Genomic DNA, 122,559 nt, shown 5'->3' with positions numbered 1-122,559 from the left:
CTACATACTTTTTTAGCCTGCTTTCACCCTGTTCTTCAATGGTCAGGACCACTACAAAGTAGGTATTATTTGGGTGGTGGGTCATTCTCAGCACTGCAGTGACACTGACATGGTGGTGGTGTGTTAGTGTGTGTTGTGCTGGTATGAGTGGATCAGACACAGCAGCACTGATGGAGTTTTTAAACACCTCACTGTCCCTGCTGGACTGAGAATACTTCACCAACCAAAAATATCCAGCCAACAGCACCCCGTGGGCAGCGTCCTGTGACCACTGATGAAGGTCTAGAAGATGACTAACTCAAACAGCAGCAATATTTACATTTTCAGCATTTAGCAGACGCTTTTATCCAAAGCGACTTACACAATGAGCTGAACACGATGAGCAATTGAGGGTTAAGGGCCTTGCTCAGGGAGCCAACAGTGGCAACTTGGTGGTGGCTGGGCTTGAACTGGCAACCTTTTGTTTACTAGTCCAGTACCTTAACCACTGAGCTATCACTGCCCTACAATAGATGTCCTGCAATAGATGAGCGATCGTCTCTTAAATCTACAAGGTGGACCAACTAGGTAGGAGTGTCTTATAGTGGACAGTGAGTGGACACGGTATTTAAAAACTCCAGCAGCCCTGCTGTGTCTTATCCACTCATACCAGCACAACACACACTAAAACACCACCACCATGTCAGTGTCACTGCAGTGCTGAGAATGATCCACCGCCTAAATAATACCTGCTCTGTAGTGGTCCTGACCATTGAAGAACAAGGTGTAGAGAAATAAATGGACTACAGTCAGTAATTGTAGAACTACAAAGTGCTTCTAAATGGGTGGTAGAGCTGATAAAATGGACAGTGTGTAGAAACAAGGAGGTGGTCATAATGTTATGCCTCATCAGTGTAAAGTGTCACCACTTATCATTGAACATATTTCACATCACTAATTTGAAGCACAATCATCTTAGTGTTGAATAATTTAGTCATGCAGCCTAGTCATTCTGAGATGTCCTTTCTGTGCGCTCTCAGTGCTGGTCTTAAGCCCAGATAAAATAAGGAGGGTTGTGTCAGGAAGAACATCCTCCTAATGGCTAGGCTGTTTGGCCAGATTTCCCCCCCAAAAAAGGCATGGCCAGTCATGTCCGTGTAATCGCCCAAATGATCCGGTAGCAGAGCAGATTTAAACTTCGGATCTCGTTGGTAAAAGGCTAGCATATTTCTTTACTGTGCCACCTAAGCACCTAACAGAAAATATATACTGACACAAACAACAAATGTGGCACTTGGGTGGCACAGCAGTTTAACACACTAGCCTACCAGTGCTGATGTCGAGTTTGAATCTCAGCTCTGCTATTGGCCGGGCAGGTGGCTACACGCAGACCAGATTAGCTAATGTTTGCCGGGTGGGAGTACAGAAAGGTCGATAGGATCCGCACAGAGACGGAGATGAGCTGTGAGTCTGCAAGTAAAAAGAAGCAGTTGGCACTACAAAAGGGTCAGAGGGGGCGTTAGCAAGATATAGCCCTTCTCAGCCAGGGTAGCAGTCTGCAGAAGTGGAGAAAGCTATTGGATATGACTAGGTTGGGAGAAAAAGGGAAAAAGTGCAGAAAAAGTTAAATTTTTACAGTCCTTAGAATGAACTCTTAATCTAAGTAACAAAAGTGACAGAAAAAACTTCTAAGAACTTTATTGCATTTCATTAACAAATGAGATGTGACAAACATTTGGATGTAACAAAACGTTGAGATTCTTGTCATCAGCATTAACAAAAATAATTTTAGTATCTGATTTAAACAAAAACAACATTTATACAAGCAGTGCAGGGAGGGTTGAGAAATGGCTCAGGCAGCGGGAGCAGCAGCAGGGCAGGAGTGTGGCGAGACACCAGCGCGGGTGAAGGCTGAGCTGAACTCTAACACGTCTGTGATATGTCCTTTAACCAGGCGCAGATTTTTCATGCAGCCACTGAACGATGTCCTGGAGCTCAAACAGCTCTGCTTCACATCAGCTGTACATTCATGAGACAGAAAAACAATCGACACATCAGTGTAATTCATGTGGTTGGACCCATTTAGTAAAGACTAACATCACTGTGCTTATTAAAACATCAGATAAATTCAAATAGGAGCAGCTGTAATGAGATGCTGTAAATAGAAAGCTGGAGTAAGTCATGGCTACCTGGATATCCTCCTACATAGATCGGGTTCTTGGTCTCGGCTGAAGTGGAGGAAGAGTGCGGGTTCTCTGTGCTCACCGTCAACCCATCGACGCTCAGACTCAGACTGTGCTTTAGCTTCTTAGCCACTAAGGTGTGCCAGCGGCCGTCACACAGTGGCGCCCGGTTTCTGGACACGGCTGAAAAGCGTCCGGCGCCGTTATTTACATTGAACACCACCTGGAAACAGAACAGTCAGGGAAACATTCACGAGTTAGTCAAAACAAAGTTCACTTCACCAAAAGTACATAGACTCCCTTTCAGACACATCTATCGCAAACGGGTGTATAAAGTTATCTATCTAAACTGAATTCAACTTCATGCAACTTACAGCTGTATGAAGACAGTTTGGGGAAGGCCCTTTCTGTTTTTTTCCTGACCATGCTCCTGTGCACAAAGGATCAAGATATGTGGAGAGTGGAGAAACTCCAGTGTCCTGCACAGGGCCCTGACCTCAACACCATTAAGCATCTTTCAGGAGAGCCAGACCTTCTTGTTGAACATCAGTGCCTAGCCTCACAAAATTTCTCTTCAATAAAGTGACACAAATTCTTACAGATACACTTCAAAGTTTTGTGAAAAGCCTTCCAATAGAGCAAATTCACAACAAAGGGGAGCCAACAACTTCATATCAATGCTTACATACTTGGAATGGGTTTTGTAGTCTTTATACTTTTCATTTCATAACAGCCCAGCCTTTTGTCAGTAGTCTAGTCACAGCTGCATTGCAGTATTTTATTTCTTTTACGAATTGATTCAGTCTCATTCTCTCAATGCCAGCCTGCTTATAATAAGAACAGGTCTGGCAGTAGAAATAAAACTTCAAAGAGCCTAACAATAAATCCAAGGATCTGTGATTTGTTTATTTTGTTGAACCTTTATAGTACAAAGGAAGATTTCCAATGATTTCACTGACCAGCTAAACTGTATTTTGTAAATGGAGACAAATTTTGAATTTGATACCTGCAACACACTCGAAAAATGTTGGGATAGGGGCATTTGATACTTTACAACAGTAAAAGTTTATAGAATATTCAAGTTACACCTTTTTGAAACATTCCAATAAGCAGCTGAACTGAAGGATCATAACTGAGTCTTTGGTAAATCCTTCTCTCTGGTGAACCCAGTCAGACAATTTTCTCAGTGGTGAGCCATGACCCATCTTTGCTGACAATCACACGTCTCAACACAAGATGACAAATAATTATAAATTTTCACCATCAACTGTACATAACATTCTGAAAAGATTTAGGGTATTTGTAGAAATCTCAGTCTGTGTATGACAAGTCCGGAAATCACTGCTGAATGTTGTGTGACCTATAAGCCCTGAAACTGCATTGCAAGAGAAAGCATCATACTATGGGAATCAATATAACCACATGGTCTCGGAAGTGCTTCAGAAAACTGGCGTCAACGGCATGGCTTTTACAGACACAGAGTGCATGTTTTTGACTGGCCTGCCTGCAGTCCAGATCTATCTTCTATTGAAAATGTATGGCATGTCATGTAGAGGAGAATCAGACAAACAACAAACTGTTGAGCAGCTGAAGTCTTATATCATGCAGGAATAAGCAAACAGCAACAATTTGTTTCCTCAGTTTTCAAATGATAAAAAGTGTCATTTACACAATATATTTTTAGGCATCAAATTCTAACTGTGTTTATAATTACAAAATACAATAGAGTTAATCAGTGAAAATATTGGAAATATTTTATTCTTTTGTCAGTTAAATATAAAAGTTCAAGAGAATTAAATGCAAAATGTTTCAGGTTGGTTTAATGGAGATTAAAGATAGATGCCTGGGTGGTTTTGGAATATTCCTCACCTGGCCATTGATAAGCTCCAATCCAATGGCGTCTACTCGGGCACTGCTCACTCCCAGCAAAACTCCATCCATCGCTGTGGAGCGGAACTCCAAGCTGACCGTTACATCTGAGCCCACGTAATAACCCTCTTTCACTAAAAGAGAGGAAATTATAATTAGAGACTGTCGATGAAAGCCTTGCTGTTCTTACTTGACAAAAAGAAAGAAATGCCAGGTTGCTAAAATGTGACAAGAACTGTATAAAATACAAAATCTAAAATGACTTATGAACACAGTTTTAGCTGGGAAATAAGCTGTATGTGATACTGACTGAAAGCAGCGTATCCTGAGCCATTGAAGAAGGTGCCGTCTTGGATGGACCTGAAGCAGGAGCCGATGTCATGTGAAGTAACTGCATCCTTTAGATTTAGCTCAGCACTGTTTAGCTTTACCTTCTGCATGCATCCAGCCACACTGTAAGTCATCTGCAATGCACACAGGCCAAATAAAACCAGGTTTGAGGAACAATGTGGCTCACTGAGATCATATAATTTAAATTCTAAGCACTGGATATTTTGGAATACGGTTATCCATGAAATGTCACACAGATGATTCATGTTGTTTTATAAGCTTCAGTTTAGAAAAATGACCAAAACTAACATTTCCAATCTTTTTGGCAGTGTATCCTGCAGGCAGTCCTCCAAGATACAGCTTCCCTTCCACATCCAGGGTGTGGCCTTTAATTGAAGTGCGCTCAGAGTCCTTCCCATCAATGCTGATGACTATGCCCTTCTTACTTAACTCAGTTTTTACCTGTAAAAATATAGAACACACACACAAATACACAGTAAGAACTGAGAACACAGAGTACACAATTTAGTCCCTGCCAAGTTCCATCTAGTAAGTGTTTCCGCCATCACATGATAGCAGCCAGTCATGAAGGGTGGGATATAAAATTTCCTTAATGGAAATTACATATTTCTATTTCTTCTTGAAAAGTGTTAATTGTAGACATCACAGAATCCACCACTGATATCTTACTTCAACATCTTGAAATATTTTCACCAGGAATTCAAGTGGTGCAGCTCAACAGCACCACAATCCCAGCGGTGCTATCAATCTGGCCGAATGTCTAACAGGCACATTTGGCCGTTCCTGAGAGAGAAAAGGCTTTTTCTTGTTATTGCAGCAAAGCAACCTCTGCTTTCTAGTCGAGGCACCCGTATTAGTGGTGGATGTTTTACAGCGGCTATAGCGTGTTCTCTCTGTATGCAATTAGGATCTCTGTGAGAATCCACCACTGGCAGGTGAAAAGAAGCAGCCTGTGATTAAATGCGTCTTCAAGGGAGTGCATGCTAATCTGCCGCTTTTATCAGCCAGCGTGGACTAAATCAGGGGAAAAGGGGAAAACTGCTAAAAATGTATTAATGCAAAAAGCAGGACCAATCATGCTCTCTCACACCAAGGCATCATCAAGCTGTTTTAGTCACTTATTTTACTTGCATGCAGGGGTAAATTACACTAGCCTGCTACGCTACTGATGGGATGAAGGGTTTGAATCCCAAACAGTGTTATCGGCTAGTCGGGTGCCTTCATACAAACATGATTGGCTATGTCTGGGGAAAGAGTGTGTGTGTGAACCAGACCTAGTACAACCCTGACCAGGATAAAGCAGTAGTAGAACATGAAAATAAAAATGGTTTTCACTGCAGGAAATGAACCGGAAAGAGAAGATGAGGAAACAGCCTCGACACGATAACTGAGACAGATAAAAGATGAACTCACAGTGTGCCACTGTCCATCGCTGATGTGTGTCTGTGATGTGCTGATAGCAGGGCCTTTGCCCAGGTCACATGAGAAGACCAGTCGGCCCCCCTGCAGCTGCAGTGCTGCATAGTCCATTTGATTGGCATTAGCCATATAGTACAGGATCCCGCTTTGAGCCAGCGTACGGATTGAGAGCTCAATCGTAAAACTGCAGAGAGAGGTCATTGATTATTGTGAGCACATAAAATAGCAATATTCAATCAATATTCAGAAAAAGGACTGTAATAACTAATTAAGCATATTATTCCTGATGATGTATTGCTGTGGGTGTGTCTTGGCATGGCTAACAACAGGACAGAATGCGAAAGTTTGTGAACAGACTCTGTAAGCAGGTTCAGGTTCAGGCTTCTTAAATAATGCACATGTAAACAGAGTGAGAATATGAGGTTGTGTTCTCCCACTGCACCCCTGACCTGCTGCACTTCTAATGCTAATAAATAAATAAGCAGCTTGTGGCACCTCGAGTAAATTACAGTAATTATAACAGATTATGGTTTAACAAATTAAAAGCAAACAACAATAAAATGGATTAAAAAAAACACTAATTATCCATAAATAATGAATGGATATAATTGCCTTTTCCCCTATCAATCTACACTTAATTACCCATAACGACTAAGTGCAAACTAATCAAAAATCTATTTAAACCCTCATATTTAATAGTTTTTAGAAATGCCTAAACTTAATAATTAGGTGTGGCATCCAAATGGGACCATATTTGACAGAACAGTTCTCTGAATTGCTTACCTTGACCTGACTGTCTTATTCTTGAAGCTGATAATCACATGACTGTTTTTGGAAAGTCCAAGCTGATGAGCATCTGCAATGTTTTCTATACCATCCACGGCAGCACACTAGAAAAGTATAATGACCATATTAGTGCATATTAAGATACACATGACTCACACACTAATGAATTAGTATTGCTTTAATTGCTTTGACTTAGAACTTTGGTATGTACAGCATGCTAGTGTGAGTACACACCTTAGTTGTGGTAGTTTACTGTAAATTACACCGCTGTCTGATAAAGTTTGCTGTAGTCATGTGATACCTCCTTTTACAAGGTCAACAACCAAAATTATCAACGTCAGTATAGCAATTAGTCTGACTAAGTATAGCTAGAGCTGGGGTGGCCAACCTTAGTCTCAAAAGTTGGAAGTGACTCTTTCGCCAATGCAAGTGTGGCTCCTTAGTTTTTAACATAATATGTATGGCTTTTTAAATTATTTCTGTTGTTAAAGATTTTGTTTTTGGATGACAAGTATATTATGTGCTTAAATACGTGTCCTTCTATGAAAGTAAAATCATTAATGAATGAAACCAAAATGTTCGGTTGTCCTAATCTCTCAAGATTCACTCCTCTTTCTAGAATGGGCCCCACGTTTAGATCCACACTGAGCAGACTGAGCCACAGGGTGGGGAGGGGTGCTCGTTCATTGCAGTTTTCTTTCTTTCATCTTTTTCCAAGTATTTGGTTGTTGCAGGTGCTCCGAGCAGCCTGACATTGTGAAAAACCTGTTTTTGCCACCTCTGTTTCTCATTACACTTTTATATTGTGGCATTTTAGCTACAGTATTGTTGCATATTTTGTGATGACGTGTAACTCGCCCCATTACAAAGAAGGACCTGAGAGTAAGGGTGAGAGTGCTTTAGTAAGTTTCAACCTTTTATAGAAAATAAAAGTTTCAAAACAAATATTATGGAAACAAACCTGAAATATGACTAAATATATGTACTTTGTTTTTAGTAGAATATAGGCAATTAATATAGGTTTTATAATATATTAACAACATGAAGAACTATATTTCCATATTAAATTATGTGTGCGTGTGTGTGATTGTGTGCAGAAAAGTGTAATGTACACTCACAGTGGTAGCTCCTGGTGTAATAGCACTGATCTCACTGGGGGGTGACAAGGGCCCCAGCCTTGGGACAGCAGTGGTCTCTGGCTCTACATCTCCCTCGTCTGGTAAAAGGGGACGTTTGGGACGCTCCTCCAGCAGGCAGCTGTCCATATCTACTCCCTTGTACCTTACTGCACTGGACAGGTCCAACAACCTGCCACACACAATGACACTTCTATACACATTGACACTATACAGTACACATTACAAGGATTTTACTTAATTACTCTCTCCAGGTGTTGATTTAGCATTCTTGCTTTCAAGGAAGGAATATCTAAAGAATAAAAGTTTTAATATCCTAGTGCAGTAGGACAAAGTTCATATGTAATACTGTATTGAGTAACAGCTACTGTGTAACTACACTCGTTGTTGTCACTCAAGTTTTTTGGACTGTTTACCTCTGTGTTGAATTATTTTAATAGATTTTTCTTATATGATTAATTTAACATGCTTTATTTACATAAATGCATTTAATTTATATTTATTTAAATGCTGGTAAAATATATTTGATTTTTATAACCTACATGTTGTCAATGGCCACGTTCCTGATGCAGCCGTAAAATGAAGTGACAGAGGAAAGAACTGCATTGGCCTCTTCTGGAGGGACGCCTCCAATGTAGAAGTTGTTTAGAGTGATAACCTTTTCAGCAGCTGAGCCCAGTCTTACAGTTTCCTGCTGTTCCTCATCCACATACACTGTCATTGTCCTGTATCAAATAGCATAAACAAATCATGTTTTAAAATAACTGAAAGCTAATATCCAGTACTGGATGTGAAAGGCATAGTTGATGGTGAGAAGAACCAGACCTTTTATTTCTCTGAAGGATGAGGGAGTGCTCTTCTCCATCGCTAAATGTGCCGTTTCGAGATTTGACAACAGCTTTGTGCACACCTCCTCCCTCTGCTATGCTCACATGGACTTCTACTCTGCCTGACACAAGCATCACAGCCAGAAAAGACTAGAAAATGCAACATTAAGAGAAGGAGAGAGGAAGAGAAACAGAGAGTGCTTTTAAATTTGATTTTCTTAACCCGCTTTCACACTGCATCCCCACCAATATGAGACTACTGGAAGTAGTTAGATACTGAGCAGCTACAGAAGATAAACTTGAAAAGCTGCAGTAATTATTACAGGCTTTTACGAGAGAACTTCAATGCTAGCTTGTAATTATACCTGCTGTGTTTGTCGGCGCGTGCGACCTGTGGCGGAGTTGAATCCTGCCAGGATTAGGCCGCTGCCATTTCTGGTGGAAAAGCTGCTAATGAGCTCACTCTGAGGACCCACTGTGACTGCAGGCATCTGTACATATCCTTCACCCAGCACAGAAATGCTGCGGATAGCCTGCAACACACACACACACAAGTTGATTAGATTAGATTGAGGAGTCTGACTGCATCAGTTTCCCACCAGTTAGTAATCAAATGGCTTCATTCCCAGTCATTCTCAATATGCCACTATTACTGCACATGTTCTGTTTGGGTCCCTGACACCCCATAGGCTCTTTAACAGCTCGCAAAATACCTCTAGCCTTTTTCAATCAGTGTGATACCATGACTTATCCTAATTCTATAAAAACTGCAAATAAACTATATTTTGAACTGACATTGTGTTCCACCCTAACACCTCCCTAATTTGTACATTTCTGTTTGGGGTCTCAGAGACTCCAGCTTGATTAAACATGATTAAAGGCAATCAATTTTCATGTTTTTTTTATTTTCTGTCTGGTGTTGATGGTACAGCTGACTCTCTCTCTCTCTCTCTCTCTCACCTCTGTCTCTCACTCTCTCACACACACACACACACACACACACACACACACACACACACACACACACTCACACTCCGGTCAATTTGTTTAATTAACTTGGTTAATTTTGAACTCAATGTAATTTACCCACACAACACTAGGCCTCTGGGACCCCAAAGAACAAGGCAGTAAAGTCAATGTCAACAGAACACCAAGGTTAAACTTACACAGCATTTTGTGCCACATTTTACCAATTTATAATGCTGTGTAATGTGCAACGTTTCAGGATTGCAATAAAAAGTCACTGACTGCCCCCCGGTGGTGAAAAGGTGTACTGTGGATTAACACCAACTACAACACAGGATTTAAATCTTACTCATGTCATGTAATACAGACTACGGCCCAGCAATATTTTGTTTTATTAATTCAAGTTACAATACATTATGCAACATTTATCACGTATTGTCTGTCAGTACTTATGTACTCTATTTTTAGTTATACTGGATGGCAATACAACTTTTTTGTGATACTGTTTTGCTGGTTTAGTACAGTATTTTAATGTGATATTGTACCATATAATACCTTTGCACAGAAGTCTATTACACTAGCGCACCACCTTTGAGATCTAGTTCAAATCTCAGTGGTGCTATCAGCTGGCTGGGCATCTACACAGACATGACTGGCTATGTCTGAGGGAGGGGGAAAAGTAGCTAAAGCCCTGAAATGAATTGACACTTAGTCCAAGGTATTCCTGCCTTGCATCCAGTGTTTTCTGGAGAGCAGTTTATAAAAATGAAATAAAGAAACGTTAACTACATTGTCTTATACCACAGAGTTTTAGATTTTGTATGAGATTGTCTGAAAATACATTTATTTTATTATTTATGACCTTGTTTATTATATCCATATTATTTTTTAACAAAAAATAAACAAAAACCTGATTGATGGATGTTTATCATTTAATGTGGCCCAATCATAAACAGCTGGTCAGCCACCAGTGCTATACAGACATGATTGGCCAAGGCCCTGCGATGGACTGGCCCCCAGTCCACAATGTGTTACCATACTGTGCCTAGTAATTCTGAGAAAACCAGACCCACAGTGACCCTGACCAGGATAAAATGGTGGTAAAACATGAAAATGATATGAGAAAAAAATGTAAAAAACAAAAAGCTGTTCCTTATTTTCCAGGTTTTGTAAAAACTATTCACATAAATGAGATGTTCTTTAACAAGGAGCTGCAGTTGTGTGAGGTAAAGTTTTTGATCCATTTTTTTTTTATTTTGCTTCTCACCTTTAAGATACAGCCTTTCTTCACACCATAAGCCTCTATCAGTAGATCAAAGTTTGTGCGTGCAATTTCAACATTCTTAATGCAGCCCACGTAAGAGCGTGCAACAACCTGCCTCCTGAAAGAATAATGAGTGATTAGTGGTCTCGTCTTTTACAATATTAAAAATCATAGACTTCTCAAAGCATTGTTTCGTGTGCCAAAAGGGCTAAATTGATAAACGTTACCTAATCGGCCTGGATGCAGGCAGCCCTCCAATGTAGATGGGATCCAGGTCTGAGCGGTTCAGATCAGATGCAGTTCCGGGAGACTCTGCCTCCATGACTTCTCTCTCTGATGGGTTGTCAGCAGTCATTATGGATAAATAGCCTGCAGACCAAATAGATTAAGCTTTGTTATGAAGTGAACAAGAAAATTCTCTAGACAATGTGGAATATTGGGACACAAGACACCAGCATCCTACTAAACACAAAACATGTAATGAGCTATTTTTTATTTGGCATGTTAAAAACATGTTTTTATTTTTTGAAACATAGTGCATTAAAGTGTAGCTTGCATTATTTATACCTTTGCGTTTGTTGCGTTGCAGGGCAATCTTATACCAGACTCCAGTATTGTAAGCTTTTGTTGAGGTCAGCATTAGAGGTCCAGAACCCAGTTCAAAAGTCATGTGCACTTTACCTTCCACCAACTCAATAGACAAGAAGTCTCTCTTCAAAAAATATAAGATATAAATATATTACAAAACTAACAAAACAAAATGTTGACAAATGTAAATGGCATGGTTTTAAAATGACCAGGAACATACAGTGCCATTAGAGGCCAGATAGAGCAGCAAGCCGTTTGGTGAAAGAGTTTTAAAGAACATGACAATGCCGGTGGAAGTAGAGCGCAGAGACTTTTCCACCACAGAATATCCACTACCATCAAAGTAGAAGGATGTGTCCTCTGCCTGTGGCCTACAATCACAAAACAGACCCAGAACATAGCACACGCAATTAATTTAGATTCTGCATAACAAACTGACATAAAACGCTAGGTTTTTAGATTTATGTAACTGATGTGATATCTCTACTATGTTGATTAAACATTATACATATTTCTAATACACTGATCGTATTGGACCAAAATTGGACAAAAATTGTCAATTTTAATTTCAGTTCGTTCAGACTGCAGTACAGTCAAATAATTAAACTACATGGAGGGGCATTACCTCATGAAGCAACCCCGACAGTTTCCTTCCCTTTCAGCATAGTTCCATAGTCCAATGTTCTTCTCATTCAGAGATGCTTCACCCATACATCCTTTAAAGTGAGTTATCGTCACTGCTGGGGATTTCTGGAAAGACATTATCATGTAATTGGAATGTAATTAAAATGAATACACAACGCAGATGTGCTGTTCTGAGAAAAGGGCACTCAGCCTACCTTAACCTGACCACTAAGACCTCCCACAAACACCCACGTAGACTTGCCGACATCCATGACCGTGGACGACCCTGGTGCTGTGGCCTTTACTGGAGGCATTGGCTCTGAGTCCAACTGCTGTACGGTAAGGGTGCCGTGTCTGCCAAATCTGTACAGTGGCAATACAATATGCAAATAAAACAGTTTTATAATAATATAAAATCCAGTCCTACTGACCATTTCAACATCAAAGATCACATACTGATGAAATTATAATCACATACATTTAAACTCGTATTTACATGTGTCTCTGGTTAAACAGCTTTATAGCAAATTGCTGCTTTGTGCATAATATTTATATAGCATAACTTGCATTATTAATGTAAGATTAATAACACAGCAATTTAGGACACATACCGAGTGGCATTGATTCTGTGCCATTTGTTGTTGTTTATTTGGACACTAGGATATTCCAGTTTAGCATGTCCAGAGCCTGAATCCCACAAGAAGGCCACTTTTCCATGCCTCATCTCAAGGGCCATGAAATCCACCTGTTAATGAAACCAGAGCCCAATTAGCAAAGCAAACTTAGAGGACATATTTACAAGATACAATGCTCACAGTAATATAATGTCTTACACTCAAGCTACTGCCCATATAAAAGAGCAGATTGTCTGGTTCAGATGTTTTCACAGTCAGGGTAAGGGTGTTGAAATTGCTAGAGGTAATCTCTGGCTTGTATGCCCGCACACAATTGCGGTCTGCTGATACTGCAACTTTAATCTGTGGTAAAGAAAAATTTAATGTAAGAGGAACAGTTATGCAAATTGTTTAAAAGATGTTGCCACCTTCAAATACTACAAAAATTACACCAAAATAACATTATTACATTCAAACATTTCCTTCAAAACTAATTTGAGGAAAATGTTTTTTCTTGTGAAACACAATGCCATGACATAAATGTTATGATGTGGGAGGAAGGACCCAAGGATGCGGAGGTTTTAACTTAAAAGGGTTTTATTTACAAAATCATAAACGTAATATACAATAAAATAAAGGAATAACAGTAACAAAAAACACTTCGGGGAATCCCGAAGGCAGCCGGTGACGCCAGACTGAAAGAAACAAGGGAAAAAACATAAAAGGGAAAAAGGGAAAGCGCGAGGCGCGAACCCTGGTCGCTCACCTCTAGGCTGGGAGCTTAAGCACGCTGCCACAGCAACGCTGAAAGCAAAACCGCTCCCAGCACTAAAGAGGCGAAGCGACCGGGTTCGCGAGGTGGGAAACCTCGCGCTGTTGGCCGAAGAAGGGGGGATGACACCGCCGGTAGATAAATGGCACGGCGCTCACCAGCAGTTAATGCTGGTCAGCGCCATGCCATCCACCGGGTGCGATTTACTTGCGGATTTATAAAGTTAAAAGCAAAGGCGCTGTCACCAGCCAGGGTGGCTGGGAAGTGGCCGTTTGCTCCTGCGCTCCAGAGGGCGGAACGTGACGCTGTCACCAGCGGTAGCTGGGAGGGGGTCACGTTCCTCTGGGCGCAGTCATGGGGTCTCTAGGTGGCGGCGGCACGGCGGCTCGACGGCTCGGCGGCAGCGGCCCGACAGCGACCTGAGAGCAACCACCAGGCGGCGGCGGCGGCACGACAGCTGCGGCACTCTGGCGGCAGCTTGGCGGCGGCGGCGGCGTGGTGGCGCCCACTAGCGGTGGCCCGGCGGCAGCGGCACGGCGGCGGCGGCACAGTGCGGCGGCACAACCTAAAGATAATAAAAAAAACAATAAACATAAAAGGACACCGCAGTGTCAAACAAACTCAAAGAAAGAAAAAAGAATCAGCCAATATGAGCAGAAGGTGCGACGGCTACAGCTCTGCACCTATCCCTTAAATAAGGGAAGGCACAGGTGTAGCCACTTCGCCCTAACGAGCTGGCCAGGTATTTAAAGGCACAGCTCGTTTCTGCTCTGTAAGGCCTGTGGCATCAGGGAGAGATGGTACATTCCCCTGATGCCACAGAGCCTAACAGTACCCCCTTCTTAAGGAGACCTCTCCTGAGGTCTCCAGCCGGCGGTCCCGTCCCCACCAGTGGCTAAAAGCCACTGGGGGAGTGCCCCCCCAAAAAAATCTTTGGGAGAGGACGGGGTCCTCCGCTGGGTCCAGTAATGGTCGCACCTTACTGTTATGATGTGGGAGGAAGGACCCAAGGATGCGGAGGTTTTAACTTAAAAGGGTTTTATTTACAAAATCATAAACGTAATATACAATAAAATAAAGGAATAACAGTAACAAAAAACACTTCGGGGAATCCCGAAGGCAGCCGGTGACGCCAGACTGAAAGAAACAAGGGAAAAAACATAAAAGGGAAAAAGGGAAAGCGCGAGGCGCGAACCCTGGTCGCTCACCTCTAGGCTGGGAGCTTAAGCACGCTGCCACAGCAACGCTGAAAGCAAAACCGCTCCCAGCACTAAAGAGGCGAAGCGACCGGGTTCGCGAGGTGGGAAACCTCGCGCTGTTGGCCGAAGAAGGGGGGATGACACCGCCGGTAGATAAATGGCACGGCGCTCACCAGCAGTTAATGCTGGTCAGCGCCATGCCATCCACCGGGTGCGATTTACTTGCGGATTTATAAAGTTAAAAGCAAAGGCGCTGTCACCAGCCAGGGTGGCTGGGAAGTGGCCGTTTGCTCCTGCGCTCCAGAGGGCGGAACGTGACGCTGTCACCAGCGGTAGCTGGGAGGGGGTCACGTTCCTCTGGGCGCAGTCATGGGGTCTCTAGGTGGCGGCGGCACGGCGGCTCGACGGCTCGGCGGCAGCGGCCCGACAGCGACCTGAGAGCAACCACCAGGCGGCGGCGGCGGCACGACAGCTGCGGCACTCTGGCGGCAGCTTGGCGGCGGCGGCGGCGTGGTGGCGCCCACTAGCGGTGGCCCGGCGGCAGCGGCACGGCGGCGGCGGCACAGTGCGGCGGCACAACCTAAAGATAATAAAAAAAACAATAAACATAAAAGGACACCGCAGTGTCAAACAAACTCAAAGAAAGAAAAAAGAATCAGCCAATATGAGCAGAAGGTGCGACGGCTACAGCTCTGCACCTATCCCTTAAATAAGGGAAGGCACAGGTGTAGCCACTTCGCCCTAACGAGCTGGCCAGGTATTTAAAGGCACAGCTCGTTTCTGCTCTGTAAGGCCTGTGGCATCAGGGAGAGATGGTACATTCCCCTGATGCCACAGAGCCTAACAATAAAAGCAGTAGCATAACATGAAAGCAATGTTTTATATTAGCATGAAAATGGCAGCTAAAATACACAAAGCTGTCACTAATAGTAAAACCACAAACAACTATTAATATTTAAAATAAAAACTGAAGTACAAAAACTTAAATAAAAAGAATAATAAAAGTGGTTTTGAGTACAAGCTAGCTGATACAACAGTAACATAGAAATATATTTAGATGCATATCACACTGACCGAGGCTGCTTGCATTCGGGCTTGGTTGATCATCTCCCTTATCTCTGACAGATTCTTGCTCAGGTTTTCACCCAGTAACTGTAGAGGTTTCAGTCTGTCATAAAGGCGGTCTGTCTCCAGCTGAGCCTCCTTTAGCTTAGATTCAGCTGCACTGGCTTAACAGACGAGAAAATAATAATCAGTATATGTTCTTTCTACTGGCTTCATATAATGTATCCTCTGAAATCACTCGATCATGTTTTTACAGTGTGTATTTGAATCTGTATACTTTTACATGGATTGATGAGTAAATTAAAATGGGGCTAAACTTTGATCATATCATTTAGATGAGTATCTCAAATGCCAAATATAAAAATAATTACCACTAAGTGTAAACACTTAATTAAGCTATGATTATGCCACTGTGGCTAATTGTTATTATTTATTTTTCTTCATTTAGTTTTATGTTTCTTTAAAGTGTAAATCTATTTGGCCAACAGAGGCTAAAAATCTGTAGAAAAAATGCAATGATTGGTCAGACAGTTTAAAAGCACTGTACAAAAGGACAGCAGTTATTAAGATCTGTCAATAAAAAACTCTAGCATTAACTAAGTATCTAAATTTAGCTAGGCTCACTAATATCATAAGAACATAAGGAGTGAACTATGAAAATTCTTGAGTAAATGATTCAGAAACCCACCAGTTCGTTCAGAGTCTTCAACCATGGCATTGACAAAGTTGGCGCTGCTGTTGGCTAAGCTAATAGCTGAAGAAGACTTCTCTAGCTTCATCTGGTAGTCTTCTAATTCTTCAACGGCTTTCTGTAATGAAGCCTCGGCTTTGACTACCTGCTGCTTCACCTCAAGAACCTGAGATCTGCTTCCTGTGGAAACACAAAGAACAGTGACTCAGAAACAGTTCTTTGACATAGGGCAGTCAGCAACAAACATAATATATCTAAAACAGCATCCATAATATAGATTAGAATAACGCACAACAAAGGGCTCATTCCCTAAACCTGATCATACTATAATACTAAAGAACAGTAATCATCAGACTTATGTCAAAAAATAAGCATAGATGTACTAAACTGCGCACCAAAACTGATCAGACAGCAACTAGCGGAAGCATGTAATGTATGTATGTTTAGAATACTGATTAAGACTCACCATTTCCCAGCTTCCCCAAATTGCTCAGAGCCTCAGGAAGCAACTGGGAGAAGTTGTGTACACCTGCTTTGACTCGACTGATTCTGCTATATACATCACTGATATTAAGTGCAAGTCCTGGGAAATAAATACATGAGAAAATAAGGACAGCAAAAACAATGTTTGTACTTGTTTTCACATCAAATTTAGCCTATCCACACACTTTAACACTATTAGGAAACATAAAACCCAAAGCGAACAAATATTTAAAACTGCTGCCTATGTGCAACATCACAGAGCAGCTGAATGCACTCAGAATAGAAATGAACTCCTCTGTGCTGTTTACATGAGTGTACAAATACCAGGGATTGCCTAATGTTGCTCAGATTTAAGTGAAGGCCGGAATAACATACTTCTCAACCAGATAGCAGGGCCAATTATGCTCTCTGACTCAAAGTGATGTGGAAAGCACTGTAATGCCAATCAAAAGAGATTGACCACTTACCTTCAGTCATATTTTTCAATACTGCACTATTATCCAGAATCTTCAAGCTTTTCTGAACTGCCTGTTTGCTCATTTCAGTTAATGATTGATTGCTGTGTAGAGTCTTTAAAAAACGTTGTAAAAGAATAAAGTAAGTGACATGTATTTGTATATAGTATAAAAAGATAGCTATGTACAATATATGGCCGCACGTATGTGGACACGTAACCATGAGCTGGTTGGATATTTTATTTTAGAACCATATGCATTCATATGAAGTCCCTCTGCCTTGCGACCAGAGGAGCCTCTATTCTTGTTTTGTCTGTGAGAATTTGCACCTACTTAGTTAAAAGAGCATTTGTGAGGTCAGACACTGATGCTGGACAAAAAGGCCGGGCTCTCAATCAATGTTCTCTCTTCAGTGGAGGCCACTGAATCCAGGCCAAACCCATCAAGTGGCCTTACTTTAAACCACCTGAGACCGATGATTAGGAGGGTGTCCACATAGTTTTTGGCCATATAGTGTCAATAAAACTTTTAGAATAAGAATGTTTTAGAATCAGCAATACCACAATTTAAAATAAAAACTATATTTTTTAAAAAGTTTGATGTATTGATGAACTGACCAGGTTGAGGGCAGAGCTAGCATCTTGATCGCTTGAAATAGCCAGAGCTTCAGCCTGTTGGATGGTAGCACTGATGTCCAAGCCGCTCCTAAAGACACTGGTGGCATTTACAGATGCTTCTCTTACTCCAGACAGAGTACTGAAACACAGCAAAGTCATATTCAAACCACCACTTAATGTAATTCCTATCACACCAGCATATAATAGCATAGAAAGTAATGTAGTTTATGAAGGAACACCACATGAGGAACTTGTCTAAAAACTGCAATTTTGATAAACAATGACATCATACTAATTTTACATGGTAAAAATCTCTGGTAAAAAAGTCTGATACACACAAACCTGTTCATTGCTTGGGCCTCTCTGAAAAGTGCTTGGGCATGGTCCTCTGCATTGTACACCAGCTCCAGGGTATCTCTTTTGGTCAGCTCCATAACTAATTTGTCTACATGTTTTCTCAAATTAGGGCTCCATTGAAGCAGCTCCTCTTTAGATTCCTCCACCCCCTAATCAGTCAGGAACAGATGCCAACAGAGAAAAGATAACTGTTGTATCAACAATCTTAATAAGGACTAAGCAGTTTTACTAAGGCCAAGGTGGCCTATTGAGGTTTCTGTTAAGGCTGAGTAATGTGTCAGTAATATTCTAATAAATAAGGTAAAACATAAGAAGTATTATGGGCATTGTTGGTAATTTTATAATAGTGATTGTATTTTATTATAGACACAAGTAGCTTTTTGACGATAAAATGGAATTTTAATCCAAATGCTGTATGTGCCCAGTTAATATAGATGCATACATTTAGTCTGTCTTAATAACTGGCATTAATAACAAAATATCGGGCCGTACCATTGTCAGATTTTGAAGATCTCCAGCAATGCTGAGTGCATCACTCAACACATCCTGGGCCTCCTCCAGATGTGTCTCCACTACTTGATTCAGACTGCTCACGTTCTGCCTCAGTAACTATAATAAGATTTGGGCACAATACAATTAATAAAATAAAAATGTATAATGTTTCAGAAAATCTTATCTTAATAAAACAAATTTGAATATGAAAAAGTATGAGAAAATGTTTTCACCTGGAAATTCTCCTGATTAGTCTGAATATTCATCAATAGCTGTTCTGTGTGGTTATTGTGGCTCATGGCTGTGTTTAGCACCTCCTGAACCTCCTTAAGATGCTTGTTATGTCTGGCTAGTGCTGTGGAGATGTTGTGTCTCAGGTTCTCTATATGATCCAAAGGCTTCGCCATCTTCTTTTGGATGCTGTCAAGCAGGGCTACTGCAGCACTGATAAAAATATGATATAAACTCTTATTACATACCATCTTTTAAGATTTACATAATTAGAGCCTTCTGCTTTTATAGAATGCCTGAAAAAATTTGTTAAACACAGTACTTTAAAAGAACATTAATAAGGAAATGACAAACTCATGCTGACTTGGTGAATAATATGAAGGATCTACCTGATTTCCTCCACAGCAGCGATGTTACTGTTGGCTAGGTCAATGGCTCTAATCTTCTCCAGCATGGATTCCGTCTGCTCCTGCAGAATTACACTGTTTTCTTCTTCAAACACTTCTTTTTTTGTGTCGTCGAGATTCTCAGCTTCCTTCTCCAAGACTAGACCAAACAGTACCAGGCGAAATGAGGACAAATCCATATTTACACAACATATGTACAAAAGAATTCAAGAATAACAGTAAATCGTTTATAAGAAAATCAACGTTTTTTTTAAAAATAAATTGCCCATACAGTTGTGCAGTTACATTGTACAGGTTACATTAATCACACAGAAGAAAAACATAAAATTCTTATCAAAAAGATTTGTTACCCCATGTTCTATGTGTTAGATGTGTTCTATAACAAGTCATGCATATACCTTTGATGACATTGTGAATGTCAGAAATCAAGTCCAGAAGACCTTTTCCTTGATGAAGACTCTTTTCTGAAGCCTGATCAATGTTCTCACCAAGAGCAGATACATTTGCAATCTGGTAATTAAAATTAAAAAAAAGTTTAAAAGCAGCCAAATACATTTTAGACGTGTTTGTTAGTTTGATAATAAGATAAAGTAAATTAAAAACCATTGTTTGAAGTTCGTCCACTTGTTGAGTGAGGTCTGTTACATCTTCATCTGCCCTTGCTAGATGATAGCTTGAGTTCTTTTCTGACAACATGGACTATAAGAACAGTAAAAATGTTCATACACTCGAATAGTTCTTCGTATATACCATGTATGTTTAAAAACACAAAGTATTAACATATAATTAAATACATATAACATGAGGCAAAAATTCGATATTGTCCTATAATTATCATCCCTGCCCCATCCCTCCCTTTTTTTCTTTCAGCGGCACCCATATTAGGGATCGCAACAACAAATCATTTTGGTTCGCAAATCTGATCTAGCATCCTTATTTTTATCTGAGCTTGGGACCACCACCGAGTTCTCATTTAGTTTTTGGGTGTTATTTCACAGTGTGAATAGAATATTAGGAAATATAAATTAAAGAGGATGATAACTAAAAAGTAGGTAAGAAGTGTTGTGTTTCTTCCAATTTTTGTTGTTTTGGAATCAAACAGAGCATTAGTCAACAATTACACACTATTATTAACCAGCTAAGTAATGATGATCAAGCACCCACCAAGCACTCTTGTGTCTGGTTCTCCAGGCTAATCAGCAGGCTGTATGGAGCCAGAATGACACCACTCAGGTTTAGAGACTGCATCAAGACCACATTAGCATCTAAATCATCCAGCAGCACTCCAGTGCATCCGTCATCGCATGCTGAAACAAACATTCGTGAGCTACTATTACCACATTGTTTGCCATGACAAACAATTAAACGATAATATAAATTTATAATAAATTACTCATCAGCATTTTTAAAGAACAGAAAATACTGTTAGCACACTTTTATAACAGTTGAAAATTAATCTAATTAAGTGCATTAAAAGTGAGTGAGTATGTGCGGTTATGTAACTTAAGATACTCACAAACACACTGGTCAACATTCAGGACGTGTCTGTCTTCGCACTGGTCACACAGGTGACCTCTGAACCCTGGTGTGCACTCACACTTCCCTGTTTGGACATCACACATGTTGTTGAGCGAGCCACTCTTACTGCACTCACATACTTCACACCTCCCACCGGGCTTTGAAGGATTACCATAGTAACCCAGTGAGCACTTTTCACAGTAGCGTCCCGCGTAGCCTGTTTCACAGGCATTACAGCGGAAATCACCAGCCCCATCAAGAATACACGTGGGACTGAAACTGCACAGAAAAATCACCAATATTGTTATTTATTCAGACAATCTGCAAATAGGCTGTTTACACAAAACCTACAAGGTGCTGTTAGGCTGTTTCACACTTTTTCAGTGTAAAAAAGATCCGAGATCTTTGATGTATGTTTACACATATGTATTTCAAAAATTTTATTTTCTTTACTGCATTGAAAAACTCAAGTCAGATTATGTAGTAGCTCAGATCTTTAAAGCATTGCAAACACGAACTGGTTCTTAAAAGGTTACAATTGAGTAAGCACTAGAATTGACATATCCAGGGCTAGGTTACAGTTACAGTGGTCAGTTCTTGTTTTAGTAACCAGAGTTGGGTAGGTAGAAGGTGTTACCTGTTGCTTTGCAGTGGACATGCACAAAGTGAGCAGTCACTGATCGATCCCTGCACCTGACCATAATGTCCTGAAGCACACACGTTGCAGTGCTTTCCCGCTGTGTTGTGCTGACAGCCCTGTTTGTTTATACGATACACACATAATTAAAAAGACATTAAAAGAGCAACCACTAAAAAGCATTTTTAAAATTCTGTAATTCTGTTAAGGGCTGCATAATACAAATATTTTCCAACTGAATAAGTGGAATCTTACCAGGCACTCGCCCGTGTCCAGGTCACATGCCGCACTGTGATTATTGCACTGGCAGGGCACACAAGGCTGAATCAGAGGCCTATTATTGCCCTTCATATTGAGCTCAGATATGTGCTGCCTGTAGTAACCTGGAGCACACTCCTACAACACACAAACACATGAAAAATGACACATACAGCTTTAATTTCCCCTTACTAATTAAGCTTACTGCTTACTGCTCAGGTTTTATCTGTTTTTATCTAGTTCAAATAATTGAATCTAGCAGCAGTGTTGAGGTTACCTGGCAAGACAGGCCTGCGTAACCTAAAGGGCATTCACATGTCTCCACCAGCCTGGCCACTAGAATGCTGTCAGGAACCTCATCCATCTCCACTGCTGTCTCCATTGAGATATTTGAAATCCTAGATAAAGACAGAGAGACTCTGTTAGATATACAAGTACACACAAGAAGTACTGTTTTTATTATTTTCATTGTCATACACACGTTGTCTCAAAAGTAAGAAAACACCCATATAACAATGGTTTGGCAGTAGGGCTGGGTATCGCCACTAATTTCCTGGATCGATTCGATTCCGATTCACAAGGTCCCGATTCGATCTTCAATCTTCGATTTTCGATTCAATTTCGATTCAACACATTTAGGCATATTTGAGTTACATTAACAGGTTTTGTTTAAATATGTACAGATGTTCAGAGAACGAATGTGATAATTGTACAAAGAACACTCATTATTAAAAATATTTGTGTATTTTGTTTACATAAATAATTAATCCAAAACAGAAAACAGTAACATTCATTTTTTATTATTATTTTATATGTCTGACACGCTACAACATTGTAAATGTAATGTAAACATACACCTGGCTGTTGAACAGCTTATGCCAAGTTTACACTACACGACACTCTGATTAACACCTGGTCGCTGTAATGTTCACACTACACGACTGATCGGCGATGGAGGGTTTTACACTACACCATCTATCACCAGGGGGAATCACAGGCGAGCTTCTCTGGTCTCCAAAACTACGTTTTGTCACGAAAACACATGTGAGAAGTGATGAAAGGTTTAATGATACCATATATATATACAGTGTATCACAAAAGTGAGTACACCCCTCACATTTCTGCAAATATTTTATTATATCTTTTCATGGGACAACACTATAGAAATAAAACTTGGATATAACTTAGAGTAGTCAGTGTACAACTTGTATAGCAGTGTAGATTTACTGTCTTCTGAAAATAACTCAACACACAGCCATTAATGTCTAAATAGCTGGCAACATAAGTGAGTACACCCCACAGTGAACATGTCCAAATTGTGCCCAAAGTGTCAATATTTTGTGTGACCACCATTATTATCCAGCACTGCCTTAACCCTCCTGGCCATGGAATTCACCAGAGCTGCACAGGTTGCTACTGGAATCCTCTTCCACTCCTCCATGATGACATCACGGAGCTGGTAGATGTTAGACACTTTGAACTCCTCCACCTTCCACTTGAGGATGCGCCACAGGTGCTCAATTGGGTTTAGTCCATCACCTTTACCTTCAGCTTCCTCAGCAAGGCAGTTGTCATCTTGGAGGTTGTGTTTGGGGTCGTTATCCTGTTGGAAAACTGCCATGAGGCCCAGTTTTCGAAGGGAGGGGATCATGCTCTGTTTCAGAATGTCACAGTACATGTTGGAATTCATGTTTCCCTCAATGAACTGCAGCTCCCCAGTGCCTGCAGCACTCATGCAGCCCAAGACCATGATGCTACCACCACCATGCTTGACTGTAGGCAAGATACAGTTGTCTTGGTACTTCTCACCAGGGCGCCGCCACACATGCTGGACACCATCTGAGCCAAACAAGTTTATCTTGGTCTCGTCAGACCACAGGGCATTCCAGTAATCCATGTTCTTGGACTGCTTGTCTTCAGCAAACTGTTTGCTGGCTTTCTTGTGCGTCAGCTTCCTTCTGGGATGACGACCATGCAGACCGAGTTGATGCAGTGTGCGGCGTATGGTCTGAGCACTGACAGGCTGACCTCCCACGTCTTCAACCTCTGCAGCAATGCTGGCAGCACTCATGTGTCTATTTTTTAAAGCCAACCTCTGGATATGACGCCGAACACGTGGACTCAACTTCTTTGGTCGACCCTGGCGAAGCCTGTTCCGAGTGGAACCTGTCCTGGAAAACCACTGTATGACCTTGGCCACCATGCTGTAGCTCAGTTTTAGGGTGTTAGCAATCTTCTTATAGCCCAGGCCATCTTTGTGGAGAGCAACAATTCTATTTCTCACATCCTCAGAGAGTTCTTTGCCATGAGGTGCCATGTTGAATATCCAGTGGCCAGTATGAGAGAATTGTACCCAAAACACCAAATTTAACAGCCCTGCTCCCCATTTACACCTGGGACCTTGACACATGACACCAGGGAGGGACAACGACACATTTGGGCACAATTTGGACATGTTCACTGTGGGGTGTACTCACTTATGTTGCCAGCTATTTAGACATTAATGGCTGTGTGTTGAGTTATTTTCAGAAGACAGTAAATCTACACTGCTATACAAGCTGTACACTGACTACTCTAAGTTATATCCAAGTTTCATGTCTATAGTGTTGTCCCATGAAAAGATATAACGAAATATTTGCAGAAATGTGAGGGGTGTACTCACTTTTGTGATACACAGTGTATCACAAAAGTGAGTACACCCCTCACATTTCTGCAAATATTTCATTATATCTTTTCATGGGACAACACTATAGACATGAAACTTGGATATAACTTAGAGTAGTCAGTGTACAACTTGTATAGCAGTGTAGATTTACTGTCTTCTGAAAATAACTCAACACACAGCCATTAATGTCTAAATAGCTGGCAACATAAGTGAGTACACCCCACAGTGAACATGTCCAAATTGTGCCCAAATGTGTCGTTGTACCCTCCCTGGTGTCATGTGTCAAGGTCCCAGGTGTAAATGGGGAGCAGGGCTGTTAAATTTGGTGTTTTGGGTACAATTCTCTCATACTGGCCACTGGATATTCAACATGGCACCTCATGGCAAAGAACTCTCTGAGGATGTGAGAAATAGAATTGTTGCTCTCCACAAAGATGGCCTGGGCTTTAAGAAGATTGCTAACACCCTGAAACTGAGCTACAGCATGGCGGCCAAGGTCATACAGCGGTTTTCCAGGACAGGTTCCACTCGGAACAGGCTTCGCCAGGGTCGACCAAAGAAGTTGAGTCCACGTGTTCGGCGTCATATCCAGAGGTTGGCTTTGAAAAATAGACACATGAGTGCTGCCAGCATTGCTGCAGAGGTTGAAGACGTGGGAGGTCAGCCTGTCAGTGCTCAGACCATACGCCGCACACTGCATCAACTCGGTCTGCATGGTCGTCATTCCAGAAGGAAGCTGACGCACAAGAAAGCCCGCAAACAGTTTGCTGAAGACAAGCAGTCCAAGAACATGGATTACTGGAATGCCCTGTGGTCTGACGAGACCAAGATAAACTTGTTTGGCTCAGATGGTGTCCAGCATGTGTGGCGGCGCCCTGGTGAGAAGTACCAAGACAACTGTATCTTGCCTACAGTCAAGCATGGTGGTGGTAGCATCATGGTCTTGGGCTGCATGAGTGTTGCTGGCACTGGGGAGCTGCAGTTCATTGAGGGAAACATGAATTCCAACATGTACTGTGACATTCTGAAACAGAGCATGATCCCCTCCCTTCGAAAACTGGGCCTCATGGCAGTTTTCCAACAGGATAACGACCCCAAACACAACCTCCAAGATGACAACTGCCTTGCTGAGGAAGCTGAAGGTAAAGGTGATGGACTGAACCCAATTGAGCACCTGTGGCGCATCCTCAAGTGGAAGGTGGAGGAGTTCAAGGTGTCTAACATCCACCAGCTCCGTGATGTCATCATGGAGGAGTGGAAGAGGATTCCAGTAGCAACCTGTGCAGCTCTGGTGAATTCCATGCCCAGGAGGGTTAAGGCAGTGCTGGATAATAATGGTGGTCACTCAAAATATTGACACTTTGGGCACAATTTGGACATGTTCACTGTGGGGTGTACTCACTTATGTTGCCAGCCATTTAGACATTAATGGCTGTGTGTTGAGTTATTTTCAGAAGACAGTAAATCTACACTGCTATACAAGCTGTACACTGACTACTCTAACTTATATCCAAGTTTCATGTCTATAGTGTTGTCCCATGAAAAGATATAATAAAATATTTGCAGAAATGTGAGGGGTGTACTCACTTTTGTGATACACTGTATATATATAATATATATATCTATGTGTCAGAGTATTCTAAGGGCAATTTGTAGCAGTAGCAGGAAGATTCTAGCAACGACAAAAACAATTAAATCTATTAAACAATTCTGATCTGAGTCTACTGACCTGCTCTGCTGAAGACCTGTTCCATATGAGGCTTTGATAATGATATACTCCACGTTGCTTAGAACAGACATGAAGTCTGCATGGCTCACAGCTTTCTCAGACACAGCGTTAAAGTACTTCCACTTGTGCTGTTAAGTTGAAAAAAAATATTTACTTCAATTAATCATTAGTAATACAGTTCTAACTTTAATTTAAGCTCCTTGTTTAGTTTTGTGATATTATGCAAGCTATGGAGTGTTTGGGTAGACTTTACCTCAGTGAGAGGGACACGGTGTATAGTTTGAATGCCAATCTCTGGAGCAGGCATGTCTATGTAGATTACCAGCTTCTTCAAATGACCTCCTCTAATCAGCACCTGAGGCTCATAATTGGACAGACCAGACCCGGCCAAAGCAGCAAATGTTACACTGTACAAGAGTTCACCTCCGTAAGACAGCAGCTGTAGAAACATACAAGATTTTAGTTCATCTGGGGTGCATGTATCTGAGTTAATTTACTGTTTTTCATTTAATCAGCTGCTTGTTACTGACAGTGAAACTATTAATGTCATTAACATCATGATTATGTAGTAGGAGTAAGAGATCTTGTAGCCCATGGGTCTGTGTTATTTGGTGTGCAGTGCTGTACCTTGCTGCCTTGAAAGCGTTGTGGCAATTTCCAGTAATATGGCTCAGTAAGTATGGATCCACTTTGTAGCTGAGCAACATCCAGCAGTATTTCTCCCCCAGCATTATAAACGCCCTCTAGTGTGCCCTGCTGATCCCTGTGGCTCACTACATGTAAACGCTCAACCTCAGGACTCACAGTGATCTAACAGAGAAACAATATGTGTTTATCAGTCAAATTAATTAATAAGGTGAAAAATAACACGTGCTACATTGATATTACTTTGATAAGGGCTTACTACAAATACAATTTTAAATATGAACAAGAGATGTGCCTTTCCTGAAGAAAAAATGTGTGTGATTACAGCTTAGCAGTGATAGAGTAGTGTGAGTGTGTAAATGTATGTGTGCAAGAAGGGGCTCAGGGTGTGAATAGTTTAGCTTAAATATGTGATTATGTGTATGCTAACATGTATCCGGTGTAGTTGTAAATACTTTTGCTCAAACATGTGATTGTGTGTATGCAAACAAATATTTGGGGGGGGGGTGTAAATACTTTTGCTCATATATGTGATTGTGTTTGCACAAATATGTATTTGGTGGAGCTGTGAATACTTTTGCTCAGAAATGTGATTGTGTATGCACAAGTATGCATTCGTGGGGTGTGAATTCTTTTGATCAGATATGTGATTGTGTGTGTCCGAGTATGTATTTGGAATACTTCTGGTGACACATAATGAAATCAGCTATGCAGTTTTATATGTTGCCTATTAGCAATCTCATTGTGGTAAAAACAGAAACAGAAACAGAAAAGGAATGTTTACTCACTGGAACTCTGACCATCCCACCAAGCTCCTCACAGTCGGACGAAAATCCGAAACAAAAGCAGGGGCTGCAGCCAGCTGGATTTTGCCCTGACAGACCAAATGTCCCAGTCTTACACTCATCACAACCACCACCACCTACATTCTCCTACAGTAGAAACAAAACAGAAGAGAGAATATGTAGCCAATTGAATGCATGATTTTCCTATAAGCAATTTAAGACCAATAAAACTAATCTACTGTACCTTGCATGAACATTGTCCATGGTCCTCACAGCCACACACTCCCAGTTCCACATCACAGAATTCCTCACGTGTACCATTAACATCGCAATTGCATGCAGTGCATTCTGGAAAATTCTTGAAGCCTAAAGTGCAGCGATCACATTTCTGAGAGGTGAAGTGCGGTCTGCACACACACTGACCACTAAGCAGGTCACACTGAGAAGTGTTGGAGCCGGCCTCATTGCATTCACAAGGCTGAGAAGACATAAAGGCAGAAGCTTGTTATTATTGGTGTATTTGTTGGTGTGTGAGTGTGTGTGTGTGTGTGTAAGTGTATAAGCAATATTAGTGTGTTACCTTGCATCCAGCCACTCCATCATGACCCCAGTGATCTTCCTCACACAGCTCACATTTTTCTCCTTTGGTGTTTGGTGGGCAGATACACTCACCCGTCTCAGCATTGCAGTTACCGTGTGTGTGAGCACAGTCACATGCTGCATAGAAAATAAATATTACTCAGGTTACTGGGAATTGTTCATATTTAATAAGCTGTTATGTTTTTTAATAAATTGTTGACACAAATTTTCAGAGGCTTATTAAACACAGTCAACCTGTCACTACTGTAATAAAAGAATGCTTACGGGTGCAGCCGCCGTCTTTAAAGTTGTAGAAGCCATGCAGGCACCGGTCACACTTATCTCCTGATACCCCAACAATACACTGGCACTGTCCACTTTCATTACATGCTTCTGATACTGATCCGGATTGGTTGCACTTGCATTCTCTGCAGCCATCTCCACTGGTAATGCCATAAAAACCAACCTAATAAAAAATAATAGCAATGTATTATAATCAAACTATAAAGTAAGCAAGTGCAGTGACACTTCTATCAAAAGCGACTTGCTACTGTGACTAAATACAACTAAAAAAAGTTGAAGGTAATGGGCCTTCCTCATACTGCAATCTGTGCCCCCTGCTGCTCCATATGGCAGACGGGCTGTTACCCATATAAACTAATCATATAATATATTATGAAATAACTACGAAATTGTAAAAAAACAATGAAACTTTAGACTATATCAATATCAACCAATCAATAGTCCCTAAAAATGTTAAACATACCTTGCAGCTGTCACACTTTTCCCCCTCCACGTTGGCCTTACACTCACAATGCCCAGTTATAATGTCACACACAGTGGAGAGTGAGCTATTAGGGTGGCAGCCACAGGCTAAACACAAAGAAATAAAAACCAACACACAATCACAAACCCTGTATTATACAATTATGGCAACACATGCAATACAATGTACTCGATAGCCATAAATATGTATTGTCCAAAGCTATTCCCAAGTAGTTATTTTTGATATTTGATGTTACTTTTAGGAAAATCATACTTTTAGGAATGATAAAAATTCCTACCTTGGCAGTTCTTAGCAATGACGGCATCACCGTAGTAGCCTTCCTCACAGAGCTCACAGCGTCGTCCTGTTGTGTGTCTAATACACTTCAAACACTCGCCAGTAACAGAGTCACAGTGGTCTGGCTCAGACGGGTTCACATTCCCATTACACTCGCATGCTTTGCACTTCTCACCTGGTATGGTGGGGTTGCCATAATACCCATTAGCGCACCTAAAAGGAAACAGGAAGAACATGGCAGCAGTGTTATGTCTAATACTCTGAATAAGGAAAAGACCAGAGGCGTCCATGCATGTCTAAAAAGACACTATTGTATTTATTTGATGTCTTGTGTAAGAATATTAATAGTTGTCCTTTCTACCTGAAAATAAAGTATTGAAACAATGCTGTGGACAAACTTTTAATGGCTGATAAATTTTTGACATTTCACTGGGATTGCAATGAACAACACTTTCACTGATTTTTATTTTATGACCCAAAATGTGGATAAATCATGTGTATCATGTAGGTATACCTCTCACACTTGGATCCTGTATATCCCTGTTCACACTGGTCACATGTGACTTCTCCAGGACCTTGCAAAGAACAGGTAGGACTAAAGCTGGAGACAAAAGTGCAAAGAGCAAGAAATTAAATGGAGTTATAAAATAAGTTAGGGAGAAAAAGACACAGTTGAAACTCTTTCAGACTAACAAAGAGCAAGCCACCCTGAACTCCAGCCCAACGTTTTCAGTTCTTCTTCCTTTCCTTACAGTCTCAAAAACACTCTTCATTCACTACAGTTGAAGGTGTGGCCTGCACTCGTAAACTTACCTACATATATAGCTGTCACAATTATGAAATTTTAACTGACAATAAATTGTCATCCACCTAATTAACAATTCACTTGTTTCTTTCTTTAAAATATTTATATTATCAGCTCTACATTTGATTGCTTTGAGATAAGGTGGACTGTAAAAAGCACTACACAAAAAATCTGTGCACCCACCTCAGATAATCTGTAACCACTAAAATAATCAGCAAAAATTAAAACAAGACTTCAAAAGTTCAGAAAACGAGAAGTTATATGCAGCAAATGCGGAAAGAGAAACTGAATTTTTAGGGACTTTTATTAATGTGACATTATAAACAGAACCCCAGCTCATTATGGAGGTCAGTCTGCAGTAATAAGCTTATTAGGCTTTTTAACATTCAGTAAAATTTTAAACCTGCTCACAGTAATAAATTACAAAAATTACATCCTATAAATTACAGAAATTCCAAAATATAAAAAGCTACAGGGAGGACAGACTTCCGCAGACATCATTTGTGTTATTAATTGGTATGGGCCAGCAGCAATTGCCTATGCCTTGCTTTGTAAAAGATAGGAAACGGTTAATGTATTATGTATGTATTATGCAATTAGCTACTAATTAGCTAAGAAGTTAATAAAACATTAGCATTTACTAATGTTAAGTGCTTTACTCTACAGCTGGATCAATGAGTCTTTTATTCTCTAATTGTTTATTAAATAATCCCTAACTGCTGTGTGTTGCAAAGCAGAGAAACTTTAATGCTCCATGTTAGGCTGTTCATGTTGGAAATCTCCAGTACCCAAGCCATTAAAGAAGGAGTTAGCATATGGGCTAGGGGTGAGCTAATAGGCTGTTGATGCTGTTTATATGTTAAGTGAGGCTGAAGTAGCCTTTTAACAGATGTTAATGTGAATGAATGTAATAATGTGCATACACCGTTTTTAAATATTACTGAATGTCATTTGGCTCAATTCCCAAAAAAAGCTTAACAGAACAATTATTTCTCAAATATTATGTTATTTTTTGTTGTATCAATTTAAATAAGAAACTAATTAAAGTTTTTTTTTGTCCTTCTATCTCTTTGACAGTCATGACTCCATGCCTACAGTGGCAGCTAAGGGCCAAGTGCCAGACTAGCACGGACAAACACTAACTCACTTGTTGGACGCCAGTGTCAGTGGACAGGCACATCGTTGGCAGTCTTCCAGCATGCCCTCCGTGGGATCGCCATAGTAACCTGGCATGCACTGGTCACAGTGAGGTCCTGTAGTATTGTGAGAGCAGTCCTGGAGAAAAATCAGGGGTTTAGCATTTTACATATGCACACGCACACTCTTTGCCACAATGGCATAAACAGCCCGGTGACGCATTACCATTTGTCTTTAAATAGTATAATCATTTAATGCAGTACATACACCCATTTACTGTATTTTTTGCAGCTCATCAGTGGCATTTTTGCTGTTTCTGTTAAAAAAACCTACATGTTATCTTTATATATGCAGCCTAAAAGTATGTTTGCCACTTTTGCTTATTATACAGACATGATATCCTCATGGTAGTTTAAATTTTTTAAATCCCTATATCATTATTTAATTCCATTATATCTACAGAATGTGCTGGATATGCATACCAGACCATTCTTGGTTAAGCACTAGCTCACTGTTGCTGAGATCCGATTAAATCCTGAGTTGTATATTAACCTTAGTCTGATACATAATAAATAGTTTTTATTGTTTAATAGTAGAATAGTTTTACACATAATCCACATAACATAATGCAAAGAAAACTCACCAGACATACACCATTGATGTCACACTCAGAAGCATGATCGTTACACTCGCACTGCAAACAGTTTCCTCCAAACAGGATTCCTCCAACTCGATAAAACCCAGATATACAGGTCTAAAGAGAGAGGCAGAGAGAGTAAAAAGAGAGAAGGTGAAACAAAAAGACAGCAGGTTTTGTGTCAGTTTACCAGAACTAAGACAGTAAAACGTCATGCTTTGTTAATGTGCACGTACCTCACACGATGTCCCAGAGTAACCCCATGGGCATTCACACTGCTCAACATCAGGAGCCAGAACAGAGCTTGTGGAGGTAGGATCAGCAACGGCCATGTGCACACTGCTCAGTCTATATGCACAAAACATAATTTGTTATGTGGAAATGATCAAGAATGTGTATAATAAATATTTGACCTCAGATTGTCACATGTGAGAGATGTAAACACACTAAATACAGCAGGTATTTACATATCTTACCTAAGCACTCCCTCTACACTGGTGTTTAGGTGAGCTCTGATCCTTAGAGTGGCTACATCAGCCAGTACATTCATCAGCTCGTCCTTCTGCACTTTACGCTCTGTGTGTACATCCACAAAAATGTGCGGCAAAATTTCTAGTGCCACCTGCTGTTCTCTATGAGGACTCAGGAACACATGCCTGGGCATGAACTGGCGCAGTCTCTTTCCGTTCCCCTAGTAATTCCAGACAAAAGAAGATTAAAAAATAGTGCAAATTAAGGTAGTGTCTAGTGGTAGATAAGTTTAGGTTCTAAACTTAAGAACCCCATTTTTGATTTGCATTATTTTTTGTTATAGGTTACTTCTGTATATTAAATATAGGCAACAAATGACTTTTTATATGTATTAAAGAACAGCCTTATGATAACCCCATTTCCAAAGTGGAAGAGTTTGTAAAATGCAATTAAAACAAGAATCTATGATCAGTAAAGTTGGTCAAATCCCAAGGTTTCCAGACATAGTTTTGTGGTGTGTTGCAAAAAAATATAACAATACTAAATTTTATATATTGTTACCTATTAGCATACCTATCTAGTAATAATCAACAATATTAACTTTTAATGAGTAATATAATGCACTACATTAGTAGGTTGCAAAAAGTATAAACCTTTATTATGTAGTCAAATCGCTATGCTATGTTAATAGATAAGATTAAATAGGTCAAAGCACACAAGGACATACTCATTATTTAGGCTACTCTTCAGGTTCTGGCTTTAACAAAGACAAAATAATCTGCATTATCTGCTTCAGTATCAGCTAGCTAGTTAATTGTAAGGTCACCAAGTTTTTATGTCAGAAAATACAACATAAAAAGTTTATACTGTATAAATAACCAATAACAGAAGAAAAGCATATTTTAAAAATCGGAAACTTGAACTCAGTTGAAACTTTATTCTAAAAAAATTATAATTTAATTCTAATTTATTTCATACAGATAACTTGTAGTCCAGCACAACACATTCAACTTACCTCAATAATCACATCAAAATGTGATGCAAGACTTTTGTCCACTTTATTGTCCACTGATACATCATACACCACACTGAAGTTTAGAAAGCTTCCATATGCTTTCAGCTGCAAAAGAAACACCCAGAGATTAGTTTCTACTTTGTTTAACACATTTATTAGCTAAAAAAACAAATAGTGGTTCTAATGCATGCTGAGAACTGGCTATTGTGCGTCTCAGCAAATCAGAGACACATGACTTCACAGTGTGCTGCACATCTGCTGGGTCTTTTATGTACACTATATACCAATATGGGAGCACGACCCTTTGATAAAAAGCAGGTCTAACTAGAACATTCATAGCCTTTTTCTTTACTACTTTTATACACAACTGGATTTAATGAGAAGCAAAATGACTTGTTAATTGTGATTAATCACCCAAGAAACCATCAGACTACAAATTTAAATATAATGTGTTAGATAACTATTACCACATATGATAATGACTGTCATTGTGATGACTGGGTGTAATTAGAGGGCAAGAAAGATAATAGAAAGGAAAAGAGAACAATGGAGAAGTAGGGATTGAGAGAAACATACTGACCTGGTTGCCAAGGAAGTGTTCTGGAGCAGACCAGGAGGCTACAGAGTGGTGGCCTCTGGGGGCAGTAGCATTGTCAGCAATGATGAGGTTGTCTTCACTAACAGGCGCTGTGTAGATTGAGGAGCTGTGAATGGAGGGGCGCAGCCAACCGTCTCTGTGTACAATCTGTATAATAGCAGCAAAGAGGAATGAAATTGTATTGATCTGCATCACACTTACAGATTAAGACTGTTTCACTGAACTGTGAATAGCTTTAGATAAAGCAGTAAAGATTTTAAAATAATATCATTGGAATTATTAGAATTTTATTACAATATTTGGCTTCCTTAATCAAACTTATACCATGGTTCCGATTCTGTTCAAAAGTGTTTATTTTCTTTGACGGTGTTAACTGCAGGGTAAATCACAGGTACATTAATATTGTATTTGTTATACTGCATTTTTTTTTCCTTCTATTTATTCATGCATTTTCTCCCATTTTCTCCCAATTTTACATAGTCAATTTGTCTTCCACTGCTGGGGGATCCCTGATTGCATTCAAGGGGGGTATGTTGCTGCTCACCCCTTATTTTTGCCCATGCAGTGTTTGAAGACCCCACCCACACATAGTCCGGTTACCCCGCTAGCAGAAACAGTAGCCAATTAGAGTCTGCTGCAGGCACTGCCAATTATGCCCGCTAGATGGCGCCCAGCCGACCGGTGGCAATGCCGAGTTTCGAACCAAGGACTTCAGAATCTCGGTGCTGGTGTGCTAGCGGAATATCCTGCTGCGCCACCTGGGCACGATAACTGCATTATTGATAATGATATGTGTTTACTGACTTTAGGACATTTAATCACAAGGTCTCTATTTTTTTTTACGTTTTAACAAATTTGTTACGGCTAGGGCAGTTGTAGCCTAGCAGTTAAGGTACTGGACTAGTAATCAAAAGGTTGCTGGTTCATGCCCCACCACTGCCGGGTTGCCACTGTTGGGCCCTTGAGCAAGGCCCTTAACCCTAGACATTATACTGTCACAGTACTGTAAGTCGCTTTGGATAAAAGTGCCTGCTAAATGCCAAAAATGTAAATGTTACATGCTAATTGTGCCAAGATAACACATGTCAAGATAACACATAACTACTTTAAGTTATTACCAAAGGTGTAAATACACTTTTATTCATATTATTATTCACATCCATTTATTTGCATTTAAAGTATTTCTAAATTTAAATATAGTATATTTATGTACAGTGTAAAAAACATCTGTCCTTTGTTTATTAAATAACAATTAATTTGCTCTGCAGTTGGTTGAATAATAATTATTTTTAATACAGACCAAAGTATTTGCAATTCAATTAATTACACATAAATGTATGGTGTGAGTGTGTGTTTATGTAACCATACCAAAGAGGTAGACCAGGTTGAGCTCTCACACACGTCAGACACACCAAAGCAAAAGCATTCAGTGCAGCCCTCTGGGTTACTGGCCTGCAAGTTATAGAAGCCCTGCTTGCACAAGTCACAGTTTGCCCCCATCACATTGGCCTGAAGAAGTCCAGACACAACACAGTAAGTTGAAGCAGCTTCATCCAGTAGGTACAGGATAAACAATGTACATTTATTTATCAAAACCGATTTTAGATTTTCTCAGTAGGTGTATCTTTCCTACCTTGCAAATACACTCGCGGCAAGGGTCAATGTTATGGCTGCCTTCCAAACTGCACTCACAGCGGGTGCACAGGGGGAAGTCCCTGTATCCGAACGCACAGCGATCACACTTTTCACCTGTAAAGCCCTCTTTACACATACACTGACCGGGATAAACACCTGCAGCAACAAAGTATACACAAAGAACATACACATGCCAGTTAGCATTAGTAATTTGCATTAAATTATATGGTGACTAAAAGTATTAATGTAGCTCTTAAATTTGATTGGTTTGTATTTTATTTTAGTTTTGCACTGGATTTATAAGGCTAATGCTGCTAACAGTCATGGTAAGGGAATGGCTGGCAAAGTACTTGGCAGAACAATCATCACCAGTACCAAAAACTCTGCAGTGGGTTTGAGATGAGAAAGTGGTCCAGAAGTTAATTTATCCATTATAAATTATTATGAGCAGAAATACAAACTTTATTTACAATAATTATGTATAAACGTTTGTGACTGCATGTATATGTGTGTATTGGGTCATAAGTATGCACCTATTATCGGGTTACCTTTAGCAGGATTAGCACTGTTATCGTCTCTGACACAGATATGGCTGACTGAGCCTCTCATATCACAGTTACACTCTGCACAGGGCTCATTCTCATATGGAGACACCTGAAACAAACAACATGCATAAACAAACAGTCAATTTTACTTGTGGACAAAATGAAACAGGATTAATGGTTAGTGGCCATGTTGCAAATGATTTACTAATAAGAGCTGCACTAATGCTAACAAAAACAGGACAAAAAATGGACAGAAAATTATAGCAAGTGCAGAAAGCAGGTAGTCACACAGCCAATGCAGTGTAATCCCTGTACATTTCACAATGTGCTCTCAGACTAATGATAAGAAAGCAAAACTAGAGGCCCAAAGTTACATTAACTGAAAACAAAGAGTTGAAGGATGACCTGACAACAGTAATACAGTGGGTGTTTAAAATTTGCACACAAACATTTATACATTGCAGAAGAACAGTGGCATAAAACAAAGCTTCTTGACAATAATTCAGCTTGTCATGTTTGGAGAAGGAAGCAAATGCAGGATGGAGGCTTCCAAAAGCTGGCAAAAGGCCTTCCAAAAGTGACTTGCATACTAGGGTTCCCTATCTGACACCAGGTAACCTGGAATGCCATGCAGTCTGACAACATGTTTCAGTAATAGCGTTAAACTCTATTTGGTCAAGGTGACCTATTTGCTTTAGGATGGTAGTGAACTGTTCCAAAAAGGCACACAGTGCTGACAGGTTTTTCCTGAGTTCATGTGATAGCTCTTCCTGTTAGTAAGGAGACCACATGGGCCACTTTTAAAGGCTCAGTTGGGAAATGTGAGAGCTGTAGCCCAAACGCCAAGAAACACTGTAATAAAAAACCCTGGCAACGCCCTGCCCCTCCATCGTTCCATTCATGGGCTGGGTAAATGGGGTTCAATACAGGGGGCTGGGAGTTTGGCTCTACCATAAAAGCTACCATTGGTTGGCCATGTCCTGAAGCAGTTGTATTTGTGCCAGTTTCCACTCCAGAACCTGCTCATGTCAGCCAATTACAGACCCCTTGGTACAACAGAGCAGTATATGAATTAAATCGAAACAAAACAGAGCTAAACACCAACCACAAAATCAATCAGTGACTGCAAAATGAGAAAATAGAAACAAAACAGACCTAAAAACCAACCACAAGATCAACCAGTGGCTGACTAGGGGGCAAAATGTCAAACCAGTGGGATCAAACCAGCGCTGTAAAGCAACAGAGCCTAAAATGCTCTACAGCTTGAGCTTACCAGCTTTTTCAGAGTTCTTCTCCTGAATATTCATTTTATGTTTTATTTTATAACTCTGACAAACGAATCTAGCCAAACCGAATACCTTCCCTGCTTTGTTATGCAACATGCACCATCCTAGTTCTCAGAAAGCTACACTGATGACGACCCACGGCTACTGGCTGATGGAGGCATTGCAGGCCAGGATGTTACATGTAGCACAAACAATCCTGGCTTCCACAAGTCAATAACCACTGCTATTAATACTAACATAAATGTTTCATGGTACAGCATAACAGTGCTAACACTCACACAATACCTGGTTTTCACGGTGGCTATAAGTCACAATAACAGTCCTATTTAAACTGTAGCTGTCCTTGTTAAACCAGCATTCTGACCACACACAAATTGGTACTGGTTAACACAATGGAAGCAGACAACACAATGCAACACAATAAAAAGGCAATACATGGAAGGCAAGACTTTTTGGGCCACACACACAGACATAGATAAAGGGGAAACTCCCTACCTTATGTGGTCTGTAGTAGCCATCAACACAGGTCTCGCAGTTAACACCTGCAGTGTTCTGTGTGCAGTTTATGCACACTCCACCTCCCACAAACTGACCGTGTGTGTTCATGCTCATCTGTAGATCGGCCACGGTCTGGTTGTAGTAACAGTCTTCAGCTTTGCTGTGGCAGTTACATTCTGGAAGGTCAAAGAGAAAAGTTAGAATCTGTTGTACCTGCCAGTGCTATCAAAATTCTTAGTTCTTAATTGTTTAAGTCTACAAACTTTTTAAAGCTTTGGTTAGCTTTGTATACAATATGTTTAAAAGTGACCAAAACAGATTAAGTTAGAAAGCCATCTATCATAAAAATAACCTGACACAATTACAATTATGTAGGAAAAAGAGGCATATGATGAATGTGTGAAATCATTGTTAGATTGTTACGGTATTCACATGATTTCTTTTGTTTGCTTTGGAATAACACAACAAAGGAAAACATCTTTTTCTGCACAAATCTCTTCAATGAACAAAACTGGCACCTTTTAGCACATCTTTTAAAAGCAATACCATTAATTAGATTCACTGCTGTTCTCTCAGATTTAAAGGGTGCCTTCTCTTAATCACTGCTTTGAGATCTCTCCATGGGTATTTGATGGAATTGAGATTGCTGGCCACTTCCAGTTCCCTCGTCCTAATCCATTTCCGCATGCTTTGTGAAGTATGCCTTAGGTCATTATCCTGCTGGAAGACCCATGACCTCTGATAGAGACTCAGCTTTCTGACACAGCCCTACATTGTGCTCTAATTTTCATCAAGCCATGCACACAGTCAAGGCATCCCGTGCCAGAAGCAGTAAAGCAACTCCAAAACATCTGTGAACGTTTGACAGTGTTGACTGTGTTCTTTTCTTTGAAGGCCTTGTTTAGTTTTTTTTCAAAACGGACAATGATGTGCTTTACCATAAAGCTCTTTTTTGGTCTTATCTGTCTAAAGGACATTCTCGCAGAAGGATTATGGCTGGCTTCTATAAGTGAGGCCAAACTCCAGTTCGGCTTTTTTATGTCTCTGAGTAAGCAGTTGGGTTCTCCTGAGTTTCCTGGCATAGCATCTAATTTCGTTTAGATGGCAGATAATGTAAGCTGACTGTTATACCCTGTGTCTACAGGTTTTTCCACAATTCGAATAATCCTACGTGACAATCTTCCCATTAATTCTTTTTCTTTAATTCACACCTAGGGAGGTCAACTACATTGCCATGGGCTTTAAAATTCTTAATGATTTTGCGCACAGTGGACACAGGGACATTAAGTTCTCTGGAGATGGACTTGCAGCCTTGAGATTGCCAATTTCTCTCTTTCAACAGCTTTTGTTCTCAAATGCTCAAACAATTCTTAGCGTTCTTTTGTCTGTGATTAGTGTGGTACATATAGACTAAGATTTCAGTCACGTGATTAAAATCCAAATATTCCTTAAAGTTTTTAAAAGGTGCCAAAACTTTTGCCCAGTCTGTTGTGTTTTTTCTAATCTTTTTTGTGCTAGCAAAATGTGAATGTAAGCATGTTTGTAATTGCAACAGTTTTCTAAAAGAAAAATAGCATTTTCTAAAGTGAAGTGCAGGGGTGCCAATATTTTTTGGCCATAACTGAAAATGCCATTGATACTTATTCTTCAAAATAATGACTTTTATAGGTTGTAACAAGAATCATGCTAAATTACCAATACAACATTTTAACAACATATCCTAGAAATATATATAAATATATGCTATAATATTGGCCCATGTGTTTTCATGCACATACTAAAAGTTAATAATTTTGTCTTACTCTCGCATGTGTTGCCTTCAGAGAGGGTACCAGGTTGCCAGAGTTCCTGATGGTAGCCTGGACAACATTCATTACAACTCTCCCCACATGTATTGTGCTCACATACACACTGCAATTTCTAGAAGAGAATAAGTGAAAGGCAGTTACACACACTGGACACACAAAGACAACTTAATAACACAAGAGAGAGGATAGAGAACCCAGGAGCTGAAAGAAAATACTCTCTATTTGCACTGACTGTCAATCAATTCCACACACAAGACACATTCCCAGACTGAAATTCAACCAACACTCACTCAACACTGTGTGTTTATATGAGTAAGATGGCAGAAAGATTTGCTTTAGATAATTTATTTTCCCAAAAAGTAATGGAGATGCTGAAAATGCTTAAAAACCTTACTTGTATGTGTAGGGTCTTATTAACTCTGACATAAAATTTTTAACTGGATTAAAACAAATAAAATATAAAATTTAATAAATTAAATATAAAATACAAGTATAAAATAACTGCATACACTTATTCAGCATTATTACTGAGTTGTTACTTTTGTCGATAAGATATAAAATGTATTTTAATTTCCAACAGCAAAACTATTTTGACATCATTATGTAACATCTCAAATAACATGACTTGTTCCGGACTTTTACATACTAGAAAGTTTAATATTTATATTGACCCATTAAAAAACTATTACTGACAATAGTGTTTTCCTTTTTTTTAACTAGCAACCAGTCGCCAATCATAGCTAGTCTTTAAAAATGTTTTTTTTAAAGTAAGACAAAAATCTAATTTAAATAAATTAAAATAATAAATAAACTAAATTAAATAAATGGCACCAATCTGAACTTGCACAGTTTACTGAACCCCGGCTGCTATTTAAACAGCTCTTTGCAAACATATTCTTAAACTTTATTACGTCAATTAATACACAAGCAAAATGTTCATAGTGCTAACAATAACTAAGAGAGGCACTGGTAGAATTTCACACTGGCAAAGTAATTTAATTTGATGGATACATAGAATTCAGATATCAGGCCTGAGAACCAATAAAGCTTTTGGTTACCTTGGTAACAGGGTCCCAGGGGCAACTCTGGGCATGGCCATAACAGATGCACATTCCACCCACCGAGATGTCTTTGATTGAGTAATAATACTGTAAACAAAAAGAGCATAAAAGAGAAAACACATTAGAGAACTCTGAATTTGGCATTGTTTTGTTAGACAACTAAGAAACTACAATATACAGACAAAAGTACTGGGACACCTTCTATTTTTTTGAATTCATGTGTTTCAGCCACAACAAATGCTAAAAAGTGTAATAAATCAGAATTATAAAACAAAGTTATATGCCTCTAACTTTGCAGGAACAGTTTAGGGAAAGCCCTTTCCTGTTCCAGCATAAAGCAAGGTCTATGAAGTTATGAAGAAAAGCTTGGTTTAAGGAAACTCCAGTGACCTGCTCAGAGACTTGACCTCAGCCCCACTGAAAAGCTTTGGAAGGAATTGGAACATCAATTGAGGCTTTCTTGACCAACATCAGTGCCCGGCCATACAAATGCTCTAAAGAGCGGCTGTTGATATAGCTGAAAAGGTCACATAAAGGTCACTCTAAGTTAATACCATTTGTTATTGAAATGGGATCATGGTCAGGTGTTCAAATACCTTTGTAGTGTATGGTGTATAATGTATAAGGAATGCTAGTATCAAATAATAAAAGGCACTCTATTTCATATACATTACAAATTACACACATTTCAAGTAAATTCAGTATTGGTTCTGTTTTTTAATCCTCACTGAAAACAAAAGGTGGAACCTACCCGACGGGTGACTATGGGGTCCACATCCTTAGGGTCGCGGTAGCTGAGGGTCATAAGGTCAGCGTTGAGTGTACGAATACGTTGTAGGCGCAGACGGATAAAGCGGGCAGAGGTGAATTCCAGCAGCTCAGAAGTCAAGTCGTCAGCACCTGGACGGCCATTTATTAAAGAAGTGTGGATCTGGGAGGATAGAGGACAAAAGCTGTAATAAACCAACACCTTGCTACCAATCACATGCTTATAATAAACTAAAGATTTAAAACCTAGACACACATCAGTCAGAAAATAGACCAACTGGGATATTTACTGGAATGTTTAGCTGTATTGTAAGATGTGGGCTCTTTACTGAGTGTGGTCTGTATTAGTCATCAGAAATCCTTGCCGAGAGGTAAGAAGAATTATTCTAGCTTTTGACCTAATGGTGTTGCTTGTCATAGGTCCACATTCTTAACTTCAGGGTGGCACGGTGGCTAAGTGGGTAGCACTGTCGCCTCACAGCAAGAAGGTCCTGGGTTCGATTCCCAGGTGGGGCGGTCCGGGTCCTTTCTGTGTGGAGTTTGCATGTTCTCCCCGTGTCCGCGTGGGTTTCCTCTGGGTACTTCGGTTTCCTCCCACAGTCCAAAGACATGCAAGTGAGGTGAATTGGAGATACTAAATTGTCCACGACTGTGTTTGATATAACCTTGAGAACTGATGAATCTTGTGTAATGAGTAACTACTGTTTCCTGTCATGAATGTAACCAAAGTGTAAAACATGACGTTAAAATCCTAATAAAAACTAAAAAAATCTTAAATTCAACACTAATTCACATTCAAGTAAGCAACATTGCAGATTTACATCCTATCACAGAAATATGCAGCATACAGGCAGAATGTCTGGATTAAAAAATACTGTTTATTGTTTCACTGCCCTGCTGGGTCCTCTAGATTGGACTACAGCCAGATTAGCTCTTACTGTGTGGGACCACTAACCTTCTCCAGCATTGTCTCTTTAGAAAATCACATTCCAGGCATTTAGATTGGTATAAAAAAAGTTCTTAATGTTAAGAATTCAAGTCTTGACATACTAAAGCCAGTTATGTAGTCATGGATTTAAGTCTGACTTTATGTAGCTGGAATGTACTGTATTTTGCTTAACAATGACTTAGACTTGGACTATTAAGATTAGAATTTTGGCTAAATGTATGTTCTCATTTCTTATGTCCGCTTTCTTTACCTTTTCCCCCAAGAAACTCAGCCAGTGGTGCAGCATTCTTTGGCTCTGAATTTTGCGAACCCCCTATTTCTGGACCCCAAAAGAGAATCCATGTGTTCCAGCATTTAAAAATGCTGAAAATGCAACACATAATTGTCTTGTTTTTCATGCGTCCCTTTTACTTTTCTCTGGGTTCTTCGGTTTCCCTCTATCTTGCCAAAACATACAGATAGGAGCCAATCCAAATTGCCCCCTGGCTATAAGTGAATGAGTAAATGGGTATCACATGTGTTGACTTGCTATAGACTGTCTTGTAACCAGTTTTTCCTGAGCAGGTTCCAGACCTACCTATGACTCTGAACATCATTCTAAACTTACGAATTTGTCTGTGTCTGGAACAAGCAGAATGAACAGTTTTTTTGCATAGTGGGGTAATTTTAATAATTATTTAGTTATCTAAATTTCCCCCCATTGCCACTCCCTGCACACACACACACACCCTGTTCCTCTACCAGCTATATAAGAGACCTGTGGGAGCACTGCTAAAGGAAGTATTGGTTGGTTGACTAACCTCTCCATGTTCCAGAGGGACCAGTCGGGAGTAGTAAGAAGTACAGATGACCTCATCATCTCTCTTGTAGGTGGGGGGTCCAAGGCGGGGAGTGACGTTGTAGCGGGTCAGGCACTCTGTGTCACTAATGGCATAGTACTGCCAGGGTTGGTAAATAATGCCATCCAAAGAACGTTCCAGAATCCAGTTACCAGGACGAGGAGAGTTTGCTGCCTTAATAATCACATAAGCCACCTGAAAGATCTGTTGAATGAGGAGAAAAAGTACATTAATACTGGTCTTAGGACTTCACTGCAACTTTTATTTAGTTCAGTGTTTGTTCTTTTTCTTTATGTCTGTTAAGATAGGTGTATGTTATACCACAGTGAGCTGCTACTTTAAAACTGTCAGTCTTTTTGTCTCCCATTTTTATTTCTTTGGGAAAGTGTAGAATTTAAATTCTATAGTTCATTTCTTATTGTCTTATTGTTTACCATGAGATATCCAAGTGTCATATTTGGTAACATTTGTTAATTCTCTAGGCTTGTATTTGTCCTTCTCATTTTTACGTAATTTCTTCAAAGCAAACAAAGCAGACAAAGACCAAAAGGGCAACATTAAATGAAAACCTTTTTACTGTGATCCCCCTTTATTTAAATCCAGGCAGGAAATCCTACCAGTGCAGAGTTTTTTTTTTAACCCATGCATCTGATTCCAGTTTCTCCTTGGTTATCCCACACTGGCTTCCTTAGAAAGCCACAACATACAGAAAAAACATCAGTTAGGGCAGCATTTAACTGAGCCACTGTTTGGGATTTATCAGGTTAATATAGGGTCATGAATTGCAGCAAACTGGGAAAAGAAAAACTATTTAGTTAATTGTTCCTCCTCCCCAAAAATGAAGAATTTAAGCCCTATGCTGACTAAAGGAATGCTCTAAAGGAAAATGGTGGCTTGAACTTTGCATAAATGAGAAATGAGTTCTCACTTCAAAACCCTGCCTGCATCCTCACTCACGTTTCATCCTTCTTTCATTTGCCTTTTGCTTTGACTTCCTGGTGGTCTTAGAGTCCTAGATTTGCTAGCTTGGCAATATCAAGGTGTTGAGACAACAAACAAGATGACGCTTTTGCAAATTTTATATTGACTTGAGAATGAAATAACCCATGGGGCAAATGCTGTTCATTTTTACATCTGACTGTACAAAGTTTCCACATTTCCAAGTCTCTCATTTGTAGGAACTAAATAAGAGGGTAGAGTTTTATTACAGGTTAATGTTTTAAGCAAGTTCCCCACCCAACAGTCTGACATTTTTAACATCTTTGATAAGCGTGTGGTGAATTACAGGTCTATCTGAATGTGGTTCTGATTAAAACCTACATGCCCTGCTGTAGACTATTAAGATTGGAATCCGTCCACATTAAATATACTTAGTGCTGTAGACACATCCTGCTGTCTGTAAGCAAGAGTAAAACTCCTTGCAAACCGTTTATCAGTAAAATATTTAACAAATGATTTAACTTATCTACTGACGCTTTCCATAAAATCAATCGACCATGAAGCCAAAGTCTTGATTCAATTAACAGCACCAGTCTAAACAAACAGGAGACAAATCCATTTGGAGGTCTTTTATCTTGTGAGGCCCCCCAGGTAGCCCATATGTGACAGTGGTCGCCTTCTAGCACATATCCTTCGCTGTATAAACACCTCCAGAGACACTGGGCCAGCTGTGTTAGCACTCACATTAAAACACCAACAGCCTTCCTCCTACACTCTTAAAAACAAGACTGGTGTCTTTAAAGCATCAAACAAAGCTTCACACAACGATGTAAAGCTGACAACTTAACTAGCATGCTGTCAGCTAGGTTTCCGGTGACCTTGTTCACGTCGAAAACATATAAACATCCTGAAGGAGAGTGTGCTTTTCTTAACACTAAAAATGCTGATAAAGTATTTAGTATTTCTTACAATTATATATAGTATATACCTCAAAAACTACCAGAATTCAATAGTTTTAAAGAGAAAAAAATATAAGCAGTAACACTTCATGGTGTGGCAAGCAAATCAGCTCGAGTTCCCACACATTGGATAATCAAACAATGTGGAAAAGATGTATTGCCAAATTTCTAAAATTCAGTACGTAAACACCTTAATATATGAGTTTATGTAGAAAGTTCTGCTATCGTGGTTATATACATATAATAAAAAACTTAAATGGGTGTATATTTTGGGGCCGGTTTAAGGCAGACAAGAACGGACTTGAAATGCTCCATTAACATCATGGTATGAGCCTTTTTAAGTCAGAATAATAGAAGTCCAAGCACATCGTAGGTCAGTCTGTGCTTATTATACATAATTTACAACACAAATTTGTAAACTTTTATACCATGTTTCTTAACCAAACAAACTTCAAAGTCCCGAATTTACATTAGCATCAAATTACCACCTGTATTTGCCTGTGCTGATAATTAAGCATTTGTTTGGCCAAAGTGCTGCTTTATTTGGATTCTCGTGTAGCATCAGCTAATCCTCTGTGAATGTCCCGCAAGCCCCCGGGGTCTCTGTCTGGCCTCTCTGATGCTGGCCTGCTTTGTCCTTGCCTAGATTGTGGCCACCTCTCGCTGTCCCTTCCCCCACTTTCAAAACTCAGACAAAAGACTGACTCATCTTTACCCCCAGACTAGAAATGTACCTCTGGCTAAATTAGAGTCTCATTGTACCTCTGGAATTACAGTTCTGAAGCTAAGTTAAAACATATGCACTTCTTGCTGGGTGCACAACTGTCTGTGTGGTTGTAACTCGAGTGACAATTAGTGGTCTATAGCACCTTTTATATTTGCTTACTGACAAAATTTCCACTGTTATCATTTTGATCAGATCATCTGTAGTCACCGACTGCTAATCATGAATGCTAACGACTGCTGCTGCTGCACAGGTATTCATACAAAAACATATAATGCACAGTTTTGCTGGAAACAGACCTAGAAAAGAAACAGGCTAAAGGGTTCTCAACAGGTACTGTGAGCACAATAAAGTCAATCGATGGAGTAATAGGTACAATCTAGGGATAACAGTAACATCACAGCACATACTTCCTGTATCATGAAGAATATAAATGATCTGTGAATAGTATATACATTCTAACACAGTGAGATATAACCATACAGCTAAACAAAGGATCTTAGTAAATTTTTTTACTTCGCTAATAATACAATAATTATATAGTGGTATGTTAACATGTATTGTCTAACTAGACCAGATATTGTCCCGGGAGTCAAAAATGAGAAGTAAAAACATCAATAGTTCCCTAAAGGCTGCATTTAGCACTTTAACAGCAATTTAACACATTTATTCTAGGTGGTGAATACCATTTACTTTTTGACCGACAGATTTCAGGTAACTCCCATAGCCATGCCGGGATAATGAAGGCATTCCATCCTGTGTGGGGTGAGGAAGTGGATCGAATGCATGGCTGTAAATCTACTGGTCTTCAGTAGCAGGTGTGCTAATGGCTTTAAGTTTAGCTAGGAGGGATGCCACAGCTGCTTAAGGGCAGTTTAACAGAGCGGAAAGATTTAGAGGAAATAGAGTGTTTCAAGCCAAGGGGTCCAATTTAACAAAAAAAACCTCTCTGTCTTGCTGGTGCTGACAACCTGTTGATGATGGGAAGAAGGACGCCACAGAAAGTATTATGCCAAATCGGAAGTAGGTGATAGTGACTGGTGAACAGGTTTGTTTGTCCCCTTCAACAGATGTGCAGTAACCAACCACTTCTTTTCACCTGCACAAGGTGGGTCCAAATGGGAGATTCACATTTTGCATGGAAAGTCACACAGAGATTTCCATTAAACTCTGCCTTTGTGCAGGCCCTTTGTATGTTTTTAGGAGGTAAAAGCATCTCAATGATATGTATTATTAATGTTATTTTTATTATTACAGATAATATTAAATAACAGTAGAGGAAAGTTATTTTATCACTTCTACCACTGTGTTCTGATGATGCTTGAAGACAGAGTACATATTCCTAAATATGTTTTAACTGTAATCCTACCTGTCGTAGATCCAGTGTGATGGTGACCCAGTGAAATTGACGGCCGTTCTTGATGCTGGGACTCTGCCACCACTGATTGGTGCCATCAATAGCATAAGTGATGGGATGTTGCTCTGTTGAAAGGAACATGTTAGTAAGTTCGAAAACATCTATCATCATTAATATTCAATTACACAATTCACCAGTTCTCAGATTGGTTTGTGCCATTTTGTACAAAGTTGGTATAATTACATTTTGTTACATTTAAATACAATTTGACTATATTAGTAACGTAATATGGACACAACTTTGTATTAATATGTCACCTTTCAAATGTATCTAAGTCTGTGTGTGCAAACTGTGTCTGGAGTAAGTTTGAGCTTAATGAATCAACCATTAACAGAATTACCTATTTTAGGCACAGTCTGTGACTATATGCTCTAAAAGAATCTCAGTAGGGGGCCATACCTTTGGGGTTAGCACTGTTAGCATCACATGTCCTACACTGGGGGTTCCGAATCCGTCTTCCAGGAACATGCTCCACAAGCTTACAGTGCATTTCAGGAACAGGGTCCCCACATGTGGCGTTGGTGGAAATATCAGCATTGCTGGCCAAGTTTAAAATTGCAGGAAAGAGACCTAGAATGACAGAGGAAAAGGAATTATGAGCTTACAAAAATTTAATTTAAAATGTTAAGAATTGACGATGATTGTGATAATTGACAATTGAACAACTACTGGGCACATGTGTTCTTAGAGAGGACATTAAAGTAATTTTCTTTAACTATGACCCTACAGGGTCTAAAGTTGCATGTCTCTTTAATGTTAAACCCATCAATTCAGTTTTCTTAAGCACAAACAACCCTCTCCTAGCATCAATCAGCACTCGTCTTCAACTTTCCAATTTTCTTCTCTCCCCCTCCCGCTTTTTCCTGCAAGGTCTGTCTTTGAAGTGTGTTCCCCCTCCCGTACCCACCAACGCGTTTGCACCCAGTCACTGATGGCCCAAATAACTGTGTCTAGGACAATTGACAATGGCAGTCGTCTATTCGTGTGAGCAAGGCTTTTTTTATGTTTAGAGATAACCCCCATCCCTTTTGGTCCTAACCACTCATTACTACAAGCAAAGACTACTGGCTTAAACATAAGGGAACTCACAGACTGACACTGCTTCTGTTCAGCAAGTCTTGTGCATTTAAAGCAGGAGTTTATAGCATTCTGGCCCCGTTATTTCAAGTAACGTAAGATAAGTAAATATAAAAGCTTAATTATAATTTGTGTACAGTTATAACAAACAGCAAGGTTCATACTTTTATCTGGAATTTGTGCATCATTATGACTGATCACTTGCCAACAGAAAGACAACCAGTGCAGTTCCAATGTAAAATGTTTCAACATTTATGTCATTTTTGTTTTATCTTTAGTCATAATTAAGGCCTTTGGTCACTAGTCTATAGAAATCTGTATTCAAGCACTTATTAAGCAAAAGAACAGGACTTTGAACTTTGAAATGCGCATGTAGGCTGTCCTAATTTACATGTCACAAACAATTTGGTAAAGGACCACTGGCTTTACTTTCGTTCAAAAGTCTGCGAAAATCTAAGTATTAATGGCTTTACAGTCAATAAACGTTTTATCAGCAAGGTATTTCATTGGGATGGCATAAAAAATACATGTTTAGCCTATATCAATGCTTTTTAACCTTTTATCAGCCAGACTGCAAAGGGCAGCTGATGTGGCCAGACACCCTTTTGCATTACGTAACATACATTCCAAATTGTATAGTGTATATGTGTCGACAGCCTCTAATGACCCATGGGCTGCAAGTTCCAACCAATAGACACTGGTGAGTTTATACAACAAATGTTTTTGTTAGTGTATTGTCCATCAACAGTGCTACAAGTTCATTTTTATTACACTCAAGTACTAATAAAGTACTAAACCCATTACAACCATAACAAAAGCTGGTTTTGGACTTATAGTAATAGTAGGAGTAATAGTAGACGTACATAGACATTTTTCCATTAACTTCAAAATTAAGAGCTATCTGAGATAATTATATAATGGCAGCAATAATTCAGACAATGTTAATAGACCAATTACAATAGACTTTAAGTGACCTAATAATAAGACCAACCACAAAACCCCCATTATAGAGTTTTTCTGGGCCTCATGTTAAGAGAGCAGAACAAGTGAGCATTTTGTCTTACTTTTTATTTAAAATTACAGGTGAACACAATACCGGCTCCCTCATGAAAATCAAAACCCACTGGCCACACTATCTGGGAAAAAGATGTCTAGTCCATAGAGATAAGCATTCACTGGTGAGAAAGTTAGGGTCAGGCGTCAGTGTTCCACAATGTTTAGACAACAGCATGCGCATGATTGACTGCTTCAGATCAAAGCAGCTCCTAAAGGTTAACTTATCACAGTGGCCCAGGATTAAAGCTTCCATTGTTGCTGGAATTTTTTGTCATCTTTGGAATGTCCTTTTGTCTGCAAACGTAAGTGTTTTTTGCCAGCTTAATGCTGGATAAGATCTCTGCTTTTAAGTTAAAACTGCTAGTCAAAACAGCTAAAGAAAACAAACTGTATGCACCACTGGCAAAACCCCCAAATAAGTTAAGTACTAGTACTGGGGATGGTCCAATCACATTTTTTTATTTATTTTGCATCCAGTTTTTATATCAAAGAAATGACTGTTGCCTGAGACCAATACTGTTATTACTAAAAAATTTAAGTTAAGTTGTTCCAACCAATTTATGCATACGGTGGGTGGAACAAAGCCCTATAGTGCAGGAACAACCTTAAATACTAAATACTAAAAATCGATCTCTCCTAATGTCAGAGTTCAAAGTTGCAATATGATTTAAAGTGGCTGTGTCCCAAACTACATACTACTGCACTAAGCACAATGTCTAAAAACTAAACTTTCAGTGGTATATTTACACACTATGTAGCACATGCGTAGGGACACGGGCAGGAAATCAATAGTAAACAATGTCCAAATGTCTCTGGCTTCCCTTTTAAGAAAAATCAAGCAATGTACTGCTCTCAAAATCATATTAGAACTGCTGACCTCAATGCACCATGTTAACTTATTTATCTAGTAAAAAACAATTTACCAATGCTGATGGACACAGCCTCAGCATATTAGCATGCTTTCATTACCACCTAAAAGCTCTTTGATAGTACACAGCAAAGTAAATTATGCAATTTACATGAATCTAAAGTTGATTAAAATGCATGCCAGAGCTTAATCAACTGCACTGCTGGAATTAATAATCAACAAAGGTGGACAGACACAAGGTTTTGTTAGGGTTATAAACAGCATGTAATACATACTTGGTGCCGTTTTTCCATTTTGTATGTATTCATTGCAATAAATCAGCTTTAAAAAGTGTTTCAGTACCCAGTAATTCTGGTAATCTGGCCTTGTGTTTTTAAGATGTGACCTCTGCTTGCTGGTAGAGCTTTAAGTGCTTCAGCTTTTGTAGCCTAGAGTGCAGGAATTTCTTTCATTCAGTGTGGATGGCCAACTTAATTCAAAAACTGCCTCCTACAGAGTTTCAAGTATACTCAAGCTTTGAGACTGAGCTACAGCAAATACATTTTAATATGAATATTACAGCTACAACAAAACCTGTAAAAGATTAGATTTTGTTTGTGCCTGGGCCGAATCTGTGGGACATGTTTGCCACTAGAAGAAACATGGTAGACTTACAGAAATGGTTATTAAACTTAAACAAATGCTTTATAAACTCCAATAAATTATTTATAAAAAGTCATTTGCGCTTTAATGGGCACTTATGGTTCAGTGGTTAAGCTACTGAGCTGTAGAAATAGTTCAACTTACAGCTAACCAGTCTAAGAATCAAAGAGGAACCAGATTTGATTAGAAAGAGTATGGAAAGCACAAAATTGTAAACAAGCTTTTAACCTATTGCTTTTATGGTGGAAGCAAAAACTTTTTAAAGAATTTAGCATAAAGTCACTGAGGTCTACACACACACACACTGGTCCATTTAGTTGACTTTTTCATTTGGTTTTATATTAATTACATTCATGCCAGTGAAACATTTTTGGAACACTTACTTTATTGAACATGAACTATTTTTAGTCATGAAGAAATAGTTAAACTTACAGCTAACCAGCCTAAGAACCCAAGAGGAACCAGATTTGATTAGAAAGAGTATGGAAAGCATAAGATTGCAAGCAAGCTTTTAACCCATTGCTTTTTAATTGCTATAAACTTTTTAAAGAATTTAGCATAAGCTCACTGAGGTCTATACACACACACTGGTCCATTTAGTTGACTTTTTCATTAAGTTTTATATTAATTACATTACATGTCAATGAAACATTTTTGGAACACTGTTACTTTATTGAACATGAACTATTTTTTAGTCATGTTTCCTTCAAAAACAAGCCAATCCTAAAGCATATGTATATTTTATACAGTCCCAGTTTTACATAGTAAATACAAAGACAAGTTTAAAACAAATCTAAAGCTTTGGACTGTTGCAGCTTACCTCTTTGCTGGCACTCCACTGAGGATGCACACAGCAGGACCAGTGCAAAAACGAGCCGCATCTCTTCTCTTGAACATGCACGTACAATCAAAATGCCTTTCCTTTAAAAATAATAAATATGATTAAAACTGCTTGGTTCTCTTATTTCTCTGCATTTAGTCTCCGTTCTCCCTGTTGCATGTAGTCACCGTCTCTCTGTCTTTCTCTGTCTCTCTCTCTCATTCAGCAGTAACTCCTTCTTAACTTTTTATTCTGTCCCGCTACCATTGGTTGGACTGTACCAATTTGCAAAAAAAGAGGTTTTCCCAGCCCACCCACCCCCAAATATGGACAAATCCACTCAAGAGCTGGGGGCCAGTTCCATGCGCAATTCATTCACGAGAGTTCAGCTCTTTCAGTGAGTCAATCGATTCGCTCACTTGTAAGAGTCGACTCACTGTACTCTTAATTCTTTTAAGCTTTATTTAGTGTTTTATTTTTATTTTTTATGTTTTGCTTTTTTTCAAATTTAACAAAAGTAAGTACTGCTATGACCTATATTTGACTACTGACAACTTTAGGTGCACTTGTCAATATTTATTTGTTTGTCTTATTTTTTTATTATCAAGTGTGGTTAAGTCGAGTCCGACTCTTTGCGACCATATTTCTCCAGGACATCTTGTTTTCTGTGTTGGTCTTCGGGCTTTTTAATTGTTACTATCATAAACGAGGTGAATGTATCTAAAAAACAAAGACAGCTTGTTGAAGCAGTGTAATTAAAGCAACCATATTATAAGAAATTGATAATAAATACAATAAAAAACTGCCTCTGAAAAACTCCTCCGGGTTTGCTTATTTACATTATTTTCGCTTGTTATCTATGTAAATGACCAAACAAACCATTACTCCATTATCATATCTACTGCTCACGAATCCCAGTTAATAGTTACATTTGAATTAAGAGTTAATTCACTAGCTTTTCACACGTTTTCATACATGCTTTTTAGGGTTAATACCTGCTTTGTGTGGGGTTTAGCAACCCTGATCAGGAAAAAGTGGTTACTGAAGATGAACTGATGGAAAGAATAATGATCTGTGTTTATTACCATTGTCTTATCGTGTATTATTGTCAAAAATGCGTTGGTGAACTTTTACCCTGTTACTACAAGAAGCAACTACTTTAAAATGAATGGAAATAAACGCTCAAGACTTTCTGTTATGTCCCATTTTTAATCACAGTAATTCCTGGCCTCTACCCCCACCTAGTGGTCCAGCAGTGCTTCAGCGTGAGGAAGGAGCTATTCATTTTCAAGTTTTTCTTTCCTTATTGAAAAAATCGATTATCTGACTTATCGCCAGATCCACATTTTAAGTGAATGTTGTATTATGCTCGCCCATCATTATTTAAGTATTAATTATCTAATTGCATTCATCAATAGAACCTAAAGTGACATAACTATTTGACAGTGGCCACCTTGGCACAATATTAATTGGATAAATGCCTCGATTTTGTCCCGCCCCCGGGTGGATTGTTAAGGGAACGTTTGGGTGAATTGTTGAGGGAACATTTGGGTGGATTGTTGAGGGAACATTTGGGTGGATTGTTGAGGGAACATTTGGGTGAATTGTTGAGGGAACATTTGGGTGAATTGTTGAGGGAACATTTGGGTGGATTGTTGAGGGAACATTTGGGTGGATTGTTGAGGGAACGTTTGGGTGGATTGTTAAGGGAACGTTTGGGTGAATTGTTGAGGGAACATTTGGGTGGATTGTTGAGGGAACATTTGGGTGGATTGTTAAGGGAACGTTTGGGTGAATTGTTGAGGGAACATTTGGGTGGATTGTTAAGGGAACGTTTGGGCGAATTGTTTAAAACCCAAACGTTTTCTCAACGATCCACCCACCCAACCATTACCTCAACAATTCACCCAACCATTCCCAACAATCTACCCAAACGTTTCCTCAACGTTCCCCCGTCACGTTCCTTCAACGTTCCCCCAAACGTTCCCCCCGAACGTTCCCTCAACGTTCCCCACGAACGTTCTCTCAACGTTCCCCCCGAACGTTCCCTCAACGTTCCGCCCCGAACGTTCCCCCACAAACGTTCCCTCACGAACGTTCCCCCAACGTTTCCACACGAACGTTCCTTCAACGTTCCTTCCCGAATGTTCCCCCACGAACGTTCCCCTAATGTTCCTTCACGAACGTTCCCCCAACGTCCCCCCCCGAACGTTCCGCCAACAATCCTTCACGAACGTTCCCCCAACGTTTCCACACGAAGGCTCCCCCAACGTTTCCCCCCAACGTTCCCCGACGAACGTTCCCTCAACGTTCCTTCACGAACGTTCCCCCAACGTTTCCACACGAAAGTTCCCACAACGTTCCCTCCGAACATTCCCCCAACGTTTCCCCGCGAACGTTCCCTCAACGTTCCTTCACGAACGTTCCCCCAACGTTTCCACACAAACGTTTCCCCAACGTTCCTTCACGAACATTGCCCCAACGTTTCCACACGAACGTTCCCCCAACGTTCCCCCCGAACGTTCTCGAAACGTTCCCCCCGAACGTTCCCTCAACGTTCCGCCCCGAACGTTCCCCCACAAACGTTCCCTCACGAACGTTCCCCCAACATTCCCCCACGAACGTTCCCCTAATGTTCCTTCACGAACGTTCCCCCAACGTCCCCCCCCCGAACGTTCCGCCAACAATCCTTCACGAACGTTCCCCCAACGTTTCCACACGAAGGCTCCCCCAACGTTTCCCCCCAACGTTCCCCGACGAACGTTCCCTCAACGTTCCTTCACGAACGTTCCCCCAACGTTTCCACACGAAAGTTCCCACAACGTTCCCTCCGAACATTCCCCCAACGTTTCCCCGCGAACGTTCCCTCAACGTTCCTTCACGAACGTTCCCACAACGTTTCCACACAAACGTTTCCCCAACGTTCCTTCACGAACATTGCCCCAACGTTTCCACACGAACGTTCCCCCAACGTTCCCCCCGAACGTTCTCGAAACGTTTCCCCACGAACGTTCCCTCAACGTTCCGCCCCGAACGTTCCCCCCCAAATGTTCACTCAACGTTCCTTCATTAACGTTCCCCCAACGTTTCCACACGAACGTTCCTTCAACGTTCCCCCCGAACATTCCCTCAATGTTCCTTCACGAACGTTCCCCCAACGTTCCCCCCCGAACGTTTCCCCAACGTTCCTTCACAAACGTTCCCCCAACGTTCCCCCCAAACGATTCCCCAACGTTCCTTCACGAACGTTCCCCCAACGTTCCCCCCAAACGTTCCTCCAACGTTCATCGACGAACGTTCCCTCAACGTTCCTTCACAAACGTTCCCCCAACGTTTCTACACGAACGTTCCCCCAATGTTCCCCCCGAAAGTTCCCTAAACGTTCCTTCACGAACGTTCCCCCAACGTTTCCACACAAACGTTTCCCCAACGTTCCCCCCCGAACGTTCCCGAAACGTTTCCTCACGAACGTTCCCCCAACGTTCCCCCACGTTGCGTTGGAAATAAACGCTCAAGACTTTCTGTTGTCCCATTTTTAATCACAGTAATTCCTGGCATCTACCCCCACCTAGTGGTCCAGCAGTGCTTCAGCGTGAGGAAGGAGCTATTCATTTTCAAGTTTTACTTTCCTTATTGAAAAATTCGATTATTTGACTTATCACCAGATCCACATTTTAAGTGAATGTTGTATTATGCTCGCCCATCATTATTTAAGTATTAATTATCTAATTGCATTCATCAATAGAACCTAAAGTTCTATTGTCGTGCCGCCGCCGCCGCCTGGTTGCCGCTCTCAGGTCGCAGCCTGGAGGTGAGCGGCCAGGGTTCGCGCCTCGCGCTTTCCCTTTTTCCCCTTTATGTTTTTTCCCTTGTTTCTTTCAGTCTGGCGTCACCGGCTGCCTTCGGGATTCCCCGAAGTGTTTTTTGTTACTGTTATTCCTTTATTTTATTGTATATTATGTTTATGATTTTGTAAATAAAACCCTTTTAAGTTAAACCCTCTGCATCCTTGGGTCCTTCCTCCCTGAATCATAACAGTAAGGTGCGACCATTCCAGGACCCAGCAGAGGGCCCCGTTCTCTCCCAAAATTTTTTTTGGGGGGGCACTCCCCCAGTGGCTTTCAGCCACTGGTGGGGACGGGACCGCCGTCTAGAGACCTCGGGAGAGGTCTCTTTAAGGAGGGGGTACTGTTAGGTTCTGTGGCGTCAGGGGAATGTGCCATCTCTCCCTGACACCACAGGCCTTACAGAGCAGAAACGAGCTGCTCATTTAATTACCTGGGCAGCTCGTTAGGGCGAACGAGCTACAGCTGTGCCTGGTGCCTTCCCTTATTTAAGGGAAAGGTGCAGAGCTGTAGCCGTGGCACCTTCTGCTCATGTTGGCCGATTCTTTTTTCTTTCTTTGAGTTTGTTTGACACTGCGGTGTCCTTTTATGTTTATTGTTTTTTTTATCTTCAGGTTGTGCCGCCGCACTGTGCCGCCGCCGCCGTGCCGCTGCCGCCGGGCCACCGCTAGTGGGCGCCACCACGCCGCCGCCGCCGCCAAGCTGCCGCCATAGTGCCGCAGCTGTCGTGCCGCCGCCGCCGCCTGGTTGCCGCTCTCAGGTCGCCGTCGGGCCGCTGCCGCCGAGCCGTCGAGCCGCCGTGCCGCCGCCACCTAGAGACCCCATGACTGCGCCCAGAGGAACCTGACCCCCTCCCAGCTACCGCTGGTGACAGCGTCACGTTCCGCCCTCTGGAGCGCAGGAGCAAATGGCCACTTCCCAGCCACCCTGGCTGGTGACAGCGCCTTTGCTTTTAACTTTTGAAATCCGCAAGTAAATCACACCCGGTGGATGGCATGGCGCTGACCAGCATTAACTGCTGGTGAGCGCCGTGCCATTTATCTACCGGCGGTGTTATCCCCCCTTCTTCGGCCAACAGCGCGAGGTTTCCCACCTCGCGAACCCGGTCGCTTCGCCTCTTTAGTGCTGGGAGCGGTTTTGCTTTCAGCGTTGCTGTGGCAGCGTGCTTAAGCTCCCAGCCTGGAGGTGAGCGACCAGGGTTCGCGCCTCGCGCTTTCCCTTTTTCCCCTTTATGTTTTTTCCCTTGTTTCTTTCAGTCTGGCGTCACCGGCTGCCTTCGGGATTCCCCGAAGTGTTTTTTGTTACTGTTATTCCTTTATTTTATTGTATATTATGTTTATGATTTTGTAAATAAAACCCTTTTAAGTTAAACCCTCTGCATCCTTGGGTCCTTCCTCCCTGAATCATAACAAAAGTGACATAACTATTTGACAGTGGCCACCTTAGCACAATATTAATTGGATAAATGCCTCGATTTTGTCCCGCCCCCGGGTGAATTGTTGAGGGAACATTTGGGTGGATTGTTGAGGGAACATTTGGGTGGATTGTTGAGGGAACATTTGGGTGAATTGTTGAGGGAACATTTGGGTGGATTGTTGAGGGAACATTTGGGTGGATTGTTGAGGGAACATTTGGGTGAATTGTTGAGGGAACGTTTGGGTGGATTGTTGAGGGAACGTTTGGGTGGATTGTTGAGGGAACATTTGGGTGGATTGTTGAGGGAACGTTTGGGTGGATTGTTAAGGGAACGTTTGGGTGAATTGTTGAGGGAACATTTGGGTGAATTGTTGAGGGAACATTTGGGTGGATTGTTGAGGGAACATTTGGGTGGATTGTTAAGGGAACGTTTGGGTGAATTGTTGAGGGAACATTTGGGTGGATTGTTAAGGGAACGTTTGGGTGAATTGTTTAAAACCCAAACGTTTTCTCAACGATCCACCCACCCAACCATTACCTCAACAATTCACCCAACCATTCCCAACAATCTACCCAAACGTTTCCTCAACGTTCCCCCGTCACGTTCCTTCAACGTTCCCCCAAACGTTCCCCCCGAACGTTCCCTCAACGTTCCCCACGAACGTTCTCTCAACGTTCCCCCCGAACGTTCCCTCAACGTTCCGCCCCGAACGTTCCCCCACAAACGTTCCCTCACGAACGTTCCCCCAACGTTTCCACACGAACGTTCCTTCAACGTTCCTTCCCGACTGTTCCCCCAACATTCCCCCACGAACGTTCCCCTAATGTTCCTTCACGAACGTTCCCCCAACGTCCCCCCCCCGAACGTTCCGCCAACAATCCTTCACGAACGTTCCCCCAACGTTTCCACACGAAGGCTCCCCCAACGTTTCCCCCCAATGTTCCCCGACGAACGTTCCCTCAACGTTCCTTCACGAACGTTCCCACAACGTTTCCACACGAAAGTTCCCACAACGTTCCCTCCGAACATTCCCCCAACGTTTCCCCGCGAACGTTCCCTCAACGTTCCTTCACGAACGTTCCCCCAACGTTTCCACACAAACGTTTCCCCAACGTTCCTTCACGAACATTGCCCCAACGTTTCCACACGAACGTTCCCCCAACGTTCCCCCCGAACGTTCCCTCAACGTTCCGCCCCGAACGTTCCCCCACAAACGTTCCCTCACGAACGTTCCCCCAACATTCCCCCACGAACGTTCCCCTAATGTTCCTTCACGAACGTTCCCCCAACGTCCCCCCCCCCGAACGTTCCGCCAACAATCCTTCTCGAACGTTCCCCCAACGTTTCCACACGAAGGCTCCCCCAACGTTTCCCCCCAACGTTCCCCGACGAACGTTCCCTCAACGTTCCTTCACGAACTTTCCCCCAACGTTTCCACACGAAAGTTCCCACAACGTTCCCTCCGAACATTCCCCCAACGTTTCCCCGCGAACGTTCCCTCAACGTTCCTTCACGAACGTTCCCACAACGTTTCCACACAAACGTTTCCCCAACGTTCCTTCACGAACATTGCCCCAACGTTTCCACACGAACGTTCCCCCAATGTTCCCCCCGAACGTTCTCGAAACGTTTCCCCACGAACGTTCCCTCAACGTTCCGCCCCGAACGTTCCCCCCCAAATGTTCACTCAACGTTCCTTCATTAACGTTCCCCCAACGTTTCCACACGAACGTTCCTTCAACGTTCCCCCCGAACATTCCCTCAATGTTCCTTCACGAACGTTCCCCCAACGTTCCCCCCCGAACGTTTCCCCAACGTTCCTTCACAAACGTTCCCCCAACGTTCCCCCCAAACGATTCCCCAACGTTCCTTCACGAACGTTCCCCCAACGTTCCCCCCAAACGTTCCTCCAACGTTCATCGACGAACGTTCCCTCAACGTTCCTTCACAAACGTTCCCCCAACATTTCTACATGAACGTTCCCCCAATGTTCCCCCCGAAAGTTCCCTAAACGTTCCTTCACGAACGTTCCCCCAACGTTTCCACACAAACGTTTCCCCAACGTTCCCCCCCGAACGTTCCCGAAACGTTTCCTCACGAACGTTCCCCCAAAGTTCACCCACATTGCGTTGGAAATAAACGCTCAAGACTTTCTGTTGTCCCATTTTTAATCACAGTAATTCCTGGCCTCTACCCCCACCTAGTGGTCCAGCAGTGCTTCAGCGTGAGGAAGGAGCTATTCATTTTCAAGTTTTACTTTCCTTATTGAAAAATTCGATTATTTGACTTATCACCAGATCCACATTTTAAGTGAATGTTGTATTATGCTCGCCCATCATTATTTAAGTATTAATTATCTAATTGCATTCATCAATAGAACCTAAAGTGACATAACTATTTGACAGTGGCCACCTTAGCACAATATTAATTGGATAAATGCCTCGATTTTGTCCCGCCCCCGGGTGGATTGTTAAGGGAACGTTTGGGTGAATTGTTGAGGGAACATTTGGGTGGATTGTTAAGGGAACGTTTGGGTGGATTGTTGAGGGAACATTTGGGTGAATTGTTGAGGGAACATTTGGGTGAATTGTTGAGGGAACATTTGGGTGGATTGTTGAGGGAACATTTGGGTGGATTGTTGAGGGAACATTTGGGTGGATTGTTAAGGGAACGTTTGGGTGAATTGTTGAGGGAACATTTGGGTGGATTGTTGAGGGAACATTTGGGTGGATTGTTAAGGGAACATTTGGGTGGATTGTTAAGGGAACATTTGGGTGGATTGTTGAGGGAACATTTGGGTGGATTGTTAAGGGAACGTTTGGGTGAATTGTTGAGGGAACATTTGGGTGGATTGTTAAGGGAACGTTTGGGTGAATTGTTTAAAACCCAAACTTTTCTCAACGATCCACCCACCCAACCATTACCTCAACAATTCACCCAACCATTCCCAACAATCTACCCAAACGTTTCCTCAACGTTCCCCCGTCACGTTCCTTCAACGTTCCCCCAAACGTTCCCCCCGAACGTTCCCTCAAACGTTCCCCACGAACGTTCTCTCAACGTTCCCCCCGAACGTTCCCTCAACGTTCCGCCCCGAACGTTCCCCCACAAACGTTCCCTCACGAACGTTCCCCCAACGTTTCCACACGAACGTTCCTTCAACGTTCCTTCCTGAATGTTACCCCAACATTCCCCCACGAACGTTCCCCTAATGTTCCTTCACGAACGTTCCCCCAACGTTCCCCCACCCCGAACGTTCCGCCAACAATCCTTCACGAACGTTCCCCCAACGTTTCCACACGAAGGCTCCCCCAACGTTCCCCCCCAACTTTCCCCCAATGTTCCCCGACGAACGTTCCCTCAACGTTCCTTCACGAACGTTCCCCCAACGTTTCCACACGAACGTTCCCACAACGTTTCCCCCGAACATTCCCCCAACGTTTCCCCGCGAACGTTCCCTCAACGTTCCTTCACGAACGTTCCCCCAACGTTTCCACACAAATGTTTCCCCAACGTTCCTTCACGAACATTGCCCCAACGTTTCCACACGAACGTTCCCCCAACGTTCCCCCCGAACGTTCTCGAAACGTTTCCTCACGAACGTTCCCTCAACGTTCCGCCCCGAACGTTCCCCCCCAAATGTTCACTCAACGTTCCCCCAACGTTTCCACACGAACGTTCCTTCAACGTTCCCCCCCGAACATTCCCTCAATGTTCCTTCACGAACATTCCCCCAACGTTCCCCCCGAACGTTTCCCCAACGTTCCTTCACAAACGTTCCCCCAACGTTCCTTCACGAACGTTCCCCCAACGTTCCCCCCAAACGTTCCTCCAACGTTCATCGACGAACGTTCCCTCAACGTTCCTTCACAAACGTTCCCCCAACGTTTCTACACGAACGTTCCCCCAATGTTCCCCCCGAACGTTCCCTAAACGTTCCTTCACGAACGTTCCCCCAACGTTTCCACACAAACGTTTCCCCAACGTTCCCCACCGAACGTTCCCGAAACGTTTCCTCACGAACGTTCCCCCAACGTTCCTCCACGTTGCGTTGGAAATAAACGCTCAAGACTTTCTGTTGTCCCATTTTTAATCACAGTAATTCCTGGCTTCTACCCCCACCTAGTGGTCCAGCAGTGCTTCAGCGTGAGGAAGGAGCTATTCATTTTCAAGTTTTACTTTCCTTATTGAAAAATTCGATTATCTGACTTATCGCCAGATCCACATTTTAAGTGAATGTTGTATTATGCTCGCCCATCATTATTTAAGTATTAATTATCTAATTGCATTCATCAATAGAACCTAAAGAGACATAACTATTTGACTGTGGCCACCTTGGCACAATATTAATGCTACTTGTGGTTTGAACATATATTCAGGTATATGTCTTTTTGACTATTTTGAAAAAATAAATATAAGCCGCTCAGGTGGCGCAGCGGTAAAGTACGCTAGCGCACCAGAGTTGGGGTTTCGAATACATCAACATCATATTGAATCTCAGCTCTGCCTTTCCGACTGGGCTGGGCGGCAGCTATAGGGCTGGGCGAAATGGATCAAAAATAATATCTTGATATTTTTTCGCTGAACGGCGATATACGATATATATCTCGTTATTTTTTTTATCCCATAAGGTAATAACAAAAAGACACTTCTGAGACAAAGCTACATGTTCCAAATTTTTTACAGGCACTTTTATTAAAATTCATGCTGGGGAAGCTTCACACAAGAACTATTTTTACTTTAAAAAAAAGAGCTATTCTAAGAAAAAGAAAGATGTTTCTAAGGTAATAATAATAATACATCACATTTATATAGCGCTTTTCAATAACCCAAAGACGCTTACAAAGAACAATTGGTAAGACAAGGAACAAGTAAACAATGACAAACAGGAATACAATAATACAAAGTAAAACAACATATAAGGGGGGGGGGGGGAATGCTCGATCACCAAAGCTATGGAGATTAGAGGAAGGAACGGTAAGCAGACCAGCAGTAGAGGAACGGAGAGCACGCATAGGCTTGTAGATGCAGATGAGGTCAGAAAGATAGGACGGGGCAAGATTATTGAGGGCTTTATATGTGAGTAGAAGGATCTTAAACTGGATACGATATTTTATTGGAAGCCAGTGGAGGTTTTGGAGAACCGGTGTGATATGGTGATGGGACCGAGTGTAAGTGAGGAGGCGGGCAGCTGAGTTCTGAACCATCTGGAGTTTTTGAATCAGAGAAGAACTGATGCCTGCAAGAAGGGAGTTGCAGTAATCTAAACGACTAGAGATGAAGGCATGGATTAGTGCTTCAGCAGCAGTCTGGGAAAGACATGGGCGGATTTTAGCTATATTGCGCAGGTGGAAGAAAGAGGTTTTGACAATGGAGCTGACATGGGATTCAAGTTTGAGTGAAGAATCAAGCAGAACACCCAGATTCCGGACCACAGAGGAGGGAGACAGAACAACGTTATCAAGTAACAAAGTAAGAGGACCAGCTTTATTAAGGGCAGCTTTTGAGCCAATAAGAATGAGTTCAGTCTTATCACTGTTTAACATTAGTGAGTTGCATTGCATCCAGTTCTTAATTTCCAGGAGACACGATTCTAACTTACCAAGTGACGGGTTACAAAGGGAATCTAGCCTTAGATAAATCTGTATATCATCCGCATAACAATGAAAGTCAAGATTAAAGTGGCGGATAATCTTACCTAGTGGGAGAATATATATAATAAATAATAGTGGTCCAAGGACTGAGCCTTGCGGGACACCTTGAGTGAGAGATGAGGTAAATGACCTGTGCCCAGAGAGGGTAACAAATTGCTTGCGATCAGTTAGGTAGGAGGTGAGCCAGTCAAGAGCAGAACCACCAATGCCCAGCTCACTCAATCTATTCAGGAGAATGGAATGGAATGGAATGGTTCACTGTATCAAATGCAGCACTTAAGTCTAGGTATCTCCTGTCGTGTAATGTAAACGTTTTTTCAAAAATCCACCCAAACGTTTTCTCAAAAATCCACCCAAACGTTTTCTCAAAAATCCACCCAAACGTTTTCTCAAAAATCCACCCAAACGTTTTCTCAAAAATCCACCCAAACGTTTTCTCAGAAATCCACCCAAACGTTTTCTCAACAGTTGAGGGAATTTCTGGCTAGATTGTTGGGAATGGTTGGGTGAATTGTTGAGGGAACATTTGGGTGGATTGTTAAGGGAACGTTTGGGTGAATTGTTGAGGGAACATTTGGGTGGATTGTTAAGGGAACGTTTGGGTGGATTGTTAAGGGAATGGTTGGGTGAATTGTTTAAAACCCAAACGTTTTCTCAACGATCCACCCACCCAACCATTACCTCAACAATTCACCCAACCATTCCCAACAATCTACCCAAATGTTTCCTCAACGTTCCCCCGTCACGTTCCTTCAACGTTCCCCCAAACGTTCCCCCCGAACATTCCCCCACAAACGTTCCCTCACGAACGTTCCCCCAACGTTTCCACACGAAGGCTCCCCCAACGTTCCCCCCAAACTTTCCCCGACGAACGTTCCCTCAACGTTCCTTCACGAACGTTCCCCCAACGTTTCCACACGAACGTTCCCCCAACGTTCCCCCCGAACGTTCTCGAAACGTTTCCTCACGAACTTTCCCTCAACGTTCCGCCCCGAACGTTCCCCCCCAAATGTTCACTCAACGTTCCTTCATGAACGTTCCCCCAACGTTTCCACACGAACGTTCCTTCAACGTTCCTTCACGAATGTTCCCCCAACGTTCCCCCCCGAACATTCCCTCAATGTTCCTTCACGAACGTTCCCCCAACGTTTCTCCCCGAACGTTTCCCCAACGTTCCTTCACAAACGTTTCCGCAACGTTCCCCCCAAACGATTCCCCAACGTTCCTTCACGAACGTTCCCCCAACGTTCCCCCCAAACGTTACTCCAACGTTCCTCGACGAACGTTCCCTCAACGTTCCTTCACAAACGTCCCCCCAACGTTTCCACACGAACGTTCCCCCAATGTTCCCCCCCGAACGTTTCCCCAACGTTTCCCCACGAACGTTCCCCCAACGTTCCCCCACGTTGCGTTGGAAATAAACGCTCAAGACTTTCTGTTGTCCCATTTTTAATCACAGTAATTCCTGGCCTCTACCCCCACCTAGTGGTCCAGCAGTGCTTCAGCGTGAGGAAGGAGCTATTCATTTTCAAGTTTTACTTTCCTTATTGAAAAATTCGATTATCTGACTTATCGCCAGATCCACATTTTAAGTGAATGTTGTATTATGCTCGCCCATCATTATTTAAGTATTAATTATCTAATTGCATTTATCAATAGAACCTAAAGTGACATAACTATTTGACTGTGGCCACCTTGGCACAATATTAATGCTACTTGTGGTTTGAACATATATTCAGGTATATGTCTTTTTGACTTTAAAAAATAAATATAAGCCGCTCAGGTGGCGCAGCGGTAAAGTACGCTAGCGCACCAGAGTTGGGGTTTCGAATACATCAACATCGTATTGAATCTCAGCTCTGCCTTTCCGACTGGGCTGGGCGGCAGCTATAGGGCTGGGCGATATGGATAAAAAATAATATCTTGATATTTTTTCGCTGAACGGCGATATACGATATATATCTCGATATTTTTTTATCCTATAAGGTAATAACAAAAAGACACTTCTGAGACAAAGCTACATGTTCCAAATTTTTTACAGGCACTTTTATTAAAATTCATGCTGGGGAAGCTTCACAACAAGAACTATTTTTACAAAAAAAAAAAAGAGCTATTCTAAGAAAAAGAAAGATGTTTCTAAGGTATATCCTGTCGTGTAATGTAAACGTTTTTTTAAAAATCCACCCAAACGTTTTCTCAAAAATCCACCCAAACGTTTTCTCAGAAATCCACCCAAACGTTTTCTCAGAAATCCACTTAAACGTTTTCTCAGAAATCCACCCAAACGTTTTCTCAAAAATCCAGCCAAACATTTTCACAAAAATCCGGCCAAACGTTTTCTCAACAGTTGAGGGAATTTCTGGCTAGATTGTTGGGAATGTTTGGCTGAATTGTTGAGGGAACATTTGGGTGGATTGTTAAGGGAACGTTTGGGTGAATTGTTTAAAACCCAAACTTTTTTCTCAACGATCCACCCAACCAACCATTACCTCAACAATTCACCCAACCATTCCCAACAATCTACCCAAACGTTTCCTCAACGTTCCCCCGTCACGTTCCTTCAACGTTCCCCCAAACGTCCCCCCCCGAACGTTCCCTCACCGTTCGCCACGAACGTTCCCTCAACGTTCGCCACGAACGTTCGCCACGAACGTTCCCTCAACGTTCCCCCTGAATGTTTCCTCAACGTTCCCCCCGAACGTTCCCTCAACGTTCCTTCTCGAATGTTCCCCCAACGTTTCCACACGAACGTTCCTTCACGAATGTTCCCCCAACGTTCCCCCCGAATGTTCCCTCAACATTCCTTCATTAACGTTCCCCCAACGTTTCCCCACGAACGTTCCCCCAACGTTTCTCCACGAACGTTCCCCCAACGTTCCCCCCGAACGTTCCCCCAACATCCCTTCACGAACGTTCCCCCAACGTTTCCACACGAACGTTCCCCCAACATCCCTTCACGAACGTTCCCCCAACGTTTCCACACGAACGTTCCCCCAACGTTCCCCCCGAATGTTCCCGAAATGTTTCCTCACGAACGTTCCCCCAATGTTCCCCCGAACGTTCCTTCAACATTCCTTCACAAACGTTCCCCCAACGTTTCCACACGAACGTTCCCCCAACGTTCCTTCACGAACGTTCCCCCAACGTTTCCACACGAACGTTCCCCCAACGATGGTAGGGAAGATGTCGGAATTTATCGTTTCCGTCTGTGCTCGAGTTCTTCTGTTGTTTTGCACTGAGCTTGTGTGACATTAAATAAAGCGTTCTCTTTAAACCCCCCTCACATGTTTGGATTATGTATATGTCGCCACAACATTTACATTAATATTTTTTTACCGTATAGAACTCAGTTCTGTAACACAGGCAGAACTAATCGTTAATGTTACTGTGTAACTATTACAACATTTCATGCATTTTAATCAGCGTTCTGCTTCATGCACTTCATTATTATTTAACAGCTTTGTTTGTTGTTTAATTGCTGTTTGCTCCTTGTTTACTGCAGAGTTAGTTTTAATTTTTGGTTGTTTATTGGCCAAGAACAAGAAGACTATAATAGAAGATAACTAAATAAATGAGTCTCGGAAGTCGGGCGATCATCCAGTATAAACTAACACGACCACGTACAACATCCAGTACAGAAATCACTCCCCATAATGTTTTTTACAGATATAGCAAATATCTATACATGCACATCACATATACAAACACAAGAGTCAGAACAACAGGAGACGCACCGTTATGTTATTATTACTGTTTATAACACTTGTGCTTGATTTACACTGTTTATATATGAAGTAAATACATGCATGTCAGCGCGTGCATGCGCTTGTATGTATTTCCGTTTTCCAATATTGGTTTTTGAAACGAATAACGACTCGTTTTCTAGTTTTTCAACTTTGGGATTTGAAGTGAAAAACGAATGACCAAAGGTACACGGTGCTGGAACCTTTTGTCTGGACTTGTTTTCGGCATTCTCTACAGAATACATGATTCTGCTGTTCATCTGACACTTTGAATCCGAAACATCTCCAAATTATTGAGCCATTATTATTCTTTTTACTAAGCAGCTCCTCCACCGTCTCCATGCTATCATGGGAGTTTTACTTACAGAAATGTGTTCTGAGGGCAGAAAAGATCGGCGGTGGGGAGGGAGGGGTGAGTTGTGTTCAGTGAGTGAGAGAGGCGGGGCAGGTGAACATGCACAGAGACTAACTGGGAGAAGAGAAAGACGAACTGTCGGATCTAACTGGAACGCAACATCTATATCGATATAGACGATATTGTCTTATCTTATATCGCGTATGAAAATATATCGATATTTTATAAAATCTCGATATATTGCCCAGCCCTAGCGGCAGCATAACCAACGATTCAGGGTTAGAGGGTAAGAAAGTCGGATCATAGGTCGGATCATAGGTCCTCATAACTGGTGCGACTGCGGCCCCTGCTGGCTGACTGATGGCGCCTGCACAGGGCTGAGGAATAATGCTGATGGGGGTTTGGCCCTCCATACACAGTGCCCGTCAAGTGTATGAACTCCACTCGTGCAGGTGAAAAATGCAGTCTGTACTGACTGTACGTGCCGGAGGGGGGGCATGTCAGTTGAGAGGCGTCCTCAGTCAGCGGTGAAGGGTCGAATCAGTATAGAGGACGCAATCAGGGTAATTGGACACGACTAGATTAGGGGGGAAAAATTGGGGAAAAATACATATATAAAACATAATTTAAAAGCGATGCTTTAAATATAAAATAAGGGAAAGTGTCTTAACAATTTATATTAATTATTTGTTGCACAATCATTAGTCAGTTACAGCTTTATTTTTATTTACAGTATTTCAACGGTTAAGAAAAGGAACTGCCTTTCTGTAGCATTGTGGTTCAGTTTTGACCAATTCCGCTTGCCAATTTCAATATCCTTTATAATTTTAAGTAGGTTTTAAGACAGGTAATTGGCCAAATATACTTGCCAATTTTTTTTTTTAAGCCAGACTAATGTTGGATTTATGTTTAGTTTTCTTTTCGTTAAAAATCTGTGAGATTTAACACTTTCCATTCACGTAGCGTACGAAACATGAGGCGCAATATGCAATATGAGGCGATCCTAGCAATCACACAGTAATTACGTTAGTGTAACAGACTTTTTGTCGTATAGTGTTCTGACTAAGGCTGCGTCCGAAATTGCATACTTCCATACTAAACAGTATGCGAACGGAGTACGCAAGAACAGGTAGTGTGTCCAAATACGTAGTACGCGAAAAGTACCTGGATGACCTAGTGCGATAGTTTGTGTACAGTTTATTTCTTTCTTTATGGACGCAGCAAACTAAAGATTATAGATTACTCTAGCAATCGGCTAGACAAAATGTTCAAGATGCCGAAGTCTAAAGCAGCTAAAAACACGATTTGTGTAAGTGAGTTTGGAAAACTCCCAACCGATTCTGTGGACGCAGAGAATGATGTGTCAAAACACGGACGAAAATATTTGTCTTTGAGAGGGAGCTATTAAGGTAGCTGTTCTGTGTATTGTAGCTTCCATTGATTCTGTCATTTAATTTATTCGTGTTATTTAATAACTGCCTTTTCTTTGACTTTTCTTTAAAAATCTGTGTAATCTGTGATTTTTGAAAAACGAGGTCCATGAAATTAAACACATTTCCCCGTGAATTTAGTAGGGCCTTAGATATAATCTACACTGCCTGGTCAAAAAAAAGGTCACCACCTGGATTTAACTAAGCAAATGGGTAAGAGCCTCCCATTGGATAATTACTGCATGGGTGATTATGTTTCAGCTGGCAACAAGTTATTTATCCCTACCTGATGCAGTGAGTAGCTCCTCATTTGTTAAACAACCATGTCGAAAGACACATCCTGTGGTCGTGGAAAAGATGTTAAGCTGTTTCAGAAGGGTCAAATTATTGGCATGCATCAAGCAGAGAAAACATCTAAGGAGAAGCTGAAACTACTAAAATCGGGTTAAGAACTGTCCAACGCATTATTAAAAAGTGGAAGGACAGTGGGGAAACATCATCTTCCAGGAAGGAATGTGGTCGGAAAAAAATCTTGAATGATCGTGATCGGTGATCACTTAAACGTTTGGTGAAATCAAATGGTAGAAAAACTACAGTAGAACTCAGGGATATGTTTAATAGTGACAGTAAGAGCATTTCCACACACACAATGTGAAGGGAACTCAAGGGATTGGGACTAAACAGCTGTGTAGCCTTGAGAAAACCACTTGTCAATGAGGCTAACCGGCGAAAACGGCTTCAAATTGCTAGGGAGCATAAAGATTGGACTCTGGAGCAATGGAAGAAGGTCATGTGGTCTGATGAGTCCAGATTTGCCCTGTTCCAGAGTGATGGGCGCATCAGGGTAAGAAGAGAGGGGGCTGAAGTGATGCACCCATCATGCCTAGTGCCTACCGTACAAGTCTGTGGGGGCAGTGCTATGATCTGGGGTTGCTGCAGTTGGTCAGGTCTAGGTTCAGCAACGTTATGTGCACAAAGAATGAGGTCAGCTGACTACCTGAATATACTGAACGACCAGGTTATTCCATCAATGGATTTTTTCTTCCCTGATGGCACGGGCATATTCCAAGATGACAATGCCAGGATTCATCGGGCTCAAATTGTGAAAGAGTGGTTCAGGGAGCATGAGACATCATTTTCACACATGGATTGGCCACCACAGAGTCCAGACCTGAACCCCATTGAGAATCTTTGGGATGTGCTGGAGAAGACTTTGCGCAGTGGTCCAAATCTCCCATCATCAATACAAGATCTTGGGGAAAAATTAATGCAACTTTGGACAGAAATAAATGTTGTGACATTGCAGAAGCTTGTGGAAATGATGCCACAGCGAATGCGTGCCGTAATCAAAGCTAAAGGCGGTCCAACCAAATATTAGAAGGTGTGACCTTTTTTTTGGCCAGGCAGTGTATCTTGTCCTTTTCATTCCCAATCATGATTACCTCATCTGTTACCAATCCATCTGCCTATTGTGGGATCTTTTAAAATCAGTGTAACTTAAATATAATATAAACTTCTTCTATTTTGCCCATTTCAACTTTTTTGAGTCAGTTGCAGGCATTAAATTCTAAATGCAAATTTCCAAAATACATTCAAGTTGCAAAGTCAGCCAGATAGAAAATAAGAGCTGTGGAAATCCTGCATTTACAGACAGAAAAGAGAAACCATAAATGCTTACTTTAAGTGAATAGTTTATAGCCTAATTTTAGCCTAATGGACAGTGGTAGCCTAGCGGGTAGGGCTTTGGGCTATCAACTGTAAGGTTGAGAGTTTGAATCCCAGCTCTGCCATGCAGCCACTGTTGGGCCCTTGAGCAAAGCCCTTAACCCTCTCTGCTCCAAGGGCGCTGTACAATGGCTGACCCTGCACTCTGACCCAAGCTTCCAAACAAGCTAGGATATGCGAAAAAGGAATTTCATTGTACTGTACACCTGTTAAGGTGTATATGACAAATAAAGGCATTCTTCTATTCTAATAAGAGAAACAATGCTTTAGTAGTTAAATGGGTTGTAAGGCATACATTTCAGAATGGTCTGGCTGCTGCTTAGGTAGCGCAGCGGTAAAAAGACACGCTGCAACCAGAGCTGGATTCTGAGTACCTCGTATCGAATCCAGCTCTGCCTCCCCGGTTCGAGGCTGAGTGGCTGTATGAGCAACGATTGGCTGGTGGGGGGTGGGACAAAGAACCGGATGTGGGTCTCTCTCTGTCAGAATGCGATTACGACCTCTGCCGGCTGATTAGAGGCGCCTGCACAGAGATAAGGAAGATTGCCCTTAGGGTGTGTCTCTCCGCATGCAACGCTGGGTGGCGCCAAACTCATCAATGTGCGGGTGGCAAAAGTGCATCCGGCTGCTGCCCATGTTTTGAAGGGGATATGGGTTAGCGTCAATCTCCTCGGTCAGGGCAGGGTTCGGCATAGACGAACGATGCAAATTGAACAACTGGATGCGCTAAAGGGGGAGAAAAAGAGGAAAAAAAATAAAATAAAATAAATAAAATAAATAGAATGGTCTGGCTAAAGAAACTGTAATAATGTGACTTTGTCTCCCCTACTGTGCAGGCCTAATGTACACCAGCACATCCTCAGGGGAGATTCCGAGATCATAGCTGATGCAGCTGCTGCACTGATTTCTAATCATTATGAAGGCTAAGAGAGGAGATGATGGACATAATTCTTATAGAAGTGATTCTGAATATTACGAATGGGCTCAGTATGGAGAGCAGGATAATGTGGTGATAAAACAGACAATGAATTAATGAATAAATATAATCTGAACAAAGTAATGTGAGTACTAATGGGGCACATCATTTGTGTATCTACATATAAATACTTTTTTACACAGCATCTTTAAAGCACACAACTGGCATATTCACTGCTTTATTATCATAAAAATATATAAACTATTTAATGTTTTATGGGCTAATGTTTTATAGGCAAGTAAGTTAGAAGTTTTATCTGAAGGGTATGTCACACTCACGTATGTACACACAAAGGCCAGCAGGGGGCAGGCAAACCTTTCCTAACTAGAGCTTGCTGTTCAGTGACTAACACAAAGCGGGATTTGTAAAGTTAACAAGCTAACTTAAGGATTTAATCAAGTTTAACAGTATCACAAATGTGGTTCAGCAGCTAATAATAACCCCAAAATGATGTTAATGTTAATTTAAATGTATTAAACGTTTATTTATTTATCATCATATGCAAAAAAGCAATTTGTACCTTGATATTCATTACATGTACTTTTTTTTTTTTTTTTTTTACCTGTACAGCATGTGTATATTAGCATTATATCAGATGATACTTAAACCTTCATTCATTTATTTATTCATGAACCGTTTTATCCAGGACAGGATAACGGCAGGTACAGTTCCACCTGGAAACATGGGTGCTCTGGACACTCATGTCTGTGTAGACACCCGGCAGGCCTATCACCGCTGAGATTTGAACCCAGATCTCAAAAGCTCTGAAAACTCTGAGGGGCAGTTGTGACCTAGTTGTTAAAGTACAGGACGAGTAAACATAAGGTTGCTGGTTCAAACCCCACAACTGCCAGGTTGCCACTGTTGGGCCCTTGAGCAAGGCCCTTAACCCTCACCTGTATACTGTAAGTCACTTTGAATGAAAGTGTCTGCTAAATGCCCAAAATTATGCCCTACTATGAATTGAGGTAATTTTAAAAGGTTTTGAAAAACATTTTCTTGCTGTTGTTTAACACAGGGAAGGAGAAGGACCCGAAAACAAAACATGGTCTTTTTCAATTTTTCAATAAAATATTTAATAAATAAATAAATCTTTTTGTAGATTCTTTTTGTAGATTGTGTGACTTTAAATGCTTCAATTTAAATAGATAGATAGATAGACAGATACTTTATTTATCCCTATACTAAACTATACTAAACATGGTATTATTGTTCATTTATGCTTTTCTGTCATTACTGAAACAATAATTTCTGTTACAATTAGTTGGTATTCCTAATATTTTTATATAGCTTGCTGTGCTTTGTTATTGGTAAACTTGCCTCAAACATTCCACGCTCTCATGCATCCTTCGTTCAACATAATCCTGAATGCCCTGATTTCAACACAGCATTTGAGTCAAAGGCAAGTGTACACAAAACTGTTAATATGCTTCTTTATACTTTATATAATTTACACCCACTTGTACATTTTACTTCATGACCATACATTTTATTTGATTTCACATGACGTAATCAAACCAACTCCAAACCCATTCCTTCTACATTAAACTGTGAATAAAATCCCAAAACACAAATGGAAGAGATGGAAGTCGAATGTTGTGCCTCCATTACCATTCGAAGCAGCTGAAGCCCATTAGTAGATGCTTAGAGCTGGCAGTATTAATCCTATACTAGGCAGATCCAGACCCACCTGGCAGAACATCGAGGCCATTTGGATGCCCGGAGCAGAAGCAGGCACTGGTTCCAGCTGCTCCTGCTCTGCCGAAAGTGCCAGGCCCGAAAATTATGCTTAAATGCACCAGCAGGAGCCTGTAATGGGGCACAGCCAATCAAATCCAGACACATGAGATGAGATAAAATTGTGAAAATATAATGAGAAGCTGCAGGTGATGCACAAACAGTAATTAAAAAATAATCTAGGAATGTAGCCAGAAAATGTAGTTTGAGAAAAGCTACAGAAATGGATGAGAGATGGACAGGTGAATGATTGAACTAAAGGATTTACAGAATTAAAAATTAAAAACAACTGCTATCAGTTGCCCATTAAACGATTGGTCAGAAATACATAGGGAATACATGTTTTTAATAATAATTAGTTACAATGGGTAATTAGGGCGGCACAGTGGCTAAGTGGGTAGCACTGTCACCTCACAGCAAGAAGGTCCTGGGTTCAATCCCCAGATGGGGTGGTCCGGGTCCTTTCTGTGTAGAGTTTGCATGTTCTCCCTGTGTCTACGTGGGTTTACTCCGGGTGCTCCGGTTTTCTCCCACAGTCCAAAGACATGAAAGTGAGGTAAGTTGGAGATACTAAATCGTCCATGACTGTGTTTGATATAACCTTGTGAACTGATGAATACCTTGTGTAATGAGTAACTACTGTTTCCTGTCATGACTGTAACCAGTGTAAAACATGACGTTAAAATCCCAATAAACAAACAACAACAATGGGTAATTACTTAGACCCCTATGCACAAAAGCAATATAAAGCGCTGAAAAACTTTAACTAGAACAGGACTGAAGTTAAATGCACCTAAGTTTAAAATTTGCACCTGATACGCTTGATGCACACACCTGATATAATGGAATTTGGTTGCCTAACCAAGTGACAGCTGTTATTTTCTCAGCCATCAAGAAAGGTGGTGGAAAGCCCACAACTTGTTTTCTGACCAACTACTGGGAGAATGCAATTTTCAGAACTGATTTGAAACCTGGGGCTATAGGAAAGTGATCCGACTAATGCTAGATTGCTTTTATGCACTGCAAGCACCCAATTAACTGTGACTGCAAAGCAATTTAAGAAAATGAAAGATAGAAGGGTACAACATTTTATTCAAACTACGATTAGGAAATAAACATGACAGTAATTTAAATATATTTAAAAATCAATACTGCAAAATACATTGCAAAAATAAATAAAAGTATGAATAACAGTTCCTTTCATTTTTCCAAAACTTTCTGTATTACAAATGTCACAGTGAATGATTTCAGATTGATAAAAAAAAAAACATAATATAGCGGAAAGAAAACTTAAATACTAAAATGAATTAAAAGAACAAATACACAAACATTCAAACAGAAATTATGTTTGACTGACCTATTTGGTGATATTATTTGCCAGTATGCACAGAAAGGGATTGCATCTCACCTTTAACATTTATATACTTACACATACACAGTAAATCAAGCCATGTTTAGTCTGTTTTTCTCCTAGTTAAGAGTGTGTATATGAACTAAGTGTATGTTATGTAACTTTACACAACAGGTAGTGCCAATCATGCAATCTGATATGAAAAGATATTTCACCAAAGCTGTAATAATTGTGTCATGATTGTGAAGTTTAATCATGAAGAATGGTTGAATTTGACAGTATTGTTTGTTGTCCAGCATGTATTTTGGTCAGACTGAAGAACAACGAGATTTTAGTGGAGCACATTATGTTAGTATAACAAGCTTAATGCAAACTTAATCTAGTGGTCTGGCAGCTTTTAAAAGAGTAATTTTGATGAACTGCTTTGTTCCATTAAATGCATAGAGATTCTCATACAATACTTCTGTACAGTTCCGTAAAAAACCTGCTTATATTTGGTTCCAAGTTTAACAAGTGTGTGCTGTCACAGCAAGCTTATTGGCTAACCAAGATTATACCATGATCATAGAAAATGCTCAATTCTAAATTAAATTATTTTTTTTTTTTATAACAGAACAGCGGCCAAAAATTCTAATACTGGGTGGCAATTATGACCAGGATGAAGCTGTTAGTAAAAATAAATGAATGAATAAATGAATATTTTGGAGTTTAGAAGTACTGTTCATAATGTTTTACAAAAATAAATCCACTCACTCTGCTTATCCAATTAGGGCCGGGGGGGTTGTACTGGAGCCTATCCCAGCTTTTCAATGGGCGCAAGGCACACAGTAACACTCTGGACGGGGCTTCAATTAATCTGACTGCATGTTTTTGGACTGTGGGAGAAAACTGGAGCTCCCGGAGGAAACCCACTCACAGGGAGAACATGCAAACTCCGCACAGAAAGGACCCGGACCGCCCCGCCTGGGGATCAAACCCCGGACCTTCTTGCTGTGAGGCGACAGTACTACCCACGGAGCCACCGTGCCGCCCAAAAATAAATCCAAATTGTTATTATTTTTGCAGTATTATGTTAAAATTCTAAACATATTACTGATTCTGACCTAAGATTTACAATTTTCCTCTATTTTATATACACAAAAATGTAACTATACACACAATTCTAAAATCTTGCTCATGGATCAATAACATGACTCCAAACTGGTAATCTGTAAGCACATTTCTATTTGCTCTTACTTTGATCATTCTAAATCAATTACAAGTTTTGCAAATCTCTGAACACAAATTGCATCATTTTCTTTACACAAAATGCAACTCACTGATTGCCAATTATTAACACTCATGTTGCACCTGTGCAGACTTAATTGGAAGAACACTTCAGTCATTTGTCAGAGTATTAAAGAGGCATCAAGTGACAGGTGTTAGCCAAGAAGATAGAGCAGCAAGAACACAGAGTAAAAAGACCTATCAGATCACACAGGCCATCAAGAATGAAGAGGATAAAGAGGACGACAAAAGCAAGCCAGTATTTCCTATAAGGTCTGTGCAGTTTAGATGGACCATGTAATCAATCATGGTCTTACCATGACTGAAGCTGGGCAGTGAGTCCAGAAAAAATTTAGCTTCTTTACAGTAACCAGGACTGTATAGAAGAGAATAGAATAACCACTTGAGTAGTTTTACAGTACTGTCCACAGTAATTACACTATACTGTAACTTTATTGTTTTTATGGATATCTACAAAGCTCACAGAGATACCCTACAGTGTTATGTAATAGTTTGTGTTACATAACTGTACAATCAAATGTGTAGCCTATAATGTTTGTGTACGCTTTTCACAGAACAGAAAGATGACCAGCAAGACGTGGCAAATGCTTGAAATTCACAGACAAGCAAGAGACCAACAAAGTCAACATGGTTTTGGAAAATAATCCAATAAGCCATCACCCTGAGGGAAATCAGAGACAGAGTCTTGGAAGACAATGTTCATTTCACAAACACTGACCAAGTCAGTCTGTCCACAATCGGCCGTGTCTTGAATCAACACCAGTTAAGAATGAAACAGGTATATTGTGTTCCATTTTGAGGGCAACTCTGGCATAGTGAAAAAGCAATGATACCAAGATGTACCCACTGCTGTTGAATATACTGTATTTTTATTGACGAGGCAGGGTTTTACCTGCAAAAGGCCAGGCAGCGGGTAAAGGACATCATTGGCAACTGCGCCATTGTCAATGTTTCTTGGGCTGCTTGGACGAATTGTCACCATATGTGCTGCTATTGGTCACTATGGTGTATTTCTTGACAAACTCAAAAATTACCTTATCCTCCCACAGAGCAGCCCATCTACATTGTCATTTGAAATGTTGTAAGTTTCTACCAGGCCGCTCTGGTCCATGACTGGTTCACCAACAACCCACAATTCGTAGTGCTGTACCTTCCACCCTATTTCCCATCATTTGTAAATCCAGTAGAAGAGTTCTTTTCAGCATGGCAGTGGAAAGTGTTTGATCGCAGACCCCATGAACATGTGGCACTGCTCCAGGCAATGGAGGAGGCATGTGATGACATCCACACAGATGAATGCCAAGGATGGATCTGCCCAGCCAGGCGTTTTTTACCCCTGCTGCTTGGCGAGGGAGAACATCGAAGCCAATGTGAATGAGGTCTTCTGACCTGACCAGGATCAGAGGTAGGATGCAGAGTGATCTATTTTATTGCATTTTGCATTTTTTCAGTTCAGCTGAACACATATTGCAGTAACAAATATTTATTTTGTTACCTTTTTATATCTGTGTACTGATTTTCTCATTGAACCTACACAGGTGAAACTTACTAAGCTTTGCTACGTACAGAGCCAGCCCTAACCAGTGTGGTGCCCTAGGCAAGATTTTGACTGGTGCCCCCTTGCATCATTCATTTATCATTTATAGTGTTTATACACTCACACAGACACTGCATAGCTTTATGGCTGTGAAATTTTCCTTTAGGACCAAAAACAGTATTAAACAGTAAAAATAGTATTAAAGAAACATGTAGCACTGAACAAATTATAAATAAAAAATAAAAATAGAATACCAGTAATTAATTCTCAGGCGTGTGAAGCATCAAGATCAATTACTTGCAGTCATCTTTCTGCCATTAATCAACCAGAGTTTACCACGGATTATGTCATTCATAAAGTCAGCTTTTTGTACAACAGTCTAAGTAACAAAATAGTAAAAGTTAGAATAAAATGTCTGCAATTGGAGAACCTTTGGAGGGACCTATAGGTCACCTATAGGTCACCTATAGGTCAGGTCAAAAGGGCAGGTCACCAGTCCATAACAGGGCAGACTCATAAACACACACACTTACACTTTAGTAGCTTCAACTGACCAGACTCCATGTCTTTGGACTAGTGGGAGGGAACCGGGGCACCCAGGGGAAACTCACATGGACACAGGGAGAACATGGAAACTCTTCACCAAAAGGATCCTGACCACCTGGCCGGGGAATCGAAACCCAGGCCCTTTTGCTGTGAGGCAAAAGCGTTAACCACTGTACCTCTCCTTAATTTATAATGGAGCAGTGATTTCACATAGTGCAGCATGGTGGTGCAACATAGAGCCTGATAACTTATGTTTTATCCTTGCCTACAGTCACTGTCTGAGGTCTTGGCATAGGTTTCTTTTACTTTAGTGTCTTTACAACTGCAAACGGTAGGCAGCCTTTTTTTGCAAGTGAGTGAGTTAATCTGTATGCTATTGTAAAATAGTTCAATGTATTGCTGCCCTGCACACAGCAATAGCAGGTGACCCCACACAAACTGCAGCTCTGTTCAGAATAAAGTTACTAACTGTAAATGAAAGAATAAATGAACAATTTCATACACAATGTTTTTGACGTGTATATTTTGCACACTTAATTTAATACTCTATTACTCTATTACTACTAAATGACAGAAAATGGCTTCAAATAATGCCAACACAAAAATGTTAGAGACCACTGGCTGTGCATCACCTCTTGCAGGTGTGAGCTGTTTGGTTTTCCTTCAGGTGGGATCTTGTTAGGATATACACAGTTCTTCATCACACACTCGTGTTTCTGTCAAAAGGCCTGATTGCTTTGCATTCCCAGCTGCTGTTTCAGCAGGCCAAACTTGATTCGGGCACGCTCTAACTGCATTAGCCTTCTGCCGTGGCAATTTTTCCACTCCCCATCCTATTCAAGAGACATTACAAATAGCATCTTTATCCTGTGTAATAGTCTGTACACTGATATTCTCCCATCTATTTATCATCCTGCTCTACTTCATCTACAGATTATTTTCCTGTTTACTGCAAACGTTCTATTTTCCTTCCTTCGGATGTAGAGGGAATCGAATGAAGAAATCACAGTTTAGATATTAAATTATCTTGGTGGAGCACAGATGCAGTACACAACAGGGTTACCCACATTTGCCACTAAGTTAAACAACGTGAATTCAAAGCAGATGTATGAATTTTCCAGTACATTAAGCACTAAGAAACCCACGTAAATGTATCTTTCTTTAAATAAAAGTTAGAATCTGTTACAATGTAATATTTGGAATTTTACCATGATTTTAATCTTGCAAATGAAAAACAATTGACATATAATTTGGAGAAAACATAATAATGCCACCTAAACAACAACACATGATTTTATTCATTGTATTTATTCATTTATTTATTTTCTATTCTATACTAGCCCTAGTGAGGGATGCCAGCACAGAGCAGGATTACACTCTGGACAGATGTATCCATTGCAGGGCATCATCCACTCACCCATTAATTTACTTACATCTAATACAAACCAGTCAATCCACTTCTGGCTATATTTTTTTCAAGGTAGGAGTAAACCAAAATATTCAATGGAAACCCACAGGGACACAAGGTGAACATGTGTAACTCCACACAGACACTAACTGGATAGGCTGTGTGGCACCCATTTTACTAGCTGTGCCAATGTGCTGCAACAATTTATAAATTGTATAACCTCTCCGATGGCTAATTTCGATTACATAAGTTGCCAGAACAACAATCTTCTGAGCCGAGTACATAAGCATATTTATGAGGTGTAATATGACATTTCAATGTTGATAGCACTACCTAAGCTCCATAATATAGCTCAACAGTGATCACTTTTTAATCCCTGTGGCTTCCAAAGTGAATTTTCCTATGTTTGGAAAGAAATCATTTTAAATAGTTTATTGCATAATATCAAATAAATGAGCTATCATATACGTCATTATTTTTTTCATTCATTCACTTATCTGTAGTAACAATTATTTTGTGGTGTATATATTTTTTACAGCTAAATTCCCTTGAGCTTGACTTAAATCCAACACACACTTCCACTTTTGGCTAAACAGCATCCACCCTTATATGAAGGCTTTTCCCAAGATTTTGAATTTCGGTGCCTATATAGTCTATGGAATATCATTAAGCCATGTCTTCATGGACCTGCTTAATGCACAGGGGCACAGTCATGCTGGAATAGGAAAGTGTCTTTCCCAAACAGCTGCTACAAAGTTGAAAACATATCATTTATTCTATATAATTAACTTATACACCTGTTAGCAATGGGTGTGACTGGACATCTGAACTCAATAGACAGGGTAAAGCTACAATAAGGTGTTTACATACTTTCGTCCATATAGTGTAGGAGCTGTGAGGAAGTATGGGTGCCCGTCTCTGTACTACCTGTTATTGCAAAACTGATTGCCGTTGACTTTACTAACACATGCAGCAACATATTGTGTAAGCTCAGGTTCACGGATGATCCAACCATGGAGCACATCATCTCCAGCGATGATAAAAATATACCTACAGGACAGAATTGCCTCAGATTTTGTCATAGTGTGTGTACAACAACCTGAACATGCTTATAAGAGCAAAAATGTAGGTGGACTTCCATAAACAACTACCTGCCCACCTTCAGTCTGGAAATAAATGTTGCAGTTGTTAATATGGTTGAGTCATTCGATTTTCTGGAGGCTTCCTTCTGCTAAAACCCTTAAGTTAGAGAGCACTATTTGTTCTATTGACTCAAAAGTTCAGCTGCCTGTTCTGTATTTGTTACACCCAGTGGCTGCTAGTCCCACTCTATCAGGGCCTTGTTGTACAGTGAAAAGACTAAAAGCATATATATACTTTCATCCAGTCATGCTTCTGAAGCCTTAGGGGGGGTGAGGGCATGGTAGTCATGCCTGATATGAGTAAGCAATCCAAGTATATACCAAAGTATATCTATGGCACTCAAGAGATAAATATTATGTAAGACGTGAAATAGAATGAAACAGGCCACTAACCACTAAGGCTACCAGCCAACATTAGGCCTACATTTCCTGTTTTCATGTACAATATACAGCGATGTAAAAAGTATTACCCTCTATATAATTTATTCTATTTTAGATAATTTGTCATACTTAAATGTTTCAGATCTTTCAATAAAATATAAAGAAGAGTAAACAGAAGGTGTAGCTTTTTAATGACCATTCCATAAATTGAAGATAAAGATTTTTCCAAAATGCGTATCACCCATGAGAAAAAGTACTTACCCCTAAGCTGCAATCAAACGTTTGAGATGAGTCGTTTACATTGCCATGGAGGAATATTGGCCCACCTTTTTTGCAGAATGGTTTTCATTCAGCTATATTCAAGGGTTTGTAAGCATTATCTGCCTGTTTAAGGTCTTGCCACAGCATCTTAATGAACCTCATGAACCTTAAAGAACCGCCACTCCAAAACCCTTAATGTATTACTTTTGAGCAATTCAAAGTTGGACTTGCTTGTGTGCTTTGGATTATTGTCCTGCTGCATAACCCAACTGCACTTAAGCTTTGGGTCACAAACTGACTGGAGGATACTCTGATAGAAGGCAGAATTCATGATTCCATCAGTTATGTCCAGGTTCTGCAGAAGCAAAGCAGCTCCAGATCATGCCACTACCACCCCCATGTTTGACTTGACTTGTTGTATGATGTTTTTATAGTGGAATGCGTTGTTAGCTTTAAGCCAGACATAATGTCTTGTAAAATTTTCACCTTTACCTGATCAGTCCATTTAATATTATTCCAAAAATCTTGGGATCTAGAAGATTTTTTTGCAAATGTGAGGTGTGTGTTCTTCTTGTGGTGGTTGTGCCTTGCAAATCTCTCATTGATGCCATTTTTGCCTAGTGTCATTCTTATTGTGGAATTGTGTACATTGACCTTAACTGAGACAAGTAAAGCCTGCAGGTTTTTAGAAGTTTGTCTGGGTTCTTTTGTGACCTCCTGGATGAGTTGTTGATGTATTATTAGTAAACATTTGGTAGGCCGACCGCTCATGGAAAGGTTCACCACTGTTCCAAGGTTTCTCCATTTGTGGATAATGCCTCGCACTGTGCTTTGCTGTAGTCCCAAAGCCATAGCAAAGGCTTGTTGTTGATAAATACCACACAATTTCACATAGTGCACACTTTATTTTTTTATCCATCAGTTTTCTGGTCTTTTCAAAGTACTTTTCTAAGAATCTTTTATTTACTAAATTTAGTAAACAACTTTTAAAGGTATCTTGTCTTACACTGCTGTATCTTAAACAGAAAACAGAAATGCCTTGGCTTTTTGACAATAAATCATGCCCTTTAACTTCTGCCCATTTACTGGGCAGCTAAAACTGTCAGATTGACCTTATACAGCTTTGATAAACAATCCCATGTTTTTGGAAGTTCTTTTTAAGTGGCTCTCCGAAGCTCTTCTAGTTCCTTGTTTGTGAATATGATTGACTACTGATTAACTAAATTTTTATTTACTAATTTCTATGTAACTTTAGCCCCCAGGATAAACTGTACAAACAACTGTTGTGACATTACAAACTTCATGGGACTTCACCTTCATGGATATATTCATGGATTCATGGATCTGCTTTTAATTCATAAATAAAAAAGAAATTAAATTAATGAAATAATCATTTATTTTTTCTCTTTTTTACTATATGAGGTCATTTTACTTATTTTACTAACACATCTGCTTCTCAGCAGGAGGAAATCTTCAGTGTAATAAGGTTTAAAAGTAGAACCCATAGTCCTCTGGCTAACACCAGACAGATTTGCTTACCATGTTTACACTACTGAAAATATGTCATAGTATATGGTCAAAAGTATTTGGACACCTGACCATGAGCTTGTTGGACACCCCATTTAAAAACAAATGGTATTAAACTAGAGTGACCTTTATGTGATCTTTTCAGCTATAACATCAGCCACTCTTCTAAGAATGCTTTTCACCAGACTGAAGTATGTCTGGGGGGATTTGGCCCATTCAGTCAAAAGAGCATTTGTATGACTGGGCACTGATGTTGTTCAAGAAAACCTCAATTGATGTTCCAGTTCATTTCAAAGCTGTTTAGTGGGGTACTGTGCTGGCCACTGAATTTTCTTTAAACCAAACTTTTCTTCATATCTTTATAGACTTTGCTTTGTGCACAGGGGCACAGTTATGCGGAAACAGGACAGGGCCCTCCCTAAACTGTGGCTTAGAGTTGGAAGCATATAATTCCAATATATAGTTGATTTATTACACCTGTTAGCAATTGTTGTGGCTGAAACACATGAATTTAATCATTTAAAAAAATTGTCCATATAGTGTAGCTTTAGATTATTTTGTGTTTGTACAGCCTTGTATGTTGAATACCCTTTATCATACAATTTCCTGTGAAAATATTCACACACCACCTTAACAAAGTCAAAAGCTGGTATGTTTCTGACTGAGAATGTGCTTTGTCATTGTTTGGTTAGTTTATCATGAAGCAATACAATCCACTAGGGAAAAAAACTGTTTGTATTGAACCCATCCAGTTACCTGGAAAGTTGCCCCATCAAAGGACATCACAGTGGCCATGTCAGCTCTAAAATATGATGCTGTGCAGACATGCATGCAACATTGTACATTCAGTTGATTCAATGCAAGATTGATTCTCTGGATATCAGGCTAAATATGTATTTTACAGTTAAAATGTCATTTTAATTGTATAAGTTATTCTCTTTTCTTAGGTCCCTTTCTTTACTTTTTTGGTAAAATGATATGTATAAAATAAGACCTAATGCTCCATTCCTCCCTCTAGTTTACTGCAAGCAAGCATCACACCTAGTTTGGGGGCAATTTAACCATGTAAATATATTTTGGGTGTGTTGGGGTTTAAAACAGAGGGTCTCTGTTTACTTTGTGCCAATAAAGTTATTTTTAAATAAAATATTCAATTAAAAATGATAGTTAAATAATTTGTGATTTAATAAATTAACAGTATATACATTCCTTGTAATTGATTTTTTAAAAATATATTCCTAATAATATTCAAAATACAATAAGTATTGAAATGGCTTAAGTTTCTCTGCTCCTCTGTGATATTCATAGGGTTCAACAAGTTTGTAACCCAAATATAGTTTTGTACTATCCTTAAAATTATAAATTAACATTTTCAAATACATCATACCATTTTGGGCATATCCTTTTACAACTCAGAATATGCTTAAGAAAAACATGCTTGGTTTAATTTTGCTTACTTGTACAAAGCCAGCACTGGCCCATATTTTCGGAGCCAGAATTGTAGCAGGTCAACATTCTTTGGCTTCCCCTGCTTTAATGCCCTCCCAGCACAGGAGGAATTAGCAAGTCAAATTTTTAGGGGTTATTTTTTTTACTACAGATGGGGTCATATTTACGGCTAAATGGAAGCTGGAGTTCTACAGTTCAAATTATCAAATGGTTTGAATTTTAAGCACCATCTCACCAACAGTCATGTACTGGCTTGTTTAACAGTGTAGACACAGTGTAAACAGATGCATAACCTGAACTTTTGTATCTAAAAACTATGCAACTATTTAAAATGTTTATTAGGAAATGAGTTATATAAAAATAGAATAATTACAAAAATAGCATACAAATATAAACACACACAAATAATGCTTTCCAAAAAGTTGTTTGCACACTAAATGTACAATACCATGTGTGGTGTACCTCAATAGATGTTTAGGTGATGTCTGTAATGCTCTGCCTGAGTTAAAACAAGCAGTTGAGATTACTTCAGTGTATTGGCAACCTGTTCGGGGAGTTTTCTAACTTTCACCCATTGAATCAGACCTCTCACAACCCTAACCCATAAAGCGGTGGCCAAACAGACACTGAATGAATTATTAAATGAATATCCCACCATGAAGGTGAAGCCTTTTCTTAAGAAAGTATTTGAACAGTATGGCTTTGTAGACCCAGTGTGTGTGTGTGTGTGTGTGTGTGTGTGTGTGTGTGTGTGTGTGTGTTTGACTAGCCTGCTTGCCTTTATAGGAAATTTTTAACAATATTTGGATTGTTACATTTTAAGTACTTTAAAAACTATTTTAAATAAGGTAATGAATATTTTCTGATTTCTGAGTTGCATATATTATTTAACAAAATACATTTCTGAAATACCATTCCTGACATTAAATTACCTTGTGGTCAACTAATACTATGTCCATTACTAAAAATAACTGATGTGATGACAGTTCCTCATGACATGACATTTATCTTTATGTACAATGTTACATGTTGAAGAAATTTACTTCACATTAAAATTAATTGTAGATGTGTATGAACTGTTTATGATTAAGAACTATGTATAGAAACAAGTAGCACTTAATGTGCTTAATAAATGTTCTTAGCTAGTTGTTCTGTGTGCTGTAGTTTATAAATAGATACTAACCACTCGAACAATAAAAAATCAAAGAATTTAATTCTTAAGTGTGCTTCATTAGTCTGTAGCCTGGTGTTTATATGTCTAATATATAACTGTCATATCTCTTCTCCAGAAATGGCCATGCTATGACCATACCAAAATTAAGGTTGGTTGTTAAACTAGCAGGTCTATTAAAGTGACAGTGGCAGCTGAAGACACTGGCAGCACAACATAGTACGAGTCGTTTCAGCAATGTTGTATGACACTGATATACTTGGGATCTGCTCCACCCTGGCTTTTAGTACTAACCCTAACAAACAAGAGTATCCTTACAGCCACACATACTTAGGTTTGTTCACAGTTCAGCCAGGCCAGACACTTCTAACAACGTCAGTGGAACTTTCTATCCTAAGAATGTACTGTGAGCGTCTTTGGTGCACCAGTTTACTGCTTAAAGCTGAGGATCTAACCTAGGAGGAGCTGAGATTTTTTTCTGATTCTGTTGCGTAGCTCTTCATGGCTCTGTAAGTAAAATCTTAATAACTGCTCTAAGGCCCTGTGCTAGGATGGGAGGAAAGCAATCGAGGAAGCTGGCAGGAAGAAAAAGTGCAGCCGAGGAGAATGTGACATCATCCGACAAAATCGGCAAACGTTCTGTGATGCGCTTTGGTTTCACTGTGCTCAGTTTGGCCTGTCAAGGTATGATGGAGCCTCCTGAGGAATTATGGGAGCATACAGAACTGCAAAAGCTCAATTTATCCCTAAACTGCATATCTTCTTTGCCTTCTTCATTGGGCAACCTTCAAAAGCTGGTGGTACTTAATTTGTGGGGTAACCAACTCACTAGTTTACCCGCTGAGATTGGCCAGCTTAGGAACCTAAAGGTGCTTTTTGCCCATCGGAACTACTTGACCGAGGTTCCTGAAGAACTCGGCTCCTGTATCAAGCTTGAGGTTCTGAGTCTGGCAAATAACCAACTCACAAGTCTCCCAGACAGCCTTTCTGCTCTTACCAATCTGTGCAAGCTCAACCTGAGCCACAACAACATAGTTTATGTCCCACCATGCGTCTACGCCTTGAAAAAGCTGGTCTTCTTGCATTTGGCCTGCAACAGACTGGAAAACATTGCAGAGCAGATCCAAGTGCTGGTTGATCTAAAGATCTTTATAGTGGAAGGAAATTGTATACACACCCTGCCCAAAATGCTCTGCTGCCTTACCAAGCTAGAACTGCTCAATGTGGACTACAATGACATTCAGAACATTCCTGCTGAAATGCACCAACTGAACAGGCTGGAGAAACTTGCTGCTCATCCGCTGGATAAAGGACTCCATATCCTGCACAATCCATTGCTGAAGCCTATTAAAGAAGTGCTGGATGGTGGTCTTCAGGCTCTTTATATCTACCTCAAGGCTAGTTGAAATCATGTGCAATGATTAAGAGAGAGCTTGGGTGCAATTGTTGGACTGTCTTTTGAAAAAATGGTAGGAAATTAATTTTAAATAAATTTTAACTGCTTTTTAATAAAGCCAAAAACTAAAGATAAAAGTGGGTTGTATTGTGCTACATTTACCCTGCTACATTTAAGTAACTTTAAACAATGGTACTTATGGAGGTACAGTAGTTTGAATTTGGGATAATGTGTACTTTAACTCAGGTAAAGATAAACATGTATTATATGTATAACAAATTTATGTTGTTATATGTGGCCATGTCAATCATCCTACATGGAGCTGAGTCATAAATGTTGTTCTGTAAATACGCAGTTCCATAGACAGAAGGGTTTGATGCACTGCAATTTGAGCCACAGTGGCCCGTCTGTTGGTCCATACCAGATGCCATAGCCTTGTACCTTTGTATCAGTTAGTCTTAGCCTCCCAACAACCAGTTAGCAGTTTGTGGCTTGTTTCTTTTTTGACTGCTGTTGGTGGGTACTCAACATGGCTAAGTAGTCTATGAACATGAACCTGCCACTTAAGAGGAATTAAAGATCCTGTAAAGATGTGTGTAATTAGAAGCATTTAATTGTAAAAATATCTCTTTTATTATGTGAAGGTTGCTGAAATTTAAATCTTTTTATTCTCAAACAGCAGTGACAGGGCTCAAGGGCACATTTAAGGCTCCCATAAGCCTGTTAAAAAAGGGCACCAGTTTGTGTAGTCATGCTAAACTATCTTTGGATTTCTTCTTCTTTAATGTGGTGTGGAGTTCATTTGGAACTGTCTATAAACTTGCTGACTCAGTTGACCCTTGTTGTTCACAATCACTACTGGAAAGTCCCAAGAGAAGAAGAGATGCAATTATAACTCCCCTCTACCATTTTCTTCAAATGCTGAACCTGTTTTGAAGAGCAAAGCAGAGACATTTCAATTACTTCAAAGGAAAGGTCAGTAGTGCCTCCTGTGGAAATGTACAGGGCTTTTTAGTTGAAGGGCATTGGGCCCTTTTTTTTTTTACCCAGAATTACATACGGTGTCAGAAGGATGAAGAAGAAGAGGGAGCTTTGGCATATACTAATGAACTGCATATTCAGTACTGTAAAGTAATTGTGTCTCCTCTGCATTTGTTATTGCAAATTTACCAAACTGAATGTTTTCAGACAATTAAACTGAACATGATATTACAAATAGAGAAGTTTCTTGTTTCAGTTACAGATACAATGGTACCTTGAAACTCAACGTCAGTTGGTTCTGGGACAGGCATTGAGTTTAAAAGGTGTTGAGTTTTAAGGTATTTTGTCCCATAAGGATGTATGGAAAACCTGTTAATGCATTCCATGGTCCCGTGGAACTGCGTATATTTTAGGCTAATGTAAAACAATGGGGTTGTTTTTGACACTTATACACTGAAAATAACACAAATACAATATAAAAACAATGAAATACAATTAACAGTATCAATAAAAAATACAGTAAAACCTGCTCTTTACTTTTACTTTATTGTTTTCTTATGCTTCTTAATTAGTGGAGAGAAAAGATTTTGAGTTTAGGGGACGTTGAGTTACAAGGTACCATTGTACATCTATTTAAAGAACATGCAGGTGTGTGTTTGCAATTTGTGGCTTGTCCATCCTTGGCCCACTGTTGGTGGGTACTCACCACTGCTTCTGTGAGCACCCCTTTCTGTTTCAAGATACTTTAGCCATCTTATCCGGACATCATAATTTTAGCCCTTATCAAAGTCAATCCGATCTTAATGCTGTCTATGTCTGCTAATATTACAAAAAGAGAAAGTAAAATGTTTACATTGTAGATTCAACTGCTAAAAGAACATACAGGTGCATGCTTGCAGGTGTCAGATGATGTTTCCAACTCCATCTTACTACCATCCTATATATCCCATTTTGCCTAAGCACTTCAAAAAGTAATATTTATTGTTATCAGTGAATACTGGAGTATTTGTAAATTCCTTGATGTGCTTTTTCTGGGTCTTCTGAGAAATTTCAGCATGCTAACCAACTACTGCTTTACCACTGTTATGATGCTCATTGTGGTTTGAAAATGTCCTAGAGCCTTAAGTTTGCATTGTTACCCATTCCTGTTCAAGATGGGTTATATTAATAATTTACAGGGCTATGTGCAATCACACCTGGCTGTGTTTTAATAGCTACATTGGCTTACCAATTCATATTGGTTAACTGGTCATTTAAATAACCAAGTGGTAGTTATTTTTCACAGGGGTAATATGGGTGTAGCACAACTTTATCCTTAAAAATTGGGTTTTTTAACGTGTTGTGTTTTACTTAAATTCTCTTATTAATATTATGTTTTGTTCAATAATCTGAAATACAACAAGTCAACTAGCAGCAAAAATACTAGAGCATAATACTACATGTTTGGCTGTAGGAATAGAATAGCTGGGTATAAATGTTTATTGTAGCAAAATTTGTAGCTTCTTTTTTGTATGAAAGTCTCTAAATCTATGACCAGGTGAAGTTTGCATGACTGTGGACAGTGACGCCTATGGTCCAGCAGCATTCGAGTCATGGCCAAACTGTTTTTGGAGGCTCTTGGACTACATGTTACCATTTAATGTTTTTGTTTGTTTTTAACCACTGTTTTGAGGACTTTGTATTTACTAAGAGGGGCTTGATAAGTCATGTTTAATTAAACTAGTTTGCATTTTTATTATGACCTTGGTGCATGATGGTAAAGTGTGTTCAGCAAGGAAACATGGGTCCTGTTGGAGTGAGTTGATTCTTTTATCTGGTCACTGTGTAGAATTTGGCATTGTTAACTCACATCTACATGGGCTTGCCTGGATACAATGTTTACTCTGACTTTGTCTGGCACTGTGTTGTGGGTGAATTCTTTCACTGAGCCTTGTGTTTTTGGTTGAAAACAGACACACTGCAACTCATCTGGGATAAAGCAGTTAGTACAATTGAATAAATGTACGTGTGGTTACTGTGCCTATTGTTTTAAAAGGTCTGTGTTAAAGCAAAAAATAAAACTTTACACTACTATTAAAGCACCTTTTGCATTCTTCACAATGCTGTCTTTGGCATTAAACTGACCACGAATCAATAAACACATAGACATTTTTTACCATTTTTTTAACCATGTTTTTTACTGTATGTCCATCCTATCCAGTAATATTTTATGATTAAAACCCATAATTAATCAGACAAATCACAATCTTCTGTCTCTGTTTATCAGGGTTGAGTTTAAAGTAGTCTACAGAGTCAACAGTTCTAAAAATAGCAGTGCATTTACAGCTGCAATTTGCTATTTGTGGAGTTCATGTGGCCCGTCAGGAATGTGTCTCAGTACTTGTGTTTATCTCTAACACAGCTTTCATAGGTATCTAATACATTGGCTGTAGTAATCTAGATAAAAACTGAAAAAAGTTCATTATTGTATGTCAGCTTTGTGCAAAGCTCTGAATGCATTATTGACCAGATAATACACTTTACACCATGAAGCTAATTTGCTAGGCTCCAGGTATTCTGTAACACTCTGAGGAAGAGTGTCCTCTGCTGTTCACAACCATTGGTAGCACAACACTACTTTCATGCATAACAGCAGGTACAGACAGTTGGGAGACAGATAATGAATGCAAATGTTTTAGATGAGTTAAGAAAAATAAGAACAAAAATGTATCAACTTTGAGCAACATTTTAAAAATTTTAAGCATCCTTAGAAAAAGCTATTATAATAATATTGGTTTTTAGTTATTGCTCTGCAGCATAATTTTTAACCAATTTATACCTTTTACCGTTTTGTTATATCGTCAGTCACTTTCTTTAATTCAATCAATATTTGTTTGGCCAGGTGAAATAGACATTTTAGATCATAAACATACACAGTGGGTATAAATAGTCTACACACCCCAGGTTTTTGTGATAATAAACTTTTTCCACCTTTAATGTGACCTATAATCTGTACAATCTATTGAAAAAATTAAATCTTAAAGGGGGGAATTGAAAGACTTGTAACAATGATGTTGCATAAATATGAACACCCTTAAACTAATGCTTTGTTGAAGCACCTTTTGATTTTATAACAGCATCTTTTTGAGAGTCTATTATCATGGCACATCTTGACTTGACAATCTTTGCCCACTCTTCCTCGCAAAAGTGCTCAAAATATGTCAAATGTAAGGCTTTTTCTGTACACAGCCCTCTTTAGAATTGTTTGTTTGTTTGTTTTATTTAGAATTTAACATCATGTTTTACACACTTTGGTTACATTTATGACAGGACAGGTAGTTACTGTTACAAAAGATTCATCAGTTCAAGTTCAATGTCAAACACAAAGTAAATTTGTCAAACATGTCATTGGACTGTAAGAGGAAACAAAACTCCTGAGGACACAGGGAGAACGCACAGAAAAGACCTGGACTGCTCCACCTGGGAATCAAACCAGGACTTTCTTGCTTTCTTGAGATTAATAAAAACAAAAATTAAAAACAGTGGTATGCCTAGTCTGGCCTGGTAAACTCTTTTTTCTTACACAATGTGGGAATTATTGGTCAATACCACTTTTCTCAGGCGAATTACAGACTGACTGGCACCAAGAATTAAACCCAGATAATCATGAACCCCACTCCTCCAGATGTTCCATGATGAGGACCAACTATAGCCTTAACCAAGTTAATTATTAAATGTTTAAAGACCTACTGTGAAGACTAATATTTTCCATATTATACTCTATGTTCATGAAAAGTGTCCATAAACATTTACAATAGGACTATTGAGAATTTCTTTTCCAACAGTAGCAGCCTTCAACTAAGATTCGATATTGTGTCTCATTCTGTCGTTTTGTGTCTCATTCACTGATGAGACACAAATGAACAACAATAACATAACATAACAACAACATGTTCATTTGAACATTATTTTCATTATTACTGTAAGAAATTTTCTAAAGGATATTTTGCAACAAAACAAAAATCACATTAATTTACTATGTTTTGTAATGTTAATTTTGATTATTGATAATCACTTAACATGGTCCACCACTGCATCAAGAAATACAACCTAACACCTACAATATGAACATTCAAATCTTATCTGAGGAAGTCCATGGTTATTTCAGCAAGACCTCATTCTGCACACACTATGAAAGGAGAATCTGACATCATGACCATGTACTGTTAAGCAGCTGAAATCAAGCAAGAATGGGCAAAAATTCTACTTGCAAAAACTTCCGAAATTAATAAAATGTGTCATTAATAGTAAAGGTGACACACTAGTAAACATGCCTCTGTACCAACTTTTTTTTCTTTGTACGTTTCTCAGGTAAATAAACATCTGTTAATTTGCTTTGATTTCCTTTTATTCTTTAATTCATTGTCTGTTTTACCACCGCTTTATCTTATTTAAGGTTGCTGGGTCCAGTTAACTGGGCAAAAAGGTAGGAAACAACCCGGACAGGTTGCCACAGAGTTGCCACTGACTGCAAATCTATGGAGGAACCTGAAGCTCCTGGAAGAAACCCACGCAGACACAGGGAGAACATGCAAACTCCACACAGAAAGGACCCTGGACCTTTCTACCTGGGAATCGAACACAGGACTGTCTTGCTGTGAGACAAAAGGGCTACCCACCAAGCTATTGGATTACTTAAGCAATAATAAAATAAACATTGTATAAAACAAACATAAATTTTTCTAACTGTAGTGGATATTAGGTACTAACTGTGGCACTGTCATTTGTTTAAAAGTGGTACTTTTTGTGAGTGACCGCAGATCTAGAGTATTTTTGCTGTGTACAAAAGCATACACAGCCATACACTTAAAGAGTTTTACGGTCCTGCACCTGAACCTGCAATTTATAGCAATCCAGTAACAAGGTTACCTTCGCTACCTTCACACCAGTGACCTCAGTTTTTCCGGCAGTCTGAGGATATTGTTTCTTCTACATAATGCACTTATCTGAATGTGCTGAGAGAACGGGGCACTCTTTTCTACTCTGATTCTCTTTCTATCGCTTCCTCACATTCTCCCTGGATGCTGATTAAACCACTTCATCTCTGTCACTTCCACTCATCCATTCAGAGCAGATTCGGTCCTCTTCTCCCCCTTTTCTCTTGTTAGTGTCCTTCTCAGCATCATGTAGTTCATTTGTGTCTCTTCTAATGCAGCAGTGCATTTGAACATTAAAGACTCAGATGTCTATGTCCAGTTTTTTAAAGGTGGTTTGTCACATCAAAGGCTGGTAAGTTTTTTACTACAAGAGATCCAATAAATGTTATTTGAAAACATAAAAACATACACTGGGTGCCAAAAGTCTAAGACCACTATAGTGACAGTGCTTCTATTTTACATTAATACAATAAGTTTTATTATGAATCATATCAGAATAACAATTTAAGTGAAAAGCTGGATATTTAAAAAAAATTGCAAGTAAGCACATTTGGGAAATTGACCATGCCAATATCATCTTATCTTTAAATTCTTCAAGTTTATATGTTTGCAGCTATTGTTTACCTATTCAGGTGGCGCAGCGATAAAATACGCAAGCACACCAGAGCTGGGATTTCGAATGCATCGTATCAATTCTCAGCTCTGCCATCAGGCTGGGCTTGGCTGCTATATGAACAACCGTTGGCTGTTGTTCACAGGGTGGGATGAGCCCAGGGCTCCTCATAACTGGTGCAATTACAACCTCTGCAATCTGGTGCAATCTTATATTAGATAAAGTGTTAAATAGAAACAATCTCACTAGAGGTCTCAGATTTTTGGCCCCCAGTATTTGTAGTTTGTTTTATTTGCAGCTGTTTACTTACCACTTTTGATTGGCTAGAGCAGAAGTTTGCTTGTGAATCTAAATCTATAATTAGACTACCTTTATTAGGTTTACCTATTATAAGTACCTGTTTATTTACTATTTTGGAAAAGGTCATTACATAAATACTGTGGCGTTAGCGAGACGAGAGAATTAACATAACACTCTTTTTCTTAGGAAAATAGCCCTTTTATTAAGTAATGACAGCTCTTGTATGTATTGCAAAGGCTTAGAAAAAGGGGCCAGATCTGATGTACTGCAGATCCCTCCCACTTATCGAACAAGTGAAAATGAACACATAGGCCACTTTGTACAACACACTTAGTGAAAATGGTTACTTTGAACACATCTCACTGGGATATAGCGCTCCCACGGCCGATGAACCCAAGATGGCCACCTACTTACCTTTCTATGACAGTCAGACAGCCGTTCGCCATTTAATCATGAATAGTCTGCATTTTTACTTAATCCCTTCTGATACTGTTGATAGCCTATTAGTAGACTATTCTGTTGTTGCTGGACAATTATCATTATTCACTTATAAGGCAATCTGCTTTATCAGGATGTAATTATTTTTAAGCTTAACTGGTGGTGTTTTGAAGGTGACAACCTACCTACTATTCATATAATGACAGCTCCACATAGAAAGAACTGACAACCCAGAAGTTGTTAAACAAATGCAAAGATTTTCCACTATCTAGACAGGTCACATAGAAAAAATTAAGTGGCTACAGATCACAATTCTAGATAAAAATAACTTTTTTACATACCTACTTTGGATACAGCCTACAGGTCTAAGATCACACAGTAAAACAGTCTTGTTACGAATTGTGCACCATACTGTAGAAATGTATATACACACCAAACTGCCTTTTCATGTCATGCAAATCTTAGTTTATGCCTTTTAGTCATTTTTCTAAAATTAAGTTATTTGCTTGATATAAGCAGTGATAACTGTAGTCCAGATGTTTCTCTTCAGAATGGTTTAGAGGGCAAACATATGATTTTTTAAGCTTTGTCATTGTTTTTCTTTGAGAAATAACTAAGTCTGACTTTTTTTAAGTGCTTACTAATATGTTTAAAACAGGTTAATTGAACTGTTGTCTTATTCATATAGTATTTAACCAACATTCACATAAAATCAGTATGAACCTGTATCACTCCACATTTCCAGCAAGTAGGCACAAACTACTGTATATTTACCCTAGGTGGTACCCTCTGTAATTGCATAAATGTAATGTGAACTGTGCCCTCTGCTGGTGGGTTAACATAACTTATAATGTTATATTCCGTTCTGATGGTGTAGATTTTACAACCTTATTTGGCAGCTTTGCCCCAGCGCCTTATTTTATGAGCAGTAAAAAATATGGATTGATTCCAATATTTAATTTTTCTTTAATTGATCACCGCAGAAGTATTGGAGCCCTTTTTCATATTTGTTACATTTGAAAGACGCCTGATATACAAATTATTTTTAACAGATGGAAACAGTCAACAATTGTTTTAGAAGGACATTGAGACAAAAGCTTTGAACTACAATTCTTTGTCATTCATTAGGATAAGTCTGCCTTCAGTACGTATTATATACAGGTACATGTAATTATTTTCAGCATGATGATCCTACGTAGGCAAAGCAATAGAACAGCCAGTGCGGGCTATTGGCCCCAGAGACTTGATGTATTAAGTCCAGGGTTAATGGAGAAGTTAAACTGTGTAAAAAAAGTGTTTGTAAAATGTACCTAATTATCCACAGACATTTTTAAATGTTTATCAAGGATGCCATTATTTTTGTAAATTACCTATGCATTTATGCAAATAATCAACGATAATCTTTGTTTGTCCTTCTGACTATCTTTATCACTGTGTGTGGGGGACAGGAATCATTTGCATCCTCCTTCATGCAGTTTATTATGACTGTGATTGTTCTCTTATTTATGACCCCGATAGCAAAAATGACCATATTCAGCAGCTTTTATAGACTGATTGATGAAGGTCAGCTCCCTTTATTTATTGTTATTTGTATATTCTCTCTTTTCACCAGCACTGACTCTAGGTGAGTTACAAATGAGTTAGTAATTAGTAGGAAGGGCATCTGTTTTATGCAATCTTTGTGTAGACTAAATATTTTGCTTTTATTGCATTCAGTAATCATAAACGGTTTTATACCTAATAGCTGCATGGATTTGAAAATGTTTATATTAACCTGAAAGTACAAAGTACAAACACATAAAGTAACTACATTAATCTACAGATTAAGCCTCAGAATAAAGCCATTACTAGAGATAAATACAAACACAAGTATTACAGAATATGTATATTTATATTACTCATTCTACCATGCTGATTAGTGACATGAATGTTAGTCAGAAAGTTCAGGTACTTCAGACTTCTTACCACGATTTTCACAACCAAGTTTTCTTACCACGATTCACAAAGTATTTTGCATATTCCAAAAGTTTTATTTCGTGTTAGAAATTATTTTCATATTTACGCTTACTAACTATGTTAATAGCATTTGAGTCAGACAGGTTTTCTATGATTAAACTTGCTACTGAACAGCTTAATAATGTTATGTTGTAGGTGGTAGTGAGTGAAATGACCAGTGTGCCCAATAGATAAGTATTTGAAATATAAATATATATATAGGCTACATATATATTTTGTTTACTACTATGGTGTTTTTAATGATTGTTTTGCTGACAAGCCCCATACACTGTCTGGCCAAAAGTATTTGTACAGCTTAGCTTGGCTTGTAGAACATCCAATTTCAAAAACAAATGGAATTAAATAGAGAGACCTGTATGTGCTCATTTAAGATGTAATAACTCCTCTCTCTTCTAAGAAGGCTTCTCACAAGACTTTAAAGTATGTCTGTGGGAATTTTTTCCCATTCAGTCAAAAGAGCATTTGTATAGCTGGGCACTTACGTTGGTCAAGGAAGTCTCAATTGACGTTCCAGTTCATTTCAAAGCTGTTCAGTGTGGCTGAGGCCAGGGCTGAGTTTCTTTAAACCAAACTTTTCTTCATGTCTTTATAAACTTTACTTTGTGCACATTCATGCTGGAAAAGGAAAGAGCCTTCCCTAAACTGTTGCGACAAAATTGAAAGCATTTTACACCTGTTAGCATTTATTGTGGCTAAGACACATGAATTCAGTGATTAGAAGTGGTGTTCCAGTACTTTTGTCTATATAATGTATGTTTTGAGGACCTGGGTTTGATTCTTGCCACTGGTCTTTGTGAGATGTTTTTCATGTTTGTCTGTGTCTCCTCCTGTGGGTACTCCAGTTATCTCCTACCTACCAAAAACAAGTAGAAGAGGTTTTAAAATAGACTACTTAAGTCTACTGTAATGTGCTTCTAGGTTACAGTAAATGATGAGTGTGTGATACTGAGTAATGGACTGGCAGTCTGTCCAGGGAGTGTCCCTGCCTTGTGCCCAGTGCTTTCAGATGGCACCGAATCTGTCATGACCTAACTCTGACTGTAAATACCCAACCCTGACTGTAAAAACCTATTTAAGTATTTAAAGTAAACATTGATGGCTGCCTTGCGATTGTTTGACATTTAGCTTTCATTGATAGCTTTTTATCCAGTAGTTAATTTTAATAGACTAGTGTTACTTGATAGTGCTATTTAATAACTGGTCTGGTTGTACTGGCTTACACTGAGATAGTGCTGTTTACATGTCATAGTTTGGGAGCATTCATTCCACCATGTTCTTTAGTTCTAAGAAAAGAAAAGAAAAGTGCAACCCCGTATATAGGTAAAACCAATAGTTTTATGAGCATCAATATTTACCATCAGTATCAAATTGTAGAACAAAATACAAAATATTATATACAGGTACAGCTAACATTTTACATATCCAAGCAGGAGCTGTAATCTAATCTGGACATCTAATTTCAAACCAAGCTGTTATGTATATTAAAGCAATAAGCCACTCGAGACGCGAAGCGGAGTGCCTAAAACATCTTTCCCCGTGATAAAATCATAGCAGTAACGCACGGTCTCGAGTGGCTTATTGCTTTTATAAAATGGCGGTAAACATAAAATATAATAAAATACAACAATGTTCAATTTATAAATGTTTTTATTTACAAAAAGCATTCTTCCGCGACCCCAGGTAGTTCGTTAACAGTGTTGCTAGGCAACATGAGGGCGAACATAACATTCACTTTTTCTATTCAGTGGCGTATTAATATGGAATGATGTGAGGTGGTCATAGGTGTGCGTTTATCTGGGATTTTACAACAGCTTCGAACGCGGCTCAGCCAATCAGATTTTAGGACCGGAACTATTTGGTATGGCTAAAACACTTGAGAATTAATCTTGAGCATCTTGAGAAAAAGGGCACTTGTAGCCTAGCAGTTAAGGTACTGGACTAGTAATCAAAAGTTTAAGCCCCATCACAGCCAGGTTGCCACTGTTGGGCCCTTGAGCAAGGCCCTTAACCCTCAATTGCTTAGACAATATCCTGTCACAGTACTGCTTTGGATGAAAGTGTCTGCTAAATACAGAATATGTAAATGTAAATGAGAAATGGTGCCCATACACACACATTTATTGGAAGTCTTGGGATTATAATTATTTTTGCAACAGTTTTTTGCATTGTGACGTAATGATTGTAACACATACGTATTTGCCCAAGACTTTCTTCCATACAGTATTGTGGAAAAATATACATATAAAAACTTACATTATTAATTTGGAGGTTTAGCAACTTCATTCTAGGAGAATATTTGTCTTAATGGCCAGATGCAGTTGACTAACTACCAAACTAACCACCAAAACACTGCCATGAATAAGTAGCAGCTAAATGATGTTAATGATGTTAAATGGCATTTTATGTACAGTAGAAGTTTATATCCAAGTTTATAAATGTATTTTAACCCACTGTAGCTTATCAGTTCAAATATAACTGAAATAATAAAATACTCATACTTTCTCTTAAAAGATGAGTTCCTTCATCACAGCAGAAATCATTAAAATCTTGAGACTGACATGACATACATGCCTCTAGAAACCTATTAACTTAGTATTTATTGTAATTATTAGTTATCCCACCCACGTATATGTTGTTTTCATTAGACCACAGTGAGCTTATGCTCTTTTCAGGAAGGGAATTGGTATCCTTGGAGTTCCAGGGTGCCAGCATGCTGTAATGTGGACACAGTAACCTTTTCACCAGTCAATTTATAACATGTCTGAACAAAGCCTGGCCACTGAGAGGCATTGATTTCCCAGGAACACAGTGGTGTGGTTTTATTCCCCTAAACCCACATGCTGGGGCTCAATATCAAATCTTCAGGCACAAATCAAATACAGGAGGAATGTTCAGGCAGAGTGGGAATATAGGAGCGATATAAAGTGAATGTATGCGGCTATCAAGTTTAATCTGCATTTTAAACAGGGATTTCTTGCTTTTTTTTATTTGAGTAACAGGGCGCAGTAGCATTTCATCACCGAGGCCCCAGGTGGAGCCCAGAAGCTGTGAGAATTTGAAGATAAACCTCTTTGCAGGATGCTTAACAAACACAGAAAAATACTATGGTTAAAGAGCTACAAAATTGGGATAACTAATAACTAAATACAAACCAGCCAATAATTTTAAAGTACCAAAAAAAACCCACATTAATTTCAGCTCAAAGCAGAGAGAGAACAGATAATTGATAGAATGATAACCAGGTTGTCACTAAGATGCCAGCTGCTTGATTCACCAGGTGTGACAACCCAAGTTCTCGAAAAAAGGGAACCCAGTAAAAAACAGCAGTGGCTATAAAATAGGGCAGCTGTAGCCTAGCGGTTAAGGTACTGAATACTGTCACAGTACTGTAAGTCGCTTTGAATAAAAGCATCTGCTAAATGCTGAAAATGTAAATGTAAAAAAAAGAGCTCCAACATAAGTGACATAACAACCCTAAATAACATGAGAGCAGGAAAGCAGAGAAGCCAGCCATAAGCTGTATGTTTAATGGTATGCAACAAGACTGGAATTTAATGCTTAATAAAGTTAGTTAGTTAGTGGAAACATAATTGTCCAATTAAAGTATCAGTAGCAACAGCTGAAAAGGCCCCCCACACCGTGACACCCATTTTTCCTTCCTTAATCATGGTAGGGGTGCAGTCACTTATATTTCTAGTCAGATTTTAAAAGACACCCAATTTTAGGAGCATCACCATCTACTCTGAATCCCATGAACACCATCTACCACTCTGAATCTAACATTCCATATTCTGCCAAAAACTTTATTCTGTCCTTGATTTTCCCAGACAGCAATCTTCTGACCAAAAAAGCCTTCAGGTAATTATAGTTTTTAAAAGAACACTGCTTCCTGAGGGCTTGAATACATTCTTCCGAAAGTACATTTTTGACAGTGGTCATCTTTGAATAATGTACCTTAAACTCTCCCAGATCCTTTCTTTTTGGTACCATCACTTCATTAAAAACTGTATTTTATATCAAACATGTATGACTATTATCACACATTTATTGTTGTATAATAAGGGACATTTAAATATAAACAATATACATTAATATCTTCAGCTTTGCCTTAAATGGTTCATTGTAGTAGTTTATTTGTTTAATTTGTGTCAATACAGACTAATAATTTATTGATAAGCCATCCAAATCTTGAACTTGTGCCATTTTGGCTGTGTGCACATTATGCACAGAAGTGTATTTATTTATCCATCACACAAGGTGATGACAGTGGTCTGTTAACTCACAAACCTGTTTTTCACAAGTGACAACATTTCTTGGAGGCATTTTTACCACATGATCATAGTATAAGGATGGCTAGTCATTAGATTATCATGTACTGCTAACATATTGGCTTCCTTCTAATCTCATTTATTGTGATCTAATCCCTAAAGACTTTATTAGGCAAAATCACTACACTCAACAGTTATTCGCAATCTTCTTAGTAAAATACCCCATGCGCTATGCAAGGAGAGATGCTTAAGAGCATATGATTACTTGAATAGTTTTAATTGTAGGTTTAATAGTTGGTGGACACACAATTGTATGTTTGGACAGAAAGGACTTATCCTGTTCCAGCATAACTGAACCACTGTACACAAAGCAACATCCATAATAAACTCTAGTGGCCTTTACAGAGCCCTGACCAACGGGGTACAGCAACTTCACATTAAAGCCCATGGTTTTGGAATGGGATGACCAACAAGTTTACTGTCATGTCTCCACATACAATTGGTCTTATAGTTAACGCTCAGTGCATATACTCACTTCCCATTTACACACATAATGCCACTTGAATTTGTCCTTTTAAATATGAACAAAAAGTATGCAATTCATGAGTATAAACGAAGCTATGCTTAAGAACCAAATTGACAGAGTATTTAGAGACAACAAATTAATAGCAATAGAATGTTGATGCAAAGTCATTATTGGCAATTACAACTTTTAAACATTTACAGTAAGAAATAAGTAGCTTTTTGTAATATTGTGGTTCAGTTTTGACCCCTGGCAAATCATCCTTGATTTTTTAAAAATGAAATTAAAATGTTAAAAACCCTAATAAATATACAATACGATTAAATGCAGTAAGGAAATAGGCCACGCAAACAACTCATGTATGTGAACTTTTAACATCAGCTGTATGTTACACCTCTTAGTAAATAATTTACATATTAAATCAACTTGCATATTCATTGAGGCAAAGGGTCAAAATGTGTAATTTTGTAAACTATATTAGTGAATCAAATAAACATTTTGTGTTGCAATAAATTAACTTAGCCTGTGTTTATACATACGCCAAACCTTGTGCCAAAAAGCATGTACCCTCACCCCTTGTAATATGTAAAAAATGTGTTATTTGATAAAACAACAGCACACTGATAAAACAATAAGCCATCTGTCTGAGAGAGTGTATCATCAAACATTGCCTAACCACATCTGTATGTGTGACCCTTGTAAACAAATAATAGACCCTGTAAACGTCACATTTTCCACTATTTAGTTTGCTCTAGTAGTTACATTTATTACACTTTCTGATTAAACATAAACTAGGCTTCTTAAACATTAAGATAAAAGCATCTAACCATTTTATTTATACAGTGGTACCACCACCCACTGCTACAGTAAAAACAGCAGCCCCAGACCATCACACTACCACCACCATGTTTGGCTGTTGGTGTGATGTTCCTGCAGTGGAATGCGGTGTTAGCTTTACGCCAGATGTACCGGGACCCATGTCTTCCAAAAAGGTCCAACTTTGACTCATCAGTCCACAGAATATTAAAGGTCATCCAGATGTTTTGTTGCAAATGTGAGAGGAGCTTATGTATTCTCTTTGGTAAGTGGTTTGCACTTTGCAAATCACCCAGGGATAACTAACACTGAGTATATGTCAAACTTCATATCACAGGTGCATTATGTCTTGTTTCCCAATAAAGGTGTAATCAAATGTAACAAGTTATTTAACATTTTAACAGTGAATCTTACACACATACATCTATTAACAACTAAGTGCTTTAGGTTCCCGTATCTGATAAAATTCCTATTAAAAATGCCTTAAAGTAGACAGTACAAACTATGAACATACCATATTATATGTATAATTGTCTTGAATAACTAAACAAAGTGAAACCTTACCCTTGGTAGGTAGGGGGATTAAAAATATTATAACAGTTTACATGAATGCAAACAATGGATACGCATGTTTTATAGATTTTTGGGTGTGGATTAATTTGTTTAGACATTTTGTTCATTACCCCCCAAGTGGACCAGCCCCATGGTTTAAATACCAGTATCTTAATCCTTCCATTTTATTTATACTACTGCATGTTTCATCATGCAGCTATTATAAGAAACTGAGAGAATGGGTAGTATTATTCCTCACTTATTTCAGTAGGGTTTTATCAATGGTGCATTGTCTAGCAGGATGGTGTGTTCTTTACACTACCATTTTATAGTGTTTGCTTTAACTAAACATAATCTGAAACATTGACCTGAGTTAGATTATTAACAGAACAAAAGTCATGTTATTCACCAATGGGTAGTGGTACCAACCAAACAAAGAACAGTTCAAAACAATCACTAAAATTCATTAAGGTAATAAATATAGAGACAAATGTAGAAACAACAAATGTTTAATCACTGTGTGTTAATTGTACACATAACCAACCAAATGTTGCTTCTGTGATTTGCCTGCTTTCTTTTTTCTCTTTTTCCTGATGACATTTACCTGTCACATCTTCACATCTATATTTGCCCAGAGTTTCTGTTTACAGTTTTATATGTTTGAACTTGAAAACAAGCTTGGAGCACTCAGACAATTTAAGTATCCATCTTTTCAAGAACCAAATAAAAAAGTAAGTCACTTACGAAACCTAAGGTGAAGGACATTTGAAGATTTTGTACAAAAGACTGAATAGATGCATGATGTTTAATGTAATGAGTTTAACCTTTAGTCTGGATTATCAGTTTGTGTATCTGACTGCAGCTCTTCTTTTTAACCAAAAGTGTTTTAAAATAATTTTATTTCTTATCACTCCGAATGACATATCTAGCCTCTGATGGATAACATAAAAACATTTAGTCTTGGAGAGAATATTTAAACTGTTTAAATAATTTAAAATTTAAAATATTTAAAACTCATTAAAGGCATACATACAACTACACAGGTGTATAAAACAATGGTTTGATGAGTTTGGTGTGAAGGAACACCAGCAGCCTGCACAGAGCTCTGACCTTCACCCCAGTAAAACCTTTTGAATTGGAATAAATTGTAATGTCTACTGCAAGCTAAGCCTTTATGTCCAACATATGTGTCTGGCTTTACAAATACTTTCTTGAATAATGGGTACAAATTTTCACTGAAATAATCCAAAATCTACCTTTGTTATGGCTGTAAGTGGGGAGTGAACAAAATTAATGCCTATGTTTTTGGGTGGGTGCAGGGCCATTGCAAGAACCAGTAGATGGTGGTAATATTAAATTGGAGACAACATGGGGGAAAAAAATCATATTGCCCCACTGTACCACACATAAACTACTCCTGTGTTTGGTAATGCAATAAATATCTATTTAAATATAAATGTTTCCATTTTAGTAATGTGTAAGTCAAATGAGAGAATACAGATGAGCAGGTCTGAAAATGGGACATGGTCTACTGCTTGTACACTAAAACTGAAATTAATATTTTAAGAGCTGGGTATTATAGAACTAACATTAAACTTTTTCTGTTATAAAAACATGTACTGTATATTCCATAATTTCAGTTTTCCTTTGTTGTGTTTTGTTACTGGTGAATTTGTTTCCCCAAAGTTTAACTTTCTTTGGGTGTGGGGTTGTTTACATTCATTTACATTTACATGCTCGGTGTTTAGCAAATTCTTTTATCCAAAGCGACTTACAATTATCATTAAATACAATCTGAGCAGTTGAGGGTTGAGAGCCTTGCCCAGTGCCAACAGTGGCAACTTCGCTGTGGTGGGACTTGAACCGGCAACCCTCTGATTACTAGTCAGGAACCTGAACCGCAGAGCTGTCACTAAGCTATATTAAAACAACGAGGTAAGCCCTGTCATTATTTCAGCCCAGCTGTAGATCAAAATATCCAAGATTTTTCAGAATTTATTTAAAAATGTTCTCCTTTTAGCTGTCTCCATTAGGGGTCACCATAGCAGATCATATTTGGCACTGTTTTTACAATGGATGTTCTTCCTGACACAACTCCTATTTGTCTGGGCCTGGAACCTGCACTGAGAGTGCACTGATATGTAGTGATATGTAGTTTCAGAAAGTATGTTCAATCTATTCACTTTTTGTGATTATATAAATAAGACATATTACCTTTAGGGTGCCATAGTGGCGCAGCTGCTTGTGGATTTTGCTCAGAAACATATCCTAGAGACCTGGGTTTGATTCTTGCCTCAGATGTGAAAAGTTTTTGCATGTTCTCCTTAAGTCTGCGATATTTTTTTCCGGCTCTCCGTTTTTCTCCCACCTGCTAAAACATGTTAGCTGGAGGATTAGTTATTCAAAATTGTCCTTAGAGAGAATTTTAAAGAGTGTGCTCCTGCTCTTTGAAGCACTGGCTTCTCCACGTGTCTGCGTGGGTTTCCTCCAGGAGCTCCGGTTTTCTCCCACAGTCCAAAAACATGCAGTCAGGTTAATTGGAGACACTGAATTGCCCTGTAGGTGAATGGGTGTGTGTGTGTGTGTGTATATGTGTGTCTGCCCTGCAATGGACTGGTGGTGTTACTGTGTGTCTTGTGCCCATTGAAAAGCTGGGATAGGCTCCAGCAACCCCCCAATTGGATAAGCGGTTAAGAAAGTGAGTGAGTGAAAATACACTGCCTGGCCAAAAAAAAGGTCACACACTCTAATATTTGGTTGGACCGCCTTTAGCTTTGATTACGGCACGCATTCACTGTGGCATCGTTTCCACAAGCTTCTGCAATGTCACAACATTTATTTCTGTCCAGACTTGCATTAATTTTTCCCCAAGATCTTGTACTGATGATGGGAGATTTGGACCACTGCGCAAAGTCTTCTCCAGCACATCCCAAAGATTCTCAATGGGGTTCAGGTCTGGACTCTGTGGTGGCCAATCCATGTGTGAAAATGATGTCTCATGCTCCCTGAACCACTTTCACAATTTGAGCCCAATGAATCCTGGCATTGTCATCTTGGAATATGCCCGTGCCATCAGGGAAGAAAAAATCCATTGATGGAATAACCTGGTGGTTCAGTATATTCAGGTAGTCAGCTGACCTCATTCTTTATGCACATAACGTTGCTGAACCTAGACCTGACCAACTGCAGCAACCCCAGATCATAGCACTGCCCCCACAGACTTGTACGGTAGGCACTAGGCATGATGGGTGCATCACTTCAGCCGCCTCTCTTCTTACCCTGATGCGACCATCACTCTGGAACAGGGCAAATCTGGACTCATCAGACCACATGACCTTTTTCCATTGCTCCAGAGTCCAATCTTTATGCTCCCTGGCAAATTGAAGCCGTTTTTGCCGGTTAGCCTCACTGACAAGTGGTTTTCTCAAGGCTACACAGCTGTTTAGTCCCAATCCCTTGAGCTCCCTTCGCATTGTGTGTGTGGAAATGCTCTTACTTTCACTATTAAACATATCCCTGAGTTCTACTGTTAGTTTTTTCTACCATTTGATTTCACCAAACGTTTAAGTGATCACCGATCACGATCATTCAAGATTTTTTTCCGACCACATTCCTTCCATGAAGATGATGTTTCCCCACTGTCCTTCCACTTTTTAATAATGCGTTGGACAGTTCTTAACCCGATTTTAGTAGTTTCAGCAATCTCCTTAGATGTTTTCTCTGCTTGATGCATGCCAATAATTTGACCCTTCTGACACAGCTTAACATCTTTTCCACGACCACAGGATGTGTCTTTCGACATGGTTGTTTAACAAATGAGAAGCTACTCACTGCATCAGTTAGGGTTAAATAACTTGTTGCCAGCTGAAACATAATCACCCATGCAGTAATTATCCAATGGGAGGCTATTACCTATTTGCTTAGTTAAATCCAGGTGGTGACCTTTTTTTGGCCAGGCAGTGTACTGTATGTGTGCAACTTGGGAAGGTTATGGTTGATTGTGCTGTATTATTAGAGTTTTACTTATTTACGAAGCGCACAGCAAGCCCCTCTACCGGAGAGCGCCAGCAACTGCATACTTCCTTACTAAACAGAATTTCGTCAATGAAATACGACACTGTATTGAGTTATACTAGTTAGTATGGTAGTATGTAGGCAGTCCTGCTTCTTTCGGCTCCGCTCGAGCCCGGTGACGTCAACAACTCTCGAGCGTCTAGAAGTGAGTCCTAAACCGCTAGGAGGAGAATATACACACACACACACACGCACGCGCGCACACAGTTAGGCAAGTGAAGAAAGCGCGGAGAGTGGAGCTGAGTTTAACGGTTACATAGAGGAATACTACTGATACTAACACTAAAGATAAGTAGTGGAGGTGCGGGACACCGGCGCGTTTAGCTTCTCTACCCTGCAGTTGCGGGGTTAGCGTGCGCTGCTCACCGCTATGGATACACTTTTAACTTGTCTCCTGCCTGTCCTTCTGCTCTCGGTCCGAGGACAAGTATTCCGAGGTAAGTCCAGTCGTTATTTTTTTACACAGAACTGGGTGTTTGGGACGTGTTCGGCTGTCTGTGGTTTCTCTGAGGGAAGTGAAGTTGGTTCTCACCGCGCCTCGGGAGAACTTTTTATCAGGCGGCGTTTCTCCTTCACATTCCTGTGCTGTGATAGCGCTCGCTGACTAACGAGCCAGAAATATCTTCTTATTTTCTAAATGAACCCGTCGGAGTTGTGGGTCACTTTCCTCACTTCATGTGTTCTAGCTGTGTTTTGAGGTGAGGTGTGAACTTTCAGTCAGAGCTGGTGGTTTTAACCAACGCGACATCTCCAAACTATTCAAATCCTTATGAGGAGATTCTGCTGAGGAAAATCTCCGGTGTGGTTATCAGCGACTCATATAAACACGAGTCCCAGTTCAACACTGAGGGGGTTCATTCTGCACTGGAAATGTTTTAAATGAGCTGTTTTGTTTAGGTAAACTGGAAAACAGCACTGAGCAGAAAGGTCGAGAAGAAATCCTCACAGTTACATCTACTTTTCAAACTAGGAAAGTTGTGGCTACTTTTGCGTAAACCCTCATCTTTTTTTTTTACAAATTGTTTCTTTCATCTGTCTAACAAATACAAACAAAAACTTATGTACGTTGTGTGTTGGCTAAATATATTAACGGTGGGCGACATTGCCAAAATAATCCACCTCAGTAACGATATTCCTTATATTTTACACCAGTTATTGCAAATGTTTGCCTGTGTGGGAACACAGCACAGATTGGACCACTAGTCTCAAACACCGAGGTCATTCCAAGTCCTAATTTACTCAATGTAAACAAGCTTAAGGAAAAAAAAAAATTAACATTTAGTGTTCGACTGCCCAGCCTCATGTTAACAGGAATCCAAACACTCATGTATTTATCTTTTACTAAACGCTCCACCCTGGTCAGGGTCCCAGTGGCTCTGTCGCTATCCGAGAACCACAGCCAAAAGGCGGGAATGCACCCTGGACAAAATGCCAAGCCATTGCAGGTCAACACACTCTCGTACAGTGCCTAACTTACACTTCTGGGCAACTAAAAGCAGCAAGTGTTTTGGAAGGTGGAAAGAAATCAGAATTAACCTACACCAACATCAGGAGGACAGTGGCTGGAAGTGAGGCTCAAACCCAGGTCCCCTGGACCCTTGTTGTGCACCACTCATACTAGCAGCTTTGCCACAGTATTGCTCTGGCAGTGCTGGTTGATCTTAAAATCACCATCTTGAAATATTAACCCCTGTTGCTGTTATTCACTTAACATGAGCAAATGAAAGCAGTCTGGTAAGTAAAATACCAGGTTAACAGTACATCACAAGTACTTTCAGGGAAAACAACTCCTTATTTGTGTCATATTTTTAAAAACCTAGCTGTATTTACATGACCGGTCTGTTGTGCATTTACATTGCAAACTATGAGCATGTTTCTTTGGAGAACTGCTTGAATAGTTTTATAATCTCTCTCTTTAACCTTTATAACCTAACAGTGCAAATTCTTCTGCCGTATGTAGTATGTACAATATCCCAGTGTTGTAGTAGATATGACAAAAGCAAATACAAACAGTGGTGCCAGTTAAACACTGGGGTTGTTGATTTAACAGTGATTATGTTTTCTTTGGGCTGTGTGAAAGTACACATGATAAACTCCACCAACATCTAGGAATTGAAACAGGATAGTGTTTATATGATGAATATTTTTGCCACTAAACTTTTGTTACACACTGTTCATTACCAGATAAAAACTGGAAAAGGAAAATGTATGTTTTCAGCTATTTGTTTTTATTTGTTTACAAAAAAACTCCTCATGTCAGATTTAACAGTGTCATAGTATTGTGCTTGTTGTTGTTATGGATTAGTTTTCTGTCTTTTTTTAAATTTCCCCCCAAAAAAACAGTGTTGCTTGTGGTACATTGACTGTACATAGCTTATTTCATTTGCATCAACCATTTTATCCTGATCAGGGTTGTGGCTGGTCCGGTTCCATTGGGAAACACTGGACGCAAGGCAGGAATACCCTGGACAGGATGCCAATCCATTGCAGGGCATTGATCATCTCCCCCCTTCAGACATAGTCAATCGTGTCTGTTAAGACGCCCAGCCATCCGATAGCACTGCTGAGATTCGAACCCTTAGCTTAGTGGTGGTGGGCTAGTGTAATGGATCGCTGTGCCATCCGAACACAGCTCTGTAAAATTTCCATATAAATGAAATGATAAAAATGGCGAATATGTGAGAGATTTAATTTATACAGGACTCCAAATAAAATAGTAAAATAGTTCATTAAGCAGAAAAATAGAACAGAAATAACATCATTACTGCAAAAAATTGTATACTTTTGCTTTGATATAAAAGTAAATGTATGAAGTTAGAAGAATTTGGCAAAATTTTCCACCACTAGTAAACTCAAATCAACATAGGTAGTAATTAAACTCTGTGACTTGATTCAGCAGTGGAAATGTTTATGTTTAAACTGTTTTTGAAGGACAGTGGAAAATCACACTTTCCAAAGCAGAGTAGCCTGTCGCCGTAACAGGAGAGCATTGTCATTTCAGCACACTCAACATTGAATAAAAAAAAAAGTTATTTTAATATGTTTTGCAACAAACAAATGTTGAGAAATCTATGCACATAGTACATACAAACAAATTAGACAAGATCTATAATAACCTCATGCTATGAACAGTTATATCTGGTATTAAATATTCTTAATGATCTATTTTGTCACATTCACTTGTTTGTTCAAGAATTTTTTCTATGAGCATTTAAGTGACCAAGTAATCCCTGTCTGACTGCATACACTCTTGGCTCACAGACTGTTTGTTTGAACAGCACTAACCAGCTGAAAACCTAATCTTATCAAACCAAGCCGTTACTTTTTATAGAGCCGATCATCTCTTGAGCCTCTCAGCACAGAAGCTACTACAATTTACTAGTCTGCATGTCTAATAGAACAATAACTGACAGCTTGAATCTCAAAAAGGAAAGACTGCAGCTAAACCTTTATTGGTCCTCTTTTTTTTTTACTTGTTGTTCGTCTGGCTTTTGTTTTGTTTCTGGCACTCATCTCGTGTGTTTTTCTTCATACTTGGTGAAGTAGATTTTGTTATTCATAACATCTGAAAGTTCATCTCCTGGCCTCTAGCTGTTTGAAGTGCAAACTGAGAGTAAACTGTCCGGTGTAACCTTAAAATTGACATTAGGAGCTGATCAAGTATTGACATTGGGTGTTCACAGGAACCAGCGCTCCTGGATGTCATACAGTTTTTATGCCTAGTGTAGTTTTTTTTAAACTCCTACTTCAAAAGTAACTTTTGTTCCTTGTCTTTACACGCGTTATTTAAAACAAAACGTTTCCAGGTTTAGCATGACTTGTTCAGTGTTGGGATTTTTTTTGATAAATCAAACATACATGGCAGTCAGCAAGCAGGGATATTGTGTCTCCTGTAGTACTCACATTGTCCCGATGGAGGCAGCATCACACATGCGGACCTGCATCAGCGCCTGCGAGTGCGTCCATCAGGGACATGGGCAAATTAAATCTCATCTCCCGCTCTACTTTACTTATACATGTAGTAGAGAGACTAAAAATTCATGGTTTTAACCCATAGCACAGTGCATGTGCTATAGCAAGTTAGATTGCAAGTTAATATTATTCTTCATGTCTGAATCTTTCTTAGTGTTTTTCTGATTCTTGTAAGCAGTTTGACCTTTTTTTGGCAGTTTGGTGTCTTTTAAGCATAGGGTGGTATTGCTTGTGAGTTGGATGTATGTTGCAAATGGTAAAACAGTAAACATCTATAACCAATATCTGTATCTATCTGTAGACATCTATAATTAACATTAACATAATTGCAATTAACAAGGATGATGAGATATTGTTGTATCTTTATGATTTCATAGTTCAGGGTTTGATTCTAAGCTACAGGTACTGTCTGTGTGGAGTTCGCCATGCTCTCCCAATTCTTGCAGACATTTTCAATGGGTAATCCTGTTTTCCAAAACGGCTACACGTGAGAAAATAAGTGTGAAGCTCTGAAAGTATGTACCAATACCTACCCAACTATTTTATAACACCGCTAAAATGTACAGTGAAGTTTTGCTTGTTTTTGAATTAGGTGTGGTTTAACATTAATATGGCATCTTTGAACATCTTTAACCTTCACTGCCAGTTGTGTACCAATACAATACTCATATCCGTACAACGCTGCCCACAGTGCAGGGGAAGCATTACTTTATTCTTTTGACCACTGACGTAAAAGGATATCCTCTCTAAAGCCCCCAACTGGCTCATGTTTCACACATTCTTTAGTGGATTTACTTACACTTGGTTTTCTGGACATTGTGTTTGAGTCCCATTGTTCTCTCTAAGCTTTGCTGACAACGTAGTTCATTTTCATTGTAGATAGGTTTGAAACTATCTGATTACTCTGTATTTTTATAATAATTGGCTTAAATAGACTTAGAAAGGACAAAGCAAACCTTAACTTACCCCAAAATAGTCCTTTGCATTTACAAGGATGTGCTATTTTAGGCAGGGCAGCCTTTGCCTTTGATTAACAAAACACTGTTAGCCATATAATTGAGGTGGTCTAATTAGTGTTAATTTCATGATAGATAATTAACTAATTACATCAGATTTGCAGATTTTGTCAGATGTAGCTGTCTTTTGATCTGCTAATTAATATCAAAGACATTACATTTAGAAGTTCTCTGGTGCCACAGTCATATTGCTTACAACTATATGCTTTTTAAAAAAAATAGCTTTTGTCTTGACTATTTATGGATTATGTTGAATCATTAAGGAGTAATTAGATAAATAAATATTTATGCTAATTTGTTTCAATCAGATTTGTTTACTGGCACATTAGCCACGTTTACACGCAGCCTTAAAATCCGTTAATAATCTGACCATTAGCTCAATAGGAATAGAATACATCCATGTGTACACCTCAGTTGGAATAGGCTAGTCTGATTGAGGCCATTCTGAATATAATTTCTCTCCGATTAAACAATCCTTCAAATAATCTGTTAAACAGATGAATACACAGATCACAAAACTAGAACCATTAAGTGATTGATTTTACCTGCCACCCACAGCAAATCACTACTGAAAATAGAACTGAATTACCTTATAGTCCAAAAGGAAATTTTAATAAAAAATGTTCCTTAAGAATAAACATGCAGTATGGTACCACAATGAATGTTTTATGCTTTCCCCTCCAAATTCCCTCCTAGATTAGTCGTATCTAATTACTTGATCACATTTAGATTCCTTTACTGCTGCGGACCTCCACTCTTGACCGAAGAGAGCCATGACTAACACACACCCCCTCCGACACATGCAGTAGCCTACCGCTTCTTTTCACCTGGACAAGGCACGTTCGTTAGCAGAGCCAAGAAATAATCCATTGAACTTATAAGTTTGAGATGTCAGCTCTGGTGTTCTGCAAGTTTTACCACTGCACCAACTGAGCGCCCTCACTATGAATTTTACAATGTTTTTTCACCAGGCCTATCTGGTCAACTGGCCAAATGCTTTCCCCTAAGCTAAATTACCTATCTAACGCCCCCATCCCCCACCTTGGTATGGACCTAAAATCATGGCTTGTTAAACACACTTTAAGCTGGTGCTGGAAAAGCATAAGAGACAGGTGCTGTACCAAACCTATTTCAGTTACTCAGTCTTTTAAAGATGATATGTTTTAACTTCTCCGATACTGTGTAATGAGTGCAGTTTATGTTTAATCACAGACGTTTAATGTTAAGAAATAGCAGTCTCGGACCAGCTGTCAGCATGCTTTAACTGTACCATATAATGCTCTGAGCTGATCTTTTCGAGTCAATGGAGAATGAAATTGGATTTCGCTTATATGCAAGTCAGCTCGATTATAACAGCTAAAGTAATAACAGTGTTAAAATGTAATATTAACTCAATATTGATATTGACTCCATTTATAATTTAAAAAAGTTGATTTATTCTGTGACCAGAATATGCAGAAACATGTGCAGTGTGTGCTGTAGAAATGACCTCCTGTTTACTGGTTTGCTACTTGCATTTTTAGCAGCCTATTACGGAATTCTAATGGCCTGGCATTTGTAGTGGCTGAGCTCTGTAAACACATCTAACTGAATGTGTGACCGTCTGCTCCCACCCCCCTTACATACACACACACACACCCCCACACACACAAACATACACCCACCTATGTAAACAAACATGAACATTGGCAATCAATTGCGAACATTTGTGCACATTTACATGGATAATTTTCACAATATTAGGATGGGGGGGGGGGGGGGGGGGGGTTCTCATCTTTGTGTGGGTGTTCTAAGAACACACTTGGGCTTTAGGGTTATGTTATTAAATTATCAGTATTATTTTAAAGTAAACCATGTGGTCAAAAGTATGTGGACACTCCTACTAATTGTTGAGTTGAGGTGTTTCAACCACATCTGTTGCTAACAGGTGTATCAAACAATTATAGACTACAAATCCCAGCATGACTGTGCCCCTGGGCCATGAAGACATAGCTGGGTGAATTTGGGGTTTAGGAACTACAGTAGCCTGCACAGAGCCTTGGCTACATCCCCTTTAAACACAGTGGGACACAAGACCTGACAAATGGTCTTTTGACAAAATGGCCACAAATTCCCAGCGACACACTCCAAAATCATGTTAAAAGCCACATCAAACTAAATGATTGATATGGGCTGTACAGTTTTAGGATCTCAAAATTCATTTCATTTTCATCAATTGCTTTTTTCTGGTCAGGGTTGTGATGGGTCTGGTTCCACTGTGAAACACTGGGCGCAAGGCAGAAACACCTTGGACTGGGCGCCGATCCCTGCACATCTCAAGGACCCAGTCAAAATTCTTTTAAATCAATTGCAGTCATTCAGATCTTTTTTAGCTTTTTAGTTTTTTTTATTCATTTTTTTCCTCACATCTGGTTAGCACCAAAATCTGTGTGGAGTTTAGTATGTTATTTCAGTGTCTGATAAGTTTCCACTGAGCACTTAATTGTATGTGAACTGGTTAACTTAATTACTCACAGGTGTTCATGTGCGTGTGTGGGTACCCTGTGATGGTCTGATGAACTGTACAGAGTGTTGTGGAAAGTATTTGGGCCCACCACAGTCATTACTGGGTTAATTGCTAATGTTGCTTTATTCTGGTCAGTGTCGCAGTGGGTCCAATTAATTGGGCGAAAGTCACAAAGCACCCTTGACTGGTAGCCAGTCCATCACAGGGCACACACACACTCACACACACGGGGCAAAATCAGTAGCTCCAATTGGCCTGACTTTATGACCTTGGGATGAAATCAGGGTGCCCAGAGAAAACTCACTTGGACACAGGGAGAACATGCAAAGTCCACACAAAAAGGAATCGAACCCAGGACCTTCTTGCTGTGAGGTGATAGTGCTTTCCACTGTGCCACTATGGCCTTTAAAATAATGCAATTTTTTGAGTCAGCTGGCTGCAACACTGGCCAAAAGCGAGTTTCACAGTTCAGACAAGTGCTGTAATGTATAGGTAATATGGACTTAATGTACAAAAGTGTGAGCCGCACCTTTAAATGCTTATGGCTTTTGGGCAGCAGGTTAAGAACCTCCTGTACTCACACCTAATTTGTTGGGTAGCAGCAGTTTGCAATTTTCTTTAAGCACTGTATGTTTGAAGTGTGCTGAGCAAACACAACCACACTAATAAAACTAGATATTGTCCTTGAGTAAGCTAGAATGAATGTAAAAGCTAATAAATGAGTTCCTTGCCCAATCAGAAGTCTGCTGTGGGGCACAATATGTTCAGGTGGTCTGTATCACTTTTCCTAAATGAATGAGGATCCTTGATATGTGGCTCTGTCAGTGCTAGTGTGCAGGAAAACACAGCTAATTAATCCTCAACAGACTGATGCTGGCCTAATTTCTAAGGTGGTTTTATTAGCCGTTTAAATTGCCTGGGTCATCAAAGCAAGGAAAGCTGGTCTTGCGATACTGATGTTTTATTTTTGCTGAGGTGGAAACAGGTGAAACGCTGAGCAGGTGGCTGCCACATTCTGCCTCCCCTGACTGCACATCACCACAGGCAAATATCTCCATTAGTGTCTGTCTGTGTCTGTACAGCACCCGAGGAGTCACAACGGCTCTCCACTGAGTCATTAACAGTTTGGACGTCTAGTATAACTTAACCATATCGCTCTCTCAGTGTTCATTCAACTTAATAGCGATCAGTCCCATTGTTTCAGGAAAGGAAGCTGTAAAAGAGGCCCTGGCTGTTGCACAAAGGCACAGGTTTTTAGACAGGAAACCAGCCTACCTCACCACTGCGAGTTTGCTTAGTGCAGGAACAATAGTCACCTCTGTGTAGTAAGGCTGAAACCGCATATTACAGCGTAGACTCTATGTTTGCGTTTCACATATCCAGTGACATTTTTAATTGCTGCCAAGCATCAGTGACCAGCATTAATCCCTGAGATTTATTTACGTCTACTAAATAGAGGAGGTGTAAATATTTGCTCTGAACGCAAGGACCATGCAGTGCCAAATTGTTTTCTTAATGACATTCTAATTATTTCCTCATGCATTTTTAACATTCTTGTGGTATTTATTGCAATGAACCTGAGGAGACCTTTTCTGAATGTTTCTTTATAATCATTTTAATTGAGACGATGGTAGGGAGGGCAGTGTGGATGCCAATATGCCCTGTAGGAACTGTACAAGGAAATGTATCATGCTTAAGTGCATACGAAGTAGACACTACATACAAGCTGCTGGGTCCTATTTACTAAATATTTACCTAATATTTTAATTAGTACTTTACCAGTGGTAATAATAATTTAAACTTTATTTTTAGAAGTATGGTGTCGCTAGAGATTGAGCCCCTCGTTTCACTACCTGCAGAAGCACCTCTCATTATGCACAGTACAGTATGTTTTGGATGTAATACCTAAATGCTTTGGGCTAATCTGTAACATGCATGATTATAAAACTCCCCTGATACTTCTACATATTGATTTTGATTTGTACACCTAATTTAGTTTTGCCTTCATCATAAACCTGTACTGTGCACCGAGATTTCAAGAAGATTCTTTTCAAGTGAGCAATCTGTGTAGTGTGTACAAGGCTTAAACACTACACTTCTACATTTCCCATGAGGCTTTGTTTTAATTTTGTTTGGAAGCCAATTTGCTATTTTTTGTGCATTCATCTCTTCAGTAAGTCCTTATGTTGAATTTGTTGGTGGAGAAAATGCCTTTTTAAAATGCAGCAAGATCCAAAATGCCACGTTTTTAAATCTGATAAGGGCATTTCCTCTTTTTTAACATCCTGTGGCTCCAGGAATAACCTCCTTGTTTAAGTGGCACTGGTAAATATTGTGGCTGATGCTGATGGTCACTGTTTTAATCTGTCTGTTATTTCCTATTTAAAAAATCATGCTTTAGAGTTATTGGAAATATAACATTAAAAAGATCATTATACATTAGTTTTGCTGAAGACGATAATCCTCTTTGCAGATTGCTTTAAATTTATCCAGAAGCAATCAGCCTCTATGATACCTTTTACTAATGCATTCTACTTTTAGTTGAATTATTATGGCTTACGAAATTGATTGTGAGGCATAGCTGTGTTTACATTGTTCTTATGCCCTAAACAAATGACAAATGCCTTTAATTTTTTAATTATTTTTTGAGACCAAATAGGATGTTTTATATCACAACAATTTAGTTGAAAATTGAATCCTTCAAAACTTTAGAAGTTAATATTTCTGTATAGTATAGTATATAGTATTTCTGATTAGCAGACCAAATCCACATGCCTATATTTTTCTGAGCATGTGCATCAATGAACAGTATAAGTCTCAAGGAAATCTGTCATTTGTAGAAAGCATTTTGTGACAAATTCTGAAATTCATAGATGTTAAGAAAGATGCTAAAAGAAAGCATGTTCACTTGTGACCTTAGACCCCACTATATATTTTACAAACTTTAAAAAAGCACCACATAGTGTTTATCTATTTATATCGAAAGGGACCTTTTTATGAAACAACTCATATAAGTAACAATAAAACTCAGTTTGGAGTTCTTTTCATTAGAAGAGTTTCTCCACTGGGCAGCTAAAATCTTTAGTTTTAGTTATAGTGATTTTACGAGTGAGATTGCTGATCTGGGATGAAGTCTTAGTTTCTGACTACCAGTCCTGAGCACCTATAAAATAAATCTGCTCTGATCACAGTTTAAGAATATTTACACCCAGCATTTTGAAGTAGATTGCTTTTGGACCAGTCATTTGTAATGCTTCCTAAAATGTATTGTAGTATAAACTTAAACTACTATTTAAACTTTAAAATACATACATTTATCAATTTATTAATTCATTTATAATTAATTACAAATTTCTTCAGTGGCTGCTTTATCCTGATTGGGGTAGCAGCAGGTTTGGGACCTACGTACAAACACCAGCAACAAGTCAAAAATACAGCATGGATGCTGTATAGGTGCCGCAGCGGTAAAAACACACGCTGCAACCAGAGCTGGGATCTCGAATACTTGGTATCAGATCTCAGCTCTGCCTGCCGGCTAAGGCTAGGCGGCCACATGAACAACGATTGGCCTGTTGTTCAGATATGGGCGGGGCTAAGCCGGATGGGGTCTCTCTCCCATGACTGGTGCAATTACGATCTCTGCTGGCTGATTAATGGCGGCTGACAGAGATGAGAAAAGAGTGCTCTCAGGGTGTGTCTCTCCATACACAACGCTGAGCTGCATTGCACTCGTCAAAGTGCAGGTAATAAGATGCATACGGCATGCTGCCCATGTGTCGGAGGGGGTGTGGGTTAGCTTTGTTCTCCTCAATCAGAGCGGGGATCAGCATTGGAGAGGAAGCATGATGCAATCAGGCAATTGAACGCATAAAGAAATATATATATATATACCAAACAGTCCCAGGGACATAAACTGTGCAGCACCCACACTACCAACTGTGCTATTAAGCTGTCCCTAATTGCAGTATTTTTGCCCCTGAATCAAAATTAAGTACTTTAATATTAAGACTTTTTAGATTTACAGCCTATGGATTTGAAATGTACAATATTTACATATCAAGTTGAAAAAACCTTTTTGCTTTAAACAGTACATAGTCTAACCCAAAATAGGTAAATATGCTATAGCTCTTAAAATAGGATATAGCACTTAACAAAATGAAATTAGTATTAAAAAAATTGTTGTTAAAAGATTGCAATACTCCAAAGAATAAAATATTTATTAACCAATATCACTGACTTTAAAAACCCTTCTTTTTTATTATGTTATTAGCCTACAACATCACTAACATAAAGGGTGCAATCAATCTAAAAAGCACCATACATTGTTTGGGGTTTATTATAGCCGATACTATATTAAATATTTACTGCAGTGTGCATGGATCAGTCCTTTGAATCAAATTAGGACATCCATACTTTCTTGAAACATGGCTTTTAATTTGCTTCTGTATACAATGTAAAATAAATCATGAGTGAAAATGTGATTCATAGACGCTATTAATGCTTGCTGGTGGTTGGCATTTCCTGTAATGCAGAGCAGCAGAGAGCAGCAGAAAGCAGCTGTCTGCAGGAGGCAAAGTGATTAATAAACATTATGCAAAATAGTAACCGAATTGATGTAATAAAGTGCAACAAACATTTTACAGAAGTGAATTATTTGGATATTGTACAGCCCGCACTGGGATATTTTTCTTGTCCTAAAATCATTTGACTGTTGCAGATTTAGTAAGGCAGTCATCCATTAACATCTCTAAGATGCTTTAATACTTATGCATACCTCTTTATTTGGACATTATGCCATATTTCTTAATTAACATAATTTTAGCCATTATCCCTGTTTTTCTAGGATTCTGTCCAAGAGGATTAGTGTGTGTGTGTGTTAGTTTGAAGGTGAAACAAGCAAGGGCTTTGAGCACCCCAGGCAGTAATGAGCAGAAAACAGCAGGTTACCAGAGGGGGCTAATGGTGCCATCCGCTTGAGAAATGTACTTAATATATTGCTACAATAAATATTCATATTCATTCTGAGAATGCTTTACTTTCTTCTGGTTGTCATTAGTGATTTCTGTTGCCAGGATTAGCATGACTTTAATTGTGGTGTTTTAGGATTTTGGGTCACTGTGCTGGAACTGGAGAATTTCTGGGTGTATAAAGCACCCCAGGGCTTGGTCAACTCCTCTTTGCACCACATCTTTCATCTGGTCTTTATTAATGAAGCTGTCTGTGTAAGTCATCTGTTTAAATGAAAGAGCCGATTAGTGATAGAGAGACGGAGAGAAAGTGAGAAAAAGAAAGTTGTAAGAAATCCTGGGGAGTCTCTAGCGGCATGGACAAAGTTAAGTGAGGTTAAGAACACTCTTAAAATTAGAGCAGTACAGACATTTAGGACCTTCACTGAAAACAGGACATGATGCTTCCTAAAGCCTGACTTTGAGGAATTTAAATTTGGAGAACACTGGCAGAATATAAGTTGTTTCAAGCAACTATTGTGGAAAAGACTAAGGGAAGTCAACAAACATGTATACAGTATGAATATGAACAAGTCCTCTTACACTTTTCAATTAATATACACCACCCTTTGATCTTTTCTCCAAAAAGGAGGCATACTGTAGCTTTAAAAATTGGCACATTCTATCTGGTGCAAGAATTGACACCCCAGTCTTACTTATTAAATGTGTAATGACTTTACACAGTCAGTCGCCAGATTAATCACTCTTGTTAGGGGTGTGTGTTTTGTTTGTTTATTTGGTGAAGTGAATTGCTACCAACACCATATTTAGTTAAGGCCAGTTTTGGTCAATTAACTTTCACACAAATGTCCAAATACTTGTAAACTTGGAAGTTCGCCACTTACTCTGTCAGACATTTTTCAGATCAGACCAAAACAGTTCGGCCTGTTAGAACATTGGTCAAAATAGCACTATTAACAATAAGGCTTAGAGGCAATTGGAGTTACTGGCTTTCTGTTTCAGTTTTAAACAATAATGATTGCCTACAAAGCCAAAAATTTACCAGCCTCAAGCTACCTTAGAGACCTCATAAAACCCTGCTCTGTACCACCCACACTTTGAGCCACTAGTCTCGCTCGTCTTGATCCACCACCCATAACTCAAGGAAGACATGCATCAGGGCTCTTTTCTGTACTTGCACCCAAGTGGTGGAACAAACTTCCCCTGTTTGTTTGCACATATAAGTCTCTTACTGTCTTCAGAAGAGGATTAAAGACCCACCTCTTTATTAAGCACTTAGGCTGAGAACTAACATGCACTTACTTTCTATAGCATCTTATTATTATTATTTTTTTACTTTGTTCTAACAGGGTTTCTAACAGATTTGTATTTATGGACTGTTGTCTATTTAAGATAATGTTCTGTAAGTCGCTCTGGATAAGAGCATCTGCTAAATGCCAAAAATTATAATGTAAACGTAGACATTTTGTTTCTAGTTTTTTGCACAAACTTTAGATTGCTATTACTGCAATTTCCTTCGGGATCAATCTGCAATTTCCTTTGGGATCAATAAAGTGTTATCTTATCTTACACTGCCTGGCCAAAAAAAGGTCACCACCTGGATTTAACTAAGCAAATAGGTAAGAGCCCCCCATTGGATAGTTACTGCATGGGTGATTATGTTTCAGCTGGCAACAAGTTATTTAACCCTAACTGATGTTGATGTTGTATTTTATGGAATAATTTAAAAAAACACTACTGTGGTAAAACAGACTAATAGAGTCACCAATGCAGTAGCGCATTCCAAACATTTTAGATGATATTTAATGAAAAATCAATACTTTCATACACAAATCTCTAATGACACTGGCATGTTGATACCAAGTCTTGTTTCTGTGTAGAATGGAGAAAAGAGGTTATTCTGTGTAGTGTGACTTTGCTCTAGTTTTTCAGTTCTCCATTAAATAGCTCAAATTCCTCTGGAGTAATTCTTACTAAAATAAACAACTGTCAGGAGTTTGTTTGCTCATTCAGTCAACATAAGTACTGGAGAAAAATAAGATAAAATGTTAGTCTTTCATACTGGGAAACACTGTATACCGGGTATTGTGAACTTCATGAAGATTTTTTTCAGTAGCAGATCTATCCTGAGACAAACCAACAGGCACACTGGTAAAGACTTGTCTAGAAATTGAAGAAGAGGAATTGGAGGAGAGCATAGTGGAAAGAAAGAGGACAGGGAGTGCAGAAACTGTTTGTCAGGCGTGCTGAGAGACAAAAGTGGGAAAAGGCAAACGGAGAGCTAAAATGATAGGCAGGAAGGCATGCAGGGGGACTTGCAGAGCCTCAGGCTTGTCCAGGAGCATTACATTAACAGGGACAGGACCAGTACCAGGCTTTAAGTCTTCTTGCCAAGAACTCATATAAACCTCTGCTGCAAACACCAGAATCACCCTTTTCCATTCCGTACTTCACATGTACGTAGTGACAGCTCTGTTTAAGATGATTTATTCCTTCATTTATTTATTATTCATTTTATTGCTCAATCCTTGTCAGATATTGAAAAAGTTTAAAATCTGTCTAAGAAGCACTTGGTGAAGTGCTATTTAAATAGACTGTTAACAAGGCTCCATTCTGGATTAGCCAGTCCTCCTACCTGCACGTTTGTGGTAACTCGCATTCAAAAACATTTAAACTCAAACATGCAAACAGTAACCAGAGGCAAGGATACAGTTGTTGGTACTTTTGCATCCTGACCTTTATGCCTTAACCGTTGTGTATAGGGATTTATAGTAGACCAGTCACATTTGGCTGTTCTTTAATAGCAAAATATTTGTTATGATTAAGCAAAAAGCCAATTATGTTTTCATGTCTGTATTAAAAATCACTTTAACTATATTTCCCCGTGTGCTGATTTAACTCTGCACCTCTTAGTTTATGCAGCCACACTGGTTCTTGGGAGTCGGGTTCCTCTACTGTATGACAAAGACTTGATGACATCATTTGTCCAGTTTTTTTTCTGTAATATTTTTATAAAGTGGCACGGTGGCTCAGTGGGTAGCACTGTAGCCTCACGGCAAGGTCCTGGGTTCAATTTCCAGGTGAAGCGGCCTGAGTCCTTTCTGTGTAGAGTTTGCATGTTCTCCCCAAGTTGTGTTGGTTTCCTCCGGGAGCTCTGGTTTCCTCCCACAGTCCAAAGACATGCAAGTGAGGTGAATTGAAGATACAAAATAGTCCATGGCTGTTTGACATTAAAAGGCTAAAACTGATGACTCTTGTGTAACCAGTAATCTGTCCTTTAATGAATGTAACCAAAGTGTGAAAAACATGATGTTAAAATCCTAATAAATAAATAATATTTTTTTCATAAACGATTTTGGACATTATGGTTGATAATTTTACACATTTTATATGCAATATTTTTCATTAAAACTTAGTGACGACAAATCCAAAGAATACTGAACTGAATACTGAATATATTCCTATGTAAATTAATAGTTTTTTTTTGCACTATGCTACTATTTGCACTTCTGGTAGATGCTAACTACATTTTGTTGCCTTGTACCTGTACTAAGCAATGAAAATAAAGTTGAATCTATCTATCTATCTATCTATCTATCTATCTATCTATCTATCTATCTATCTATCTATCTATCTATCTATCTATCTAATCTATCTATCTATCTATCTATCTAAATGCCTTATTACCCAAAAATTATGGCTCTCATGCCACTACATAAATTTTTGTAAGTTAAGTCAGAGACCATTTTTGCCTTCATGTAACAGCATAGTCATGTCATAAGTCCTGATTCTATTGCTTTTTCTTGGAAATAGTTAAAAAGCAGAAAAAAAACTAGAAAAAAAACTAAAAACTGTACTAGGCAAATGTGCTTGTTCCCCTTTAAGTTACACAACTCTTTCTCTTTCTTTTTAATAGGACCACAGCATCTTTAGCAATGTCTTAAACTAAAGACTTATCTTTTCAAGCAGGCATTTGTATAATGTTGAATGAATGAATTTATTTTTATTTATTTATTCATTTTTTTTGTTTTTTATTTATTATTATTATTGTTTAATTTATTTTATGTTGTTTTATTATGTAGATGAGTGTGTATATTTTGTCATGCAGTGTTTTTGTAAAGCACTTTGTGATTCTTATCTGTGAAAAGTGCTATATAAATACATTTTACTTTACTTACTTTTTTTACTTACTTTAAAGGCCGTATGTAGCAGCAGGAATCACCATTCTGTGTGCATTGGGGAGAGTCGTCCTCTGTGCAGACTCACATACACACATGTACACATGGGTTCATATAGGCCTGGATGCAGAAATGTGATAAACACTAACTTGACTAACTTGATTTTACTTTTCCAGGTTACTTTTCACCAGCAGTTCTCACTCTTCAGGGGGCATTTAGTCCAGAGTAACCTAGTTTACTCTCTTTTATGTCCAGAAGTAGACACTGCTGCTGCTAG

General features: G+C 39.6%; 3 protein-coding genes and 1 long non-coding RNA gene across 8 annotated transcripts in view; 2 read left to right on the top strand and 2 right to left on the bottom strand.

The window, feature by feature from the left end:
• Positions 1 to 1,670: 1,670 nt before the first annotated feature.
• lama1 (laminin, alpha 1) lies at positions 1,671 to 51,869 on the bottom strand. Its single transcript, XM_062991240.1, has 62 exons — positions 51,809 to 51,869; positions 47,745 to 47,915; positions 47,298 to 47,410; positions 43,268 to 43,510; positions 41,502 to 41,681; positions 40,748 to 40,837; positions 39,684 to 39,801; positions 37,879 to 38,057; positions 36,101 to 36,206; positions 35,551 to 35,708; positions 35,286 to 35,426; positions 33,900 to 34,064; positions 33,320 to 33,424; positions 32,310 to 32,524; positions 32,070 to 32,181; positions 31,840 to 31,950; positions 31,207 to 31,334; positions 29,769 to 29,855; positions 29,256 to 29,467; positions 28,958 to 29,064; positions 28,477 to 28,657; positions 28,193 to 28,329; positions 27,857 to 28,090; positions 27,616 to 27,759; positions 26,810 to 26,992; positions 26,436 to 26,621; positions 26,183 to 26,310; positions 22,066 to 22,186; positions 21,786 to 21,926; positions 21,531 to 21,649; positions 20,892 to 21,172; positions 20,540 to 20,682; positions 19,979 to 20,074; positions 19,774 to 19,885; positions 19,358 to 19,514; positions 18,971 to 19,181; positions 18,738 to 18,854; positions 18,231 to 18,394; positions 17,889 to 18,027; positions 17,284 to 17,386; positions 16,800 to 16,916; positions 16,331 to 16,513; positions 15,652 to 15,806; positions 12,826 to 12,969; positions 12,604 to 12,737; positions 12,208 to 12,355; positions 11,994 to 12,118; positions 11,589 to 11,739; positions 11,348 to 11,492; positions 11,008 to 11,149; positions 10,784 to 10,898; positions 8,916 to 9,083; positions 8,549 to 8,700; positions 8,266 to 8,448; positions 7,706 to 7,895; positions 6,585 to 6,691; positions 5,796 to 5,985; positions 4,671 to 4,823; positions 4,342 to 4,495; positions 4,032 to 4,165; positions 2,169 to 2,385; positions 1,671 to 1,998 (listed from the first exon to the last, which is right to left on the bottom strand). The coding sequence occupies exons 1-62, from the start codon at positions 51,867 to 51,869 to the stop codon at positions 1,832 to 1,834; spliced, it is 9,273 nt and encodes a 3,090-aa protein (XP_062847310.1). The 3' UTR covers positions 1,671 to 1,831.
• A 33,432-nt stretch (positions 51,870 to 85,301) lies between these two features.
• Positions 85,302 to 86,212, top strand: lrrc30a (leucine rich repeat containing 30a). Its single transcript, XM_062992073.1, has one exon. The coding sequence runs from the start codon at positions 85,302 to 85,304 to the stop codon at positions 86,154 to 86,156; it is 855 nt and encodes a 284-aa protein (XP_062848143.1). The 3' UTR covers positions 86,157 to 86,212.
• Positions 86,213 to 95,991: 9,779 nt separating this feature from the next.
• Positions 95,992 to 103,928, bottom strand: LOC134309857 (uncharacterized). Its single transcript, XR_010011229.1, has 3 exons — positions 103,784 to 103,928; positions 96,176 to 96,263; positions 95,992 to 96,052 (listed from the first exon to the last, which is right to left on the bottom strand). It is a non-coding gene; the product is annotated as an uncharacterized LOC134309857 (long non-coding RNA).
• A 1,920-nt stretch (positions 103,929 to 105,848) lies between these two features.
• ptprma (protein tyrosine phosphatase receptor type Ma) overlaps positions 105,849 to 122,559 on the top strand; it is a 308,366-nt gene continuing 291,655 nt past the window's right edge. For all 5 annotated transcript variants that reach the window (XM_062991238.1, XM_062991237.1, XM_062991236.1 and 2 more), the window contains exon 1: positions 105,849 to 106,080. In XM_062991238.1, coding sequence (XP_062847308.1) covers positions 106,014 to 106,080 — 67 coding nt within the window. In that variant the 5' untranslated portion in view covers positions 105,849 to 106,013. The remainder of the gene's footprint in view (positions 106,081 to 122,559) is intronic.

The sequence above is a fragment of the Trichomycterus rosablanca genome, chromosome 3 (assembly GCF_030014385.1).
Source record: "Trichomycterus rosablanca isolate fTriRos1 chromosome 3, fTriRos1.hap1, whole genome shotgun sequence".
Taxonomy (NCBI): Eukaryota; Metazoa; Chordata; class Actinopteri; order Siluriformes; family Trichomycteridae; genus Trichomycterus; species Trichomycterus rosablanca.
The sequence above is the reverse complement of the archived record's forward strand: the minus strand, read 5'-3'. Positions and strand labels throughout refer to the sequence as shown.

Coding starts and splice junctions, on each gene's coding strand:
- lama1 (XM_062991240.1), bottom strand. CDS start 51,869: ATGCGGCTCGTTTTTGCACTGGTCCTGCTGTGTGCATCCTCAGTGGAG. Junction 47,411..47,744: donor TAACAGTGCTAACCCCAAAG/GTATGGCCCCCT, acceptor TCCTTTCAACAG/AGCAACATCCCATCACTTAT. Junction 8,701..8,915: donor CGCGCCGACAAACACAGCAG/GTATAATTACAA, acceptor TGCATTTTCTAG/TCTTTTCTGGCTGTGATGCT.
- lrrc30a (XM_062992073.1), top strand. CDS start 85,302: ATGGGAGGAAAGCAATCGAGGAAGCTGGCAGGAAGAAAAAGTGCAGCC.